The sequence below is a fragment of the Pristiophorus japonicus genome, chromosome 11 (assembly GCF_044704955.1).
Source record: "Pristiophorus japonicus isolate sPriJap1 chromosome 11, sPriJap1.hap1, whole genome shotgun sequence".
NCBI lineage: Eukaryota > Metazoa > Chordata > Chondrichthyes > Pristiophoridae > Pristiophorus > Pristiophorus japonicus.
The window spans coordinates 59930357-60074535 of record NC_091987.1 but is presented as its reverse complement, the minus strand read 5'-3'; the positions used below and the strand labels follow the sequence as shown (position 1 = coordinate 60074535).

At 43.3% G+C, this 144179-nt stretch overlaps 1 protein-coding gene across 1 annotated transcript; it reads left to right on the top strand.

Moving 5' to 3' along the window:
• Positions 1–57959: 57959 nt before the first annotated feature.
• On the top strand, positions 57960–136746 carry med14 (mediator complex subunit 14). The gene is made up of 31 exons (XM_070893434.1): positions 57960–58391; positions 62128–62154; positions 64158–64263; positions 67091–67264; positions 68099–68228; positions 70962–71090; positions 73429–73536; positions 74441–74573; positions 77124–77274; positions 78122–78233; positions 79799–79924; positions 81736–81814; positions 81975–82134; positions 82584–82784; positions 93283–93417; positions 96849–96925; positions 100181–100341; positions 101538–101684; positions 101776–101867; positions 102087–102239; positions 111739–112008; positions 113489–113626; positions 115591–115699; positions 123342–123473; positions 124579–124758; positions 126542–126774; positions 127146–127325; positions 128208–128315; positions 129613–129738; positions 131273–131462; positions 136133–136746. Exons 1-31 carry the CDS (start codon positions 58219–58221, stop codon positions 136204–136206), a joined length of 4314 nt encoding a protein of 1437 aa, XP_070749535.1. The 5' UTR covers positions 57960–58218; the 3' UTR covers positions 136207–136746.
• The last annotated feature ends 7433 nt before the right edge of the window (positions 136747–144179 follow it).

The following is a 144179-nucleotide window of genomic DNA, read 5'->3' as shown; positions in this document are numbered from 1 at the left end:
AGAGGTGGGCACCGGAGGGACTGGAGTGCATCATCATGCCCGGCAACCAAATTTTAATTTGATTTTACGTTTTAAAGTTTAATTTGTTTTAATTGCCGGTGCTTTTAGTGTCCCCCTCCCCTTTTATAGGGGGCACTTGGAAAAATGTGATTTTAGCGCCCAAAAAAAAACCAAAAAAAAAAGAAGAAAAAAAAAACCAAAAAAAAAGGAAAAAAAAAAGGGGGCCTTGAAAATGTCTGCCGTGTCACCCAGGCGGGTGGCACGGTTTAATGTTTATGTTTTTTTTTCAGGTAAACTCAAAAGAGTTTCATGCACAAGGACCCCCAGGTCCCTCTGCACCTCAGCATGTTGTAATTTCTACCCATTCAAATAATATTCCCTTTTATTGTTTTTTTCCCCCAAAGTGGATGACCTCACACTTTCCGACATTGTATTCCATCTGCCAAACCTTAGCCCATTCGCTTAACCTATCTAAATCTCTTTGCAGCCTCTCTGTGTCCTCTACACAACCCGCTTTCCCACTAATCTTTGTGTCATCTGCAAATTTTGTTACACTACACTCTGTCCCCTCTTCCAGGTCATCTATGTATATTGTAAACAGTTGTGGTCCCAGCACCGATCCCTGTGGCACACCACTAACCACTGATTTCCAACCCGAATAGGACCCATTTATCCCGACTCTCTTCCTTTCTGTTCGCCAGCCAATTCCCTATCCATGCTAATACATTTCCTCTGACTCCGCGTACCTCTATCTTCTGCAGTAACCTTTTGTGTGGCACCTTATCGAATGCCTTTTGGAAATCTAAATACACTACATCCATCGGTACACCTCTATCCACCATGCTCGTTATATCCTCAAAGAATTCTAGTAAATTAGTTAATCATGATTTCTCCTTCCTGAATCCATGCTGTGTCTGCTTGATTGCACTATTCCTATCTAGATGTCCCGCTATTTCTTCCTTAATGATAGTTTCAAGCATTTTCCCCACTACAGATGTTAAACTAACCGGCCTATAGTTACCTGCCTTTTGTCTGCCCCCTTTTTTAAACAGAGGCGTTACATAAGCTGCTTTCCAATCCGCTGGTACCTCCCCAGAGTCCAGAGAATTTTGGTAGATTATAACGAATGCATCTGCTATAACTTCTGCCATCTCTTTTAACACCCTGGGATGCATTTCATCAGGACCAGGGGACTTATCTACCTTGAGTCCCATTAGCCTGTCCAGCACTACCCCCCTAGTGATAGTGATTGTCTCAAGGTCCTCCATTCCCACATTCCTATGACCAGCAATTTTTGGCATGGTTTTTGTGTCTTCCACTGTGAAACATAGAAACATAGAAAATAGGTGCAGGAGTAGGCCATTCGGCCCTTCAAGCTTGCACCGCCATTCAATGAGTTCATGGCTGCACATGCAACTTCAGTACCCCATTCCTGCTTTCTTGCCATACCCCTTGATCCCCCTAGTAGTAAGGACTACATCTAACTCCTTTTTGAATATATTTAGTGAATTGGCCTCAACAACTTTCTGTGGTAGAGAATTCCACAGGTTCACCACTCTCTGGGTGAAGAAGTTTCTTCACATCTCGGTCCTAAATGGCTTACCCCTTATCCTTAGACTGTGATCCCTGGTTCTGGACTTCCCCAACATTGTGAACATTCTTCCTGCATCTAACCTGTCTAAACCCATCAGAATTTTAAACGTTTCTAAAAGGTTCCCTCTCATTCTTCTGAACTCCAGTGAATACAAGCCCAGTTGATTTAGTCTTTCTTGATAGGTCAGTCCCGCCATCCCGGGAATCAGTCTGGTGAACCTTCGCTGCACTCCCTCAATAACAAGAATGTCCTTCCTCAGGTTAGGAGACCAAAACTGTACACAATACTCCAGGTGTGGCCTCACCAAGGTCCTGTACAACTTTAGCAACACCTCCCTGCCCCTGTACTGAAATCAGCTCGCTATGAAGGCCAACGTGCCATTTGCTTTCTTAACCACCTGCTGTACCTGCATGCCAACCTTCAATGACTGATGTACCATGACACCCAGGTCTCGTTGCACCTCCCCTTTTCCTAATCTGTCACCATTCAGATAATAGTCTGTCTCTCTGTTCCTGCCACACGAAGCTTACCACCAAAGTGGAAAACCTCACATTTATCCACATTATACTTCATCTGCCATGCATTTGCCCACTCACCTAACCTATCCAAGTCACTCTGCAGCCTCATAGCATCCTCCTCGCAGCTCACATTGCCACCCAACTTAGTGTCATCCGCAAATTTGGAGATACTACATTTAATCCCCACGTCTAAATCATTAATATACAGTGTAAACAGCTGGGGCCCCAGCACAGAACCTTGCGGTACCCCACTACTCACCGCCTGCCATTCTGAAAAGTACCCATTTACTCCTACTCTTTGCTTCCTGTCTGACAACCAGTTCTCAATCCATGTCAGCACACTACCCCCAATCCCATGTGCTTTAACTTTGCACATTAATCTCTTGTGTGGAACCTTGTCGAAAGCCTTCTGAAAGTCCAAATATACCACATCAAATGGTTCTCCCTTGTCCACTCTACTGGAAACATCCTCAAAAAATTCCAGATTTGTCAAGCATGATTTCCCTTTCACAACTCCATGCTGACTTGGACTTATCATGTCACCTCTTTCCAAATGCGCTGTTATGACATCCTTAATAATTGATTCCATCATCTTACCCACTACTGATGTCAGGCTGACCGGTCTATAATTCCCTGTTTTCTCTCTCCTTACTTTTTTTAAAAGTGGGGTTACATTGGCTACCCTCCACTCGATAAGAACTGATCCAGGGTCAATGGAATGTTGGAAAATGACTGTCAATGCATCCGCTATTTCCAAGGCCACCTCCTTAAGTACTCTGGGATGCAGTCCATCAGGCCCTGGAGATTTATCGGCCTTCAATCCCATCAATTTCCCCAACACAATTTCCCGACTAATAAGGATTTCCCTCAGTTCCTCCTCCTTACTAGACCCTCTGACCCTTCTTATATCCGGAATGTTGTTAGTGTCCTCCTTAGTGAATACCGAACCAAAGTACTTGTTCAATTGGTCCGCCATTTCTTTGTTCCCCGTTATGACTTCCCCTTATTCTGACTGCAGGGGACCTATATTTGTCTTTACTAACCTTTTTCTCTTTACATATCTATAGAAACTTTTGCAATCCGTCTTAATGTTCCCTGCAAGCTTCTTCTCGTACTCTATTTTCCCTGTCCTAATCAAACCCTTTGTCCTCCTCTGCTGATTTCTAAATTTCTCCCAGTCTCCGGGTTCGCTGCTATTTCTGGCCAATTTGTATGCCACTTCCTTGGCTTTAATACTATCCCTGATTTCCCTTGATAGCCACGGTTGACCCACCTTCGTTTTTTTATTTTTATGCCAGACAGGAATGTACAATTGTTGTAGTTCATCCATGCGGTCTCTAAATGTCTGCCATTGCCCAGCCACAGTCAACCCCTCAAGTATCATTCGCCAATCAATCCGAGCCAATTCACGCCTCATACCTTCAAAGTTACCCTTCTTTAAGTTCTGGACCATGGTCTCTGAATTAACTGTTTCATTCTCCATCCTAATACAAAATTCCACCATATTAGGGTCACTCTTCCCCAAGGGGCCTCGCACAACGAGATTGCTAATTAATCCTCTCTCATTACACAACACCCAGTCTAAGATGGCCTCTCCCCTAGTTGGTTGCTCGACATATTGGTCTAGAAAACCATCCCTTATGCACTCCAGGAAATCCTCCTCCACCGTATTGCTTCCAGTTTGGTTAGCCCAATCTATGTGCATATTAAAATCACTCATTATAACTGCTGCACCCCTATTGCATGCAGCCATAATTTCTTGTTTGATGCCCTCCCCAACATCACTACTACTGTTTGGAGGTCTGTACACAACTTCCACTAACGTTTTTTGCCCTTTGGTGTTCTGCAGCTCTACCCATATAGATTCCACATCATTCAGGCTAATGTCATTCCTAACTATTGTATTGATCTTCTCTTTAACCAGCAATGCTACCCCACCTCCTTTTTCTTTTATTCTATCCTTCCTGAATGTTGAATACCCCTGGATGTTGAGTTCCCAGCCCTGATCATCCTGGAGCCACGTCTCCGTAATCCCAATCACATCATATTTGTTAACATCTATTTCCACAGTTAATTCATCCACCTTATTGCGGATACTCCTTGCATTAAGACACAAAGCCTTCAGGCTTGTTTTTTTAACACCCTTTGTCCTTTTAGAATTTTGTTGCACAGTGGCCCTTTTTGTTCTTTGTCTTGCGTTTCTCTGCCCTCCACTTTTCCTCATCTCCTTTCTGTTTTTTGCTTTTGTCTCCTTTTTGTTTCCCTCTGTCTCCCTCCATCGGTTCCCATTCCCCTGCCATATTAGTTTAACTCCTTCCCAACAGCACTAGCAAACACTCCCCCTAGGACATTGGTTCCGGTCCTGCCCAGGTGCAGACCGTCCGGTTTGTACTGGTCCCACCTCCCCCAGAACCGGTTCCAATGCCCCAGGAATTTGAATCCCTCCCTGCTGCACCACTGCTCAAGCCATGTATTCATCTGCGCTATCCTGCGATTCCGACTCTGACTAGCACGTGGTACTGGTAGCAATTCCGAGATTACTACTTTTGAGGTCCTACTTTTTAATTTAGCTCCTAGCTCCTTAAATTCGTTTCGTAGGACCTCATCCCTTTTTTTACCTATGTCGTTGGTACCAATGTGCACCACTACAAATGGCTGTTCTCCCTCCCTTTTTAGAATGTCCTGCACCCGCTTCGAGACATCCTTGACCTTTGCACCATACTATCCTGGAGTCTCGGTTGTCGCCGCAGAAACGCCTATCTATTCCACTTACAATTGAATCCCCTATCACTATCGCTCTCCCACTCTTTTTCCTGCCCTCCTGTGCAACAGAGCCAGCCATGGTGCCATGAACTTGGCTGCTGCTGCCCTCCCCTGATGAGTCATCTCCCTCAACAGTACTCAAAGCAGTGTATCTGTTTTGCAGGGGGATAACCACAGGGGACCCTTTTACTACCTTCTTTGCACTGCTCTTCCTGCTGGTCTTCCATTCCCTATCTGGCTGTGGACCCTTCTCCTGTGGTATGACCAACTCGCTACACGTGCTACTCACGTCATTCTCAGCATCGAAGATGCTCCAGAGTGAATCCACCCTCCGCTCCAACTCCGCAACACGGACCGTCAGGAGCTGGAGGTGGATACACTTCCCGCACACGTAGTCGTCAGGGACACTGGAGTCATCCCTGAGTTCCCACATGGTGCAGGAGGAGCATAACACGCGACCGAGCTCTTCTGCCATGACTTAACCTTTAGATAGGCAACAATAATGTTAAAGTTTACTCACTGTTAAAAAGAAGAAAGAAAAACTACTCCCCAATCACCAGCCAATCACTTATCCGTTTGGCTGTGACTTCACCTTCCTGCTTCTTTTTACTTCTTTTTTGCCTTCTCCCTGTAGCTGCACAAGCACGCCTTTTATAGGCCTCACCAACCCCGGACTCGCGCTGCTCCAACTGCTGCCGCCTCACTCTCCCGCTGGGCCTTTTATAGGCCTCACCAACCCCGGACTCGCGCTGCTCCAACTGCCGCCGCCTCACTCTCCCGCTGGGCCTTTTATAGGCCTCACCAACCCCGGACTCGCGCTGCTCCAACTGCCGCCGCCTCACTCTCCCGCTGGGCCTTTTTTGGCCTCACCAACCGAAGACCGATGCAAAATAATTGTTTAAAGTCTCAGCCATTTCCACATTTCCCATTATTAAATCCCCCTACTCATCTTCTAAGGGATCAACATTTACTTTAGTCACTCTTTTCCGTTTTATATATCTGTAAAATCTTTTACTATCTGTTTTTATGTTTTGCGCAAGTTTACCTTCGTAATCTATCGTTCCTTTCTTTATTGCTTTTTTAGTCATTCTTTGCTGTTGTTTAAAATTTTCCCAATCTTCTAGTTTCCCACTAACCTTGGCCACCTTATACGCATTGGTCTTTGATTTGATACTCTCCTTTATTTCCTTGGTTATCCACGGCTGGTTATCCCTTCTCTTACCACCCTTCTTTTTCACTGGAATATATTTTTGTTGCGCACTATGAAAGAGCTCCTAAAAATTCCTCCACTGTTCCTCAATTGTGCCACCGTTTAGTCTGTGTTTCCAGTTTACTTTAGCCAACTCTGCCCTCATCCCACTGTAGTCCCCTTTGTTTAAGCATAGTACGCTCGTTTCTGACACAACTTCCTCACCCTCAATCTGGATTACAAATTCAACCATACTGTGATCACTCATTCCGAGAGGATCTTTTACTAGGAGATTGTTTATTTTTCCTGTCTCGTTACACAGGACCAGATCTAAGATAGCTTGCTCCCTTGTAGGTTCTGTAACATACTGTTCTAAGAAACAATCCCGTATGCATTCTATGAATTCCTCCTCCAGGCTACCCCGTGCGATTTGAGTTGAGCAATTGATATGTAGGTTAAAATCCCCCATGATTACTGCCATTCCTTTTTCACATGCCTCCATTATTCCCTTGATTATTGCCCGCCCCACCATGAAGTTATTATTTGGGAGCCTATAAACTACGCCCACCAGTGACTTTTTCCCCTTAATACCTCTAATCTCCACCCACAATGATTCAACATTTTGCTCATTAGAGCCAATATCGTCTCTCACAACTGCCCTTTCATCCTTTATTAACAGAGCTACCTCACCTCCTTTCCCTTCTTGTCTATCTTTCCGAATTGTCAGATACCCCTGTATGTTTAATTCCCAGTCTTGACCACCCTGCAACCACGTTTCTGTAATGACCACCAAATCATACCCATTTGTAATGATTTGTGTCGCCAACTCATTTACTTTATTTCGAATGCTGCGTGCGTTTAGGTAGCGTGTTTTAATCCTAGTTTTTAAACCATGATTTTTAGTTCATGGAGAGACTCAACTAATACTTCGTAGCCAACGAGCTGGAAGGGGACGAGAACGTGACCAAATGAAGGGCGATCCTCCTAACTGTCTGTGTGGCCACTGCCTATGGCCTCATGAAGAATCTCCTGGCCCTGGCTAAACCATCAGAGAAATCCTACGAAGAACTGTGTACGCTGGTCCGGGAGCATCTAAATCCTAAGGAAAGTGCTTTGATGGTAAGATATTGGTTCTACACGGGTCAACGATTGGAGGGCCAGGAAGTGGCGAGCTACGTCGCTGAACTAAGGCGCCTTGCAGGACATTGTGAGTTTGAGGGATTCCAAGAACAAATGCTTTTTTGTACTGGGCATCGGACATGAGACAATCCTTTGCAAACTGTTGACTGTAGAAACTCCGAATCTGAGTAAAGCCATAACGATAGCCCAGGCATTTATGTCCATCAGCGACAACGCCAAGCAGATTTCGCAGAACAAAGACGTTTCAGCCAGTACTATACATAAAGTAGCGTCAGTTTTGAGCAGAAATGTACAAGGCAGAATGTACACGCCGGCTGCTGTGGCCCGACCTCAATTGACCCAGAGTCTGCCATCATCTGTTAATGCGAGGCAGTTAACACTCTGTTGCTACTGCAGGGGGTGATCATCGGCCCCATCAATGCCGCTTTAAGCACTATGCGTGCAATGGCTGCAGAACAATGGGACACCTCCAACGAATGTGCAGGCGAGCTGCAAACCCTGCAAACCACCACATTGCAGAGGAAAATCGGTCCACAGTGGATCAAACGGAATTGGAAACTCGTACGAAAGAGGCAGAAGTGTACGGGGTACACACGTTCACGATGAAATGCCCACCAATAATGTTCCAGTGTCTATGGAGCTGGACACGGGGGCAAGCCAATCCATAATGAGTAAAACGGCCTTCGACAGGCTGTGGGGGAAGAAGGCACACAGGCCCAAGCTCAGCCCCATTCACACGAAGCTAAGGACTTAGACAAAAGGAACTAATCACATTATTTGGCAGAAGCTGGCTGGGGAAAATCTGCTGGAACTGGGACGACATCCGAGCGCTCTCGTCAGTCGACGACACCGCATGCACCCAGGTTCTAAGCAAGTTCCCATCGTTATTTGAGTTAGGCATTGGAAGTTTCTCGGGGGCGAAAGTGCAAATCCATTTGGTTACCGGTACGTGACTCATCCACCACAAGGCTCGAGTGGTACCATACATGATGCGTGAAAAAGTGGAAATCGAGCTAGACAGGCTGCAAAGTGAAGGCATCATCACGCCAGTGGAATTCAACGACTGGGCCAGTCCGCTTGTTCCGGTACTCAAGGAAGACGTTACAGTTAGAATTTGTGGTGACTATAAAGTAACAATTAACCGTTTTTCGCTGCAGGACCAGTACCCGCTACCCAAGGCAGATGACCTATTTGCGACCCTGGCTGAAGGGAAGACGTTCACCAAGCTGGACGTGATCTTGGCCTACATGATGAAGGAGCTGAAGGAGTCTTCGAAAGGACTCACCTGCATCAACCGGCATTTACAACCGGTGCCCGTTCGCGATTCGGTCGCCTGCAGTGATCTTCCAGCGAAACATGGAAAGCCGGCTAAAGTCGATTCCTTGCACAGTGATCTTCCAGGACGACATATTGGTTACAGGTCGGGACACCATGGGGAACTTGAAGAACCTGGAGGAGGTTCTTAGTCGGTTGGATAGCGTGGGGCTCAGGTTGAAACGCTCGAAGTGTGTTTTCCTGGCACAGGACGTCGAATTCTTAGGAAGGAAAATCGCAGCAGACGGCATCAGATCCACTGACACCAAGACGGAGGTCATCAAGAACGCGCCGCGACCACGGAATGTGACGGAGTTGCGGTCGTTTCTGGGACTCCTAAACTACTTCGGTAGTTTCCTACCCGGGTTAAGCACCCTGCTAGAACCCCTGCATGCGCTACTGCGCAAGGGAGACGATTGGGTATGGGGAAATTCACAAGAGGCTGCCTTTAAGAAATCCAGAAATTTACTGTGTTCCAACAAACTGCTTGTCCTGTATAACCCATGTAAATGACTAATGTTAGTTTGCGATGCGTTGTCATACGGGGTCGGGTGTGTGTTGCAACAGGCTAATGAATTGGGAATATTGCAACCAGTTGCGTATGCATCCAGGAGTTTGTCCAAGGCCGAAAGGGCCGACAGCATGGTTGACAAAGAGGCTCTGGTATGCTCTGGGTAAAAAAAATGCAGCAGTACTTGTTTGGCCTCAAGTTCGAGCTTGAAACAGACCACAAGCCGCTCATATCGCTATTCTTGGAGAGTAAAGGGATCAATACCAATGCCTCTACCCGCATCCAAAGATGGGCGCTCACGCTGTCGGCATACAACTATGTAATTCGCCACAGATTGGGCACAGAGAACTGCGCAGATGCTCTCAGTCGGTCACCATTGCCCACAACAGGGGTGGAAATGGCAAAGCCAGCGGACTTGCTAATGGTCATGGAGGCATTTGAGAAAAAGAAATCCCCCGTTCCGGCCGCCAGATCAGGACCTGGACCAGCCAGGATCCTTTACCGTCCCTGGTAAAAAGCTGTGTCCTCCATGGGAGCTGGTCCAGTGTCCCAGTGGAGATGCAGGAAGCGATTAAGCCATTCCACAGACGCAAAGATGAGCTGTCCCTGCAGGCGGACTGTCTCGTGGGGTAATCGTGTGGTATTGCCCAAGAAAGGCAGAGACACATTCATTGGGGAACTACACAGCACCCACCCAGGCATCATGATGATGAATAGCCAGATCCCACGTATGGTGGCCAGGCATTGACTCAGGTTTCGAGTATTGTGTGCACCAGTGCAACGTTTAATCTCAGTTGAGCAATGCACCCAGAGAGGCACTGCTAAGTTTATGGTCCTGGCCATGCAAACCGTGGTCGAGGATCCATGTAGACTATGCAGGCCCATTCCTAGGCAAAATGTTTTTGGTTGTTGTGGATGCTTACTCAAAGTGGATTGAATGTGCAACAATGTCTGGAAGCATGTCCACGGCCACCATTGAAAGTCTAAGAGCTATGTTTGCCATGCACGGCCTGCCCGATGTCCTAGTCAGCGACAATGGGCCGGATTTCACAAGTGCCGAATTCAAAGAGTTCATGACCCGCAACGTGATCAAACATGTCACATCTGCGCCGTTCAAGCCTGCATCCAATGGCCAGGCAGAATGGGCAGTCCAGACCATCAAGCAAAGCTTGAAACGTGTGTCAGAAGGCTCCCTGCAGACCCGGTTGTCCCGAATACTGCTCAGCTACCGCACCAGACCCGACTCGCTCACAGGGATTCCCCCAGCAGAGCTGCTCATGAAAAGGACGCTTAAAACAAGGCTCTCTCTGGTCCACCCTGATCGACATGATCACCTGGAAGACTCGTGGCATCAACAGAGTGTGTACCATGACCTCACAAATTTATCACACGTTACTGAGATCAATGATCCTGTATTTGTGCTCAATTATGGACATGGTCCCAAATGGCTCGCTGGCACGATCACAGCCAAAGAGGGAAGTAGGGTGTTTCAGGTCAAGCTGACCAATGGACAAATGCACAGGAAATACTTAGACCAAATTAAACTACGGTTCACCAACAGCTACGCACAACCTGAAGAGGACACCACCAACTTTGACCTTCCAACACACACACACACACACACACACACACACAAGTGGCAACTGACATCATAGTTGACCACGAAACAGAACTCATCATCCTCAGCAGCCCGGCAAGGCTGGCTGTCCAACAGCCCAATGAAGAACTGACCAACCCAACCACACCAACATTTGTACCGAGACGATCGACAAGGGAGCGCAAAGCCCCAGATTGTCTCACCTTGTAAATAAGTGTATTGTTGACTTCACGGGGGAGTGATGTTATGTATTTAACCCCTTGTAACCTGCATCATATCTGTCCATCAGAGGGCCTACATGTTGGGAGTCCCAAGGTCACACTTGCTCATTACACACAGTACTCAGTCTGACCATTTATGAGTATAACAGGAGAGAAACTGGAGAAAAATGTAAGGTCAGGGCTAGCTAGGGCAGGGGGTATCCTTAGAGAAAGCTTGGCCTGATGGGCTAGGGGAAGGAAGGGACGTGGCAGAGGCGGCCGAATGGATGGCCTCAATTCTAGAGACAAAGAAGTTCATGAGCTCCTCACACTTATTGACGGAGGGGAGGGTGGAGACTGGGGAGAGGGGTTTAAAAAGACGGTTAGCAGTGGAAAATAGATGCCGGGTTTTATCTATACATTCCAGAATGATTTTGGCACATGAGAGCAGGACCCAATAATGCTTTGTGTGGTCCTGGCAGATCTGGTGGTGAATGACTAAATCATTTGTCCGCCATATCTGTTCAAGGGTAATAACATTTTTATGGTACTTGGGTGGGCGGTAGAGAACGAGAATTTTAAATGGGAGGCGAGGGGGTGTAATAAGGTGAAATACTGAATGGAAGAGAAAGTGCCGGAGGAGTTGAGGGACAGAGTAAGGTTTGATTTGCTGATGAGAGCCACACCACCACCACGGCGTTCTGAGCGGGGCAAGTGGTAGAAGATATAGCCAGGTGGGGAGGCTTCATTTAAGGGCAAGGGGTCATCGCCCCTCAATCAAGTTTCCGTCAGGGCCATGTTGATGATGCCATCATCCACGATAAGCTCATGGATGGGAAGGGCCTTGTTCACAAGCGAACAGACATTCTGGAGGGAGATGCGGAGAGGGTCGGTGATGCCTGCCCCTCTGCCAGCGTCCACTGGGTCATCGCTGTGGGGATGGGGAGATGAGTTGGATGGGGAGGAGATTGGCAAGATTAGCCCCAGTGGGCGCGTTGGGCGGGAAGGTTGGCGAGAGAGTAGGATGGGACAGTTGGGATTGCTGCTCATAAGGAGACAGCGATAAGTGCCTCGATGGGCTCTTCGTAGGATGCCAAGAGAGGCACAAAAGGGAAGTTTGAGGCTTATCTCGGGCAGGAGTCAAGCCTGGGACAGCGGCAGGAGAGTAGGAAGGCTGAGGAGTAATGAAGGATTGGGGTAGGGATGTGGGAGGGCAGAGTATCGGAGAGAGGAGAAATGAAAGGCGGCATGACAACAGGAGAGAACGGTCAGGAAGGGATAAAGAGAAAAGGAAAGAGGGGGGAAAAGTGGAAACGTTTTGAATGGTTCGGGTTTGGAGCGGCAGCCAAAGTGCACATACGAATGGACAGTGGAAAAGCTCAGGTTAGGTAGACCTGTTTAACTGTAGTAGTTAATGGGACACAATAGTAGGGAGACCAGGGTCAAAGTCAGAGGTCCCATGGAAGGACAAAGCCAACATGAACAGAATGGGGCCAGCACGGAGCATTGCTGAACCACTGTCCAAAGCAGGCAAGTGAGGCTCAGAAGCTATTTAAAGTGTAGAGAGTTCGAGGATGTGCTCTAGGAAGGAGAGTCGGTAGTGGTGCAGAATGATGATGGCGACGTTGACACAAGTTTGTCGAACGACGTAAACCCACAGCCAGCGACCAGCAAAGTTGAAAACCGGTAAAACAAGTGAAACACCAGCTGGTAGCTAGAAGCCAGCAGAGCTGAAAACCAATAGAACCAGTTCAGCAGAGTCACAGCCACAGTTAAAAGGAAAAATACATTTTAGCAGCAGAGATGGAGAAGTAGCAGGTAGATTTACAGTATAATCCAGTGTAGTCCAGTGCAGAAACGTAGCGGTGTAATACAGTGTAGTTCAAAGCAGAAACATAGTCTAGCGATGTCCACCGAAGTCCAGGAGATTGGAAACCAATTTGACAAAAGAATTCAGAGCAAAGACTTGAAGCGACTAAAAGCAGAGCAAAGCTGATGAGTCAAACAGTGTGGTCCATACAGCAAAGAAGTCCTGTTCACAAATGAAGGAAATCAAGTGATACGTCCTTACTACACAGTATAAATGCACACAAGGCCCATGCTTGAGAGGTCAGTCTGTGACCTGTCCTTTATTCCTTAGCACTCAAGTGATGAAGGTGGGTGGAGCTTCCCCTTTTATACCTGAAGGTCCAGGTTAGGAGTGTCTCCCACCTAGTTGTCAGTGTTCTCACGATGTACAACTTAGGTCAGTTTATACATGGGTTACAATGCTGGTTGAATACATGACATCACCTCCCCCCCAAAGTCTTATTGGGATCACAGGTTGAGTCTCTCTGGTGGTTTACGCTCCCTTGTAGAGCGCCTGAGTTGGGGCTCCGGTTGTTGGGCGCTGGCCTGAGTGTCTGCTGTTTGCAGTGCCTCAGGCCTGTCCGGACTGCCCACAATGACTGGGCTCTCCTCCCTTTGGTTCCGGTGTTCGGTCACCTGTGGTGGAGTGAACTCTATATCGTGTTCTTCCTCTGCTTCTTCTATGGGGTTGCTGAACCTCCTTTTTGTTTGATCCACATGTTTGCGACAGATTTGTCCATTGGTAAGTTTAACTACCAGAATCCTATTTCCCTCTTTGGCAACCACAGTGCCTGCGAGCCATTTGGGCCCTGCAGCGTAGTTGAGGACAAAAACAGGATCATTTACATCAATACATCGCGCCCTCGCATTCCTGTCATGGTAGTGATATTGTGACTGGCGCCTGCTCTCGACAATTTCTTTCATGGTGGGGTGTATAAGGGATAATCGGGTTTTGAGCGTCCTTTTCATTAGTAGCTCTGCGGGTGGAACCCCTGTGAGCGAGTGTGGTCGGGATCTATAGGCCAACAGGAGACGTGATAAGCGGGTTTGTAGGGAACCCCCTTGGAATCTGAGCATCCCCTGTTTGATTATCTGCACTGCTCGTTCTGCCTGGCCGTTTGAGGCCGGCTTGAACGGTGCCGTTCTAACATGGTTAATTCCATTGCCTGCCATGAAGTCCTGGAATTCAGTGCTTGTGAAGCACGGGCCATTGTCGCTGACCAAGATGTCCGGTAGACCGTGGGCGGCGAACATTGCCCGTAGACTTTCTACCGTGGCAGAGGATGTGCTTGAATTTAAAATGTCACACGCGATCCATTTGGAGTAGGCGTCTACTACAACCAAAAACATTTTCCCCATGAAAGGACCTGCGTAGTCCACATGGATGCGTGACCAAGGCTTGGCGGGCCATGGCCAGGGGCTAAGGGGGGCTTCCCTGGGTGCATGGCCCAGCTGGGCACACGTGTTGCACCTGCGAACACAAAGTTCCAGATCTGCGTCTATCCCTGGCCACCAAACGTGTGACCTGGCAATTGCCTTCATCGTGACAATGCCCGGGTGCCCATTGTGGAGTTCTCTGATGAACACCTCTCTACCCATCTGGGGCATGACTATGCGGTTTCCCCACAGTAGGCAATCAGCCTGAATCGAGAGTTCATCCTTGCGCCTGTGAAATGGTTTAAATTTCTCAGGGCATGCCCTGTACGTGGCTGCCCAGTCCCCATTCAGGACACAGTTCTTGACTAGAGACAATAGCGGGTCTCCATTTGTCCAGACTTTAATCTGACGGGCTGTCACGGGTGAACCTTCACTTCCGAAAGCTTCAACAGCCATGACCATCTCAGCACCATGCTTGGTAGCCCCCTCAGTGGTGGCTAGTGGGAGCCTGCTGAGTGCATCGGCGCAGTTTTCGGTGCCCGGTCTGTGCCGAATTGTGTAGTCATAGGCAGCTAACGTGAGTGCCCACCTCTGTATGCGGGCTGATGCGTTTGTATTTATGGCCTTGTTGTCGGCCAAAAGGGACGTTAGGGGTTTGTGATCTGTCTCCAGCTCAAATTTCCTGCCAAACAGGTACTGGTGCATTTTCTTTACCGCATATACACATGCGAGCGCCTCCTTTTCTACCATCCCGTAGCCCCTTTCTGCCTGGGACAGACTCCTGGAGGCATAAGCTACCGGCTGTAACTGACCCTTGGCATTGGCATGCTGCAACACACACCCGACACCATAGGACGACGCATCGCACGTTAACACAAGTTTCTTACATGGGTCATATAGCATTAACAGATTGTTGGAACATAACAAATTGCGTGCTCTATTAAAAGCCCTTTCCTGGCTGTCCCCCCAGACCCATTCGCGACCTTTGCATAGGAGCACGTGTAGCGGCTCTAGCAGCGTGCTCAATTTGGGAAGAAAGTTACCAAAATAGTTCAGGAGCCCCAGGAACGAACGCAGCTCCGTCGTGTTACGGGGTCTGGGTGCTCTCTGAATCGCTTCCGTCTTGGATGCAGTAGGGCTGATCCCGTCTGCTGCTACCCTCATCCCCAGGAATTCTACCTCTGGAGCTAGGAAGACACACTTCGCCTTTTTCAGTCACAGACCTACCCGGTCCAGTCTGCGTAGCACCTCCTCCAGGTTATGGAGGTGTTCTTCAGTATCGTAACCCGTAATGAGGATGTCGTTCTGAAAAACCACCGTCCCTGGAATCGACTTGAGGAGGCTTTCCATATTTCGTTGGAAGATCGCGGCGGCCGAGCGAATCCCGAACGGACATCTGTTGTACTCAAACAACCCCTTGTGTGTCGTGACGGTGGTCAGCTTCTTCGACTCACTCGCCAGCTCTTGGGTCATGTAAGCTGAGGTCAGGTCCAATTTTGAAAAAAGTTTGCCACCGGATAGCGTCGCAAAGAGGTCCTCCGCTCTCGGTAGCGGGTACTGGTCTTGGAGTGACACCCGATTGATGGTGGCCTTGTAATCGCCACATATCCTGACCGACCCATCTGCCTTGAGCACCGGCACAATCGGGCTCGCCCAGTCACTGAATTCGACTGGCGAGATGATGCCTTCCCTCAACAGGCGGTCCAATTCGCCTTCTATCTTTTCCCGCATCACGTACGGCACCGCTCTGGCCTTGTGGTATACTGGTCTGGTGTCCGGGTTTATGTGAATCACTACCTTGGCCCCCATGAAAGTGCCAATGCCGGATTGAAATAATGAGTCAAATTTGTCCAGGACCTGTGAGCATGATACTCGCTTTACAGAGGAAATTGCATTGACATCGCCCCATTTCCAGTTCATGGCAGCAAGCCAACTCCTCCCCAGTAGTGCGGGACCGTCCCCTGGGACAATCCAGAGTGGCAACCTGTTCTCCGAATCTTTGTTGGTCACGACTACCGTGGCGCTGCCTAGCACCGGAATGATCTGCTTTGTGTAAGTCCGTAGCTGTGCGTCAATCGGCGATAATTTTGGCCTCCTGGCCTTGGATGCCCACAACTTTTTTAACTGTTTGATACCCATTAGGGACTGGCTGGCACCCGTGTCTAACTCCATTGATACTGGGATGCCATTGAGGAGGACTTTCATCATTATCGGTGGCGCCCTGGTATATGAACTGTATACGTGCTCCACATGAACTCGCTGAACTTCAGCTTCCAGCGATTTCCCCCAGTGTCCATTTCTGCAATTTCTGCAGGTATTTTGCTCATCTCTGCAAACTCCGGCTGAATGTATGCCTCCACGCCTCCAGCATGAGTTGCGGTTTGAAACAAAAGGTCCCTTGCCAGTCGATCGTCCCTGACTGCCCCTGTTATTGTCCTTGAGTGCACCATTAACAGGTGTTGATGGCCCCATTACTGGCTGCATTGTCCCTTGCAATGGCGTGAATCGCTGTTCAGCTTGCCATTGTCTCTGTCGAACTCCCCCTCTGGGTTCGACTACATGTTGGGGCATGCCTGACTGCCCTTGTCTGCCTGGAGAACTGTGTGCTGCTTTAACAATGTTGAATCTCTGTCCCAACCATTCCTTAACACAGTACCTCTCGTCTGTTCTGCTAGTGGCCATGCTCGCGTGGTTTAAAACGCAGTTTCTTGTCGCCATTGATACGTCCTTACTACACAGTATAAATGCATACAAGGCCCATGCTTAAGAGAAGGTCAGTCTGTGACCTGTCCTTTATTCCTTAGCACTCAAGTGATGAAGGTGGGTGGAGCTTCCCCTTTTATACCTGAAGGTCCAGGTTAGGAGTGTCTCCCACCTAGTGGTCAGTGTTCTCACGGTGTACAACTTAGGTCAGTTTATACATGGGTTACAATGCTGGTTGAATACATGACATCAAGTTTCTTCATAGATCGAATCGTTACAAAGCTCAGTGAGACAAAGAACAAAGGCACATCAGGGGATGGGCAGTGGGCTCTACAGGCTTTGAACTTGTAGCTTTAAACTTGCAGGTTGAACTTATAGTTTGGGATGAAACACCTTCACTATCAGGGACAGGGTAACTTAATAGGTGGAAGAAAGGAGATTTGGGGAAAAAGGACCAAGAATGACCATGGATGACTACGGATACAGTTGAGCAGATCAAAAAGGAGCTTCCACCCGAGGAGCCATCTTGAATAGGCACCTTTTAAAAGCTTTTAAACATTAAAAATACTTAATTTACTGAGAAACTGACTACTGTACACCAATGAAACTAGTAAATGGTTCTGTATAGTTTTTTTTTAGTCATTTTCAATTATTTAAAATTAGGTTCCTCATAGGTGATGGACTAGACTTATTAAAAATGCTTATGTTTCGTGATAAATCCATTTTCAGCTGTATTTATAATATTGCACCAGGTTACTCTTAAATATATCAAGTAATTTTTTTAATGTAAGAAAAAAAACCAATTACATTCTAAAACGCTACCCAATTATGCTGGTACATGAAAGAATTTACATTCAGTGATATGCAAATGATTTTGAGGGGAAACTTGAGCAAAAAGTTTGGTTCAGAAAACTTGCACAATTTTGAGTGCAGTTTGCGCCCGGATTTCCGATTGCGTCCAAAGCGAACACTTTACCCACCTGGTTCCTTCTATGGTTTCAGACCCTCCTCCTTCCAGCCAAACCTACTACTCTGACACTCCTTGTGGCCCTGTCCTGATCCTTCTTGGGCCCGATGGCCTGTCAATGCCTCTGGTCAGGCCCAGCTGTTTGCAGTGCCTCTACTGCTTTCTAATAATCACACTCCGGTAACATCTCACAGAACACATGGCATCTCCGTCTACTCCTTCCCACCCAATCCCATAATTTTAGAACCTCCTTGCTGCGCCAACTTTTTCCTCATACCCAATGGCCCACCCATGTCTCTGTCCTTGCCCAGCCCCAATTTCGCTGCAACCACCACACACCACCCCGCCCCCCCGCCACCGATATTCCACTGGGTGTTTCAATGGGCCTGATAACCTATATCTGCCTAACTCCCAGCCTGACCCTGTGCAACCCCCCTCCCCATTGTTCCACTGGCAGTTTTTACAGTCACCCTAACTCATCTTGGGTCTGATGACCGCTTGGTGGCATCTTTCAGTTCCAAAATGGTATTTGAAAAGTCAAATCCGGACCTTCATTAGGAGCTTGCTTTTGAATTGTGAATGGGCAGGATTCCCAACAAGCAGTTGATGTGGTGTATTTGGACTTTCAGAAGGCTTTCGACAAGGTCCCACACAAGAGATTAATGTGCAAAGTTAAAGCAGATGGGATTGGGGGTAGTGTGCTGACGTGGATTGAGAACTGGTTGGCAGACAGGAAGCAAAGAGTAGGAGTAAATGGGTACTTTTCAGAATGGCAGGCAGTGACTAGTGGGGTTCCGCAAGGTTCTGAGCTGGGGCCCCAACTGTTTACATTGTACATTAATGATTTAGACGAGGGGATTAAGTGTAGTATCTCCAAATTTGCGGATGACACTAAGTTGGGTGGCAGTGTGAGCTGCGAGGAGGATGCTATGAGGCTGCAGAGTGACTTGGATAGGTTAGGTGAGTGGGCAAATGCATGGCAGATGAAGTATAATGTGGATAAATGTGAAGTTATCCACTTTGGTGGTAAAAACAGAGAGACAGACTATTATCTGAATGGTGACAGATTAGGAAAAGGGGAGGTGCAACGAGAACTGGGTGTCATGGTACATCAGTCATTGAAGGTTGGCATGCAGGTACAGTAGGCGGTTAAGAAAGCAAGTGGCATGTAGCCTTCATAGCGAGGGGATTTGAGTACAGGGGCAGGGAGGTGTTGCTACAGTTGTACAGGGCCTTGGTGAGGCCACACCTGGAGTATTGTGTACAGTTTTGGTCTCCTAACTTGAGGAAGGACATTCTTGCTATTGAGGGAGTGCAGCGAAGGTTCACCAGACTGATTCCCGGGATGGCGGGACTGACATATCAAGAAAGACTGGATCAACTGGGCTTGTATTCACTGGAGTTCAGAAGAATGAGAGGGGATCTCATAGAAACGTTTACAATTCTGACAGGTTTAGACAAGTTAGATGCAGGAAAAATTTCCCAATGTTGGGGAAGTCCAGAACCAGGGGTCACAGTCTAAGGATAAGGGGTAAGCCATTTAGGACCGAGCTGAGGGGAAACCTCTTCACCCAGAGAGTGGTGAACCTGTGGAATTCTCTACCACAGAAAGTTGTTGAGGTCAATTCACTAAATATATTCAAAAAGGAGTTGGATGTAGTCCTTACTACTAGGGGGATCAAGGGGTATGGCGAGAAAGCAGGAATGGGGTACTGAAGTTGCATGTTCAGCCATGAACTCATTGAATGGTGGTGCAGGCTCGAAGGGCCAAATGGCCTACTCCTGCATCTATTTTCTATGTTTCTATGTTTCTATGACAGTGGGTAAAGCCCTGTAATTTCATATATTTCCTAGTTATAACAACTCGACTTTCCTCATTGTCATGTTTGAATTAGAAAAAGTGAGCCTCTTAAGGGCTTACACACAGGAAATCTGTATTATTGAATGGAGTGAATGTTAGCGGCCATTCAGTTGGAGATGGGGTGGGACTTAATTTACTCAAACTACAGCAAATGGAATCTCCCAAGTACAACAGGATTATTTCTCCTGCAAAATGCAGTGAGTAGAGGATAGTTACATAATACAAATTATGTGCTTAAAATCAATCCCAGTTACTTACAGGAGTGATTGACAGGGGAATTATCCAATCATCTCCATTCTGACCGGGACTTGTGGTGTCACTATATACAGCCATTATTGAAATTCAAAGTTTAAATGATAGGGCCTTCCCCAAATCTACAACTGCAAGGACAATTTAATGTTCCCACTACTCCTTCCTGTCTCACAGATTCCTTCCCACCACATGCCGTTTCTCTCTCCCTCCGATTGCTTCCCATCCCAAGTACCCATTTCTTTGCACTACACCCTTTCTTTCTCCCTCCTACCATCTCAAACACATGCTCCTCTCACCTTTCCTCTCTCTCCTGCTGCAAAAAGCCAAACATACACTAATTTGCTCTCATCCATCACCCTTTCGGTCTCCCTTCGAGTGCCTCTGCTTTGAATGACTGTGGCATCATGTTTTCTTTCCTTTAATTCTGCTTTCTACTCAAATCACCCTCACCACCCTTTTCATCTTCTTCCTGCCAACTCTGTCCTCAAGCTTTGACTTTTCACCTCTTCCTCTCCCACCTACTTCCCGGCAAGCACACTGAACACCTGTTCCTTCCTATCCCAGCCCAAGTACATGTTCCTTTCCTTTACTTGCCCTTTCCATCTTCCCTCTACCACCTCCCACCTCAAGCACCTGTGTCATTTTCTTGCTCATCCTTAAATGTCCCTCCTACTACCTCCCATCCTAACCTATATCTGTTCCTGACCATCGCCCTGCATTCACCATTTGAATATTCTGCCTCTGGCTGGATCTCCCCCCAACCCATGAGCTCAAAACCTAACCTAACCTGCAGAGCTACACCACTAGCCAGATGTCTCCCACTGTGCATTGCTTTACACCACCACCACAAAATACTAATTTCACAGCCATCCGACCATCCTTATTCCTCCCAAAAAGAGAAGCTGGAAAGTTGAAAAAGACACACAGGAAAGTAAAACACAACAAAAAGAGACAAACAATTGAAAACAGGATAACCAAGAAACAAGAGAAAGTAGAAGAGATAGAGGAGAGAAAAAGCAAAACAGCTGAGAGAATGCATCCATCAGTAATATATTAAAATACTTATGTAGGGTATGAGTTCTATTGAAACATCTTATGTAAATAATTCCAATTGGAATTCCAAAGTTACATTGTCGACACTTATCTATTATACTTAACTGATTGTTTATACCTGTAATGCTCTAATAGAATTCCATGTTAATGGCCCGGATTTTATGTTCAGCAGCGAACAAATGGTGGCTGTTGTTCATTGCGCTTACAGATCCCCCCCAGACTTTGAGCTTTTGCACGGCAACTTATGGTCATCGGGAGTCCGATACAGCATGGCGCCCTCTACAGGAGATCTAGGACCTGTGTGAACAGGTAAAGCAACAGCATGTCTCTTCAACCAATCAGATTGAAGAATCCTGATTGAGGCACAGAGTCTAAACCAGAAAGTGTAAGTTAGAACATTTTCAATGTAAAATCATGTACAGGAATCAAAATAAAGAGGGAAATAAAGATGGGATTGAGAGAGAAATAAGAGACAGAAAGAAAAAGTAAAAAACATTTTAAAAAATTGAAAATTTCCAACAATTATTAAAATCTGAAGGAATGAGACTCCACAATTGTAAAAGTAAATCTTCATAGGAACAGTAGACCATTCAGCCCTTCGACCCTGCTCCACCATTCAATGAGATCATGGCATTTTCAGTGCCAGAGAGGTTGTTTGGCAGTAATTAAAACCTATGTTTTTAAAAATTCACTTACATCTGAATAGATAAGCTCCAACTTTTTCTAGCATGCTAAGTGGGTAGATATCGCAAACTCACACCCTTCATGTGTTTAAATGCTAAATCTCTATGTGAGGTACCGATGTAGTGTAGCTTGTGGAGGAGCAGGGCAAATCGGACAGCAACTTCCTGATTTCCGTGCTTAACTGCGCATATGCGGATGCCAGAAGTTGTTCGATTTCCTCCTGAATAACTTTGAGTGCTGATAGTCTCACTGTTATTCCCACTACAAAATCTGGGCCATTATCTTAGCTAATCTGTCATGGCTCCCTGTCACACCACCAGGTAGTGCTGTAGAGTCTGATCATCACCAGCTTTATCTCCACAGCTCCATCTGCATCATCTTCAAGCCCTGCTGATTCTGGCCTCTGATGTCTGTGACTTGCCAAACATCGTACGTTCTCAAACCACATTAGTTTATCCTGCCTCAGTGGTCATGCAGCCACGCTTATGGATGCCCTTTCTGGACATTATAAAGGCAAACAACTATTTTAAAATTAACTGGTTTCACAGAATCAGTGACAATAAGGCATTACAAGGAGATACAAGATTGGGGAGGGGTGGCAGATCAGACTGAACATTAAATAGATAAATTAGGTAAATGTGGCCTCATTGATGGAAAGTGGTTAAGAGGAAGGGGGCAGCCACAACTTTATTAAATATAGCATTCTGGCCTAAAATTAAATAACTTATCAGGCTTAAACATTTTAAATAAATAATGCAGACTAAACAGAATTGGGCATTCAGGAAGACGGCAAGCTGCAAATTTATTGGATAAATATAAATTGCATTCATTCATACAACCAGTGATTGTTTCTTCATTCAGAATGCTTGGACTAACACCAGAGGGGATAATATCTTGGATTTAGTGTTCAGTAGTGAGTCACAATTGGTAAATGATAGAGATAGGGGAGCACCTTTTTATTAAGACTGCTCCATTATAAGATTTAAAATATGTGGCTGCAGCAAGTTTAGGAATAATAGTATGCCAGTGCTGCATTTTAAAAAGGCTTGGATTATAGAAATGAAATGAGACCTAGCGGTACTTAAATGAGAGAGGGAGCTAGGTGATGCTGACTGCAGCCCGCGCAAAAAAAATGGATAGTTTTGAAAAGAATCCTTAAAGATTATGAAGCCGAATTTATCCATATGAGGAGGAAAACTCTGTAAAAATCAGAGAAAGCCACTGTGGCTTCATGAAGAATTAATTTGACTCAAAGATGTATTTTGAGTATATAAAGCAGCTAACATTAACAAAAAATATTAGGCAAGCAAAAATGCATCAGAAAAGGAAGATAGTGGAAAATAACCAAAAGAATGGGAAATATATTTTTCTTGTATTAGGTGTCAGAGGCTGTTTAAAGAACAAATAGGACCCTTGCAGAGATTTGGGCAGAATTATGAATGATGACAAGTGCATGGCAAGCGTTGGATACGCGCATCTGTTTTTAACTGTCAGAAGTTGGATCAGCCCGTTGCATACCAAATTAAACTTATGCTCATATGAGTTTTATTCCACATCTGAACGGAAACGGTACATGATAAATAAAAAGACCTCAAGCCGGGAAGAGCACCAAGACTAGATTTAATTCATCCTAAGGCACTGAAGGAAGTGACAGAGGTCGTAAGTGATGCCCAAGTAAATATTTTCAGCAGCAAAAACTTTCTTTATATAGCACCTTTATTGTAGAAAAACATCCCAAAATGTTTCACAGAGACATAATCAAAAGTGAATGCTGCTTCAAATAAAAAAAGAATAGGAGGGATGATTAAAAGTCTGGTCAAAGCAGTGAGCTTTAAAGAAGGTCTTAAAGGATGAAAGTGAGGTGACAAGGTGGAGGGCTTCAGGGAGTTCCAGAGTGTACAACCGAGGCAGTTGAAGTGGAGTTAAATAAACAAGTGGCTAGATTCGGGGTGGGGTTGGGGGAGAATGATAGCACTCGAACAGATTACAGAAGTGCAAGGCCATGAAGGAATTTAAACAAAAAGGTTAAGAATTCTAAATTTGAGGTGTTGGGGGACCAAGAAGCAATGCAAGTCAGGGGCGATGGACATTTGGGACTTGGTGCAGGATATGAGCAGTAGAATTTTGGATGAGCTGAAATTTACAAAGGATGGAAGAAAAGAGGCCAGCTAGAAGATCATTGGAATAATCATCAGGAGGTGACAAAGGCGTGATGAAGGTTTCAGCGGCAGATGGGCTGAGGTAGGGACAGAGTTAGGTGATGTAATGGAGGTGAAAGCAGGCAGTCTTTGTGATGGAGCGGGAAAGGGGTTGGAGGAAAAGGGGTTAGAAACTCTGCTAAGGGTCAAATTGGACGCTGAGCTTGTGAACAGTTAAGTCCAGCCTGAGACAGTGGCTGCGAAGGAGGATGGAGTCAGTGGTAAATGTACAGCATTTGTGCTGGGGGCCATAAACAATGCTTTTAGTCTTCCCAATGTTTAACTGCTCATCCAAGACTGGATAGCCAACAAGCAGCCTGACAACACAGAGGCAATGGCGAGGGTCAAGGGGGATGGTGGAGAGGTAGAGCCGGTATAAAATAGAAACAGAAAATACTGGAAATACTCAGCAGGCCAGGCATCTGTGGAGAGAGAGCGAGACAGTTAGCGTTCCAGGTTGATGACCTTTTGTCAGAACTGGAAAAAATTAGAGATGTAAATGCAACAGGTTTTAAGCAAGTGCAGAGACAGGGAAAAGAGGGAGGGGAGGTCTGTGATAGGGTGGAAGGCAGGAGAGATTAAATGACAAAAGCTTTATAATTGCACAAATCTAAAAAATTGGTAATGGAACAAGTAAAGAAACAAAAGATGGATCTAGAAGTGGTGTAAATTGGAACAGCAGAATCATCAACAACTGCCGTCTGGAAAAAATGAGGGCAGAGTTATGATTTGATATTGTTGAATTCGATGTTGAGTTGAGAAGGCTGTAAAGTGTCTAATCAAAAGATGAGGTGCTGTTCCTCGAGCTTATGTTGAACTTCATTGGAGTGGGAGTGGAGTGGAGAATTATTGGGGTCAAGTTTCGGCCTCAGTTGCTCCTTTTTTTTGGAGCAACTAGTTTAGAATGGAGTATCTTAGAAATTGCTCGGCATTTAGTTTGCTCCAATTCTAGTGAGTTAGAACAGTTTCATTTTAGAACAGATTTTTTTTTTCAAAAGGGGGCGTGTCTGGCTACATACACCTGTTTTGCAAGTTTAGGCAACGAAAACTTACTCCAAACTAACTTAGAATGGAGTAAGTGTAGATTTTTGTACGCTCAGAAAAACCTTGCCTACACTTAGAAATCAGGCATAGGGAACGAGAGATGGGGGGGGGCGGAGGGAGGGAAGTTTACAAACATGAAACACATCACTTTGACAAATAAAGCGCCATCATCATTAATAAATGATAAATAAATCAATAAATCAACCAATAAATCAAACAAATTTTTTAATCAATAAATAAAAAATTACGTTTCTACTCACCAACTGCAGCACCTGGAGCACTCCAACAGCGTGCTGGGACGGGGCCCTCCCAGTGTCTCTCTCTCTGTCTCTGTCAGTGTCTCTCTCTCTGTCTGTCAGTGTCTCTGTATGTTTCTGACAGTGAGGGGTGGGGGGAAGGAGAGGAGGGGGGGGATAGGAGAGGAGTGGGAAAGAGGAGAGGGAGGGATGGGGGGGAGAGGAGAGGGAGGAAGGGGGAGAGGAGAGGGAAGGGGGGGAGAGGAGAGGGAGGGATGGGGGGGAGAGGAGAGGGAGGGATGGGGGGGAGAGTAGAGGGAGGGATGGGGAGAGGAGAGGGAGGGATTGGGGGGGGGGAAGAGGAGAGGGAGGGATGGTGGGGGGGGGAAGAGGAGAGGGCGGGATGGGGGGGGAGAGGAGAGGGCGGGATGGGGGGGGGGAGAGGAGAGGGAGGGATGGGGGGGGAGAGGAGAGGGAGGGATGGGGGGGGGAGAGGAGAGGGAGGGATGGGGGGGGAGAGGAGAGGGAGGGATGGGGGGGGGAGAGCAGAGGGAGGGATGGGGGGGAGAGGAGAGGGAGGGAGGGGGAGAGGAGAGGGAAGGGGGGGAGAGGAGAGGGAAGGGGGGAGAGGAGAGGGAAGGGGGGAGAGAGGAGAGGGAAGGGGAGGAGAGAGGAGAGGGAAGGGGGGGAGAGGAGAGGGAAGGGGGGGAGAGGAGAGGGAAGGGGGGGAGAGGAGAGGGAAGGGGGGAGAGGAGAGGGAAGGGGGGGAGAGGAGAGGGGAGAGAAGAGGGAATGGGGGGAGAGGAGAGGGAAGGGGTGCGAGGAGAGGGAAGGGGAGGGGAGAGGGGAGAGGAGAGGGAAGGGGAGAGGGGAGGGAGGGGAGAGAAGAGAGAAGGAGGGGAAGAGAGGGAGAAGAGGGGAGAGGGAGGGGGGAGAAGAGGAGAGAGGAATGGGGGAGAAGGAGGGGGGGAGAAGAGAGGAGAGTGTGGGGGGAGAAGAGGGAAGAGGGAGTGGGGAGAAGAGGGGAGAGGGAGGGGGGAGAAGAGGGGAGAGGGAGGGGGAAGAAGAGGGGAGAGGGAGGGGGAAGAAGGAGGGGGGAGAAGGGGGGAGAAGCGAGGAGGGAGGGTGGGGAGGAGAGGAAGGAGGGGGAGAGGAGCGGAGGGAGGGGGGAGGAGCGGAGGTAGGGGGAGAGGGAGGCTGAACGTGCCCGGCCGATGGGAGGAAGCCGGGCTGAAGACTTTGCGGACGGGCCCCGCCGAGGACATGAAGGGAGGGGGGTGGGGTGCAGACCGGACCTGAAGGGGTGGGGGGAGAACGGAGCGGAGTGGGAGCTGAACGGGGTGGGGGGGGGGGGGGGGGAAGAGCGGCAGGCAGCGGAGCTGAACGGGGTCAGGCGTGAGCCGGAACAGGAGCTGAAGAGGCGGGAGACCCGAGTCCAATCTTCGCCGCCCCAGTGAGCCCATTCGGCCAGGGCTCGGGACGGTGTGCTTCGGGCCCCTCCCACACAGCCTTGGTGGCCTGGAGCTACTGTACATGCACGCACACTCTAGCGCGCATGTGCAGAGGTCCCGGCACTGTTTTCAGCGCCGGGACTTGGCTCCACCCCCCACAGCTTGTGCTGCGCTGCGCCAAGGCCCTGGAACATTCCAGCAGCGGGGAGAATACTGAGGTAAGTTTTAGGCACGGTTTTGAGCGCAGAAATCAGGCGTGGCTTGCGGGGCTGCACCATTCTAGGCACTGCCTGAAACTTGACCCCATTGTGACAGGCGACTAGAAGCTCGACGTCATGTTTGTGGACTGAACGGAAGTGTTCCACAAAGTGGTCACCCAATCTGCGCCTGGTCTCCCCAATGTAGAGTAGATCACATTGTGAGTAGCGAATACAGTATACTAACTTGCAATAAGTACAAGTAAATCGCTGTTTCACCTGGAACGAGTGTTTGGGGCCCTGCACGGTGGGAAGGGTGGAGGTAAAAGGGCAGCTGTTTATCTCCTGCGCTTGCATGGGAAGGTCCCATGGGAAGGGGAGGGAGTGTTGAGGGTGATTGAGGAGTGAATGCTGAAAGGGGAAGATGTATTTGGTGGTAGGATCACACGAGAGGTGACGGAAATGGCGGAGGATGATCCGTTGAATGTGGAGGCTGGTGGGTGAAAAGCGAGGACAAAGGGAACCCTATTGTGGTTCTGGGAGGGAGGGGGAAGCGGTGAGAGCAGAAGTGCGGGAAATGGAACGGTTACGATCAAGGGCCCGGTCAACCACGGTGGTTCAAGAAGGCCAACCACCACCTTATAAGGGCTATTAGGGATGGGCAATAAATAACTTGCGGAGTCGTTGTTGGTGGTATTTCTCCAGCGACTTGAGGTGTCTACTGTATATGGTCCATCTTTCTGAGCCATACAGGAGGGCAAGTATTACTACAGCCCTGCAGACCATGAGCTTGGTGGCAATTTTGAGGGCCTGGTCTTCAAACGCTCTTTTAGAATCATAGAAATTAAGTGCATGAGTAGGCCATTCGGACCTTCGAGCCTGCACCACCATTCAATAAGATCATGGCTGATCATTCAACCTCAGTACCCCTTTTCTGCTTTCTCTCCATACCCCTTGATCCCTTTGGCCGTAAAGGCCATATCTAACTCTCTTTTGAATATATCTAACGAACTGGCCTCAACAACTTTCTGCGGTAGAAAATTCCGCAGGTTAACCACTCTCTGAGGGAAGAAGTTTCTCCTCATCTCGGTGCTAAATGGCTTACCCCTTATTCTTAGACTGTGACCCCTAGTTCTGGAACTCCCCAGCAATGGGAACATTCTTCCTGCCTCTAACCTGTCCAATCCCGTCAGAATTTTATATGATCCCCTCTCATTCTTCTAATCCAGTCTTTCTTCATATGTCAGTCCTGCCATCCCGGGAATCAATCTGGTGAACCTTCGTTGTACTCCCTCAATAGCAAGAACGTCCTTCCTCAGATTAGGAGACCAAAACTGAACACAATATTCCAGGTGTGGCCTCACCAAGGCTCTGTACAATTGCAGTAAGACCTCCCTGCTCCTATACTCAAATCTTCTAGCTATGAAGGCCAACATGCCATTTGCCTTCTTCACCGCCAGCTGTACCTGCAAGCCAAACTTCAATGACTGATGTACCATGGCAGCCGGCCGAAGGTTGCACTGGAGGCGGTGTTGGATCTCATCGTCAATGCTTGCTCTTGTTGATAGGAGGCTCCCGAGATAAGGGAAGTGGTCCACGTTGTCCAGGGCCGCACTGTGGATCTTGATGACTGGGGGGCAGTGCTGTGCGGCGAGGACCTTTATCTTACGGATGTTTAACATAAAGCCCATGCTTTCATATGCCTCAGTAAATACGTCGACTACATCCTGGAGTTCAGCCTCTGTATGTGCGCATACGCAGGCGTCATCCGCATACTGTAGCTCGACAACAGAGATTGGGGTGGTCTTGGACCTGGCCTGGAGACGGCGAAGGTTGAACAGGTTCCCACTGGTTCTATAGTTTAGTTCCACCCCAGTCGGGAGCTTGTCGACTGTGAGGTGGAGCATGGCAGCGAGGAAGATTGAGAAGAGGGTTGGGGCGATGACGCAGCCCTGCTTGACCCCTGTCCGGACGAGGATTGGGTCTGTGATGGATCCGTTGGTAAGGATCATGGCCTGCATGTCGTCGTGGAGCAGGCGGCGAATGGTGACGTACTTTTGGGGGCATCTGAACCGGAGGAGGGCACTCCATAAGACCCTCGCGGTTGACAGTGTCAAAGGCCTTTGGAAGGTCGAAAAAGGCCATGTATAAAGGCTGGCGCTGTTCCCTGCATTTTTCCTGCAGCTTTCGCGCTGCAAAAATCTGTCTGCTGTGCCCCGTAGGGGATGAAATCCGCACTGTGCCTCCGGGAGGAGTTCCTCGGCCACAGGGAGAAGATGGTTGAGGAGGACTCTAGCGACGACTTACCCTGTGGCTGATAGCAGGGAGATTCTTTTGTAGTTGCTGCAGTCGGACTTGTCCCCTTTTTTAAAGATGGTCATGATCACTGCATCTCTGAGATCTCCCAGTATGGTCTCCTCCCTCCAGATGAGAGAGATGAGGTCATGTATTCACGCCAACAGTGCCTCTCCGCCACACTTCAGTGCCTCAGCAGGGATTCCATCCGCACCCGTAGTCGTGACAACAGCATGAGTGGATGTAGGTTAAAGGTGACAGGAAAGGACAGAGACTTGGGAATGATCATTGATTGCTCCCTGAAGGTTCAAGCGCTGTGTCAGGAGGTTTTGCCCAAAGTGAACATAAGCCTGGCTGTATTGCTAAGACTGTTCAGTACAAAACTAGGACCACAATAATATAAAAGGCTTTGGTGAGACCTCATCAGGAGGAGTGAGCAGAGGAGAGTAAACATAGAGGACAATGAAGGGTGGCTGCACTGGGCCAAGCCCCATTTATTCACAATGGGGCAAATAGGTTTTGGGAAAAGCAGCGAGAGAGTAGGTGGACGGAGAGGAAGGAGGATGGGGAGGTGGATAAGAAGTGGAGAAGAGCATGGGAACGGGGTGGAGGAGAGGAAGCAACGGTGGATGGGGAAGGGTTGGATCGCACTGGGACACTGGCCAATTTTCCTCAATAGTAGGGGGAGCTGCACTGGTCTCAATTACATCTCCACAGGGGGAAAGGAGTGTATTTCATTTATTTTATTGTGAAGCACATTACATAAGGTATGTTTTCAGCTCAAGGTAGGGGATGGAGCCAAGTTGCTTCTGGGTGAGGGGTTGGAAGAGCCACAAGTTGTTTCTCTGCATGGCGAGAGAGGTGCAAGTTTGCTTATTTTTGGGGATGGTGAGTTACTGCTCATGGTGGGGGGGGGGGGGGCGGCGGTGGGGGGGAGAGAGACAGGAATCGCAATTAAAAATGGCCCAAATTTGTTGTGGGTTAGTGGGAAGGCGGTTTATGTTTAGTGGGGGTGGAGGGGGAAAGAGTAGTCTTAGTTTGTCCTATGCAGGGGTGGCGGAAGATGTTCGTGGGTATAATGAGTTTGTCCTCAGTGGAGGAGGGGGAGCAGACTTTTTGGTGGGGGGGTGGGGGAATGATAATTTTTGTACACAATGGGCACACAATAGAAGGCTATGTTTGTCCTCACTGGAAAGAGGGTGGCAGGGTCTCTTTGTCCTCAGTAGGGGGCAACAAAGGCTGAGTTTTCCCTTAAGCTTGGGAAAAGTGTTCAGGTTTCTGCTAAGTGCAGTGCTGAGGGAGTGAGTGCTGCGCTGTCAGAGGTGCCGTCTTTCGGATTAGACGTTAAACCGAGGCCCCGTCTGCCCTCTCAGGTGAAAGATCCCATGGCACTATTTCGAAGAAAAGCAGGGTAGTTATCCCTGGGCAATATTTATACCTCAATCAACATAACAAAAAAAAGATTATCTGGTCATTAACACATTGCTGTTTGTGGGAGTTTGCTGTGTGCGAATTGGCTGCTGCGTTTCCCACATTACAACAGTGACTACACTCCAAAGGTACTTAATTGGCTGTAAAGCGCTTTGAGATGTCCGGTGGTCATGAAAGGCGCTATATAAATGCAAGTCTTTCTTGCTTAAGTGGGTGAAGGATGGGGTTGATGGTGGCATTTATTTCCAGTGGGGTGGGCATATAGGAATTCTATTCAGATAGGCAGGATTGAACCTCCTCTTATTGGTGGGTTTTGTGCACTGATCTGTGGTCAATGGAAGAGGAAGTACTTGTTTTCTGCTCAACAGGGGTTTTTCCTGTTGCTGATTTGCTGCTGAGTGAGGGAGGGCTGGTGAGATTGCTTATGTTCAATGGCTGTAGGTGAGCTAGTCAATTAGAGGAATTCCTGCTCGTGAAAGCTGGCGGGGGGGCACTTTCTGAGGTCGGGTGTGTTGTGTCCTTAGATGCTCTAGTAATGACTGCACGAGGCAATGTGTTGGACTTGAACTGTAGTGACCTTAGTCCTTTATTTGTTAACTCCAGAGTGAGGATCACACTGGTGGCCTGCCTTTTATACTAGGCCAGGCACACCTGTACAGTTAACCTGCAAGTCTCCCACTGCTGTGCCCTCTGGTGGCACACCTTGTGATAGTACCAACAGTAGCCAACATGACAGGGTGGGATCATACTTTCTGCACAGTGGGGGAAAGATTTCCCTGATGTATGTTCTGTGAGGGGAGTTCTACAACAAATTTATGTGCAGTGGGCAAGGGTGAAATTCTGCTATGTGGGGGGCCCTTTTTGCACTATCTGATCAATGAGGTGTGGGAACCAGCTGTTTGCTACGTGGGTTCAGATTTACTTGCTCCCGTGGTTGCTTTTCCTCACTTACCATTGCCATCTGCATTTTGATGAAGGCTGTGAGCTTTGGTTCCCTTTTTTGAATGCTTCCCCGTTATCTTCGGGCTGTGTATGGTGCCGACTCGATGAAGCTCTTCGTACACTGACAGGATTTCCGATATGGAAGTTCAAAAAAAGCTCAGCACTGGTTCAGTATTGCATTATGCTGAATTCATTTAGATATTCATTCATAATTTATGTTTTCTTTACTGTAGTGCTGCTACGTTAATATTGTTTTGATAAGGCCTTTCATTTTGGAGAATTACAATCCTGGCAATTACTATAAATAACATTGAAAATAGGTGTAGGAGTAGGCCATTCAGCCCTTCGAGCCTGCACCGCCATTCAATAAGATCATGGCTGATCATTCACCTCAGTACCCCTTTCCTGCTTTCTCTCCATACTCCTTGATCCCTTTAGCCGTAAGGGCCATATCCAACTCCCTCTTGAATATAGCTAACAAACTCGCATCAACAACTCTCTGTGGAAGTTTATAGGTTCTGTTAAAATGTGATGTGTTCATCTGGCCTATTCCTATGATGGTGGAATTATGAGGTTTTTTTGGATGAACTGATTTGGAGGTACTAAGGCAGTTCAGTGGGCCTGTCATGCAACATTAGGTGGCAACCCATTGTTTTCAATTTGCCACATAACATTACATTTACAGTGCCTCCTAGTCGTGCAGTGCCTATAGAATCTTGTGTCCACTCACTGGCCCGGATTTTGCGCTGGTAATTTCAGCAAACTGTCAGCGAGCGCTGTCATTACTATTCTGAAATTGACTGTAACGTCAGGATTTAATGCATGCGCAGATAAGGGAGCAGATAACAATGGAAGTGGGATTTTAATGGAGGTCCAGGATAGAAACAGACCATGATCATCTAGGCATCCAGGTGGCAAGGAGGCTGGAGCAGAGAAAACTCCCAATGAGGGAACACCAACGCCTCTCCATCCAATGCCAGAGGCCATGCAAGGGCTGTTGAAACTTCCGCCCGCCCCAGGTCCTTGTGCAAATTGGCTGCAGGTGGGATTCAGAGTTGAGCCTCCATCAGACCTCGTGCATCTGATTTCTGTTGCAGAGTCGGCGAGAGGTGCGTGGAGAGGCGTCAGGAGTCCATTGGTGAGGCCTATAAAAGGCACAGCAGGGAGTCCGGGGCCCAGTGTCGGCGAGAGGTGTGTGGAGAAGCGTCGGGAGTCTGTTGGAGAGGCCTATAAAAGGCACAGCAGGGAGTCCGGGGCCCAGAGTCGGCGAGAGGTGCGTGGAGAGGCGTCGGGAGTCCGTTGGTGAGGCCTATAAAAGGCACAGCAGGGAGTCCGGGGCCCAGAGTCGGCGAGAGGTGTGTGGAGAAGCGTCGGGAGTCTGTTGGAGAGGCCTATAAAAGGCGTACTTGTGCAGCTACAGGGAGAAGGCAAAAAAGAAGTAGGAAGAAACAGAAAGGTGACGTCACAGCCAAGGGGGTAAGTGATTGGCTGGTGATTGGTGAGTAGTTTTTCTTTTTTCTCTTCTATAACAGTGAGTAAACTTTAGCATTGTTGTTGCCTATCTAAGGGTTAAGTCATGGCAGGACAGCTCGGTCACATGTTATGCTCCTCCTGTACCATGTGGGAACTCAGGGACGACTCCAGTGTCCCTGACGGCTACGTGTGCGGGAAGTGTATCCGCCTCCAGCTCCTGACGGACTGCGTTGCGGAGTTGGAGCTGAGGGTGGATTCACTCTGGGGCATCCACGATGCTGAGAATGATGTGAGTAGCACATGTAGCAAGTTGGTCTTATCGCAGGTGAATGGTCCACAGCCAGATAGGGAATGGAAGACCAGCAGGAAGAGCAGTGCAAGGAAGGTAGTGCAGGGGTCCCCTGTGGTCATCCCCCTGCAAAACAGATACACTGCTTTGAGTACTGTTGAGGGGGATGACTCATCAGAGGAGGGCAGCAGCAGCCAAGTTCATGGCACCGTGGCTGGCTCTGTTGCACAGGAGGGCAGGAAAAAGAGTGGGAGAGCGATAGTGATCGGGGATTCAATTGTAAGGGGAATTGATAGGCGTTTCTGCGGCTGCAACCGAGACTCCAGGATGGTATGTTGCCTCCCTGGTGCAAGGGTCAAGGATGTCTCAGAGCGGGTGCAGGACATTCTAAAAAGGGAGGGAGAACAGCCAGTTGTCGTGGTGCACATTGATACCAACGACATAGGTAAAAAAAGGGATGAGGTCCTACGAAACGAATTTAAGGAGCTAGGAGCCAAATTAAAAAGTAGGACCTCAAAAGTAGTAATCTCGGGATTGCTACCAGTGCCACGTGCTAGTCAGAGTAGGAATCGCAGGATAGCGCAGATGAATTCGTGGCTTGAGCAGTGGTGTAGCAGAGAGGAATTCAAATTCCTGGGGCATTGGAACTAGTTCTGGGGAAGGTGGGACCAGTACAAACCGAACGGTCTGCACCTGGGCAGGACCGGAACCAATGTCCGAGGGGGAGTATCTGCTAGTGCTGTTGGGGAGGAGTTAAACTAATATGGCAGGGGGATGGGAACCAATGCAGGGAGACAGAGGGAAACAAAAAGAAGACAAAAGCAAAAGACAGAAAGGAGATGAGGTAAAGTGGAGGGCAGAGAAACCCAAGGCAAAGAACAAAAAGGGCCACTGTACAGCAAAATTCTAAAAAGGACAAAGGGTGTTAAAAAAACAAGCCTGAAGGCTTTGTGTCTTAATGCAAGGAGAATCCGTAATAAGGTGGATGAATTAACTGTGCAAATAGATGTTAACAAATATGATGTGATTGGGATTACAGAGACATGTCTCCAGGATGATCAGGGCTGGGAACTCAACATCCAGGGGTATTCAACATTCAGGAAGGATAGAATAAAAGGAAAAGGAGGTGGGGTAGCATTGCTGGTTAAAGAGGAGATTAATGCAATAGTTAGGAAGGACATTAGCTTGGATGATGTGGAATCTATATGGGTAGAGCTGCAGAACACCAAAGGGCAAAAAACGTTAGTAGGAGTTGTGTACAGACCTCCAAACAGTAATAGGGATGTTGGGGAGGGCATCAAACAGGAAATTAGGGGTGCATGCAATAAGGGTGCAGCAGTTATAATGGGTGACTTTAATATGCACATAGATTGGGCTTACCAAACTGGAAGCAATACAGTGGAGGAGGATTTCCTGGAGTGCATAAGGGGTGGTTTTCGAGACCAATATGTCGAGGAACCAACTAGGGGAGAGGCCATCTTAGACTGGGTGTTGTGTAATGAGAGAGGATTAATTAGCAATCTCGTTGTGCGAGGCCCCTTGGGGAAGAGTGACCATAATATGGTGGAATTCTGCATTAGGATGGAGAATGAAACAGTTAATTCAGAGACCATGGTCCAGAACTTAAAGAAGGGTAACTTTGAAGGTATGAGGCGTGAATTGGCTAGGATAGATTGGCGAATGATACTTAAGGGGTTGACTGTGGATGGGCAATGGCAGACATTTAGAGACCGCATGGATGAACTACAACAATTGTACATCCCTGTCTGGCGTAAAAATAAAAAAGGGAAGGTGGCTCAACTGTGGCTATCAAGGGAAATCAGGGATAGTATTAAAGCCAAGGAAGTGGCATACAAATTGGCCAGAAATAGCAGCGAACCCGGAGACTGGGAGAAATTTAGAACTCAGCAGAGGAGGACAAAGGGTTTGATTAGGGCAGGGAAAATGGAGTACGAGAAGAAGCTTGCAGGGAACATTAAGACGGATTGCAAAAGTTTCTACAGATATGTAAAGAGAAAAAGGTTAGTAAAGACAAACGTAGGTCCCCTGCAGTCAGAATCAGGGGAAGTCATAACGGGGAACAAAGAAATGTCGGACCAATTGAACAAGTACTTTGGTTCGGTATTCACTAAGGAGGACACTAACAACCTTCCGGATATAAAAGGGGTCAGAGGGTCTAGTAAGGATAAGGAACTGAGGGAAATCCTTATTAGTCGGGAAATTGTGTTGGGGAAATTGATGGGATTGAAGGCCGATAAATCCCCAGGGCCTGATGGACTGCATCCCAGAGTACTTAAGGAGGTGGCCTTGGAAATAGCGGATGCATTGACAATCATTTTCCAACATTCCATTGACTCTGAATCAGTTCCTATCGAGTGAAGGGTAGCCAATGTAACCCCACTTTTTAAAAAAGGAGGGAGAGAGAAAACAGGGAATTATAGTCCGGTCAGCCTGACATCGGTAGTGGGTAAAATGATGGAATCAATTATTAAGGATGTCATAGCAGCGCATTTGGAAAGAGGTGACATGATAGGTCCAAGTCAGCATGGATTTGTGAAAGGGAAATCATGCTTGACAAATCTTCTGGAATTTTTTGAAGATGTTTCCAGTAGAGTGGACAAGGGAGAACCAGTTGATGTGGTATATTTGGACTTTCAGAAGGCTTTCGACAAGGTCCCACACAAGAGATTAATGTGCAAAGTTAAAGCACATGGGATTGGGGGTAGTGTGCTGACATGGATTGGGAACTGGTTGTCAGACAGGAAGCAAAGAGTAGAAGTAAATGGGGACTTTTCAGAATGGCAGGCGGTGAGTAGTGGGGTACTGCAAGGTTTTGTGCTGGGGCCCCAGCTGTTTACATTGTACATTAATGATTTGGACGAGGGGATTAAATGTAGTATCTCCAAATTTGCGGATGACACTAAGTTGGGTGGCAGTGTGAGCTGTGAGGAGGATGCTATGAGACTGCAGAGCGACTTGGATAGGTTAGGTGAGTGGGCAAATGCATGGCAGATGAAGTATAATGTGGATAAATGTGAGGTTATTCACTTTGGTGGTAAAAACAGAGAGACAGACTATTATCTGAATGGTGACAGATTAGGAAAAGGGGAGGTGAAGAAAGCAAATGGCATGTTGGCCTTCATAGCAAGGGGATTTGAGTACAGGGGCAGGGAGGTGTTGCTACAGTTGTACAGGGCATTGGTGAGGCCACACCTGGAGTATTGTGTACAGTTTTGGTCTCCTAACCTGAGGAAGGACATTCTTGCTATTGAGGGAGTGCAGCGAAGGTTCACCAGACTGATTCCCGGGATGGCGGGACTGACCTATCAAGAAAGACTGGATCAACTGGGCTTGTATTCACTGGAGTTCAGAAGAATGAGAGGGGACCTCATAGAAACATATAAAATTCTGACGGGGTTAGACAGGTTAGATGCAGGAAGAATGTTCCCAATGTTGGGGAAGTCCAGAACCAGGGGTCACAGTCTAAGGATAAGGGGTAAGCCATTTAGGACCGAGATGCGGAGGAACTTCTTCACCCAGAGAGTGGTGAACCTGTGGAATTCTCTACCACAGAAAGTTGTTGAGGCCAATTCACTAAATATATTCAAAAAGGAGTTAGATGAGGTCCTTACTGCTAGGGGGATCAAGGGGTATGGCGAGAAAGCAGGAATGGGGTACTGAAGTTGAATGTTCAGCCATGAACTCATTGAATGGCGGTGCAGGCTGGAAGGGCCGAATGGCCTACTCCTGCACCTATTTTCTATGTTTCTATGTTTCTATGAGACCTGGGTGTCATGGTACATCAGTCATTGAAGGTTGGCATGCAGGTACAGCAGGCGGTTAAGAAAGCAAATGGCATGTTGGCCTTCATAGCGAGGGGATTTGAGTACAGGGGCAGGGAGGTGTTGCTACAGTTGTACAGGGCCTTGGTGAGGCCACACCTGGAGTATTGTGTACAGTTTTGGTCTCCTAACCTGAGGAAGGACATTCTTGCTATTGAGGGAGCGCAGCGAAGGTTCACCAGACTGATTCCCGGGATGGCGGGACTGACCTATCAAGAAAGACTTGATCAACTGGGCTTGTATTCACTGGAGTTCAGAAGAATGAGAGGGGACCTCATAGAAACGTTTAAAATTCTGATGGGTTTAGACAGGTTAGATGGAGGAAGAATGTTCCCAATGTTGGGGAAGTCCAGAACCAGGGGTCAGAGTCTAAGGATAAGGGGTAAGCCATTTAGGACCGAGATGAGGAGAAACTTCTTCACCCAGAGAGTGGTGAACCTGTGGAATTCTCTACCACAGAAAGTTGTTGAGGCCAATTCACTAAATATATTCAAAAAGGAGTTAGATGTAGTCCTTACTACTAGGGGGATCAAGGGGTATGGCGAGAAAGCAGGAATGGGATACTGAAGTTGCATGTTCAGCCATGAACTCATTGAATGGCGGTGCAGGCTAGAAGGGCCGAATGGCCTACTCCTGCACCTATTTTCTATGTTTCTATGTTTCTATAAACGCGTAAATTCTGAAGTTGCGGTCAATCTTTCCCTGCTCCGCCCCAGGCTGTGCTGTGGAACTCCCCAGAGCTGGCAATCAGTAAAATCAGTTGAACTGAAAAAAACTTAAGCTTTTCCGCTGTAATATCACCATTAACCACCCCCAAAAAAGTTAAGCCTTGTTGGAATAGGTGTAACTCAGGTTTTAATACCATATTAACTGCTGAACAACCATTCTGGCTCTGAAAAACAAATTTAATATTTGTGGTATGTCACATTTCTCCATTCTGTTAGAATATTACTTGATTTTTAATAAAATAAAATATATATATTTTAAAGTTTGTTTATATTTCAGCTTCCACCTTAACCACAGGAAGGCCAATGGAATCTTGGCCTTTATTGCAAAGGGGATGGAGTATAAAATCAGGGAAGTCTTGCCATAGTTGTGCAGGGTATTGGTGAGGCCACACCTGAAATACTGCATGCAGTTTTGGTTTCCATATTTACGAAAGGATATACTTGCTTTGGAAGCAGTTCAGAGAAGGTCCACTGGGTTGATTCCGGAAGATGAGGGGGTTGACATGAGTAAAGGTTGAATAGGTTGGGCCTCTATTCATTCGAATTCAGAATAATGAGAGGTGATCTTATCAAAATGTATAAGATTATGAGGGGGCTTGACAAGGTGGATACAGAGAGGATTCTTCCACTGATAGGGAAGACTAGAATTAGAGGGCATAATCTTAGAATAAGGGGCCGCCCATTTAAAACTGAGATGAGGAGAAATTTCTTCTCTCAGAGGGTTGTGGATCTGTGGAATTCGCTGCCTCAGAGAGCTGTGGAAGCTGGGACATTGAACAAATTTAAGACAGAAAGAGACAGTTTCTTGAACGATAAGGGAATAAGGGGTTATGAAGAGCGGGCAGGGAAGAGGACCCGAGTCCATGATCGGATCAGCCATGATCGTATTAAATGGTGGAGCAGGCTCGTGGGGCCGTATGGCCTACGTCTGCTCCTATTTCTTATGATCTTATTAACCCCATGTGTCTGTCCCAATCTTTATTTCGCTCTGTGAAAATTTTAAAAATGAAGTGCTTTTTATTTCCTGATTTGCTGTCTGTGAGAATTCTTCAATGTGATTGGTTGTTTAGACAACTTGACATCACTGCTGGTCTATGCTCGGGATCCCCTTTTGACAGCTCAACAACAATTTAACGTTGAGAAAGCTCACGTATTCGCCAGAGATCGCGAGATCTTTGTGGGCAGCTTTCTTCGAGGTCAGCAAAAATCGCCATCGCTTTACCGCTGACTGTAAGTTCCGGCCCATTGTTTTAAGTACATAATAGATATATAAAAGCTTGGCCCTGCAAGTTGCTGGAAGTGCAAGCTGATCATTGTGTGGGAAATGAGGAATCTGGCACCGTGGTTAACGGTTTACTTTAACCAATGAAATTTAGGGATTGAGAAAGAAACAGATAAACGACAGAGAAGGAAATAAGGTGAATTAATGCCAGGTACAGAAAGAGAAGTATAGAAAGGGAAAGAAAGATTCGATTGAGAAAGAGAAAATAAAATAAAAAATTTAAAATGTAATAAAATCTCTAATGACAATTTACTACCTGTCGGAATGAGACTCTCCAGTTTAAATTGTTCCCTTTCTGGGACGGAGAGGTTGAATGGCATTGCAGGAACATAAATCTTGTAATTAAAAAGACACTTATGCTGTTAAGTTCCAGTCGCAAATTCCTGCCGCGAGTTTAATTGGCAATTAATGTGAAAATTCAGTAATTTCATAAAACGCACGGGGTGGTTAAGGATCAGTGCTGTTTTTGCGAGGCTAACAGTGGTGTGGCGCAAATCATCCAACAATTTGTGGAGATTCACAATTCATGTGGTATCTCTTCCTCACCATGTTGCTGGATGATTTACACATTAAGCAAAATCTGGGCCATTAACTTTTGAGCAGTTTATGAGATGATTTGTCTCTGTTTATGGATACCCGAGAGCACAAAAGGCACTATTAGGGCTGAAATTAAAACGCAGAACCTCACAGGTAATAATCTTTGGATTGTTACCTTAGCCATGCACAAATTGGCATAGGGACAAACAGATTAGTAAGTTAAATATGTGGCTGAGTGATGTGGGAGGTAGGAGTGTAGTAGGGAAAGAAGGAGCTGTTCCGTTGGGTCAGGCTCCACTTAAACTAGACTGGGACCAGTGTCCTGGCGAATTGAATAACTAGGGCAGTAGATAGGGCTTTAAACTAATGAAGGCAGGGGGGCTGTGGGATGATTCAGGAAAGGGTAAATTCAAAAGCAATAAGAGAAATGTCAAGGCTGTAGAGCAGAGTAGCAATTTGGGTAAAAATAAGCAAAGTGGATCAGGACGAGACAAAGGAGTTAACAAAGGTAATAAGGCATTAGAGACTAAGGTGATATCAGGAAATAGAAAAAAGGTTAACGCTAAAGGCACTCTATATCTGAATGCGCGAAGTATTTACAACAGAATAGATGAATTAATAGCACAGATAGAAATAAATGGGTGATATATATTATAATAAATGGCTGAAATATATTTAGAAATAAATGGGTTTGATCCAATAGCCATTACGGAGACATGGTTGCAGAGTGACCAAGTTGGGAACTAAATATTCCAGGATACTTGACTTTTAGAAGAGATAGCCAAAATGGAAAAGGTGGGGTTGGGGTAGTCCCAATCATAAATGATGGGATAAAGACAGTAGAGAGAAAGGATCTTAGCATGGAAAATCAAGATGTAGGGCTAGACTTTCCTTCGAGCCCCTCAACGCTCGATTGCCGCCCAGAAAAACTGCTAACGTTTTGCAACTAACGCTGGTGAGAATTTCCATAATTAAGGTAAAAATAATCGCCTGGTGAGAAAATGGATCTTGCACCAGTATTCTCGGCGGTTTCTCGGTGGTTTAGCGCGAAACTAGGTGAAAGGGGTGGTTCTTAAAATGTTTTAAAAAATTTACTCCGAGGCTGCGGTTGAGCCGAGGGAGGTGGGGGGGGGGGGGGGGGGAACGTAAAAAAACATTTTTACTAAAAAAAATAAAAAGTTAAAAAACATTCCCAAGATAGTTTTACAGTTAATTGCCGATTTACAATTAAAAAAAAGAACCTTTAACTCACCTACCGCCCTGTTTGAGCTGCTTTCACAGGGCGGTTCCCTCAGCGATCTGGACGGGCTTCCACGGAGGCCAAACTTACGCCCGGGCGATTTCTCGGCGGTGCACGTCAGTGATTTGCGTTTCAAGATGTGGGCAGTACCATTCAAAAAGTAGGGGGAAACTTTTGCCGGGCAGTTTCTCTCTCAAAAACAGGCGAAAATCTCTCCCGTAGAATCAGTTTGGAAGGATCTACGAAACAACAAGGGCCAGAAAACACTGATGGGAGTAGTTTATAGGCCCCTTAACAGTAGTTGTAGTGTTGGGCAGTGTATAAATCAGGAAATTAGAGGTGCATGTAACAGTAATCATGGTCGGGGGGGGGGGGGGGGGGGGCGGTGGCTTTAATCTTCATATAGACTGGACGAACCAAATTTGCAGTAACAGTGTGGAGGATGAGTTCATGAGATCAATATGTCAAGGAACCAACTAGAGAACAGACTATTTTAGATGTAATATTGTGCAATGAGAAATGGTTAATTAATAACCTTATAGTAAAGGAGCCTCTGGGGAAGAGTGATAATAATGATAGAATTTTATGTTGAGTTTGAGAGAATTTTATACTGAATTTGAGTGATTTAGTTAAATATGAAACTATAGTCTTAAATCTGAAGAAAACAAACTACATAGGTCTGAGGGGTGAGTTGGCTAGAAACATAGAAAATAGGTGCAGGAGTAGGCCATTCGGCCCTTCTAGCCTGCACCGCCATTCAATGAGTTCATGGCTCAACATGCAACTTCAGTATCCCATTCCTACTTTCTCGCCATACCCCTTGATCCCCCTCGTAGTAAGGACTTCATCTAACTCCTTTTTGAATATATTTAGTGAATTGGCCTCAACAACTTTCTGTGGTAGAGAATTCCACAGATTCACCACTCTCTGGGTGAAGAAGTTTCTCCTCATCTCGGTCCTAAATGGCTTACCCCTTATCCTTAGACTGTGTCCCCTGGTTCTGGACTTCCCCAACATTGGGAACACTCTTCCTGCATCTAACCTGTCTAACCCTGTCAGAATTTAAATGTTTCTATGAGGTCCCCTCTCATTCTTCTGAACTCCAGTGAATACAAGCCCAGTTGATCCAGTCTTTCTTGATAGGTCAGTCCCGCCATCCTGGGAATCAGTCTGGTGAACCTTCGCTGCACTCCCTCAATAGCAAGAATGTCCTTCCTCAGGTTAGGAGACCAAAACTGTACACAATACTCCAGGTGTGGCCTCACCAAGGCCCTGTACAACTGTAGCAACACCTCCCTGCCCCTGTACTCAAATCCCCTCGCTATGAAGGCCAACATGCCATTTGCTTTCTTAACCGCCTGCTGTACCTGCATGCCAACCTTCAATGACTGATGTACCATGACACCCAGGTCTCGTTGCACCTCCCCTTTTCCTAATCTGTCACCATTCAGATAATAGTCTGTCTCTCTGTTTTTACCACCAAAGTGGATAACCTCACATTTATCCACGTTATATTTCATCTGCCATGCATTTTCCCACTCACCTAACCTATCCAAGTCGCTCTGCAGCCTCATCGCATCCTCCTCGCAGCTCACACTGCCACCCAACTTAGTGTCATCCGCAAATTTGGAGATACTACACTTAATCCCCTCGTCTAAATCATTAATGTACAATGTAAACAGCTGGGGCCCCAGCACAGAACCTTGCGGTACCCCACTAGTCACCGCCTGCCATTCTGAAAAGTCCCCATTTACTGACAACCAGTTCTCAATCCACGTCAGCACACTACCCCCAATCCCATGTGCTTTAACTTTGCACATTAATCTCTTGTGTGGGACCTTGTCGAAAGCCTTCTGAAAGTCCAAATACACCACATCAACTGGTTCTCCCTTGTCCACTCTACTGGAAACATCCTCAAAAAATTCCAGAAGATTTGTCAAGCATGATTTCCCTTTCACAAATCCATGCTGACTTGGACCTATCATGTCACCTCTTTCCAAATGCACTGCTATGACATCCTTAATAATTGATTCCATCATTTTACCCACTACCGATGTCAGGCTGACCGGTCTCTGTAGGCACAACGTAGATTGGAAAACTAGATTAAAAGAAAAGACGGTAGATAAGCAATGACAAACATTTAAAGAATCATTTCATAATTTGCAACAAATATACATTCCCCTAAGGAATAAAAACCTCATGTGAAAAGTGGCCCAACCCTGGTTAACAAGAGAAATTAAAGATAGTATTAGATTAAAGAACGAGGCTGCCAAAAAGAGTAGTAAGCATGAAGATTAGGAAGATTTTAGAATTCACCAAGAAATTGACAAAGGAAGAATATGAAAGTAAACTAGCAAGAGACACAGAAACAGATTGTAAAAGCTTCGATAGGAATGTAATAGGGAAAAGATTAGCAAAAGTAAGCGTGGGTCCATTGGAGGCAGAGACAGGAGAAATTATAATGGGGAAAAAGAAAATGGCAGTGGGAAATACTTTGTAGCTGTCTTCACGGTAGAAGACACAAAAAACATTCCAGAAATAGTGGGGAACTAAAGGTCTAGCGAGAATAAGGAACTTAAAGAATTGAGTACAAGTAAAGAAATAGTACTGGAAAAATTCATGAGAATAAAAGTCAACAAATCGCCTGGACCTGATGGCCTATGTCCTAGGGTTTTAAAAGAGGTGCCTACAGAGACAGTGAATGCATTAGTTTTGATCTTCTAGAATTCCCCAGATTCAAGAACGGTCCCCATGGATTGGAAGGTAGCAAACGTAACCCTGCTATTCAATAAAGGAGGAAGAGAGAAAACAGGAAACTATAGGCCAGTTCAGCTAACATCAGTAGTAAGGCAAATACTGAAATCTATTATTAGGGCTATGGTAACAGGGCACTTAGAAAATCATAATATGAATGGGCAGATTAATGAAAGGGGAATCATGTTTGAAAATCTGTTGCACTTTTTTGAGGTTGTAACTAGTGTAGATAAGGGGGAACCGGCGGATGTACTGTATTTGGATTTTCAAAAAACATTCGATAAGGTGCCACACAAGAGATTATTACACAGTATTAGGGATCATAGGATTGGGAGTAATACATTAGCATGGATTGAGGACTGGTTAACGGACAGAAAACAGAGTAGGAATGAACAGGTCATTTTTGGGTTGGCAGCCTGTAACTAGTGGGGTACCGCAAGAATCAGGGCTTGGGCCTCAGCTATTTACAACCTAATTAATGACTTCGATGAGGGGAAGCAGTCTAATTTATCCAAGTTTGCTGACGATACAAAATTAGATGTTAAAAAAGCTGTGAGGAGGACGAAGAGCCTGCAAAGAGATATAGACAAGTTACGTGAGCAGGCAAGAACATGGCAGATGGAATATAATGTGGAGATGTGTGAAGTTATCCACTTTGGCAGGAAAAATAGAAAAGCAGAATATTTTTTAAGGAGGTGCTTATTTGTACTGTGAAAATGGCCGTCCTGGTCCGTCCTTTGTCAATGAGGATAAGCCACACCCTGAAGTTTCTCTGGAATGTGTAACTGGAACCGCCCACCCCAAGGTCTCACTGACTTTGCAAATTGTAACTCGATCCACTTTGACTTATAAAAGCCACAGAGGATAGCTCTCTCCAGAAGACACCAAAGGCCAGCCAAAGTCCCATACCCCAGAGCAAGTGCATCCCTCCTCCAGCTAAAGTGCCTTACTTCAGTCCAAGTGCATGCCTCCCCCAGCTGAAGTGCCTTCCCCCAGTCCAAGTGCATGCCTCCCCCAGCTGAAGTGCCTCCCCCAGCCGGTGCCTTACCCCAGTGCAAGTGCATGCTTCCCCCAGCCAAAGTCCCTCCTTACACAGTAAATAGTGACATTTGTGACTTCTGGATTTCATCCACTCCAACAATATCCCTTGTAGGGAGGGTTGGATGAACGTGATACATCTTCCCTGAGTTCCCTCTCTCCCCTCCGATTCCACCCCCCCCCCACCCGTGTCTCTCGCCCCCTCCCACCAGTCTCTCTGCCCCCCAGTCTCTCTCTCCCCCAGCCTCTCTCTCTCTCTCTCTCTCTCTCTTCCCCCCTCAGCCCCCCCGCCACTTCTCTGCCTCCCGCCGGCCCTCTTGGCCCCACCCCGCCGCCACTCTTGGCCATGTGGAATGAGAATGGGGCCGCATTTCCGGTCCGGCACTTCCAATTCGGGCGGGAGGCATCGGGGGGTGGAGCTTGACAGATGCATGCACAAAACAAACACAGTACAAATAGTTACTCTCTTTTTTTTAAATGATGAAAGACTGGGAAATGTTGGTAGCCATTGGGACCTGGGTGTCCTTGTACACAAACCACAAAGTTAACATGCAGGTACTGCAAGTGTTGTGTCTCTGCACCTTGTTACAAACTCACACGAGGCATGGATATATCAGACAAGGTCACTCTGTGACCTTCACTTTATTCCCAGGACTAAAGAGTGCTGATCCTGGGTGGGACCTCCCCTTTTCGACCTGGAAGCACAGGTGAGGAGCTCAACCCCTGTCATCAGGGTGTGCATTACAAGGGTACAGGTACAGTATGAATGAGTTACAGTTACATACTTATAGTCATTGCAAGATGGTGAAATACATGACTTCACCTCCCCCCCTTAGGTCTTTTAGTTTCAGAGATTAAGTCTATCAGGTGGTCGGCGCTCTCTCGTGGAACGCCGCAGTTGTGGCTCTGGTGGCTGAGCCACAGCACGCGTCTCTGTCACTTGAAGTGATTCCGACCTGTCTGGGCTGGCCGCAGGGAGTGTGCATGCTGAGGGCTGTCTTTGTTGCTCGTGCGCTGGCAGTGGTATGGGTGCTATCTCATCGTGCTCTTCCTCCGGTTCCTCCGTGTCTGCACTGAACCTTGTCTTTACTTGGTCCAAGTGTTTGCGGCATATCTGCCCATTGTTTAGTCTGACCACCATGATCCGGTTTCCTTCTTTGCCAATTACGGTGCCCTCAAGCCATTTGGGTCCCACAGCATGGTTAAGAGTAAATATTGGGTCATCTATATCTATACACCTCCCCCTTGAGCCTCGATCATGGAGCTCGGTTTGGGACTGGCGCTTGCCCTCAACAATGTCTGCCAGGGCTGGGTGAATAAGGGACAGCCACATCTTGAGCGTGCGTTTCATGAGGAGTTCCGCTGGCGGGACTCCCGTGAGCGAGTGCGGCCGGGACCTGTAGGCCAGCAGGAGGCGCGATAGGCGGTACTGAAGGGAGGGTCTTTGGATGCGTAGCATGCCCTGCTTTATGACTTGGATCGCCCGTTCCACCTGGCCATTGGAGGCCGGCTTGAACGGCGCTGTCCGGACATGCTTGATCCCATTGCCCGACATAAACTCCTGGAATTCACAGCTGGTAAAACACGGGCCATTAACGCTGACCAAGATGTCTAACAAGCCGTGGGTCGCGAAAACCGTACGCAGACTCTCCACAGTGATGGATGTCGTGCACGAGTTCAATATGATGCACTCGATCCACTTCGAGTATGCATCGACAACGATCAGGAACATTTTTCCCGTGAACTGGCCCGCATAGTCCACATGAATACGTGACCATGGCCTGGTGGGCCAGGGCCATGGGCTGAGTGGGGCCTCCCTGGGGGCATTGCCCAGCTGGGCACAGGTCGTGCACATGCGAACCCAGTGTTCCAGGTCTGAGTCAATCCCCGGCCACCACACGTGTGACCGGGCAATGGCCTTCATTAACACGATGCCAGGGTGCTCGCTGTGGAGTTCCCTGATGAACACTTCCCTTCCTTTCTTGGGCATGACTACCGGCTGCCCCATAACAGGCAGTCGGCTTGGACGGAGAGTTCATCCATCCGTCTCTGAAACGGCCTGTGTGCGGGTGCCCAATCCCCAGTCAGGACACCTTTCTTTATCATGGATAGGAGGGGGTCCCTGTTGGTCCAGAGTTTGATCTGGCGGGCTGTGATGGGGGAGCCCGCAGTGTCAAAAGCCTCAACGGCCATGACCATCTCGTTGCTCTGCTCCGACGCCCCCTCGGTGGTGGCCAGTGGGAGCCTGCTGAGTGCATCAGCGCAATTTTCGGTGCCAGGCCGTGCCGTATGGTGTAGTCATACGCAGCCAGCGTGAGGGCCCATCGCTGTATGCGAGCTGATGCATTAGCGTTGACAGCCTTGCTGTCAGACAACAGGGATGTTAACGGCTTGTGGTCCGTCTCTAGCTCGAACCGTCTACCGAAAAGGTACTGGTGCATCTTTTTCATATTGTACACACAGACGAGTGCCTCCTTCTCGACCATGCCGTATCCACGCTCTGCCTGGGAGAGCAACCTGGAGGCATAAGCCACCGGTTGGAGTCGGCCGTCATCGTTACCTTGCTGCAAAACACACCCAACCCCGTAGGATGACGCATCGCATGTTAAAACCAGTTATTTACAGGGGTCATACAAAGTCAACAATTTGTTGGAACACAGCAGGTTCCTCGCCTTATTGAAAGCCCGTTCTTGACAATCCCCCCCAAGACCATTCACAACCTTTAAGGAGGAGCATGTGTAACGGCTCCAACAATGTGCTTAAGTTCGGCAGGAAGTTCCCAAAATAGTTCAAGAGTCCCAGGAATGATCGCAACTCCGACGTATTGCCGGGCCTGAGTGCCTGGCGAATTGCCTCAGTTTTTGATTCAGTGGGCCGGATCCCGTCTGCGGCAACCCTCCTGCCCAGGAACTCGACCTCTGGGGCCAAAGCCACACACTTGGCCTTTTTCAGCCGCAGGCCTACCCGTTCCAATCAGCGTAGCACCTCCTCCAGGTTACGGAGGTGTTCCTCAGTGTCTCGGCCCGTTATAAGGATGTCGTCTTGGAACACGATCATTCCAGGGATGGACTTGAGAAAGCTTTTCATGTTTCGCTGAAAGATAGCCGCTGCCGAACGAATGCCAAACAGGCACCTATTGTGAACAAATAATCCTTTGTGTGTCGTGATGGTGGTCAGAAACTTGGGTTCTTCAGCCAGTTCCTGAGTCATGTAGGTCGAAGTGAGGTCCAGCTTCGTGAACAGCTTACCACCTGCCAGCATGGCAAAATGTCCTTCGCTCTCGGGAGCGGGTATTGGTCCTGCAGCGACACTCAGTTGATGGTGGCTTTGTAGTCGCCACAAATCCTGAGCGAGCCATCTGCTTTGAGGACGGGAACAATGGGACTTGCCCAGTCGCTGAAATCAACGGGCGAAATTATGCCCTCTTTGAGCAGCCTGTCCAGTTCACTTTCAATTTTTTCATGCATCACGTACGGCACCGCTCTGGCTTTGTGGTGCACTGGTCTGGCGTCCTGAGTGATGTGTATCACTACTTTGGTGCCCTTGAACGTTCCGACACCGGGTTGAAAGAGTGACTCGAATTTTTGCAATACCTGCGAGCATGAACTTCACTCCATGGATGAAATGGAGTGCACATCCCCCCATTTCCAATTCATCTCAGCTAGCCAACTCCTCCCCAAGAACACGGGGCTATTTCCCGGAACAATCCAGAGTGGCAGCCGGTTCTGTGATCCATTATGCATTACCACCAAGTTTGCACTGCCCAGTACTGGAATGATCTCTTTGGTGTACGTACGTAGCTGCGTCTCAATGCGTTCCGATTTGGGCCTGCTAGCTCTCTGTGGCCATAGTTTCTCAAATTGTTGGGCGCTCATGAGGGACTGGCTAGCTCCGGTATCCAGCTCCATGTGCACCGGGATACCATTCAGTAAGACTTTCATCATCATGGGTGGCGTTTTGGTGTATGAGCTGTGGATGTCAGCCACATGAACTCTCTGAACTTCAGCATCCATGGTTGTTTCCCAGGCCTCATCCTGCATTTCAGACCCCTCGTCTGGTTCCTCTGTCTCGCAGACTAGCCTCGCTACTGCCTTTTAGCACATCCTGGCCAGGTGTCCCTTGACATTACAAATCCTACAGGTGTAAAGTTGGAACCTGCAGATTTTTGCAGTGTGTCTGCTCCCACATCTCCAACATGAGCTGAGATTGCTGTTAACAAAAGGACTATTGCCAGGCATTCCTCTCGGACGGCCCTTTTGGCTGTTTCTAAGCACTCTGATGGGGGATGTTAATTGTCCCATCACAGGATGTATTGTTCCTCGTGATGGCGTGAATTGCCAATCCCCTTTCCATTGTCCCTGTTGCCAGGAGCTTGTTGCTACCTGGGTGGTGTCGAATTGCCCTTGCCTGCCTGGACGGTGTCAAATTGCCCTTGCCTGCCTGTGGGGTTCTGTGTCATTTTTATAACATTGATTCCCTGGTTCAACGCAATTTTAAAACCAGAGCTGTGTGCGTAGATTAGCTTGGTCCTCTTCCCCTTCCATAAAGATCTGAGCTATCAACGCTGCCCCTTCTGAAGTCAAATCCTTAGTCTTTATGAGCTTCCTGAAAATGCCGGCATGATTAATGCCCTCGATGAAAAAGTCCCTTAACATCTCCCCCCTGCAGGCATCGGAGAACTTAGAGACTGGCCAAACGCTGCAGTTCCGCCACGAAGTCTGAGATGTTTTGACCCTCCCGACGCCGGTGAGAGTAGAACCGGTGCCGGGCCATGTGTACGCTACTTGCCGGCTTGAGATGCTTACTGATCAGCTGGCTGAGCTCTTCGAAGGACTTGTCCGCTGGCTTTTGTGGTGCGAGCAGGTCTTTCATTAGCGCATACGTCGGTGGACCACAGCTGGACAGTAGATGCGCCCTCCGCTTGTCAGCCGCTGCCTCTTCCAGCCAGTCCTTTGTGACAAAGCTCTGCTGGAGTCTTTTCACAAAGTCGTACCAGTCCTCACCCACACAGTAGCGTTCCTCTGTGCCGCTGGTGGCCATCCTCGTGGTTCGGTGATTCCCGTTTCTCGTCGCCAGATATTGTGTCTCTGCACCTTGTTACAAACTCACATGAGGCATGGATATATCAGACACAGTCACTCTGTGACCTTCACTTTATTACCAGGACTAAAGAGTGCTGATCCTGGGTGGGATCTCCCCTTTTATACCTGGAAGCCCAGGTGAGGAGCTCACTCCCTGTGGTCAGGGTGTGCATTACAAGGGTACAGGTACAGTATGCATGAGTTACAGTTACATACTTATAGTCATTGCAAGATAGTGAAATGCATGACAGCAAGTGATTAGGAAAGCAAATGGTATGTTAGCCTTTATTATAAAGGGATTGGAGTATAAGAGTAGGGAAGTCTTACTACCTTGGGGGTGTGGTCTCACCAAGGGCCTTGAGACTACACCTGGAGTACTGTGTGCAGTTTTGGTCTGCTTACCTTAGGAATGATATACTTGCCTTAAAGGGAATGCAGTGAAGGTTCACTAAACTGATTTCTGGGATGAGGGGATCTTCCTACGAGGAGAGATTGAGTAGACTCGGCCTATATTCCTTAGAGTTTAGAAGAATGAGAGGTGTTCTCATTGAAACATATAACATTCTTAAGGGGCTTGACAGGGTAGATGCTGGAAGAATATTTCCCCTGGCTAGGGAATCTAGAACACGGGGGCACAGTCTCAGAATAAGGGGTCAGCCATTTAGGACTGAGAACAGGAGAAATTTCTTCACTCAAAGAGTTGTGAATTTTTGGAATTCTATACCCCAGAGTGCAGTGGTTGCTCAGCCGTTGAGTATATTCAAGACAGAGATCGATACATTTTTGGATACTAAGGGACTCAAGGGATATAGGGATAGTGCGGGAAGGTGAACTTGAGGTAGAAGATCAGCTCTGATCTTATTGAATGGCGGAGCAGGTTCAAATGGGCAAAATGGCCTAATCCTACTCTATTTCTTATGTTCTTATGACAGGTTGCAGTCGGCGGAATACTGCGGAAGTTTGCAGGCTAACTTTTCTAAAGGGACCAATAGCAATTTGCAAACCATTCTTCTCAGCCACCTTTTCCCACAACACTTCAATCCTGCTCCCCCAAAACCATCTGATCTCAGCAAACCTCAATATTGACAGATTCTGCATTCAATGTTTCAAAACATCTCTCCTGAATCTCAGAACCTACCCATCATACTAACTCTCCATTCCAGTGCTCAGAAACCCCATGAGCGCATTTTCAATGCTCCATGATCCCAGAACTTGGCACCGAGAACCTCCCTCTCCACTGTTCCTAGAATCTTGCAATGCCCCTCCCAGTACTCTTAGACACAGGGACCCAAATCAAAACACTGCCAGACTCTGATACTCCACCCCAGTAATGCCAAACCCCTGACCTCTTTCCAATTTCCCAAACTCAGTCCCAGCGCTATCCTTAATACTCATATGTCAGAGTCCCTGGTAATACTGTTTTGCATAATGCCCCAGTGCTTATAAAACCTCTGGCTCATTATGAGCAACACCATATAAGATCTGCTCATATTTATTAATAATGCAGCCAGAGCTGAATTCTCAAGCCCTGGTCAGCATACCCTCCTTATTCCAGTAAACCAGGGCAAAGCAAATGCAATGAATAACATGATACAGGTTGAACCTCCCTTATCTAGAACTCCCTCATCCGGAACCACTTCTCTTCCGAAACCATTCCCGGCCACTAGGTGGCGCAGGCGCAGAACTCCGACATGAACAAATTGAAGTCCTTCCTCGCTGCCGACTCCCGCAATCGCTGGCCTGACCCCGTGATACACCGGCCCCTCCCCCATGATCTCTCTGCCGCACTCCCAGCCCCAAGCCAGCCCCGATATCCCCTTGTTCAGTACCTGCACCATCCAATTTAACGTGACCACTCCTCATCCAGAAAAATCTCTTATCCGGAACAGGCCAGGTCCTGAGGGTTCCAGATAAGGAAGGTTCAACCTGCACACATTCCAACCCTGCCCCAGCTCCTGTACTCCCCGTGAGAGATTAGATCATTTCTGCCCCTAGAGACCTCAGTTTGGGTCCAGGTCTCTGTAGCAGGCGAGAAGAAAAGTGAGACACACACAGAGTACTGGGTGCACAGAAAGAAAGAAAAACATTTAGGAAAAAGGAAAGGAAAAACAGAAACTGCGCATACAGAAGACAGAAGACAGACAAGGAGGGACTTGCATAAATTAAGAGATTGAGCGAATCAGTGACAAAATGAAAAGTGTGAGAGCCATATGCTCCAATTTACTGTTAGCAATCGCTTAGAAAATGCTCTGGTCTTTTATGAAAAAGGTCAACTCCCAGTTCACTTGTCCTGAAAGAGAGAGAGTTTGAGACAATGGACAGCAACAACATATTTATATAGCGTCTTTAACGTGACAAAACATCCCAGGGCTCTACACAGGAGTGTTGTCAAAAAACACCCCAAAATTTGACACTAAGCTATATAAGGAGATATTGGGGCAGATGACCAAAAGCTTTGTCAAAGAGATAGGTTTTAAGGAACGTCTTAAAGGAGGAAAGAGAAGTGGAGAAGTAGTGAGATTTAGGAAGGAAATTCCAGAGTTTTGGACCTAGGCAGCCAAAAGGCATGACTGCCAATGGTGGAGCATTTAAAATCGGGTATGTCCGAAAGGCCAGACTAGGTAGACTGCAGAGGTCTAGGGGGATTATAGGGCTGGAGGAGATTACAGAGATAAGGAGGGGCGAGGCCATGGAGGGATTTTAAACCAAAGATGAGAATTTTAAAATCGAGGCATTGGTTAATTGGGAGTCAATGTCATCATCATCATAGGTGGTCCCTCGAACGAAGATGACTTGCTTCCACATTAAAAGGAATGAGTTTGCAGATGTTTCAATGAAGGGCCCGATATTCCAGTCCTGAACTCGAGGGGCGGAAGATGCCTGTGCATGGATTTTTTTAACGTGTGGTGATCGTTGCACATCAGTCACCACACGGGCTTGACAGAGCTAGGCCTTTATCCAGTGGCTAGGGTTAACCAGGACGACTGGGGTCCTGCTCTGCTGCGCGGACCTAGTGCACACACATATCGCAGTGTGGGCTGGCCCGTGCTACCCCTGGGCCGGTCCGTGCTACCCCTGGGCCCTCTGCTCTTCTGGGCCTCGTACCCCCTCAATGAAGGTGAGCAAGCACAGGGGAGATGGGTGAGCAGGACTTGGTGTGAGTTAGCACACAGGTGGCAGAGCTTTGGATGACCTCAAGTTTACGGAGGGTGGATCTCGGGCGGAAGGCCAGGAGTGCTTTGGAATAGTCAAGTCTAGAGGTGACAAAGACATGGATGAGGGTTTCGGCAGCAGATCAGTTGAGGTAAGGGGATGGGCGAGATTACGAAGGTGGAAATGGGCGATCTTAGTGATAGAATGGATATGAAGTAGGAAGCTGAATTCATGATCAAATATGACATCAAGGTTGCGAACAGATTTGGTCAGCCTTAGACAGTTGCTGGGGAGAGAGATTGAATCAGTGGAAAGGGAACGGAGATTGTGGCATATTACAAATTGACTAATTACAACTAGCTGGAAAACTATATAGTTGAGTAAGTTGCTGGCAGTTTCAGGCTCTTCCAACAATGTCTACAATTCTGAATAGGCAGAAAGTTGTAGTGTACCTTCCTGACAAGGCTTTCCACGGGTGCCATGAAGTTGATCACATACAGGTATTATTTGCACATAGTAACAGTAGCATTGCCAACCCTCCCATTTTGGGCGGGAGTCTCTCGAAATGGACGATTCCGTTTAAACATTATTTATATGACTATAATATAACTGGTTCAGTAATGTTACATACAATGGAGATCAATGGAAATTGTTCAACTACAGACAAATAACTCACTGGGGTGTAAAACTGGAAAAAAACATAACCCCACTACCCCCGAGACACCAGGTATCTGAATCAAATACTAGCAGTCTCTGGTGTGTTTTAGTTGATCTTTACAAGAAATTGTTGATTATTCAAATTTGAATTTGGAGACACCAGTAGTTAATCAACGGATTAAATAATTTAAAAAAAATCTAGCCACAGTCTATGATCCAACTGTGTGATCAAGCTGTTACCACCTGCTCTAATTCTCAATGGAAATCAGAAAGTGTCTATATTGGTCTCCCCCAGGCACTCTGCAGTTATGTTTCTGCACAAACCGAATTCCATTTGCTTGTCACCTTAACTAGCAATTTATTCAATTGTACATCCCTAGTTAAAGTCAATTTGCTAACATTTAATCCAAGTTTGCATGTCTACATGCAGTACTTCAGGAGATCCTCAACAATGCATTCCACAATTCTAAGGAATCGTCACAGATATCTTACTCTTGTTCTGTATCTATGGCATATTGTTGAGACCAATTTTAGTCAGTCACAACAATGAAGCTATTCCCCACAAACTGACAACAACTTGCATTTATATAGCGCCTTGAAGATAGTAAAACGTTCCAAGATATTTCACAAGAGCGTTATCAGGCAAAATCTGACACCGAGCCACATAGAGATATTAGGACAAGTGACCAAAAACTTGGTCAAAGAGGTAGGTTTTAAGAAATGTCTTAAAGGACGAGAGGGAGTTAGACAGGTTTAGGGAAGGAATTCCAGAGCTTAGGGCCTAGGCAGCTGAAGACACTGCCGCTCATGGTGGGGTGATGGAATTCAGGGAGGCACAAGAGGCCAGAATTGCAGAAGTGGAGAGATCTTGGAGGGTTGTAGGGCTGAAGGAAGTTATAGAGATAGGGGAGGAGCAAGGCACTGGAGGGATTTGAACACAAGGATGAGAATTTTAAATCTGAGGCATTACGGGATCTGTAGATCAGCGAGCACAGGAGTGATAGGTGAATCGGATATGGTGCGAGTTAGGATATGGGCAGCTAATAATGAGCTGAAGTTTATGGAGGGTGTAAAATGGGAGATCAGTCAGGAGAGCATTGGAATAGTAAGTCTGGAGATAACTAAAGCATGGTTGAGGGTTTCAGCAGCAGATGGGCTGAGGTAGGAGCAGATACGGGCAATATTACAGAGTGGCAATAGGCAGTCTTGGTGATGGAGTGAATGAATATGGGATTGAAAACTCAGCTCCGGGTCAAATAGGATAACGAGGTTGGGAACAGTCCAGTTCATTTCAGACAGTGGCCAGGGAGGGGGAAATCGAGTTGGTGGCTATGGAAAGGAGTATGTTTTGGGGACCGAAGAAAATGGCTTTGGTCTTCTCAATCATCATCATCATAGGCAGTCCTTCAGAATCGAGGAATACCTGCTTCCACTCTTAAAATGAGTCATTAGGTGGTTGAACAGTCCAATACGAGAGCCACAGTCCCTGGCACAGGTGGGACAGATAGTCGTTGAGGGCAAGGGAGGGTGGGACAGATTTGCCGCACGCTCTTTCCGCTGCCTGCGCTTGATTTCTGTATGCTCTCGCCGATAAGACGGGAGGTGCTCAGCGCCCTCTCGGATGCACTTCCTCCACTTAGGGCGGTCTTTGGCCAGGGACTCCCAGGTGTCGGTGGGGACGTTACACTTTTTCAGGGAGGCTTTGAGGGTGTCCTTGTAATGTTTCCTCTGCCCACCTTTAGCTAGTTTGCCGTGAAGGAGATCCAAGTAGAGCGTTTGCTTTGGGAGTCTCGTGTCTGTCATGCGGACAATGTGGCCTGCCCAGCGGAGCTGATCAAGTGTGGTCAGTGCTTCAATGCTGGGGATGTTGGGCTGGTCAAGGACGCTAATGTTAGTGCGTCTGTCCTCCCATGGGATTTGTAGGATCTTGCGGAGACATTGTTGGTGGTATTTCTCCAGCAACTTGAGGTGTCAACTGTACATGGTTCATGTCTCTGAGCTATACAGGGGGGCGGGTATTACGACAGCCCTGCAGACCATGAGCTTGGTGGTAGATTTAAGGGCCTGGTCTTCGAACACTCTTTTCCTCAGGCGGCCGAAGGCTGCACTGGAGGCAGTGTTGGATCTCGTCATCATGTCTGCTCTTGTTGATAAGAAGCTCCCAAGGTATGAGAAATGGTCCACGTAGTCCAGGGCCGCACCGTGGATCTTGATGACTGGGGGGCAGTGCTGTGTGGCGAGGACAGGCTGGTGGAGGACCTTTGTCTTACGGATGTTTAGCGTGAGGCCCATGCTTTCGTACACCTCAGTAAATACATCGACTACGTCCTGAAGTTCAGTCTCTGTGTGTGCACAGACGCAGGCGTCGTCCGCTTACTGTAGCTCGACGACAGAGGTTGGGGTGGTCTTGGACCTGGCCTGGAGACGGCGAAGGTTGAACAGGTTCCCACTGGTTCTGTAGTTTCGTTCCACTCCAGCAGGGAACTTGTTGACTGTGAGGTGGAGCATGGCAGCGAGGAAGATTGAGAAAAGGGTTGGGGCGATGACGTAGCCCTGTTTGACCGGTCCAGACGTGGATTGGGTCTGTAATGGATCTGTTGGATCACGGCCTGCATGTTGGCGTGGAGCAGGCGGAGGATGTTGACGAACTTTTGGGGGCATCTGAAATGGAGGAGGACACTCCATAGACCCTTGCGGTTGACAGTATCAAAGGCCTTTGGAAGGTTGAAGAAGGCCATGTATAAGGGCTAGTGCTGTTCCCTGCATTTTTTCTGCAGCTGTTGCGCTGCAAAAATCATGTCCGTTGTGCCCCGTAGGGAACAAAATCCGCTTTGTGACTCCGGGAAGAGCTCCTCGGCCACAGGGAGAAGACGGTCGAGGAATCCTCTAGCGACAACTTTCCCAGTGGCTGATATCAGGGAGATTCCTCTGTAGTTGCTGCAGTTGGACTTTCCCCTTTTTTAAAGACGGTCACGATCACTGCATCTCTGAGATCTCCCAACATGCTCTCTTCCCTCCAGATAAGAGAGATGAGGTCATGTATTCGTGCCAACAGTGCTTCTCTGCCTCAAATCTAAATCTAGTGCCTCAAATCTAAATTGTTGATATATACCACAAAAAGCAAGGGACCCAGTACTGAGCCCTGCGGAAACCCACTGGAAACATCCTTCCAGTCACAAAAACATTCATCAATCATTACCCTTTACTTCCTACCTCCAAGCCAATTTTGGATCCAACTTGACACTTTGCCCTATATCCCTTGGACTTTCATAACCTTCATAACCAGTCTACCATGTGGGACCTTACCAAAAGTCTTGCTAAAGTCCATATATACTATACGCACTACCCTCATCGACCCGCTTGGTTACCTCCTCAAATCAGAGGCAGTGAAGGGGTCGAGAGTGGAGAGGTAGAGTTGGGTGTCATCAGTGTACATGTAGAATTTGACTTGTTTTCGGATTATGTCATAGAGGGGTAGCATGTATATGAGAAATAGGAGAGGGCAAGGATAGATCCTTTGGGGACTTCAGAAGTAACGACATGGGAGTGGGAAGAGAGTCACTGCAGGAGATTCTCTGGCTACAACTGGACAGATAAAAATGGAATCAGGCAAGGACAGCCCAACCTAGCTGGACAATGGAGAAGATACATTGGAGGACGATGGTGTGGTTAACCATGTCAAAGGCCGCAGACAGTTCGAGAAAGATGAGGAGGGATAGTACACCACAGTCACAGTCACATAGGATATCAATTGTAACTTTGATAAGGGCCGATGCAGTGCCATGGCAATGGCAGAAACCTAATTGGATTTGGGAGGCAAAACACATTCAAGGAGTTTGGAGAGGAGTGGGAGGTTATTGATGGGGTGGCAGTTTGCAAGGACAGAGGGCATTCAGGCTGACTGCCTGACTTTCTTCTGCGGGTCCATTCGAGCCAGGGTATCCCTGGAGATGGAGCACGCGGTGTCCACCGGTACGCTCGTGGCCTTCCGCGAGGTGGGTGCCGGAGGGACTGGAGTGCATCACCCTCGGCAACCAAATTTTAATTTGATTTAAGTTACTGGTAAAAAGTTAATTGGTTTAATTGTCAGTTTTAGTGCCACCCGTTAATAAGAGGGCACTTGATTTATGGTTTTACACAAAATAGTTGCAAGGACAGAGGAGTCATAGGTGGTTGCTCTATCCGGAGTATTTTTATCCAGAGGTGGTTTACAGTGTAGCTGTTATTTGCACTCACCTGAAAGTGAAAGGAAAAAAAAACATGTGAAGAGGAAGCCTACCAATTAAAAAAAAATGAAAGTATAATTTTCTGTTTTCAAATTATTTACATACTTGTTGTGTTAGCAATAAAACCTTGTTATGAATGATTTTACATGTTCCTTTTTTTTAAAAAAAGTCATTTTTAGACAACATGAAGACCGACTTTTAACCCTCCTAGGGTGCTGGTCTGGGAGATGCTGAGGGAAACTCAGCAGCAGCTGTTGTGTTTACTCGGTGCTCCCCAGAGTTTCCTTCCGGGTCACCGCTCGCATTTACTTCCCGATTGCTGGCAATATGGCGGGCACTGTTCAACAGTAGCAGCGTCTGTTCAACCGGTGTAAAACAACAATCTAGGAAGCGAACCGCTGGGCGAAGGAGGGGAGGGAACAAAGAACACAATCAACGCGGCCTGCCGCTATGGAGCGAGAGCAGCCCTTCCGCTAACCGCCGGTGAACGGACCAAGTTTCGCGGCTGTGTCGGGGGAGAGGGGGCCGGTGGGATTTGTGCTGCCAGCCGAAAATGGCCCCGGTTCAGGTGGAGAGCTCGCAGCTGGTGTCTGCGGGCGGCCCGACCTCTGCCCCGGCCGCTGCAGCGGCGGCAGCCGTGGCCGCCAGCCCTGGTGTCCGCCTCAGCATGCTGATCGACTTTCTGCTGCAGAGGACCTACCATGAGATCACGGTGCTGGCCGACCTGTAAGTAGGAATCCCAACCCGAGGAAGCCCAGCGCCCTGAATGGGCTCACTCCCTTCGTCCGCTCGCGCTCATCGATCCTGCCCACTTTAACACTCGCTTTAATAATTACTTTAAATTAGAAAGCAGTTTTAACATCTATCAAATGTAACCATGCCTTTTATATTCACGTACGGCTACGGTGGATTTTTGATTTCTGGTACCCAACAGCACTGCTCGGCATCTGTTGTCGTCTCAGCTAGTTTGCTGTAGTCCGATGCTCAGACTATAGTAACCTCTAAGCTGTAAACTTTTGAAATTCAGCAGTATTAAGTAATATTGTTACAGCTGGTTAGTTAACCCATTACATGGTTCTTAAGGTAATGGGAATTTGAGAGTGAAATACTACCATCCAAAATTAGCTTCAGACCTCTAAATGCAGTTTGTTTCCATTGCTTTCCGTCTCCTTGCTGGGATATGATTCCACATGGGCTAGTTGCTTGCCAAAGTGGATATCCACGTGGGAGTTTTAACGGTGAGTTTCATCATGCTATTCGAAAGCGGGGGAATACAGCTAAACTTAGTCCCGCTCTCTCCTGGCAGCAGCAGGTACTAGAAAGCACCCAGGAGTTTTCTACTCCGAATCCAGGGATGCTGATTTGTTTGAGATTAGCTATTTCAGTAGAGGCTGTGGATGAACCTGAGATCTTCCTTGTCTACTAATAGTTGAGCAATTGGGGGAAACCCCTGAGTTATTATTTTTACAAGATATGATTTTTGCAGAAATGCCCTCATACTTTTTGCAGTGTCATTTTTGCGCTTTATCTGATGAGCCCTTACTAGGAGTTAATTTAAGCTGTATTTGTGATTTAGCAATACTACTTTTTGGATGTAGATTAGCAGTATTGTAATGATCGATTGTACAGGTATTTGCAACAGATTCTGCTCATCACACACCACTTGTTTAAATTCAATTTGGACAACCTATATACACTACATGTTTTACATTGCTAAGCGGTTTCAGGTTTGCATTAATGTAAAATGTGTCATCTAACTGGCCTACTGTAAAGCTTATGTGCTGGTTGAACAGTATTGTGATGTTTATGTCTGTATTGATGCTATTTCCACAGGGCCCTAACTCTGAAATTGCTCACTGTTGTTAGTATGCATCGTACTCTCCAATTGTTGTCATTAAAAATATCCTGGGGCAAGAGAATTTTCTGTTGTAACTTGCGTTGTCTTGTGTCCTTCATTTGTAGAGCATCAACCATTTAGACAGCAACCAAACACTTAATTAAAAAAAATTATCCACTGGATGCATGCTAATAAATCCTTAAATTGAAAAATTGAATGCATACTGCTCCTTTTAATATGCCTATAACAAAATGGCATTGCTGGATTAACATCATCCTTGAGAAAGATATTGAGACAAAGATATTACTATCTGTCCAAACTCATTGAGCTTCATGGTTATTTTTTTTAAGTTCTTATTATGTAATACAGGCAGTAATTTGGTGTAAACCTAGAACTACAATAGACTAAAGCAGTAATGTGTCCCTTGTACTCGTGGATTACGGTGCTAACAATGAAGGGTGTATAATATTGTATATGAGTGTTTTGCTAATTATGCAGGCCATTACGTTATGAACATTGTCTATCGCAAGCCTCACATAACCATGTTGCTGCCAGATTCTCCTGTTGATCCCTCTGACATTGCCAGTCCTTCCTTCTCTCGCGTTTTCCTCCACACTGCCACTGCATTTTAACTCTAGGGTCTTCACACCTCTCACTTCAGCTCATCATTGCTGCCTGTCAGTCACTAGGATATCCCAAGAGTCAACAATTATGTTGTCCTGCTTCATGTGAATTTTCAGTGTGCCCTTGTAGTGTCTTTGTTGTCTACCCTGCTTTCTTCTGTCATCCATCAGTTCTCCATAAAACACCTGCTTCAGCAACTACGTCACCCATGCTAACAGCATAGCCAGCCTATCGAGCTGGGCATTGATTATTGTATGTTTATACCTAAACTTGTTCTAATAAAAGTATCCAATAATTGTAACATAATTATGAATGGAATAATTAATTACATCAGTGTTAATAACCGAGGTTGATTTAAGGATTACGTAGCAGTGCAACATTCTGCCAAATCTAAACACACAGTTCATCAAGAACTGTTATAAAGAATTCACATTGATATATTTTCTGCTTGTATGAGAATAAATTGATCAGATAATTGACTTAAAAATTGTTTATTTTGTTATGGTGGTAATGTCAGCAGCCTTCTGTAACAGACCCTTAAAGTTCTGATGAAGTCTTTACACAGTAAAGTATCCACCATATTCTGAATTAGTAATGAAATGATTAACAATCAGCAATTTCAACCCTGCTAACTCTCTTGTGGGATTACTATTCTGCAAATCAGAAACTGATTGGAAAATAAATTGAATATTTATTAATTATATATCTTGCCAATTCAATTAAAGTATATATTAGCTGAATATATCCAAAATAAATAAGACATGCTTGCTCTAATTAATCCTGTACAATGTGTTTATAGTTACAAAACCTTGAATGACTGTCAATCATAAAATTATATTAAAAAACTTAAGTCTGTACTTGATATAAATGCTGTTTTATTTAGATACGGAGTTTTAAACATCTGGCGAGCATTTCACCCGTGAGCATTTTTAATAAGTTGACTTGCATTAAATAAAAGTAGAATGAGCAAGGTGCCTTGTTCAAACAAAACTCTTCTGAAGATAAAATGTGGCTTTGTGCAAATATTACAATTTGAAAAATCTTAAATTAATACAGGATTATCAGATATGAGTGAGTTATGAAGTACTTAAATATTTGAGATATGAGGGGTAGAGTTGAATATATTGCTTACAAATAATTACTTTTCAGTTACTTTTTTTCTCTCATTTGCAATTGACTGATATTCTATTATTTGGGACAGTCCAAAACTTAGTTAATAAGGACTAAAAGTTAATGGTATTCTGTTAAGTTGTGAACCTTTTCATGTGTTGTATTAGCTGGAATATGAAATGTGGAGGTTTTTAGTCATCTTGGGTATACCACATTAATTGGCTTGTAAGTAATTTGCTTGGTGTGAGATCTGGGATCCATATAAAATAAAGTTTAAAGCTGTTAAACTTAAATATTGCACTATGCACTTTTTGTCACTGGAGAGAGCTCTATCTTTTATATAATTTCACTGATGAGTTTCTGGTGGCATAAACATGGCATTGTTGCATCTTGGTTCTTGGAGGACAAAAGTATTCCATCACAAAATAAAATTCCATTCATGACCAGTCTAAATAGTCCCTATCTGTGACTTTGTTATAAGAAATAGATCTTTAATACAAGATGTGATTGTTTATCACTTAGTTGTAGACAATAGAAATTTAAACTGTTTTAAGTATTGGGGAAACATTTGTATGAGAGCTCTAAACATGACTCGGCCATTGTGTCCTGTCCTCTGGAACTCTTGTCCGAAATGACTTCCTAAAAAATACCCTGTATCTTCAACTTTGTCTTTGGTTACCTCTCTCAAATGTCTTGACTTTTGATTGGTGACACCTTTTTCCCATGATAGAGTTCTCCTAACATGTCCTTTTGCATAAGGAGTGCTACATAAATGTGGTTTGGAAACTTTTACAAACAGACTGTATAGCTAAAATATAGTTTTCATCCACGTGAGTAAAACATTTGCAGAGCTTTCACTTGCATCAGTAAGTAACTGAGCTTTTTTTTCAGGTTGCCTCGAAAGACTGACATGGAAAGGTAAGTGACTGTTTTCTGCTTGCTCTTTTTTTCATCATGTTTGCATTTAGTGTATTTTTTTAAAAAACTGCTTTTATATTTTTTTTAAATAGAGACAATGGACAATTTAATTTTTGCTACATTTGTTTAAATGATCTGGTTGCCAAGTCAAGTAACTAGTTATAATTCTATTCATTGAACTTGTAGTTTACTTGCAAATAACAAAAATATTGTCCTGATGTAGGACTAGCACTGTAGGGTACACGCTACTGGATAGGAGGAAGATAGCATTTAATTGTTCTGAGGTTCAGGGCTTAATACTGTTGTGGTAAGAACACTACACAAGGACTCCCCAGCGGCTCAATGAGTGAGTTTATTCAGTAAGTTGTTAAGCCATTCAGATCAAGATGGTCCCAGGTTAATTGGTGGTCTGTGCTGAGTTAGCTGATCTTAGCAGGACTGGCAGTAGAAGAACTATAATTGGCTTCAGCATTTCTGGGTTAGGGAGGAGAAAATCAGGGTTCCTGTTTGCACCTTTGCTGCAATGGTAGATATGGAAGTTGGAGAAGGACAGGAACTGGCTTGGGTGTGTTTCTCTCCCTCCAGCCCCCACCCCTGCCCCTTGGCACAAATTGCCAGCCAATATTCAATGTTGGGATTCAAACATGAATAATGATGTTGGCGAGGTATTGGAGAATACCGGCATACTGGCTATCCCATCAAGAAACCATGCCTTCGGGAGAAATGGGGAAATAATTGACAGAGAAAATAAGACGGTGAAACATCCACAGGATCCATTGAGTAAATGTAAATAAGATATTTACTTCTGCCCATTAGGTAGAGCATTTTTATGATTGCAGTTTACTTCTAGTGGCAGAAACGGTGTCCTGTAGCATTACGATACTGGAGCCAGTCATCTATTATGTATGCTAACAATCACAGTTCTACATCCCTTTTTGGCCTCTTTCCTAAATAATTAAGTTGGACCTCAAATGCAACAACATTCTGAATGCATGTCTCCATGGACCTGCTGGAGTAACTCTGTGCCTGTTCTCATGGTACTATGCTGTCGATTTGGATTCAGACCATGCCCCACATATTTAAATTCCCCACCTGGATTAATGCTATTGCTGAACTGGCCAAGAATAACTGCTGAAAATACATACACATTTGCTTTGTCATCCACCTATAAGCACTTATTGATGTCAAATGTTTTCCTCTGATTAGTGTGCTTGTCTATTTTTCCACAAAAGGCATCTGCTCAGTGATCTTTTTTCTGAGTAAGATTCTCTGAATAGAACCTAAGCATTTAAAAAAAAAAATAATTCTTGCAATGTGGAGCCTTCTGAAAAGCCCGTATTTGTTGCTCTGAAGTTGTTGAGTCAACGATATAGTATGTGACCAGAGTCTCATGTAAGCCAGACTTGATAGGGTGGTAGGATATTCATGAGCCAGTTGGGTTTTTAATCCAACAGTTTTCATGGTGACTTCCAGGTGCGAGCTCAAAACGTACTTACCAGCTTCATTGAATTCAACTTCACGATTTGCCATGGTAAGATTTGAACTTGTGACCTCTGGGTTGCTAATCCAGTACCATAACCACTAGGCTACTATACCCATATCTCATATTTGTGAATATATTTGCTCAGAAATATGGTGTACAAAATTAAGGGTATTTATTGGAATAATTGTTGATGGAATAGAATGATGAGATGCTAGTCTCATATGCTTCTGTGGGGAGGCACTGAGTGGTAGCTATATGGCTCTCCATATAGAAGAGGAATAATTACCAGCATTACGGTGATTGGCTTTTGGCAGTATTGTTTGAAACATGGTAGCAAGTTACTTAACTGTCTTTAATGATTAATGTTGAAAACTAATGTACTTTTTAAAATAAAGAAAAAGTTGGTGTGAAAATCCACAAAGGGATATGGCAAGTTAATTTTATACTTGTATGAAAAACACTTCATTTTTGAAAAATGATAAAATTTGAAAAATTACAAATTTTTTGCTTCTTTCCACAGGAAAATTGAAATTGTTCAATTTGCTAGTCGAACACGTCAACTCTTTGTTCGTCTGTTAGCACTGGTAAAATGGGCAAGTAATGCTGGAAAGGTGGAAAAATGTGCGGTAAGGGTGCCAAGACCTAATGATTTATCACTCTCTACACCTGACTAAACACCCATTTAGCATCAGAAATGTTTTCTTTATATAGTTTTTCTTGTGCCTGGAGTTACCCCGTATTTTTATTCACTGGTTGTCTGACACGTGGAAGTTCGCCATCTCCAAATACAGCTACTGAGAGATTCACACAGATAAGAGGTTTTTTTGCACAATAAGAAGAGCATACTCTCCCTTAAAAGAAAGCTTAGGCACAAATTAGCAATCAATGCCGAGGGACCCCTAAGTTTTCGTATAGGTAGTGTTAAATGTAAGCAATGCAGCTTGCCAGCACAGTGCTTTGCTAAGCTTTCTACTGAAAGACCACCCTATGCACTATGGCTTTGGCTTGCAGAGTTCTCAAGCTGAGTGGGAAGAATCCTAACCCCCAGCGACAGGTCTACTGATTAGCAAGATGGATTGCCTGGGCAATCGTCTTAAGTGCCTTGGAGTATCGTGATTCCGAAATTGAGTCTGGTAATGGGGTGACTTTGCCTTCAACCTTCAAACACCAGGTGTGCCAAATTGTAGCCCTCTTAAATCCTAAGAGAAACCAGTTGCCTTTCCTCCCTCAACCCCAAGAAGTGCCATTAGCTGTTAACTGATAAACGGACAATTGATAAACACGGTTTAAGCCCTCACTAAGCAGTTATTGGGTACCAAGAGTTCCTCAAGTGTGACATCATGAGCAACGGAGATCATAATTCATTGAGACCACAGCATTTCGGAAGGACGGACACGGGACAGCTTGTCATTTGTCACCAACCTTGCATTTATATAGCACCTTTCACAATCTCAGGACATCCCAAAGCCAATTAAGTACTTTTGAAATTTAGTCACTGTTGTAATGTAGGAAATGTGACAGCTGATTTGCGCACAGCAAGGTCCCACAAACCGCAATATGATAATGAGCAGATAATCTGTTTTAGTGATATTAATTGAGGGATAAATATTGCCCAAGACACTAGGGATAACTCCTCTGTTCATCTTCAAAGTAGTGCCATGGGATCTTTTACGTCCACCTGAGAGAGACTGGGGCTCGGTTTAACGTCTCATCTAAAAGACGGCACCTCTGACAGTGCAGCACTCCCTCAGTACTGTGCTGGAGTGTCAGCCTAGATTTTTGTAATCCAGTCTCTGGAGTGGGACTTGAATCCACAACCTTCTGACTCCGAGGCGAAAGTGCTAACAACTGAATCATGGCTGACAATACAAGTGCAAATCCAATGATAACTAAAGAAAGAGTAGGGTCTATTAGAGACCATAAAGGTAAAAACTGTGTGGAGGCGGAAGATGTGGGTGTGGCTCTGAATGAATATTTCACGTCTGTTTTCAGCATTTGGATGAATGGGGATTTTCTGCCGTATGCATAGGAGTTTAACAGTTGAGAAATGTTTGGACATATATTTTGTATGTCACAAGCTTAACTTCCATTGGAATGTTGGTCTTTTTTGAATAATATTGCTGTCCTCTTAAGTGGTCCCAAAGGACGATATCAACCTTGGGTTGACCTGCACCAGATTCCAATTTCTCTGAGTAAGCTTGGCTCAGCTGGTAACAGTCTCAGCTCTGACTCGGGTTGTAGATTCAAGCTCCAATCCAGGGCTTGAGCACGTAATGTAGGCTGCAGTGTTGAGAGGAAGCTGCATGGTCCAACGTGCCATCATTCAGTTGAAATGTTAAATCGATATTTAAGATCACTTTGCACTTTGAAGAAAAACAGAAAGTTCATCTTGTTTCTTGGCAAACATATGTCCTTCAACCAGCTTTACCAATAACAAATGTTTTGATCATTCATCTCATTACTGCGATGGAACCTTGCTGTGCTCAATTTGGCTGTGACTTTTGCCTACATAGCAATGACAACACATCAAAAGTCATTAATCTGTGTGAATTAACAGCACTTCTCTGAAAGATGTAATAAGATATACAAATATATGCCTGTCCTTTTTTCACCCTGATTTGAGAAGACAGTTTGAGCCCTATTCCCTTGTCCTCCACTAGAACTCTATAACTAGCCAGAAGATGTGTGAGAGAAGTTTTGGTGACTGGGTCTCCAATTATTTTTGCTCCTGTGGGAAATGATTGCCTCATCATGTGCAAAGTTCCAGATGCCAAGTTTCTGACAGTTTTTAATTGATGTCTTTATGCTGTGAAAATAATTTTGGCAAAATAAACACACATTCCACAAACTACTGTTAATTGGGTTTACGTATTTAGTCTATAGCAGAAAGTTTGAACAGTGTGAGACATGGATGCTTTTGATATCTAAATTTGGGGGTGGGGAGAGTGAAGGGTGAAAAAGTCACTGGGACACTATGCAATTCAAGAATTTGTGTTTTATGTAGTGCCCAATATCCCTGAAGTTGGCATTTACCAAGTGATGCTTTGGTTCGAGTCACAACATAACATGAGGTGGCAGAATGTGTCCTTCAACCCTATCTTTCGAGAACGAAAGCTCAGTGTTGGCTGCAATGATATTGGCTAATACACACAAATTCACAAGTGGATGGTATTTTGGTGACTCTTCCACCCTTCATCTCATAACTTTAGATGACCAGCAACTCACTTGGATATCAAATTAATTCAAGTTTCACACTATTTGAATTTCTTGCTATAGACTAATTAAGTATACCCAATTAATTGGGCCGCTGAGTGACTTTAGCCATCACTGGGTTCAAAAGGCACCAACCTTGAGAGCAGCTTATTTCAGTTTTCTTGATGGCCATAATGTTATTTTGCAGTTTCATTGCACAGTGCAATTGTCATTAATTCTTTTTCTGTTTTTTATATATAGATGATATCAAATTTCTTGGATCAGCAGGCATTCATCTTTGTGGACACTGCTGATCGAATGGCATCATTAGCTAGAGATGCTTTGGTTCATGCTCGCCTGCCTAGCTTTGCGATTCCATTTGCTATTGATGTTCTAACTACGGGGTCATACCCTCGCCTGCCCACTTGTATTCGGGTGAGCCACTGGCCTAAGCTCATAAGAACAGAAGTTATGCTTTATTTATTATAGTGAAGTCTTTGTGTTTTGTAACTCGTTTAATATAAAATCAGGAATCAAATAATCAGCCAACTTATTTGTTTTGTATGATTTTTCCAGTTGATAGTAACTTTTAGCAGTTAAGGTTACTCTTACCTAAGCTGTATGTATTGATTTAGTTCAGAATAATGAAGGATTTTAATAAACTGAAAAGGGAGAAACTACTTTCACTGGTCAGTGAATTGGTCACAGAGGGCATAAGTTTAAAATCATCACCAAAGGAATGAAGGGTGAGGTTAGGAGAATGTCTTTGTTGAACAGTTGTTCAGACATGAAATGCCCCACCAGAAACACCAGTGAAAGCAGAATCCGTATTAGATTTTAAAAGGGAAGTGACTAAATAGTTGAGAAAGAAACAATTAAGAGCGTATGGGAACAGGACAGGGAAATGGACTGGAGTGGAAGGCACTGCAATAAAATTCTATGATCTTGGCAGATGTACATTTAAGAAAAACCTATCTTTTTGCAGATCTAACCTATTTAGTAAAGTTAATGGGTAATGCATATGTTTGCTGAATTAATGTATGGTTATTTCACATGGATGTATGCAGAGAAATGTTTTGTACCATCCTGTGAACTTGCTTTGTTTAAAATAATGGTTTTAATTGTGTGGCCAAATTTTATTTGCATACATAACGTAGATAACTGATTTTTAGAATTTATATTGAGGTTAAGTTGTAACAGCTAGAATGTGGCTTCTAATTAAATTAAGATCTACATTTCTGACATTTTTATTGCTCAATATGCCAATAGGATAAAATCATTCCTCCAAATCCAATAACAAAAAGTGAGAAACAATCCACACTTCATCAACTCAATCAGATTCTGAGACACCGACTAGTGACAACAGACCTGCCTCCACAGCTGGCAAACCTCACTGTCGGTAAGAATTTTGTACAACTTGTTATTAATTATGAGGTATTAATGTAGAAGAGCCTCTACTGTGGGCACCCAAAGGTGTCAATCTTTTAAGTCCTTGAACATTTATAAAGTTTTGCCTTGTGTTAATGCTACTGCCATTGAAGGTTTCTGAGTAAACTACATGGAGGATGCCCTGAAAGTATCGGCACACTCCAGGGGCCCTGCTGCAAATAATTGACAAATTTCCTTGAATCCCTGACCTACCTAAAGGGAAACAACCTCTCTACCACCTATTTCAACCCCCTCTACTGCCTCTGTGATGTCAGCTTACTTGCCAAGCATTCAGTCCTGGATGAGCCACAATTTCCTCCAGTTAAACATTGGAAAGACGGAAGACATTGCCTTCAGATTCCATACCCCTTGCCCACCCCTTCCTTGACTATTGTCTCAAGTTGAAGCCAACTGTTGCAATATTGGGATCCTATTTGACCACAAGCTGAGCTTCTGAGCCCATATCCTTTCCATCATAAAAACGGCCTACTTCCACCCCTATAATATCGCCCATTTCCACCCCTGCATCAGCCAATCTGTTGCTGAAAATCTCATCCATGCCTTTGTCACCTCCACATGTGACTCCACAATGCTCTCCTGACTCCTCCAAAACTCTGCTGCCTGTATCCTAACTTGCACTTCGTCCTACTTACCCAATCACCCCTGAACTTGCTGACCTACATTGGCTCCCGGTCCTCCAATGCTCCAGTTTAAAATTCTCATCTTCGAGTGCAAATCCGTCCATGACTTGCCCCTCCCCATCCCTGTAACAACCTCCAAACCTATAACTCTCCAACTCTGACCTCTTGTGCATCTCCCACTGGTGGCTGCGTCTTCACCCCTCCAAGCTTTGAAATTCCCTCTTTACATCACTGTATATCTCTCCTTTTTAAAACTTACCTCTTTGACCAAGTTTTTAGTCACCCCTCTTAATATCTCCTCCTCCTTTGGCTCATTGTCAATTTCTGTCTTATTACGGTTCTGTGAAGTTCTGCTTGAGATGAGAACCCTAAATTTTATTCTTTCACAACAACATTTCCCCTCAATTTTGTTACTCTTCAGTTCAGTTATGCAGACGGTCTTTTAATTAATTATATGAAACTAGAACCTCAGCTTGGTCATGAAGAATAAATTGTCTTCCTTCCATGGTACTACATAAATGTTTAGCACTCTATATTAAAACATTAAGAAATATTTACTAAGGCATTACATAAATGCAAGTAGTTAATGTTCTAGCTAATCAACAAATATAAAAAAAAAAATAAATCTGATGATCTTGTAGCTGTTCCTAGTTCTGGGGTTCCAGTTTGAAAACTTGAGATAACGGGATTCCCACTATTGAGAGAGAACTGATGCAGCAACATTTCAATTTATTCCATAGGTCTCAGTTTACAGTTTTATTTTTAACAGGTCCTGATTCAACAAAAGCATGTCCTGGATATCAAAATGTTGCAACGTTGTTTGAGATGCGAATCATAAATTTTATTTTACCAAAACAACATTTCCTCTCAATTTTGTTACTCTTGTGTTCAATTATGCAGACAGTCTTTTAATTATACTAGACTAGAACCTCGGTTTGGTCATGAAGATTAAATTGTCCTCCTTCCATCGTACTACATAAATGTTTACTATTAAAACATTAAGACATATTTACTATGCTTGATAAGTTAGACGTTCAGCTGCTTGGTGACATGTTAGAATTTTTCTACTTATGGAGGTAAAACACACTTGGATTTACGAAGTACTCCACTTAATGATCACTACTTTAATGAATAAGCGGATCACTACTGTGGTAGTGGCTTAGAGTTAAGACTGACATAAAAGATTATTACAATTTGATTAAGCTGCACAGATTTTTTTCTTTCGTATACCTTGCAAGCTTGTTTGTCCATTCCTGTGACATCAATAAAAGCTACGTTATTTTGCTTGCTTGGGTAAATCAGGAGGCTGCTTTCACATTAAAAATGTAACAAAGAAACACGTGCTATTGAATTATATTGTTGGAAATGCTATATGTAGAATTTAAGTAAATGACACACAAGTACCATGCAAGCACAATTTATGCACTTAAACATCATATTGCAACACTGAAGTATTTAGTAATTGATTTTGGAAAAGCTGGATGAGTATTTTTCAATCCGAACACTGTTTTGAAACCCCTTGGCTCAAATGTGTTGGAAAAGTAAAATTATTTTTAGTTTATTCAGTATTTGTGAACATTTTTTTAAACATATTGGGCTAGAAATTGCGGTTAGAGGTGTACCTCTGGAGTATGCCTCCGACCCACAAAACATTTATGAACCTACTTCCAGGTGGCCCAGGCTATGGAGAGTTTCGGTCTCTGGCCTCCAGGCGGATGGCAGCATAAAGGTTGCAGGCAGTTTGGAAGCGTCCCTGGGATCATGTAGGCCCGGTCCTCCAATCACGTACTCAGAGTACGCTGCCACGGAGATCGCAATTTCAGACCCAATATAAAGGGTCAGAAATGAATAATGAAAGTGTTACTGACCATGAGCATAGTGAATGACTTAACAAGCATAAAATTTAAACCTTTTTATATGAGGGTATTTTTAATATGTTTGTATTACGTATAATGGTTTTGATTTGAAGAAAGCTATTTTTAAGCCGTTAAGTTCACATTGCATGAAGGTGTGAAGTAGCAAGAGTTCTTCCAACTTTTAAAATTCTTGTCTTTTCTGTAAAGCCAATGGACGTGTGAAGTTTCGTGTTGAAGGTGAATTTGAAGCTACACTTACGGTGATGGGTGATGATCCTGAAATCCCCTGGCGGCTGCTCAAACTGGAAATACTAGTAGAAGATAAGGAAACGGGAGGTAATTTGTGGTCCAGCATGAGTCAAAAATATTCACTATAACTAATCTATCAATAGTAGCTTTACACTAAAACAATCGTCTGCGATATCTCAGCTACCTGTCCATTAATCCTTTCACAGGAGTTTTTTATGTTCTTGTTAAAGGATGCCGCCTCTCGATTCCAATGAAATTAGATTTTTAGTTGTTACCTAGCCAACATACCACTGCTTATGAAGCAATAAGTTTTTCACATAAACCAATATAATTTATAAACTAATCACTGCAAATCATTCTTTGTTGGATGCACACATCTGCTGGAAAGCATACTCGGCTGCACTTCAGCAGCTCACCTTTTGTGCTTTGGATTTTGTCAAACAAAAGTTAGTCCTCATTTATTTTTTCTAGTTCGTGCTGCCTTCAGTAATAAATCCAAAATTACTCTGGTAAACTATTGTTCTGCTTCTCTTCCAGTACCAGTAATTATTTTTCAAAATTTTCCAATTATTGCCTAACACAATTACTTATCTTTGTTAGGGATTCTCTAACAATTGCAGGATTTTCAAATTGACATCATTTTAGTTAAACACTAAGTTCACATTGATTGGATATTTGTTAACTATAATTGTTGTATGTTCACGTGATAGTGGGTGGGCTTACTGCAAAAAGTGAGTGGGCAATTGAATTTTATTCCTGAGGTTAAATGCTTTATTGCTACTGTTAGACATCACATCTCATAGATTAGCAGAGAACTGACAACTTTCTGGGATATTTTTGAATATTAGCGGCGTTACGACTTAACATAAGAAATAGAAGCAGGAGTAGGCCATACGGTCCCTCGAGCCTGCTTCGCCATTCAATACGATCGTGGCTGATCCGATCATGGACTCGGGTCTTCTTCCCTGCCTGTTCCCCATAACTCCTTATTCCCTTATCGGTTAAGAAACTGTCTATTTCTGTTTTAAATTTATTCAGTGACCCAGCTTCCACAGCTCTCAGAGGCAGCGAATTTCACAGATTTATAACCCTCTGAGAGAAGAAATTCTTCCTCATCTCAGTTTTAAATGAATGGCCCCTTATTCTAAGATTATGCTCCCGAGTTCTAGTCTCCCCTATCAGTGGGAACATCCTCTCTGCATCCACCTTGTCAAACCCCCTCAAACGTTTCGATAAGATCACACCTCATTCCTCTGAATTCCAATCTGCTCAACCTTTCCTCATAAGTCAACCCCCTCATCACCGGAATCAACCTAGTGAACCTTCTCTGTACTGCCTCCAAAGCAAGTATATCCTTTCGTAAATATGGAAACCAAACTGTACGCAGTATTCCAGGTGTGGCCTCACCAATACCCTGTACAACTGTAGCAAGACTTCCCTGCTTTTATACTCCATCCCCTTTGCAATAAAGGCCATGATTCCATTGTCCTTCCTGATCACTTGCTGTACCTGCATACTAACCTTTTGTGTTTCATGCACAAGTACCCCCAGGTCCTGCTGTTCTGCAGCACTTTGCAACTATTCCCCATTTAAATAGTAACTTGCTCTTTGATTTTTTTTCTACCAAAGTGCATGACCTCACACTTTCCAACATTATACTCCATCTGCTAAATTTTTGCCCACTCACTTAGCCTGTCTATGTCCTTTTGCAAATATTTTGTGCCCTCCTCACACATTACTTTTCCTCCCATCTTTGTATCATCAGCAAACTTGGCTATGTTACACTCGGTCCCTTCTTCCAAGTCGTTAATATAGATTGTAAATAGTTGACGTCCCAGCACTGATTCCTGCAGCACCCCACTAATTACTGATTGCCAACCCGAGAATGAACCATTTATCCCGACTCTCTGTTTTCTGTTCGTTAGCCAATCCTCTATCCATGCTAATAAATTACCCCCAACCCCGTGAACTTTTATCTTGTGCAGTAACATTTTATGTGGCACCTTGTCAAATGCCTTCTGGAAGTCCAAATACACCACATCCACTGGTTCCCCTTTATCCATCCTGTTCGTTACATCCTCAAAGAATTCCAGCAAATTTGTCAAACATGACTTCCCATTCATAAATCCATGCTGACTCTGCCTGACTGAATTATGCTTTTCCAAATGTCCTGCTACTGCTTCTTTAATAATGGACTCCAACATTTTCCCAACCACAGATGTTAGGCTAACTGGTTTTACTGCTTTTTGTCTGAACCAAACCACAGTGATCTGAAGCACGCCTCCTAATTTCTTGCATGTTTCTGAGCTCAAATCATTTAATAGCTTTAGTTTTTATTTTAGATTGAGCTTTACTGTTGATGCAGATGTCTGCCTAGTAGTTTTTTAATGTTTCTAAAACTGCATTGGTCTTGGTGTTATTTCAGATGGTCGTGCTCTAGTTCATAGTATGCAGATTAACTTCATCCACCGGCTGGTACAGTCCAGACTCTTCGCTGATGAGAAACCTTTGCAAGACATGTACAACTGTTTACGTATCCAAATTCTTAAGGAATAGTATGTTACAAATTTTTTGAAGAAAAATGAGTTGCTAGTCACTGAATATTGTTACTATTGATATAATATGGATTGTCCAAAGTTGATAATTAAATCTTTTAAACTTGCATGAAGCGGCTGCTCATATTACACCATATGTAGTGAGACAAATCTGGTGAATAATAGTGGCCACAATTGTAAAAAATGGCAACTATCTTGTGTACCAAGTGTAACACACAGACAAGGTTATACCAAGGCAGTTTAAAAAAAAACATATATGTTTGCATGACTGTGTCCTTTCCTTTCCATTTGCATTGACAACTATGTCAGCACTTCAGAGTTCCTTGTATTTTGTTTTCTCTTCTGCATTGAGTTTTTCAGTGCTATTGTTCAATTGAGCACAAAAACAGATTAACTTCTAACTTCTAACTTATTTTGCAATAGTAAGTGACCTTTTCAGGTCCACTATAGTTATAGTTGAATTGTGTCCTCTTTAGTGGGTTTTTTTTGGTTCAAAATTTGCACGTTTCATATTGTCAACAGCACATCTTTTAAGTGGTAAAATTAATCTTAGAATTCATTTGATTTCACAGACAATAAATAGAAATGCTGTATTTATAAAACTTGAATTTAAGGTATCAGTATCTGCAGCTGCCGTTTTATGGTCTTCCTTGTTTATCCTCCCTGCCCCCACCCTACCCCTTTCCCTCACTTTGTAAAAACCTGTGCCCCTCGAGTCAATCATCATTATGAGCAAATATATGTGATTAATATTTGTACAAGATATAAAATGACGCTTTTTTCTTCATATTATTAAATACGGGACAGTGTTGGGATTTTGCTTCAAAAAATTGTTTTCAGTGTTGGCTTTTTCTTTTAGCATTCCTTAACCTTTTATCTCAGACTCATTCTGTTTGTCACTGCAATTGGAAGTTTTACACTCTCAGGCACAGATGCTAATACGTGAACGTTGGGGCGATCTTGTTCAGGTTGAGCGGTATCAACCTGGAAAGTGCCTGACTTTGGTTGTTTGGAAGTGAGTAAATCATAATTATGTTACAGATGTTGCAAAATAAGGCTTCCAGGAGATGATAGAATGAATTACTCAGATGTACACCGGGAAACATTGCGATGATTAAGCTTGAAAAATAATTTTAGTCACAGAATTAGATTATAATAGTTCATAAAATCTTTTAACTACTTACTATTGATACTTTTGTTTCTGACTTATAGTTAAAATAATGCATTTTTGCTTGTCATTTCTTTTGATTAAATTAGAAATTTAACCATACTAAAAATGTTGTTCTTCATGTATTCTTTGGACAAATTGGGTTGTAGTGGTTACAGACATGAATTGAGTGAAGAGTGCATTCCCTCAAACTGAGATGGGCTAATAAGTTGACCAATGCATTAGTTGCCTTTACATTTATTTAATGAAACCTTGCCTTTAGTTGATCGGCTTTCATGCACTGCTTTGATTTCAGGTATAGCTGATAACATTAGCACTTGTACCTCTCGATATTGATTAATCATTCTATAGGCTTGTTGCAGGAATATTAGTTTCTCTCGTAGAAGTTTAAGAATGATCATCAGCATCAACATATTTCATGTATCTGTGACTATTCCATATTATCAGTATTAACTATCAGCTCGGCTCAGTGTTAGACTCTTACCTTTAAGTCAAAGGTTATCCGATCAAGCTCCACTTCAGGGACTTGACCGTATAATCTAGGCCAGAGGTTCCCAATTTGATCCTCACCGTTTCTTATAAAGGGCATGCACGGAGATTCACGCTCCATGCATGCCCTTTATAAGAAACAGTGGGGATGAAATTTGTCTTCGACAGTAGCGCAAAACAAGCAATACTACAACAACAACTTTTATTTATATAGCGCCTTTAACATCGTAAAACATCCCAAGGCGCTCCACAGGAGTGTTTTAAGACAAAACAAATAAATTTGATGCCGAGCCACATAAGAGGAATTTATGGCAGATGATTAAAAGCTTGGTCAAAGAGGTAGGTTTTAAGGAGCATCTTAAAGGAGGAAAGCGAGATAGCGAGGTAGAGAGGCGGAGAGGTTTAAGGAGGGAATCCCAGAGCTTGGGACCTAGGCAACTGAAGGCACAGCCACCAATGGTTGAGCGATTATAATGAGGGATGCTCAAGAGGGCAGAATTTGAGGAGCACAAACATTTCTGGGTGGGGGGTTGTGAGGCTGATGGAGATTAGAGATAGGGAGACGCTAGGCCATGGAGGGATTTGTAAACCAGGATGAGAATTTTGAAATTGAGGCATTGCTTAACTGGGAACCAATGTAGGTCGGCAAGCACAGGTGATGAGCGGGACTTGGTGCGAGTTAGGACACGGGCTGCCGAGTTTTGGACGACCTCAAGTTTACGTAGGGTAGAATGTGGGAGCCCAGCAAGGAGTGTGTTGGAGCAGTCAAGTCTAGAGGTAACAAAGGCATGGATGAGGGTTTCAGCAGCAGAAGAGCTGAGGCAGGGGCAGAGACGGGCAATATTAGAGAGATGGAAATAGGCAGTTTTAGTTATAAGAACATAAGAAATAGGAGCAGGAGAAGGCCATACGGCCCCTCAAGCCTGCTCCGCCATTTAATCCGATCATGGCTGATCCAATCATGGACTCGGGTCTACTTCCCTGCCCGCTCTCCATAACCTGTTATTCCCTTATTGTTTAAGAAACTGTCTCTTTCTGTCTTTAAATTTATTCAATGTCCCAGCTTCCACAGCTCTCTGAGGCAGTGAATTCCACAAATCCACAACCCTCCACCAATTGGCCACCAATCCAACCTCACTCCACCTTCCTGTTTTACTACGGTAGCCTATCGAGCAAAAGTCTAAATTTTAAAGAAACTGGGACAATTTAAGGTTACATTCAAAGAAAAAGTATACACTGATGCAGCCTCCAATAGGGCCACCTCAGCACTCATGGGTGTTTGAATTCCTGCTAATTTCTAAGACATTGGATTAATCGGAGCTGTTTCTGGGGCATCATAACCAATTACTGTAAATATTTCCTTTGAATACAAACTTAAATTTGCTCAGTTTCTTTAAAATTTAAAAAAATGCAAGCTTTTGATGCACCTCCTCTGGCTATATGAGGTTGCATCGGTGGCTAGCCTCTCACGCCCTCACCCGGTTTGGGAACCACTGATCTAAGCTGACCCTTCAGTGCATTACTAAGGAAAGATTACACTGTTGGAGGTACCTTCTTTCCAATGAGATGTTCAACTGAGGCCCTGGCCCTACCTCAACGAACACTACCCAATAATATTCACTTAACTCATTGCTGTTTTGGGGAGCTTGGTGTGCATGTTTGCTTTCATAACAGTGGCTGTACTTAAAAATAACTCATTGGCTTTGGGATATCCTGTGGTTGTGAAAGATACAAAAAAAAAGCAATTATTTTGCTTTATCAGGATTTCATTTTGATGGCAGTTTTCTATAGAAGCTAGATATCTATCATCTAATTTTTGGATCTGAATGTAATAGCCACTAACTTCCTACATAGGGTGATTCATAAAGAAAGTAACAGTTTTATATTATTCACTTGTTTTGTTTATAGCCAACAGGTCTTGGGAAGAAAGACTGGCAGTGCTTCTGTTCACAAGGTCATGATAAAGATCGATGAGAGTGACTGCTCAAAACCCTTACAAATATCTCATGATCCACCATTACCAGCTGGTGATTCTAAATTAATAGAACGTGCTATGAAGGTAAAATAATGTTAATTTATGAATTCCTGTGATTTATCTACTGTCGGTTACAGTTAGAACCAAAATAATATAATTTCACTTGTTAGCCTGGGTCTTCTAGTGCTCTAGTGTATATATTGTAAATGTGCCTTTAATTTCCTTTGGTATCATACAATATGTATATAAGTGAGTATTTTATACTTTGCATTAGTTTATGGTGCAAAGTATAAAATAAATTTATTCACTGTGATAACAATGATGCCCTTGAAGCAAAACTGTATTTAATCACAGGATTAGTGTCATTTAAACGTAGTATATTGTAATATTGCTTTATTATTAATGCAGCAGTGTGTAAGAATTCTACAGGCTTATTTCTTCTCGCATTTTACTACACACTCCTGTTTTAATGAATCGGGGGCAGGGAGGTTGTGCGGAGGTGATTTGAATATTCTTGGCATCCAGGGCCCCAAGAATTTTCAATCTGGCTCTGGAGTTAATGATAGTGTCCTTTACCATGCAATTGCAGCTTGTGGATGTGATTACTTCCTGATATGGAACCAGTTGGCCCTCTTGCTGCTCCTGCAAATGTCTTAGTGGCCAGTTGAAGTGTTGTTGGTAGGGGCTTTGGAGAGGCATCTTGACATGGAAATGCTACTTTGTCCAAAATGACCTTAATGGGCTGGGAAGCAATGCAAAACATAATTTTTTTTTTTTAAGTTAACACATGAGGAAAAATAAATTCCATTTTCAGTTACTGGATCATTTGCAGTTGTATTGACATTAAATAGATTTCGACAAGTGACTTATTACACAGAGAGTAGTATTGTGTTGATGTTACTATTGTCAATTAATGCTCCCTGTTCCACAGGTTGACCACCTTTCTGTAGAGAAGCTTTTGATTGACAGTGTCCACGCACGTTCCCATCAGAAGCTGCAGGAGCTGAAAGCCATTCTCAAGAGCTACAACCCCAACGATAACTGTATGTTGAGCAATGTGATTTTTGAAAATAAACAGTTTAATTTAAAAAAGGAGGCAGACAAAAAGCAGGAAACTATAGACCAGTTAATCTAACATCTATGGTTGGGAAAATGTTGGAGTCCATTATTAAAGAAGCAGTAGCAGGACATTTGGAAAAGCAAAATTCGGTCAGGCAGAGTCAGCATGGATTTATGAAGGGGAAGTCATGTTTAACAAATTTGCTGGAGTTCTTTGAGGAGGTAACGAACAGGGTGGATAAAGGGGAAATCAGTGAATGTGGTGTATTTGGACTTCCAGAAGGCATTTGACAAGGTGGCACATAAAAGATAAAAGTTCACGGGGTTGGGGGTAATATATTAGCATGGATAGAGGATTGGCTAACTAACAGAAAACAGAGAGTAGGGATAAATGGTTCATTCTCAGGTTAACAACCAGTAACAAGTGGAGTGCTGCAGTAATCGGTGCTGGGACCCCAACTATTTACAATCTATATTAACTACTTGGAAGAAGGGACTGGTGTAACATAGCCAAGTTTGCTGACGATACAAAGATGGGAGGAAAAGCAATGAGTGAGGAGGACACAAAAAATCTGCAAAAGGACATAGACAGGCTAAGTGAGTGGGCAAAAATTTTGCAGATGGAGTATAATGTTGGAAAGTGTGAGGTCATATACTTTGGCAGAAAAAAATCAAAGAGCAAGTTATTACTTAAATGGAGAAAGATTGCAAAGTGCTGCAGTACAGTGGGACCTGGTGGTACTTGTGCATGAAACATAAAAGGATGGTATGAAGGGACAGCAAGTGATCAGGAAGGCCAATGGTATCTTGGCCTTTATTGCAAAGGGGATGGAATATAAAAGCAGGGAAGTCTTACTACAGCTTTATAAGGTATTGGTGAGGCCACACCTGGAATACTGCATGCAGCTTTGGTTTCCATATTTACGAAAGGATATACTTGCTTTGGAGGAAGTTCAAAGAAGGTTCACAAGGTTGATCCCAGAGATGAGGGGGTTGACTTATGAGGAAAGGTTCAGCAGGTTGGGCCTCTGCTCATTGGAATTCAGAAGAATGAGAGGTGATCTTATTGAAACGTATAAGATTATGAGGGGGCTTGACAAGGTGGATGCAGAGAGGATGTTTCCACTGATAGGGGAGACTATAACTAGGGGGCATAATCTTAAAATAAGGGGCCGCCCATTTAAAACTGAGATGAGGAGGAATTTATTTTCTGAGGGTTGTAAATCTGTAGAATTCGCTTCCTCAACGAGCTGTGGAAGCTGGGTCATTGAATGAATTTAAGACAGAGATAGACAGTTTCTTAACCAATAAGGGAATAAGGGGTTATAGGGAAGTGGATCTGAATCCATGATCGGATCAGCCATCATCGTATTAAATGGCGGAGCAGGCTCGAGGGGCCGTGTGGCCTACTCCTGCTCCTATTTCTTATGTTCTTATATTAACTTCTGTAGTCTCTATTTATACCTGTGAATAAATGAACAGAGAAAGAACTAAAAAAAAAACTTCCAAATCGTGATTTTTAAAAAAAATGTTTTTTTTCCCCTTGTAGCCTTTATAGAGACAGCCCTTCCTACGCTGGTTATTCCTATCTTAGAGCCTTGTGGTCGATCTGAGTGTCTTCACATTTTTGTGGATCTGCATTCTGGAATGTTCCAACCTATGTTATATGGAATTGGTAAGTACACAGATCTGTGAAATACTGTCGACCTGAACACACAATAAAATTTAGTTAAAAAAATCTGAGGTATTCTTGTTAGGGGGTGGGGTTTAAGCAGCAGCAGTCTGACAAATGTTATATGTAAGCATTTAATTTTTTTTTAACATAACCAATAAAAATTGCATGTAGAGTGACATTTTGGGGGGAAACCTGAAGAAGTTAGACCAAGTAAACCTATCTTTCATTTAAAAAAAAAAAATAAGTTTCATGTAAGGCAATTGTACAGCTATAACAAGAAAATGCACTTTTAGATGGATCATAGGAAACCGATGCAATAGCAGGGAGGTTTATTCTTTTAACGTCTAATTGAAGCATTTCTTAAAATAAAATGGACATTTAAAGTCTACTATTAAATTTGGGATTGTATTAAGTATAATATTTTCCAAATAAGAGAACTCAGTTTTAGCATCCACCGCTTATTTGTAGATACCTGTAAAAGTAAATTATTTTGCTGACACGTAGGGCTGAACTTTCGGTTGTCTATAGTCTCAGTTAGCGCCCAGAGAGCATGGTAATGTGAGCATTAAAGCTTAGCAACCGGGCTCGTGGCTTTTAGCGCCCTGACGGAAAATTCGTTAGAGGTTTAGCGGAGGCGCAAACCGCTCGTGCCTGGCTGCTGTGATCACACTGATCATGCCGTCAGTCTTGGTGCAACGCCCATGGAGCTAAATTAGATGTGGCCGCCTCATTTAGTGCCCGCCAATAACGATGTCTGGAAAAACAGTTGGTACAGGCTCGCAGAGTCGTTTACTGGTGGCTACTTAAAGGGATGATGAAGTGCTTCCCTCGGAGGTCACAGTCAGTGCACGTGCGTGAGCCTATGAGTTTGTTGTGGCAGACAGACATAACAGTACAGCTTGTAAAAAAAGTGATTTCGAAAACTTTAATGGTGCATTACTATGCAGCGCCTTTATGACACGTTTTTCCCGGGATCTGAATTGGAGATCGGCGCATGCAGATGGGTCGGTTAAATTTAGCGCTGGTATTTTCGTTAGAGCCACCCCACCCCTCTCCCAGGTCAAGTATGTAATGGCTGATTTAGCACCACCTTCAGTGCTTCGCCCAATTCCGACAACTTTTTTGGTAAACTTTTTCAAGGTGCTAAAATTACTGCTCTGCCTGGGTTACCACCCCAACTGAAGCACGACCGAATTTCTCCCCCAAAGCGTTTAACTTGTAAGAATCAGCAGCACTACATTTTGGACTTTGGTGTATAACTTAAAGGAAGATAAGTAGTCAGTTATCTCAATATAAGCTGTTCCTTCCTGTCTCTCAATATATACAACATGGGGGGTGCGGGGTGAAGCATCTGGTAGATGAGCTTCATGTCACTGTTGATTGGCCTGGATGTTGTTCAAGATATATTGAGTGCACAGCAGTGGCCAACCTGTGCTAACATTTCTTAGCTGAAGTCAATTGCCACGAACTGTCAAGAGTGATGTCATCCTATTTTCTGTCCAGTGTTGTAAGCTGTAAAGTAAGAAGCAGATGTCATATCTTTATTGCAGGATTTTTGATGATCTGTGTACCAGTGTGATCTAGAGATTTTGCTGTGAAGATGTTGTAGGTACCCGTGATTTCACACCAATAACTGAAATTAAATCCGCAAACGTGATAAACTCCGCAGCAAGATGACGTGTATATTACATTTTATAGATCTAAATTTTCTTAATTTTGTATGTCCGTTTTCCCTCGTGTTGTCCAATGATGTGTAATTCTTTGCTTGTTTGTTGGTCTTTTAATGTTGTATTTTCATTTCTCTTAATTAGAACAGGCTACATTAGATGATATTGAAAAGTCCATCAATGATGAGATGAAGCGAATTATTCCTTGGCTTCAGCAGCTAAAGTAAGTATGAAGTGACAGTTTGTTCCAAGGTAATAAAGGGAGGAAATAAGAATCTAATTACAAAAGAAATAGAAAAGCTACTCCTTCACATTTGTCCTGTGAAATATGGGCACTATTTGTTCCAATGTAGCCTTAATTTAAAAAAATATTTTCCCTCCAGGTTTTGGCTTGGACAACAACGATGCAAACAGTCTATGAAACACCTTCCCACAGTCTGCAGTGAGACGTTAAATCTTTCAAACTTCTCCTCTCATCCAGTTGGAAACCTCTCAAAACACAAACTATTCATCAAGCTTACACGCCTTCCCCAGTATTATATTGTAAGTTTATTTCATTGATAAAGAATTCTTTGGTTGCAGCTAAACATTATTTAAGAAATATATTTATAGACCTGGAATGCTTAGCAGTAAGAGATTTGTTTGCGGTCATCAGTTAGGTTATTATTTATAAAATAATTGGTTTATTGCAAGTCTATTGCCTTCACTCCTCCCTTCCAAATCATCCTAGGTTATTCACCATTCCCAGGCCAAGAGGGCAAGAAACTGGCATACTTCCAGGCCTCTACTATTGCTATTCTTAACTGCCTGCTTTGAAGTGTACAAGAACAATTGATGGATTTGTCCCTTTCCCAACCACTTGCCTGTTTTGAGTTCAGCAAATATGCCTTTATCTAATTTAAATCAAATGAAATGCTGCTAAAAGTAATGGAATAGTTGTGCATTCTTATTGGACATCACGTAGTGTTAACATCTTTTGTTTGTTCTTTCAGGTTGTGGAAATGTTAGAGAGGCCAGGCTTTCCCATAGAACTACAGTATAAATACCATTTCCTCTCTGTAAGTCAGGGGCTGACTGATCCAGATGATTGTCCTCCCACTGCACTACTTTTGCAACAGTTCAAACCAAACATCGAGGAACTAGTACTGGATGCAAAAACTGGGAAGCAGGCCAAGGCTGGAGACAAGCACAAGGTTTGGATCTTGTATTAAAATGAAGTCTTTAACCATAAAAGTTACAAAATGGATATTAAATGGAATTAATTTTCCTAACTTTTTTTTTACAATTTATAGCGTGCAATTGTGAATTCCTGTTTGTAATTAAATGAGAAAAATATTTTCTTTTATTTAAAATTTTTGTGCTTATGAAAGGATAATGCATATGGTGAATAGAATGTTAAATATGGAATGACTCAAGTGTGTGATTTAAGTTGCAAATACTTTGCAGTCACGTTTTGAAAGCTGCACTATAGAATATTATGTGATGTACAGTGCAGACTTTTAAAAATATTTATTCATTCACTGGATGTGGGTGTCGCTGGCAAGGCCAGTATTTATTGCCCATTCCTAATAGCCCTTGAGGAGATAGGTGGTGAGCTACTGCAGTTGTTGTGGTGAACATACTCTTGCAGTGCTGACTTTGTTGTAGCAGTTTGGTATAACTGAGTGACTTGCTCGGCCATTTCAGAGGGCAGTTAAGAGTCAACCACGTTACTGTGGGTCTGGAGTCACATATAGGCCAGACCAGGTAAGGACGGCAAGTTTTCTTCCCTGAAGGACATTAGTGAACTAGACGGGTTTTTATGACAATCCGGTAGTTTCATGGCCACCATTACTGGTACTAGCTTTTTCATTCCGGATTTATTTAATTAACTGAATTTAAATTCCCCAGCTGCCGTGGTGGGATTTGAACTCCCGTCTCCGGATTATTAGTCCAGGCTTCTGGATTACAAGTCCAGTAACATAACCACTATGCTTAAGTGTTTCCCTAAGTTTGTATCCGATTTCAACTCTTGAAAAGTATGAAAGAAATAAGTTTTAAAGCATAAGGCCAACTTTAAGCAACTTTTGGTATGTTACAATGTGTCTGCTAGAAACAGAATAGCATCTGTAATATTTTTACCACAGCAAATTTAGAGGCAGTTGTCTGTTGGGAATATTTGGTTGTATTTTGTTTCGAGTGCTGAAGGTGATTCTTTTATGATTCGGGTGGACTGCAAATAGGACTTGTAAACTTTATATATTCTGCTTAGTTTTTTGGATCCAAGTTAATAGGAATTGGAGCTCAAGAGTGAAGTGATGGAAAAGAAAAAATTTGTAAATCATAGTGCTGTATCAGTTTCTCAATGTTCCAACGCACTTTTCATGCAATTAATTATTGTCAAGCAGTCACTGTTGCTATGTTGGTAAATATGGCAGCCAATTTGTGCACAGCAAGTTACAATAAACAGCAATAAGATCAATAACCAGTTAACTTTTTTGATATTAGTTAAAGGAAGAACTTTGGACAGGACAGTAGGAGAACTCCATACTTTTCAGAAAAAAGCCACTTGGTCAATAGTATCCATTTGAGCAGGATTAAAGTCTCGTTGAAATCGCGACCTCCGATAAACGACTCCGACACCTTCAGCTCCGGCGGAAGTTTCTTTTAATTTACTTGCTAGCAAGGGAAAGGTCACACTCAGTCAATGGCTAAGTGAACACCTCCGAAATGGTACAATTTCACGAGATATTTATACAGTAAAACCCAAGTTATGGCCTCTCCCTGTGTATTGGCTCTGTCTCGCAGTCAGTGAATACAGATAAAGAGTTAATTACGACATCCTTGTCCTGACATGGTTTCCAGATATTTCCTTTTGTCAGGGTTATTAGTTGGCCAGTCGACCATCACTCGATGAGAGTGTGGTAATGAACTATTACCTGCCTTGCATTGTGTCAGGATGGTCCAGTTTCCTGGTAAGTTATCTTTTTGCATCAAATGGATGAGGTCTCCACAAGAGATAATGGCTGGTGGTTTGAGTACTTTGAAAAGGGTGGGGTGGAGTGGAACTGGTGTTGTATAGACAATAGGAGAGCACCATGGTTGGGGGGGGGGGGGGTACTTGTCTCAGCAGGACTTGCCTCCTAGCTGTCTGGTGGCTATCAGCCATTTCAAGCCAGGTTTAGTTGTTTATGCAAACCGACTGCTTTATGCAGAAATTTCTGGAAGGACCAGGACTCCATTTTGTTATATATTGCAAAGGGCACAAAAATACCGTGTGGTATCAGCTTAGATAAAAATACATTTCCACAGCTGGTGCCTCTGACAATGCAACACTCCCTCAGTATCAATGTAGCTTATATGCTGACATTTTGGAATGGGGCTTGAACCCAGAAATGTCCCAGATGTGAAAGTGCTATCAATTGAGCCGAGCTCGAGGAAAATCATAACTACAAAACACTCTGACAGAAGGAATAATATAAAGCTGAGAATTTCTGATGAGGGCTGAAGAGGTGCATCTGCGGCAATACTGCTACTAAAAAGAAAGGGCAGGTAAGCGGAACAGCCCCGAGGACCTATACAACTCAGCAAAAAAACCCGATTTTTGTGGTTCAAGATGACTATAATTGACTTGCCTTATGGTGAAAGAGAGGAGGGGTGTGTGACTAACTGAGTAACTCTTTCTCCGGCTGGTACAGGCACGATGGCTGAATGGCCTCCTTCTGTGCTGCTGGATTCTATGGGCCCAAGTTTCGGGCCGTGCCTGGATGCCCGTTTTTCGCGCCACAATGTGCGCCTAAAAAAAACCTCACCTATTCTCCGGCTCCCCGCAGGCCCTCTGGAGCTGGGCGTGGCGCAGCGCAAGCTGTGGGGGGGCGGAGCCAGGTCCCTGCACTGAAAACAGTGCCGGGACCTCTGCACATGCGCGCTACAGTGGCCGCACATGTGCAGTAGCTCCAGGCGCCCGAAACTGTGTGGGAGGGGCCCGAAGCACGCAGCCCCCAGCCTTGGCCGAATGGCCTCAGTGGGGCTGCGTGGATAAGGCTCACCTCCCACCCGACCCGACCCAACTTGACTCCCGCTTCCCGGACCCGACCCGACCTCTGCCCCCCACCCCCGTGACTCCACCCCCGCCCGACCTCCGCGACTAACTTTTCTCCCCCTGATCTCCGCGACACCCCACCCCGACGCCACCTACCTGTAAATCCGGCCCGGCCGTTCAGCCTCCTTCCCTCCTCTTTTTCTTTTTCCTCTTCCTCTTCCTCTTCCTCTTCCTCTTCCTCTTCCTCTTCCTCTCTCCTCGCTGTCAGAAACACAGAGAGATAGAGACAGACACACTGGGGGGGCTGCAGTCGGTAAGTAGAAAATGTTTTATTTATTGATTTAAAATTAAAAAAAAATTTTTTTTTGATTGATTTATTGGTTGATTTATTGATGTATTTATCATTTATTATTGATGATGGCTCTTTATTTGTAAAACTGAAGTGTTTAATGTTTGTAAACTTCCCTTTTTAACGCCCCCCCCCCCCCACCATTCCCTACGCCTGATTTTCTAAGTGTAGACAAGGTTTTTCTGAGCATACAAAAATCTACACTTACTCCATTCTAAGTTAGTTTGGAGTATGTTTTCACTGCCTAAACTTTCAAAACTGGCGTAAGTGGCCGGACACGCCCCCTTTTGAAAAAAAAATCTGTTCCAAACTGAAACTGTTCTAAATGACTAGAACTGGAGCAAACTAAATGCCGAGAATTGCATATTCTAAGATACTCCATTCTAAACCAGTTGCTCCAAAAAAACAGGAGCAACTCAGGCCGAAACTTGGCCCCAACGAGTCTAAGATGTCTGTGATCTTCTTCTCTGAGAAATGCACTGCTACAGTGCTACCCTGTGGTGATTGTTGAGTACTGCAGTTAAAATTGACATCCGTGAGCTTGAGTTCAGTTAATTGACAGTCATCTGTGAACTCGTGGAAGCAAGTCATCCTCGTTCGAGGGTCCGCCTATGATGATGATGAGTGTTAGATGTCATCTTCTGCTCATTGTGCTACCTACAGTTACAATACCATTAGAGTGTTGGAATACTCAGCTTTTTATGTATAATAGGTACATCTTTTAACTTTGGGGCCTGCCTAAACTTGTTTTCGTGCTTCTGAAGGAGCAGATTTTCGCCTGCCCAAGATCAGTACCCCTTTGGCTAGCCCTTGCGTACCACCTCAGTAGAAATCTCTTTCTCTTTCTCCTCCCTCTTAACCAGAGGGAAATACTGCCACCTGTAAAGGCGCATACGAAACTGAGTGGTTTCAGGAGAGGAAATTGTAAATCTCGATGGTGCTACATTTTAGTGCTCAGAACTGCGATATCCAATCCCTTTTTGATGGCTGGTAAAGTGGACGTGCTGCTGAATGAGATTGATATTCCAGGGTACTCGATCCGGAAGACATCAGTGGACTGTGTGCATCTTGGGTGATGGCAGCCAAGCTCAAGTCTATACAGTACTTGCAAGACCTGAAAACAGCAAGTCATTACTCTTTGAGGAATGTGGCTTGATAAGATTAACAAATAGTACTGTTTATCAGGTCAAAGGCATTAACACTGCACTATGGAATGTTTGTTGCCTGTCAACTTGTTACCTTGCCATGGGTAAGCAGTAAATGTGTATCACACAGCCTCCGACCCTTTCATTATCTCAAGTATACCCATATTTCATGGTCTACATCCAAATTCAGTTGGTTGATGCTTCCTTTCTACAATGAAGGTGACATGTGCTATCTCATAAACAAAGCTTGTGTCATTTGCTTTTTGCATCTATGGTGTCCAACTGACTTGTGTGGCTAATGTCACCTGACTTGGAAAGATAAGATGGTGTAAATGTTTAATGCAGTAGTGACCTTCACTCCCACAGGGAGAGCTATTCCTGTATTGGAAATTGTTTGCAGGTTTGAAGTAATCGGACAACCTTGTGAACATGGGCATTCGGACTCCCCCAAAAGAGTATGAAATCCTTCGGGATTCTCACGAAAAAGGAGGGCGCCGATAATACAATGGAACCATTCACGGGACCTCTTGGGGAAATATGGCCATACCACACCTGCTAGAGAAGTGAATGTACCAAAGACAGGGTTCTTCTCAAGCCTAGGAAGGGGAGTAAATGAGGGCTTTGGGGTAAATAGTGTCTGAAGTGTAAGCGCACCTACCTTTCTTGTCCCCTCATGAAGTGAGGATCGTCCTCCAGATTATATATTGTCATTGAAACCCTAAAAGGAATTCCCATTCTGTGCACTTTGCTTGCTGCAGGAGAAGAAGTGGTAAATAAAATTATTGAATTCAAAAACTCGCACATAACAGGAACTAAACCACCAATAAAAATGCTGATAAGACTATAATAACCTAAAAATTATCAAACTTTCCAAACAAAACTGCTAACTCCAACACGTCTTGAAGTCAGCAGTTAATCTGTTATGTGTCTGTTTTATATGGGCGATTTTATAAAGTGAAAATAATTTTTGATAGTGATGAGGCCTATGCTTTCTCTGCCATTACTCGTAACTGTTCACACGCTGATTTCTGAAAGGGTCAATCGAAGAGGTGGCAGACTAACGCGGAGACAGAGGAGGTGAGCGTACAGCCGAAGAAGGTACAAAGAAACGCAATCTTACCTCAACTTGTCTGAAAACGTATGTCTTAGGAGGCTTTGCTTCCGGAAGGAGGTCATCGATGAGATTTGCTATCTCATCAAGGGGGACTTGCAGCCTTCCAGTACCATCAGAACCACACTGCCTGTTGAGGTGAAGGTTATTGCGGCACTATCCTTCTACACGTCGGGATCCTTTCAGGCTTCAGCTGGCGACATCTGTGGTATCTCTCAGCACGCCACACATTGCTGCATTCGGCAGGTGACTGAAGCCCTTTACGCTCGCAGGATGGACTTTATAAACTTCCCTATGACCAGGGAGGCACAGACCGGGAGGGCTTTGGGTTTCTTGAGAATAGCAAACTTCCCCAAGGTGCAGGGAGCAATAGATGCCACGCACATTGCCCTGAAAGCCCCTTTACAGAACGTGGAGCTATTTCGTAACAGAAAGGGATTCCACTCCTTGAATGTGCAGCTTGTTGTCGACCACAACCAAATAATCAATGCAGCAAATGCCACATTTCCTGGCAGCATCCATGATGCACACATCCTACGTGAGAGTGCTATCCCTGACCTGTTTGTCACTCAGCCAGAAGGTCACAGTTGGATGCTGGGGGATAAAGATATGTCCCCACTGCGTAATCCCATCACTGAAGCAGAGAAAGGTTACAACGAAAGCCACACAGCGACACGCAACATCGTCGAAAAGACAATTGGAGCTCTAAAGCAGCGCTTCAGATGCCTGGATCACTCTGGTGCAAGCCTACAATACCACCCTGATCAGGTCGCTGAGCTTATTGTGGTGTGTTGCATGCTGCATAATCTAGCTACAAGGAGAGGACAACTAATGCCAGATGGGGCTTGCAGGTCCACCTCCAGAAGGAGGGGAGATGGCAGAGCCAGCCGGCGAGGAGCAAGAGGAGGCTGGTGAGGACCTCTGGGAGGGCAATCAGCCTGGTGATCTAGCCATGGCCCCCCCTCCCCCCCTCGGAAGACCAGCACTCTGTGGGAGTTATGCGGCTGCTAAGCTGTTGCGTTAGCAACTCATTTATGAATGCTTTGCATGAACTTATATTGTTAAACAAAAGTTGCATTTGCGTTGTTACGTTTTTGCCTTGTCTGGACTGCCCTGTCCATTGTTGTACAACATTTGCATTAATGCTTAACTTAAATAAACTTATGTTATTATAAGAGAATGCAGAACAATTGTTAAAATGTTCAATTTTTAAAATGTTTAACTTAACTATAAGAAAATGCACAACAATTGTTAAATTCAGTAAAAAAAATTATTTCAAACAACAAATTTTTAATTTTTTTATCACCCAATTTCCGCCCCACCCCCCAACAATGAACGCACATTAGCAGCAACAAATTAACTCTAAATAATTTAACATCAACATGTACTAGAAAAAATTTAACATGAATATAGCAAAAACAAACCCCTCCCAACCTGTGGCCACATTTCCCTCCAGGTCCTTTACCACCCCGTGATTTAACACCACCCGCCCGTTTTGGTCCACGCAAACCGAGATGACGCTGGCGTGCAGCGGGCGACAGCAAGACTTCCTGCCACGGTGGAGGTGTTGGAATGGAAGACGAAGCTGGCTGTTCGTCTTCCGAGTCAAGAGGAAGTGTATCCTCCGTACTCGATTGAGTGCTCGGGGTTGTACTCTGACCCAACACGACACCTTGGGGTGCAGCGCCGTGTTCAGCCAGCAGCGCATGCCGAAGGGCATTGGTTGCGGTGGTCTGCTCACGCATCTCTTCTAGTGTCTGCCTTGCTAACTCCACTTGCATAGCAGACACCTGGGAGAAGTCAGGCGCAAACTGAGTAAACCCCTGGAGAAGCTCGCGACCTATTGCGACCTTCTCCGAGCACAGGCAGCTCAAGCCCTCCAACTGACCATCCGAGGAAGGCGATGGCTGACCTCGCTGACCCGGCCTTTGTGCACGCCGATCCCACGATGCGATGCGCCTTGGCGTTGCCGGCTGCACACCGCTTGGTCCTGGTGCCTCTTCTATCCCAAATGAGATGACTGCAGGTTCATCCCCCCCCCCTCCCCTCCACAACTGTCTGCTGCTGGTGCTCCTCCTCCTCTTCCTCCTCGAGCTCAGTGGTGGTGATAGTGTTGTCGAGCTCGTCCTCCTGCTCTTCAGCAGGCGCTGGTTGCATCTCGACCAGCCTCTCAGGATGACCTTATTACAGAGCTTATCAGAACATAACGGTGTACATTAACGAGAGACATTACATTTCACTACCCCAGAAAGCTGTAGCGACTGCATCCCCTGCTTATGCTCAAAGGCTGCATGCATGACATGACATGACGACATTCGTATATTGCATTATAATTACAGGACATTACATTACTCACGAGACGCATAGCTAGGCTCCGCCACACCATGGGTGATGGCTGAACGAGTTTCGTGGCCCACGAGCATGGTTGCACGCAATTCGAGGTCCATCAGCTGTTGCAGCTGAGCAGAACCCTCCCCCCCACTCGGTGCGCCTCTGCTCAGCCCGATTGATTGATATCTTCTGCAAACGAGAAGAGAGTATAGCATAAGCTAATTGACGAGATAGTATCGGAGTCACAACAGCTTAAAATGTTACATGCTACAGCTTGACACCTATACATTTCTCTATACTGCAGCAGCCAGAGTAAAGCTCCCTCCACACTCCCAGGGCAACTGCAGCATAGGGTTACATACAGAGTAAAGCTCCCTCCGCACTGTCCTGTTCGGATCTTGACGTGGAATTAATGTAAAACATTTATGAATAAACAAAATAAATTCAATACAGGAGATTCATTATTATAATTAAAATTTGCATCAGTACAATATAAAATGCAACTTACTCTTGCTGCAGCTACCAAGCTGTTCCAGCGTTTCTGGCACTGGTCCGACCCCCTCGCCTCGGAGGGCACCACGTCTGTGATCTCGGCCCCAATTTTTTTATAACCTTGGTGGGGGTTTCCTGTGCGCACCCCGAGTCAGTTCGCCCCACCAGGAATGAACCTTGTTGACTTGGGCCTCATTGGCCTCATCACTATAAAGGGCTTCACCCTCTTCTTGGTACATCAGTCATTGAAAGTAGGCATGCAGGTACAGCAGGCAGTAAAGAAAGCAAATGGCATGTTGGCCTTCATAGCGAGAGGATTTTGAGTATAGGAGCTGGGAGATCTTGCTGCAGTTGTACAGGGCCTTGGTGAGGCCACACCTTGAATATTGTGTACAGTTTTGGTCTCCTAATCTGAGGAAGGACATTCTTGCTATTGAGAGAGTGCAGCGAAGGTTCACCAGACTGATTCCCGGGATGGCAGGACTGACATATGAAGAAAGACTGGATCGACTAGGCTTATATTCATTGGAATTTAGAAGAATGAGAGGGGATCTCATAGAAACATATAAAATTCTGACAGGATTGTACAGGTTAGATGCAGGAAGAATGTTCCTGATGTTGGGGGAGTCCAGAACCAGGGGTCACAGTCTAAGGATAAGGGGTAAGCCATTTAGGACCGAGATGAGGAGAAACTTCTTCACTCAGAGAATTGTGAACCTGTGGAATTCTCTACCACAGAAAGTTGTTGAGTCCAGTTCGTTGGATATATTCAAAAGGGAGTTAGATGTGGCCCTTACGGCTAAAGGGATCAGGGGGTATGGAGAGAAGGCAGAAGTGGGGTACTGAAGTTGCATAATCAGCCATGATCATATTGAATGGTGGTGCAGGCTCGAAGGGCCGAATGGCCTGCTCTTGCACCTATTTTCTATGTTTTCCTCTCCCCCCTCAGCTTCTTGATGGGTTTCCGATATTTTATAACTTTTTTAATCGTTTTTTTTGTTGATCTCTCCTCTCTTTCACTTTATCTTTCGTCTCTGCTTTCTTCCTCTCTCGCTCTCGCTCTCTTGCGCTCTCTCTCTCTGCCCCTCCCTGTGCCCATGTGTGGATGACCCCTGACCTCCAGAAACACAGGAAAGCCAGTCAAGAAAAGAAAAAAATCGTATGCGCAGTAGACCATTGCAAGGGAAGCTTTGGCCTTCCACATCGCTGGCTGTTCGATGGCCGAACGTCACATCGCCGACCTTTCGCATCGCCCATTTCACATTGCTGACCTATCGCCGAGTGGAAAATCAGTATCCAAAAATGGGCTATGTCACAGCGATCAGTAAGGCTGAGACATCGAACATCGCTGGTCCATTGCCCATTTTTTGGGTGATAGACAGCAAAGTGGAAAGTCTAGCCCATGAACTTGGAAGCTTGGCTAGCAGTTGAATAGGACAGCAAGATTGCGAACAACCTGGTTCAGCCTGAGTCAATGGCTGGGGAGGGGGCCGAATCACTGACATTCTTTTTTCTCTCCATCGCTTTTTCCCTGGTTCTCGTCATCTGTGACATCTCCCAGTTCTGGTGAAAGGTCATTGACCTGAAAAGTTAACCCTACCTTCCTCTCCCCACTGCTGCTGCCTGACTGGCTGAGTGTTGCCAGCGTTTTTTATTTTAATATAATATTTCCTGCATCTGCAGTGTTTTGCATTTGGTTATCTTTTCCCTCCAGGATGACTCTTGAATAATAGATAGCAAGGTTGAGGGAGTGGCTATGAATATGGGTAGGAGATTTAATATGTAAGAAGAAATTTCGGCAGGATGGAAAACGCAATGGATTCCGAGGACAAGGCAAGCTAAGATAAAGATTGAAATCACTGGGGATGAGTCACTCAATGCAGAGGCTGAGGGAGGATATCTTGGTGAAAAACTTGAAGTGGGGCTTGGGAGGTCAGTGGATGAGTATTTTAAATGAGTGGGGTGGAACAAGGTGAGGTGCTCAAAGGAGGAGACAGTACCTCCACCTCAGCAAACACTAATGCATTCCACAAAGCAAAGCTCAGTCGGGGGGGAGAGACCAGGGTGTGTCTTGGTGGAATGACCCTCCAAGCCTTCACAGTCGATTCTATGATGCGTGCTCAAGACCTGTGATGCTCCATGCTGCAAGCCAGTGCTTTGCAAAATTTGCCGGTAGAAAGTTTGACCTGCTAAGGTTTTTTTTAAAACCCTCTGATCATTGACAAATGTGTTTATATTGTAGCTGTCTGCTGATCAAGGACCTACAGAATCTAAGAAACCCAGGAGAACAGGGGAAATGTGTGCCTTTAATAAAGTCCTAGCACACCTAGTAGCTATGTGTGACACAAACATGCCATTTATTGGACTTCGTTGTGAGGTAAGGAGTTTTGGAATTTTTTTTAATGTCACAAATCTCTCTCGAATAGCACATTATATTCAGTCTTTATTGAAAACATGTACGTTATGATATACCTTGCCAGTCCCTGTTTCTCAGTGAGTCAGATTTCCATTATATTGACTCAAGCTAAAACAGACTGTTCGCAACCTTGGTGTCATATTTGACCCTGAAATGAGCTCTCGACCACATATCCGTAGCATAACTAAGACCGCTTATTTCTATGTCCGTAACATCGCCCATTTCTGCCCTTGCCTCAGCTCATCCGCTGCTATAGCCCTCATCCATGGCTTTGTTACCTCTAGACTTGACTATTCCAATGCACTCCTGGTTGGCTTCCCACATTCTACCCTGTGTAAACTAGAGGTCATTCAAAACTTGGCTGCCCATGTCCTAACTCTCTCCCAGTCCCGCTCACCCATCACCTCGGTGCTCGCTGACCTACATTGGCTCCCCGGTTAAGCAATATCTCGATTTCAAAATTCTCATCCTTTGTTTTCAAATCCCTTTATGTCTTCGCCCCTCCCTATCTCTGCAACCTCCTCCAGCCCTGCAACCATCCCTGATTATAATCACTCAACCATTGGTGGCTGTGCCTTCTGTTGCCCAGGCCCTAATCTCTGGAATTCTCTCCCTAAACCTCTCCACCTCTACCTCTCTTTCCTCCTTCAAGGCTCTCCTTGAAACCTACCTCTTTAACCAAGCTTTGACCTGCCCTAATTTCTCTTTATGTGACTCGGTGTCAAATTTTTTGTCTCATAATACTCCTGTGAAGTGCCTTGGGACATTTCACTACATTAATGGTGCTATATAAATACAAATTGTTGTTATACTGCAGAAAAAGTGTGGTAAATGGCCACCAAGGAATAGAAGTGTGCAACGTCAGTGGTTTTGCAAGGTATCTCACTATTGCTTGTCACATTTTGTTTCAACATTTTTCCACCGAAAGGAGTTGGAGAGGAAAAAAAGTGCTAATTTTAAGGGGGTTTTTAATAGCAATGTGAATTCCCATCTGGACAATATAATGTCTTTCATGACGTCTGGATGTCCCAAAGCACTTCACTGCCAGTCAAGTACTTTTTGAAGATTCGCTACAATTGCAGTGTAGGGAAATGCAAATTAAGGTCCCACAAACAACAATGAGATAAATGTTAGATGACACCAAGAAAGACAGTTGAGTGTTTTTTTGGCAGCAGGATGCTGCACAGGCAGGCTTTTGGGTGCAACTGAATGTGATCAGGTATCTGTGGCAGACTCAAATTTGTAACACTGTTAGTTGAAATTAAAAAGTTGTTATAAAGTGGTATACAGTGATGGGGAGTTCATGATCTCCGCTGTCAAAGTGGATACCAGATGCATCTCCTATGCAGCCTCGAGAGATTTGACAGCAGATTGACCTGGTCTGTGGACCAGGACTTACCAGCTTTTTTTCTTTTGTCTAAGACAGAACGCCACTCTTTCATAGCTTTACTTTTGGCAGTTTTATGTGATACTTATCCAAATCTGATGCCAATTGACTTGATCTTGAGCCATTTTAGATCATGTTCAGTGCTCTGAGGATTGCTGAGACATCTTACATGAGCTATTCTATGTTTCTATATATTAAGATTGTTCTGATGCTGCATCAGTAACTCTTACTGCCTGGAATATCCTTTTAATGCTTTTTAAAGCTAAGCTTTTATTTGCCTTTATGGATATTCATATTTTATTTTAATAGACCCCAGTAAGCCGACAGTGACAAAGATGTAATTATTTACAAGTGGATGGTTTTAAAACCAGTATCAGAATTCTGTAGAGTGATAAAGGCATGATATCAGTAATGTAATGGACTCAAATGGCAGAAGTCAATAAGAATTTAATTTTGGCTCACTTGATAAGGATAGCAAATAGCTAAGCTATACAGACCAAAATATTCTAGATTCAGTTCTACGTCTGTGATGAGCTGGGGGTAGCAGAAGAGTTGCTACAATTTGTCTGTGTTTTTTATCCAAGGAGGATCCTCCTGCTGATTGCAAAGCAGTAACTTGCTGGAAAATGCACCTGTGTGTATATCAGGTGAAGTATGGATTGGGCTCATCTGTGACATACTTAAAGTCAAGTAACCTGTTAATACTTGCTGTCTAGGCTCAAACATCAAGAATAGCTACTTGCATGAAGTACTGGAGGATGCCTATGGAACTATACCCAAGCAGCAGTAAATAGCTTCAGCAGATGAGAAAAGGAGAAAATTTAGAAGTGAAATCTGCTAAACCTATTGGCAGAGGTTTACATTTGTATTCCATATTGGTATTTACTGGAATCATGCGTAGAAATTACAACATGGAAACAGACCTTTTGGTCCAACCCGTCCATGTCAGTATTTACCCTCCATACGAGCAAATAATTCTAATCTCATTTATCCACCCTGTTCCCAAATCCCATCAACCGTTTTCTTTCATTCATCTATCAAATCTAGTCTTGAAAATGTTGACATAATTTCTTCTTCAATCACTAATCCTCACCACTCTCTCCTGAGCTCAGTTCTTAATCTCTTACAATTAATCTTGTATCTATGGCCCCTTGTTCTTGACAATCAACTACTGGAGAAAGCCTGCTTCTATCAACCATGTCCCATCCTTTCATAATTTAAAATGCTTATTATATCACCCCATAATCTGCATTCTAATGGAAAAAGGGCAATTTTTTCAAGTATTCCCCCATATTTGTATTTCCTCATACCAGGCAGCATCCGAATGAATCTGCTTTATGCTCCCCAAAGCCTCAATATACTTCCTACAGTGTGGAGCTCAATACTGCACGCAGTACTTTAATAGAAAGAAAGACTTGGATTTATGTAGCGCCTTTCACAACCACAGGACACCTCAAAGCGCTTTACAGCCAATGAAGTTTTATTTTGAAGTGTAGTCACTGCTGTAACGTAATAAACGCGGCAGCGAATTTGTGCACAATCAAGCTCCCATAAACAGCAATGTGATTTGTTGATTAAGGGTTAAATATTGGCCAGGTCACCAAGGATAACTCCCCTGCTCTTCGAAATAGTGCCATGGGATCTTTTACGTCCACCTAACACGGAAAACGGGGCCTCGGTTTAACGCCTCATCTGAAAGACGGCATCTCTGACAGTACAGCACTCTCTCAGCACTACACTGGAATGTCGGCCTAGATTAATGTGCTCAAGTTCCTGGAGTGGGACTTGAACCCACAACCTTCTGACTCAGTGTGCTACCTACAGAGTTGCAGCTGGCACTGCAGCTTGAGGTCTTATTGTGCTCAAGTTAATTTGTACATCTATTACTGTGTAATGAAATGTTCCTAAGTTTATTTATTTAGAGGGCCTAGAAAAATGACTCCGTTTTTGGTGCAGTTGTTTAAAAACAAATTCAGTTGCTAAGTGTGGCGGTATTGTTTTCAAGCTTTCTGCTATGGAGATTCCTCACCAAGGAGTTCAAGTGGAAGGAGACGGCTGCAGTCATGCTATACGCATACTAAGGTAATTTTAAAAACATTTTTCTTCCTTCAACTTTGTGAAATAAGACACTCACGTACATTATATTACTTTCACATGGGAGATGTTACTTTGTTGATTATTCAACAGAATAGGGGGCATTGCACACCCTCTTCTCTCCTCATCTTCCCGCAAAACAAATAACCCATCAAGAACTGATGAAGCAAGTTGGATTTCAATTGTTACTGAAATTTTCATGCTTGATGGTAAACTTCAAAAATTAGGTGAACATTTGTTCACTCTGGATCACAAAATGCATTAACTTCAAGCAGTGGCTTCAATTGTGAAGTTTGGTTGTATTTGATGGATTTGAATTTCAGCTTTGTAGATACATGACCACAGATTTCTCAGTTGCCTAACTCTGCATCAAGCTTCTAAGTTCTGGGCATTATTACTCATCAAACTTCAACTCAAATACTTCAGTCTCATGGTAAATGTGTGACTTCATCAGTTCTCAAAGGATTTTTTGCAACCAGAACCAAAGGAAGAGATGGGATTAAATATTTCAATGTGCAGCAATATATCTTATGAAGTGCAGAGGTAGGTCAGGCCATTTTATTCTTCTAGTCAATCAATCTTTACTGGCACATTTTGCTGTGTGACATGTAGTATCTTAAACACACATATTGTGGACATATCAAAATTAACATTTCGACATACTCCTAAGAAAATAAGTGTCTAAGTGTGGTAAAGGAGCAGAAGGATCTGGGGGTCCAGATACAAATCACTAAAAGTAGCAACGCAGGTTTATAAGGCCAGAAAAAGGCAAACAAAGTGCTGGGGTTCATTTCTAGAGGGATAAAATTGAAACGCAGAGAAGTTATGTTAAATGTATGGAACCTTGGTTGGACCACAATTGGAATACTATGAACAATTCTGGTCTCCATATTACAAAAAAGATATAGCGGCACTGGAGATTTACTAGGACGATACCAAAACTGAGAGGTTATACTATCAAGAAAGATTGAACAGGCTGGGATTCTTTTCTCGAGAAAAGAGAAGGCTGAAGGGTGACCTGTTAGAAGTCTTTAAGATTATGAAAGGGTTTGATAGGGTAGAAACATAGAAACATAGAAAATAGGTGCAGGAGCAGGCCATTCAGCCCTTCTAGCCTGCACCGCCATTCAATGAGTTCATGGCTGAACATGAAACTTCAGTACCCCCTTCCTGCTTTCTCGCCATAACCCTTGATCCCCCGAGTAGTAAGGACTTCATCTAACTCCCTTTTGAATATATTTAGTGAATTGGCCTCAACTACTTTCTGTGGTAGAGAATTCCACAGGTTCACCACTCTCTGGGTGAAGAAGTTTCTCCTCATCTCGGTCCTAAATGGCTTACTCCTTATCCTCAGACTGTGACCCCTGGTTCTGGACTTCCCCAACATTGGGAACATTCTTTCTGCATCTAACCTGTCTAAACCCGTCAGAATTTTAAACGTTTCTATGAGGTCCCCTCTCATTCTTCTGAACTCCAGTGAATACAAGCCCAATTGATCCAATCTTTCTTGATAGGTCAGTCCCGCCATCCCGGGAATCAGTCTGGTGAACCTTCGCTGCACTCCCTCAATAGCAAGAATGTCCTTCCTCAAGTTAGGAGACCAAAACTGTACACAATACTCCAGGTGTGGCCTCACCAAGGCCCTGTACAACTGTAGCAACACCTCCCTGCCCCTGTATTCAAATCCCCTCGCTATGAAGGCCAACATGCCATTTGCTTTCTTAACCGCCTGCTGTACCTGCATGCCAACCTTCAATGACTGATGTACCATGACACCCAGGTCTCGTTGCACCTTCCCTTTTCCTAATCTGTCACCATTCAGATAATAGTCTGTCTCTCTGTTTTTACCACCAAAGTGGATAACCTCACATTTATCCACATTATACTTCATCTGCCATGCATTTGCCCACTCACCTAACCTATCCAAGTCACTCTGCAGCCTAATAGCATCCTCCTCGCAGCTCACACTGCCACCCAACTTAGTATCATCCGCAAATTTGGAGATACTGCATTTAATCCCCTCGTCTAAATCATTAATGTACAATGTAAACAGCTGGGGCCCCAGCACAGAACCTTGCGGCACTCCACTAGTCACTGCCTGCCATTCTGAAAAGTACCCGTTTACTCCTACTCTTTGCTTCCTGTCTGACAACCAGTTCTCAATCCACGTCAGCACACTACCCCCAATCCCATGTGCTTTAACTTTGCACATTAATCTCTTGTGTGGGACCTTGTCGAAAGCCTTCTGAAAGTCCAAATATACCACATCAACTGGTTCTCCTTTGTCCACTTTACTGGAAACATCCTCAAAAAATTCCAGAAGATTTGTCAAGCATGATTTCCCTTTCACAAATCCATGCTGACTTGGACCTATCATGTCACCATTTTCCAGATGCACTGCTATGACATCCTTAATAATTGATTCCATCATTTTACCCACTACTGAGGTCAGGCTGACCGGTCTATAATTCCCTGTTTTCTCTCTCCCTCCTTTTTTAAAAAGTGGGGTTACATTGGCTACCCTCCACTCCATAGGAACTGATCCAGAGTCAATGGAATGTTGGAAAATGACTGTCAATGCAGAGAAGATGTTTCCAACTTGTGGGGGGGATCAGAACTTAGGGCCATAAATATAAGATAGTCACTAATAAATCCAATAGAGAATTCAGGAGAAACTTCATTACCCAGAGAGTGGTTAGAGTGTGGAACTCACTACCACAAGGATTAGCTGAGGTGACTAGCATAGATACATTTAAGGGGAAGCTAGATAAACACATGAGGCAGAAAGGATTAGAAGGATATATTGATGGGGTTCGATGAAGGGTGGGTGGAGGCTTAGTGGAGCATAAACACTGGCATGGACCTGTTGGGCCAAATGTGCTGTTAAAAGATGTAACTATGCAAGATCAACCCTTGCAAAGACCTATAATTGAATCACCACATCCCATTCTCTACTCTTGATGATAAAGCAAAATTAACAATGTTGACATGCTGTCTTTTCTTTTTAACATAACATAATAGTTTGGAATTAGTCAAGTTGTGGATAAATTGATGTTGGAATTTGAACTTGGGGATCTGAAAACGGGAGTCCAGTCTTTTGCTTATGATGTAATTTAAAAAGAAATTAATGGCAGTGTTTAGTTAAGCCAAAAATCTTCCCTTCACATTGTTTTTTTTTGTCTCCACCTCCAGACGATTAAAGATCTTCACCTTTTAACAAAGTGCTTTTTTGTATTTCCACAGGATTCCTCTATGTACAAGTGTCAGTGAGGAAACACAGAAGGCCTTAGACCGATCTTTGTTGGATTGTACTTTCCGATTGCAGGGAAGGAATAATCGGACCTGGGTGGCAGAACTGGTATTTGCCAATTGCCCTCTTAATAGTACTTCTGCCAAAGAGCAAGGTTAGATACTTTTAAACATCCATGTTGGAATATCAATGCCACTTCCCAAACTTCAATTTTTGGATTGTTTTTCTCAGAATGTTCAGAAGTTGTGTACAGGATAAGATACAAAGTGATGAGCATCTCATTGAGAGGTTCAGATGACCTCACATTCCATGTCATGGAAACCAGAGTGGTTTGCTTATCATAAACACAAAAAGCATCACAGCTTTGCAAAGAACTGTTTTTACTCTCAATAATGTACAAGACTTGTGTGGTATTTATGTTGAAGTCATATTAGTGGAGAATTTACTGCTTTATTTGTCACTGATGTTTTTCCTCCATTTTTTGGGGAGTACAAAATTTAAAATACTGATCTGGAAAGCTTTGGTTGCCACTTAAACAAATTCGACCAAATCAAAATGAATCTACCTCGAATGTCCTGAACATCTCACGAAAGCATATAAAATGTCTTACTTCTAAGCACTGTGGTGAATGTGTCCAGACATATATATAGTTTTGTTCAAGGGTGGTGCACAATATTTATTAAAAAAATCAAAAATGTTAATTTTTCAAAGAAATAAATTGGGTTAGAATGTAAACTACTCCATTATACTTAGGTTGACAATCAGACAGTTTTTTAAAGCCAAATTAAGGAAGTAGAACAAAGTTTTAGTTGAGGAAATAACTTTGAGTACATTCAAGCAAATCTGCAGCATCGGTGCAAAGTCGGTGTTTTATTTTGCACCACACTGCCATTATACTGTACAAGCAGCCTGAATCCAGAGTCATGCCCTGACCTGACACCAGAGTGACAAGGAGTGAAGCTCTCTGCACTTCAAAAATGAGGGCCTTGATACCTGATTTACACTTCACAAATTTAGCATTAGTGCAAAGCGGAAACCACGTTGCAAACTTGTAAATGCACCATTAATGACAAATTTCATCTTTACATGTTTGGGATGGAATTAGATTTTGTACAGCAAAAGATAGTAGATATGAACATCTATTTTAGCAATCAAATATTAAAATGTTGTAACGGATGTCTCGCAGTAATCATTGTGCCAGTCTGAGAAGCTGCAGCTGCTAATATGTTCAATCAAAATATGCTGTCTTATGTAATAAAATGTTTGTCATAGTTGACATGAATATTTGGTAGTTCTTGGTAAAATGAATTTCAATAGCTTTTGTCTGTAATTATTTCATTTTGTCTCCAGGTTCAACACGTCATGTCTATCTGACTTATGAAAGCTTATTATCAGAGCCTGTTGGCGGTCGGAAGGTGGTCGAGGCATTCCTAAACGACTGGAATAGCATAGCTAAGCTCTATGACTGTGTTCTAGATTTTGCACGTTCCTTGCCAGGTACTAATCATGATTTCAGATTCTTTTTTTTCTTGTGAAATAACAGCAATAGTAAAATGAAAAATAATCTTCCTAACATTTCACCTTCTAGATATACCATCCCACCTTAATCATTTCTCGGAGATACGTGTCTATAATTACCGTAAACTTGTCATATGCTATGGAGCCACTAAAGGCAGCTCGGTAAGCACAGTACAGTTCATTTCATTTGTTGTCTGCTTTTGTATTAATCTTGTAAATAAGCAGCATAATGTATCTTTGCACCTTTTATAGCAACATGTAATGTGAATATATACAGTTTACACTCTATGAAACAAAATATATATATTTAAATAACAAGATGCATATATAGCATAATGGTTAATTTCTTAATTTAAAAAAAAGTTTATTTTCATATTTCAGATAACCATTCAGTGGAATCCCACTCACCAGCGATTCCACATATCATTAGGAACGGTAGGTCCAAATTCTGGCTGCAGTAACTGCCACAACATCATACTCCATCAGCTTCAAGAAATGTTCAACAAATCACCAAATGTTGTTCAGTTACTACAGGTACTTGCATAATTAAAATTTTTTAATGAAATCTTGCAAAAATATTATGCGTACGATTTTATGAAGCGAAGAATTTTATTGTAGAATATATGAAACCATATACATTCAACAATGATTATCCCAAATGGAGAGAGTTAATTAGACTACTATAGTATTGGACTGTCTTTGAGCCTTGCAAGTCCTAAAACTTTAATAATTATTGGGGTATGTTTTATGCTAAAGTTAGTGTACAGTCAGGGCACAATAGATTTGAGTTCTAAAGTAATAGCTCACAGATTTTGGTATGACTTTTCCTGAATGGTGCGTTAATAATTCTAGTGGGGAAGAGCCTGAAAATTTTCAAGGAGGCAGAGTTACTTGTCCACTTTTACATACCTCTCAGTTGCCACTTATAGACCCATTGGCAGAAACCTGAGAATAGTTTGCCTGCTTGTCCCTCTGCTGATAGAATAATGTCCAATCCAGTCGCCCTTCTTCAAGTCGTCGCCCTCCCGAGGATCGGCAAGAAATTGTAGAGTGACGTGATCGAGATCCAGGAGAGGTGCGAGTTCAGGGCCTAGAAGAAGCGAGGGCCCAGGGGCAGCATGGGCCAGCCCACACTGCGATTGTGTGTGCACTCGGTCCGTGCAGCAGAGTGGTCTCCAGTTGTCTTGGTTAATCCTTGCCACTGGAACAAGACCTACCTCTCAAGCCCGTGTGGTGGCTGGTGTGCAACGGCCACCACACATTAAAAAAATCCATGCACAGACATCTTCCACCATACAATATATAGTTCAGGACCTGGAATGTCAAGTCCTTCGTAGAAGCACCTGTGAACTCATTCCATTTTGGTGTGGAAGCAAGTCATCCTCGATATGAGGGACCGTCTAAGAGAGAGAAGAAGAGTGTGCAGCTAGAGGAAAACACATTTAAAAGAGAGAGAGAAACATTTAACATTTTTGTCCAACTTTGTAACTGTGCTGCACTTTCATCTAGAGGATTATAATTGGATTGCCAGTTTCAACTAAGTATTCCATGGACTTCCCTCCAAAGAATGACCTTTTTCAAGGTGTTCAGTCACTATCTTTAATTATGAACTCTAGTAATTTCCGACAACAGATGTTCCCTCCCATCTTTCTTAAATAGCGGAGTGACGTGTGTAATTTTCCAATCTAAAGGAATGGTTCCTGAATCGAGAGAACTCTGGAAGATTATAGTTAGGGCATCTGTAATATTCTCATCACCTTCATTTAAGCAGGTGAAAACATTGCAGATGGAAACCATTGGGTCCTTAGAATTTATCACTCTTTAGTGCTGTTATTTTCTTCATTACTGTTATTTTGGGAATGGTAGCATAGTGGTAACGTCGCTGCACTAGTAATCCAGAGGCCTGGACTAATGATCCAGAGATACAAGTTCAAATCCCACCACGGCAGCCACAGAATTTAAATGCAGTTAATTAAATAAATCTGGAATTTTAAACAAGCTAGTATCAGTAATGGTGACCATGAAACTACCGGATTGTTGTAAAAACATCAGGTTCACTAATGTCCTTTTTAGGGAAGGAAACCTGCCGACTTTACCTGGTCTGGCATATATGTGACTCCAGACCCACAGCAATATGGTTGATTCTTAACTGCCCTCTGAAATGGCCTAGCAAGTCACTCAGTTGTATACAACTGCTACGGAAAACAATAATAATAAAACTGGATGGACCACCCGGCATCGACCTTGGCATGGGCTATGGACATGAGAATGGCACACCCAGCCCAATCGACTCTGTAAAGTACTTCTCGCCAACATCTGGGGACATGCCAAAAATGGGAGAGCTGTCCCACTGAGTAGTCAAGTAACAGCCTGACATCGTCATACTCACAGAAGTATACCATCCCTGGGCTTGTCCTGTTCCTGGGGTGCGTGGGCCTCTGCTGGGCTGCACATCTAGGCGTCAGACAGGAAGTTTTCATTCCTCCGGGACCACCAGGTACTTTCGTTAAGAAAATCCCGTTGTGGGAAGCCTCCGACCACAATTTTTGGACCATTCTGTTTTGTCACCTTTTGATGTTCTTTGTATCTCTTTCAGTCGCCAGGATCTGCTATTTATTTGCATTTTTGTATGCTTTTTCTTCTCGTTTTATGTTATGCCATACCTCTTTTTTTTTCATTCATGGCTGATTTTTTTTTGGCAAGTAGAGCTCTTGACCTTTTAAGTGTTTTCAGAACTGTAGCATTTTAGATAGTTGTAACCATGGACATTCACCAAACTATGCAGTAACTTGATTTGTTTTATTTAACCAAACTTTATCTGAATCTATTTGTAAACTGTGTTTAACTAATTAGGAAATAGATTGCTTTATTTTATTTTTCTTTAAGATTTTTGTGATTCTGCAAGCATAGTCAAAATTGATTTTATGCTAGTGCTGCATTATAGGGCAATACACAAATAGCTTCCTTTGACACTATCCGCAAGACAGCTGTGTAGAGTAATTTCTGGGGTTTCACGAAGTATTACAGTACTGTCTTAAATTGAAGACTCAACCAAAAAGGACTTTGATGATGAGTTGTTCCAACTTGGCTTCCACCTCTTGTTTTCTATACCACTTTGGCATAATTCACGTGCGTGCAAATTGAACGATCAAAGGATAGTATTTACCTTCGTTTAATCTCCAAATCCACTTCCCTTTCTGCCCATTTTCCTGGTCTAGTTCACTTGGAGCTTTTCAGTTTTGAGTGTTGTGCATTCTTGTATCAATCCTCCTCCTCTGTTAAGAACATAAGAAATAGGAACAGGAGTAGGCCATACGTCCCCTTGGGCCTGTTCCGCCATTTAATACGATCATGGCTGATCCGATCATGGAATCGGGTCCACTTCCCTGCCTGCTCTCCATAACCCCTTATCCCCTTATTGTTTGAGAAACACTCTATTTCTGTTAAATTTATTCAATGTCCCAGCTTTCTGAGGCAGCGAATTCCACAGATCCACAACCCTCATAGAAACATAGAAAATAGGTGCACGAGTAGGCTATTTGGCCCTTGGAGCCTGCACCGCCATTCAATGAGTTCATGGCTGAACATGCAACTTCAGTACCCCATTCCTGCTTTCTCACCATACCCCTTAATCCCCCTAGTAGTAAGGACTACATCTAACTCCTTTTTGAATATATTTAGTGAATTGGCCTCAACAACTTCCTGTGGTAGAGAATTCCACAGGTTCACCACTCTTTGGGTGAAGAAGTTTCTCCTCATCTCGGTCCTAAATGGCTTACCCCTTATCCTTAGACTGTGACCCCTGATTCTGGACTTCCCCAACATTGGGAACATTCTTCCTGCATCTAACCTGTCTAAACCCATCAGAATTTTAAACGTTTCTATGAGATCCCCTCTCATTCTTCTGAACTCCAGTGAATACAAGCCCAGTTGATCCAGTCTTTCTTGATATGTCAGTCCCGCCATCCCGGGAATCAGACTGGTGAACCTTCGCTGCACTCCCTCAATAGCAAGAATGTTCTTCCTCAAGTTAGGAGACCAAAACTGTACACAATACTCCAGGCGTGGCCTCACCAAGGCCCTGTACAACTGTAGCAACACCTCCCTGCCCCTGTACTCAAATTCCCTCGCTATGAAAGCCAACATGCTATTTGCTTTCTTGACCGCCTGCTATACCTGCATGCCAACCTTCAATGACTGATGTACCATGACACCCAGGTCTCGTTGCACCGCCCCTTTTCCTAATCTGTCACCATTCAGATAATAGTCTGTCTCTCTGTTCCTGCCACACGAAGCTGTCGGGGTTACTGACAAGCGGTCGATCGACTATTTGAGGGCAATGTCGCTTCCAGGGCGGCGACCAGGCGGTGCCGCTCTAATTACATCATTACCGCCGTTCCCACAGAAGCGGGACGGATACCTTCTCCGCCTCAAAAAATCACGAGGGCAATATGCCGATCGTCGGAGAGTCTGCCCCGACTGGGCGGAGACTATTTCTACCCCGATACCGCCGGTAACTGCGCTTTTTTTTTAAAAAAAAAAAGGGACAATTTCAGCCCCTATGGGTTCTGTCCGACAGTTTGCTCTATAAACCTATACTACTTTGAGTTACTAGTCTGAATTATGTTGTCAGCAAGGATTCTGAACTGAACTTGAAGGGGGCATCATCCTGGAAAGAGAGTCTAGTCTGCACAACAAATGAAACACACACAGCTTGCTCCCACTTAATTTTACATATTCCAGAGGCAAAATAAAGTAGAACACCAACTGATTAAGAACGTAAGTTGGTTTCACTGGACTTGATTTCAGCTTCACGATTATATGTTTCAGAATGCTCAATCTTGCTGTATCAGTCTTGAACTATCCAAATCTTTTATTAGATTTCAGTTTCAGTTGGGATGCAATGTAGAGCGTTTCTTTTTAAAATAATGCTGCATACTTTCTCCTTCCATCACAATTTTCTTGCCAGTAACATCTTCTGTTAGTGAAGATAAGTCATTACTTCAAGCATTGGCCACTGTCCTCTGAGCTGTCACCCAACACCTATCTTGCACAGTACATTCCAAAAACCAATGCACCTGTTTCCATGCCTTCATCATGATGCAGCTCACAATGCCATATAAAAGTTAACGTGCATATGAACAGGAAAAATTCATTGTATACTGCCCCTTAAAGAGTTCGGAACCAATCTTCCCTACCCTGGTTGTATAAACTTTGTATAAACTAGTTGTATAGAAATTTCTCCTCATCTCAGTTCTAAATGGGTGGCCCCTTATTTTAAGATTATGCCCCCTAGTTCTAGTTTCCTCTATATAAAATCACCTCTCATTCTTCTGAACTCCAATGAGCAGAGGCCCAACCTGCTCAACCTTTCCTTATAAGTCAACCCCTCATCTCTGGAATCAACCTAGTGAACCTTCTCTGAACTGCCTCCAAAGCAAGTATATCCTTTCGTAAATATGGAAACCAAAACAGTATTCCAAGTGTGGCCTCACCAATACCCTGTATAATTGTCGCAAGACTTCCCTGCTTTTATACTCCATCCCCTTTGCAATAAAGGCCAAGATTCCATTGGCCTTCCTGATCACTTGCTGTACCTTTTGTGTTTCATGCACAAATACCCCCAGGTCCCGCTGTACTGCAGCACTTTGCGATCTTTCTCCATTTAAATAATAACTTTGCTCTTTGATTTTTTTCCTGCCAAAGTGACCTCACACTTTCCAACATTATACTCCATCTGCCAAATTTTTGCCCACTCACTTAGCTTGTCTATGTCCTTTTGCAGATTTTTTGTGTTCTCCTCTCATATTGCTTTTCCTCCAATCTTTGTTTCGTCAGCAAACTTGGCTACGTTACACTCAGTCCCTTCCTCCAAGTCGTTAATCTAGATTGTAAATAGTTGGGGTCCCAGCACTGATCCCTGCGGCACCCCACTGGTTACTGATTGCCAACCCGAGAATGAAGCATTTTATCCCTACTCTGATTTCTGTTCGTTAGCCAATTCTCTATCCATGCTAATATATTACCCCTAACCCTGTGAACTTTTATCTTGTGCAGTAACCTTTTATGTGGCACCTTGTCAAATGCATTCTGGAAGTCCAAAAACACCACATCCACTGGTTCCCCTTTATCCATCTGTTCGTTACAACCTCAAAGAAAACAATAGCTAGAATTCTTTCAAGTTAACATAACATAAGAACATCACATAAAAACATAACATAAGAACATAACATAAGAACAGGAGTAGGCCATCTAGCCCCTCGAGCCTGCTCCGCCATTCAATAAGATCATGGCTGATCTGGCCATGGACTCAGCTCCACTTACCCGCCCTCTCCCCGTAACCCTTAATTCCCTTATTGGTTAAAAATCTATCTATCTGTGACTTGAATACATTCAATGAGCTAGCCTCAACTGCTTCCTTGGGCAGAGAATTCCACAGATTCACAACCCTCTGGGAGAAGAAATTCCTTCTCAACTGGGTTTTAAATTGGCTCCCCCGTATTTTGAGGCTGTGCTCCCTAGTTCTAGCCTCCCCTACCAGTGGAAACAACCTCTCTCCCTCTATCTTGTCTATCCCTTTCATGATTTTAAATGTTTCTATAAGATCACCCCTCATCCTTCTGAACTCCAACGTGTAAAGACCCAGTCTACTCAATCTATCATCATAAGGTAACCCCCTCATCTCCGGAATCAGCCGAGTGAATCGTCTCAGTACCCCCTCCAAAGCCAGTATATCCTTCCTTAAGTAAGGTGACCAAAACTGCACGCAGTACTCCAGGTGCGGCCTTACCAATACCTTATACAGTTGCAGCAGGACCTCCCTGCTTTTGTACTCCATCCCTCTCGCAATGAAGGCCAACATTCCATTCGCCTTCCTGATTACCTGCTGCACCTGCAAACTAACTTTATGGGAGTCATGCACAAGGACCCCCAGGTCCCTCTGCATCTCAGCATGTTGTAATTTCTCCCCATTCAAATAATATTCCCTTTTACTGTTTTTTTTTTTTTTCCCCAAGGTGGATGACCTCACACTTTCCGACATTGTATTCCATCTGCCAAACCTTCGCCCATTCGCTTAACCTATCTAAATCTCTTTGCAGCCTCTCTGTGTCCTCTACACAACCCGCTTTCCCACTAATCTTAGTGCCATCTGCAAATTTTGTTACACTACACTCTGCCCCCTCTTCCAGGTCATCTATGTATATTGTAAACAGTTGTGGTCCCAGCACCGATCCCTGTGGCACACCACTAACCACCGATTTCCAACCCGAAAAGGACCCATTTATCCCGACTCTCTGCTTTCTGTTAGCCAGCCAATTCTCTATCCATGCTAATTCATTTCCTCTGACTCGGCGTACCTCTATCTTCTGCAGTAACCTTTTGTGTGGCACCTTATCGAATGCCTTTTGGAAATCTAAATACACCACATCCATCGGTACACCTCTATCCACCATGCTCGTTATATCCTCAAAGAATTCCAGTAAATTAGTTAAACATGATTTCCCCTTCATGAATCCATGTTGCGTCTGCTTGATTGCACTATTCCTATCCAGATGTCCCGCTATTTCTTCCTTAATGATAGTTTCAAGCATTTTCCCCACTACAGATGTTAAACTAACCGGCCTATAGTTACCTGCCTTTTGTCTGCCCCCTTTTTTAAACAGAGGCGTTACATGAGCTGCTTTCCAATCCGCTGGTACCTCCCCAGAATCCAGAGAATTTTGGTAGATTATAACGAATGCATCTGCTATAACTTCCACCATCTCTTTTAATACCCTGGGATGCATTTCATCAGGACCAGGGGACTTGTCTACCTTGAGTCCCATTAGCCTGTCCAGCACTACCCCCCTAGTGATCATGTTTGTCTCAAGGTCCTCCCTTCCCACATTCCCGTGACCAGCAATTTTTGGCCGTTTTTTGTGTCTTCCACTGTGAAGACCGAAGCAAAATAATTGTTTAAGGTCTCAGCCATTTCCACATTTCCCATTATTAAATCCCCCTTCTCATCTTCTAAGGGACCAACATTTACTTTAGTCACTCTTTTCCGTTTTATATATCTGTAAAAGCTTTTACTATCTGTTTTTATGTTTTGCGCAAGTTTACCTTCGAAATCTATCTTTCCTTTAATGCTTTTTTAGTCATTCTTTGCTGTTATTTAAAATGTTCCCAATCCTCTAGTTTCCCACTAACCTTGGCCACCTTATACGCATTGGTCTTTGATTTGATACTCTCCTTTATTTCCTTGGTTATCCACGGCTGGTTATCCCTTCTCTTACCGCCCTTCTTTTTCACTGGAATATATTTTTGTTGCGCACTATGAAAGAGCTCCTTAAAAGTCCTCCACTGTTCCTCAATTGTGCCACCGTTTAGTCTGTGTTTCCAGTCTACTTTAGCCAACTCTGCCCTCATCCCACTGCAGTCCCCTTTGTTTAAGCATATTTCTGTATAATCGTGTGCATTTTGAACACTGAGAGTATACACTGGAGACCAATATACCGTAGAAATATTTTACTTACGATAGTCCTGGAAATATCATTTTCAGATGTTAAAACAGCTGCGTTTAATATGCTCATTTCTGACACAACTTCCTCGCCCTCAATCTGGATTACAAATTCAACCATACTGTGATCACTCATTCCGAGAGGATCTTTTACTAGGAGATCGTTTATTTTTCCTGTCTCATTACACAGGACCAGATCTAAGATAGCTTGCTCCCTTGTAGGTTCTGTTGCATACTGTTCTAAGAAACAATCCCGTATGCATTCTATGAATTCCTCCTCCAGTCTACCCCGTGCGATTTGAGTTGACCAATCGATATGTAGGTTAAAATCCCCCATGACTACTGCCGTTCCTTTTTCACATGCCTCCATTATTCTCTTGATTATTGCCCGCCCCACCGTGAAGTTATTATTTGGGGGCCTATAAACTACGCCCACCAGTGACTTTTTCCCCTTACTATCTCTAATTTCCACCCACAATGATTCAACATTTTGTTCATTAGAGCCAATATCTAAGGTAAACTTCCAGAATGAGACCGTTTATACAACCAGGGTAGGGAAGATTGGTTCCGAACTCTTTAAGGGGCAGCATATAATGAATTTTTCCTGTTCATGTGCATGTTATCTTGAGCTACAGTGAGTGAGATGATGAGATGCTCTAATCTGGCTTCCAGTTCCATTATACGCCTGATGATTAATCTAATACTTGTTTTGTTTACTTGATTCCTGAAAGAATTAGGTGGTATACTTGAAGTTTGCTTTACATAATGGTTTATTTAGTCATGCATTAAAAACAAAATCATATAACAAGTAATTCAATATGGGGAAAAGGAGCCATAGAATAAACAGCACAACTTTATACTATGTTCAGTAATAATTGAACCAGAATAATCAGGTCATGATTTTGTTGAATATGTTGCAAGTTTATTTGTGGCATATACGTTCTACATCATGTGGCTACATTTTCACAACGTAACAGTTGAGGTGAAAGATTCGAGCATTATTTACAAATCTATATTTTATGTTTGTACATGTGGTAGTACAAAATGTATATAATACATTCTTCTGCCTATTTCACTCTCCTCTTCCTTTTCTGAGGTTTTAGCTTCCTGCTGGGGTATGGTACTGTCATGCCAGTTGTCTTCGAGTATCTTCCCCAAGTGGCCTTTCTTCTTTGTGTGACCCTGGACTGTAATGCTAACAGTTAATGCTGCCATGTCACAACTGAGCTCAATCCTGCCCGCACCCATTGTGTACAAGAATTTGCATGATGGCGATCAATAGTGGAAACCCTGTCTGATTATTTTTTTTCCTTCACCTTCCTTAGCTAAGATAGCTGGGCCAATTGTGGTGTCACCACCACGGGGTTCAGCTAGCTTGGCTCAGGGACCTTCCCAGTCTATACGGCTCAATGACTTGCTGAGCCATAGGTAAAATATACAATATAGGTGTGTTATGTTTGTGCATGCAAGTAAACTGTTAAAATTCTGTTTTTATTCCACATATTAAAAGCAATCTTGTATATTTTTCCATAGATATTGTATGACACACAAGCACCACTCAATGCCATTAATAAACTCCCAACAGTGCCAATGTTGGGCCTTACACATCGAACGAATACAGCCTATCAGTGTTTTTCAATACTACCCCAGTCACCCACACACATCAGACTTGCTTTCCGTAACATGTACTGCATTGACATATACTGTCGAAGCCGAGGTGTTGTGGCTATTCGTGATGGTGCTTACAGTCTTTTTGACAACAGTAAGATCGTAGAGGGATTCCATCCGGCTCCAGGCTTAAAGGTCAGTAATTGATTAGATTGTTAAATAGAACTAAATGGTAGTAATCTTTAGAATCATTTCATTGGGTTATACAATGCCTTTTTAAAATTTCCATTAATGTCATTTTGTGATGCTGTGTTCCTGTCTCTATTGTGCACAGAATTTGAGGTAGAAATTCCCAGAAATATGAATAAATGATTGGATTATTTTAATGTACACTGTAATTTATGTAAACTGATAAATCCAATATTTTTTTTGTCATAATACAGCTTTTAATGCATTCTGACTTGTTTGATTGCATCCAAGTGGTTAGCATTGGCCGATTGCAGTGCTATTGGGGCTGAAAAATATTTTATTTAAAGTGGAAAGTAATTCTAGGATAAGTGCTTTTTATCTAAAGTACCTGTCCATTGTATGCTCAAAAATAGCATACTTGGAGAAACCTTTATTGACTTTTTAATTGAGATTGGACCCAAAGGAACTACTACTGCAGAGTAATCAGCTAATAGTGATTTTCCATGATTCTGCAATTTTGGATCAACTTGGACTGCCATATCAAAGTTGTGACCCTCACTGTTTCTAATAGAGTTGCATACCTGTTCCCCATCAGTGATGTTGTAGACCAACATGGCAGGAAGAAGGCATGACCTTGAGTGCCACTCAATGAGTAATAAATGCGATGTTTGTTTGTTTGAAAAAAATCAAGTCAAACAACATTTTAATGGTATGTTTTGCAGTGTAAAATGGGAGAGTTCTTTCAAATTGAAAAACACTCTCTCCATACATACTTTCCTCATTAATCATCCAGTTACTGTGGGTGAGTGACACTAGGTAACATTATTCCTCTTGACCCTCAGTTACAGAATGGCATTGACAGAGGCCTTGAAGCAGATCTTCTTCAGGCTATCTTTGTCAGGGAGGGGTGGGATTGGAAAAGAAAAACCAGTTTCACTGACACACAAAGGTCAGTTATGATGCCACAAGCTGCTCTTATGTTGGAAAAGTTAAAGCAAGACCTTAACTTGGGGTGGAATAATGAAAATATCCTAAGGAATTCATGATAAAAATCCAATTTCTGTGTACTGCATCCAACCTTTTATAGTAAGATTATCAAATTAATTAGAATTGTTTTTATTACATGCTCTTTATGAAAAGTACACTCTTAAATTGGGGTGAAGTTGACAACAAAAATTAATTTTTGAGTTTATGGTGGGCAGGGTAGCAAGCAAAACTATTGTGCCATGTGTATGGTCTGGGAACTGTGGATATTTTATTCACCAATTTTGATGTAATCCAGACACCCATTTATTCAAAACATTTGTATCTTAAACATGGCATCAATACAATATCATGTCCGCAATGAGAGATGATAGATCACTCATGAAGTTGACTTAACTCAGTTATGACTGTGTTGCTTGTGCATTAGCTTGAAAATATGTATTAGAACTCAGTGTAATACCACGCAAAGGAATTAATTGGTTGCATTTTGATTACTTTCCAGACTTTCTTGAACATGTTTGTAGACAGCACCCAGGACGCACGTAGACGATCAGTGAATGAAGATGATAACCCACCATCTCCTATTGGTGGAGACATGATAGAATCATTAATGTCTCAGTTTCAGTCACAGCCACAACAGGTATTGGTGCCTTTTGAATCATTGAACTATTTACATGTCAGATTGTACTCATGGTTTTAAAGACCCTTTTGAAGTAGGTTTATGTGCAGGAAGTCAAAACAGACACATCTTTTACAAGAGTGTTGACCATCAGTATTGACTATATAGGTGACAAATGGCTCCAGTCAGAGCTGATATTTTAGATGTGTTTGTATTTCTTTATAATTTCGTTCTGATTTGCTTGCTATTTTATCCCCGAAGTCTCCGAGAGAGAGAGAGAGAGAGAGCTAATGGTATTCTGCAACCAACATACAAGAGATGCGAGGAATCAAGGGTACAAATTCATATCCTACTGCTCCAATGGACTCATCTGAAAAATTAGTTTCAAAATTGAATTACCATTTCCACTGCCCCTATAAACCTTCATGTATTTTTCATGGCCAAGGAACAAGAACAGTTCCATAAGCAAATTGGTGACCAGCTTTATTGCTTCAGGTGGCATCAATACAATATCATGTCAGCAGTAAGAGTTGATAAATCACTTAAAGTTGATATAACTCAAGTCATTTTTTTTGCTTATGTATTAGCTTAAAGCTATTTATTGTAACTCAAGTTTTGCTTAGTTTCCAGGCTTTCATGTGATATAGGAATGAGGGTGGCTTGGGATAATGCCCGTCGCATGGGTTCAATACTGACCCAGAGATCATGAACTCATATTGACATCTACTATCTACCTCTCAATATTCTTCCCTCTCTTGGAGCTACTGAATTTTCCTGGAACACAGGTTCACAGATTCTAGCAGTCCTTTTGTACCTGGCCTGAGTGACTGGTTGGCAATCAAGAATGGGTAGCCTAACTGATTTTTACTTTCTCTCCCCCTCCCTGGCCTAATAGTGCAGCTAATTGTAGTACCAAAATTGCTTTCCCACAGTGATAAACTATCCAAGTACAAACCAGGAATTCAACCTGAGATCTTCTAGTCTCAGTGCTGCATCAGATATGTCCTTGGGGAAAAATGTGTCATCTATTTAAGATTTTTCCAAGTTCAGCATGGGGAGGTTACCTACACCCAGGATTCCCCCGGTGCTGCTCTTGAGATAGGCACTTGGAGATGTGTTGGAATCTTTTAAAGGCTTCTGGATAGAGTTGTTGAAGGCAAGTCACACTTGAAGGTAAACCAAGTGTCCGCTTGACCCAATGTTCTTGCCTCTGAATCAAAATGTTGTAGGTTCACGCCCCACTTTGGAACTTGAGCGTAATCTTGGCTGACACTTCAGTGCATTACTGAGCGAGTGCTGCATTGTTGGAAGTCTTGTCTTTTAGATAAGCTATTAAACTGAGGCCCCGTCTGCCTATTCAGGTGGATGTAAAAGATTCCACGGCACTATTCAAAAAAAGAACAGTTCTTCCAGTGTCCCGGTAAGCATATTTATCTCAACCACTAAAACAGATTACCTGGTCATTTCTCTCATTTTCTGCGTGCAAATTGACTGCTCCCATTTGCCGACAGAACAACATTGACTACACTTCAAAAATAATTCCTTTACTGTGAAGTGCTTTCAGATGTTCTGAGCATGTGGAAGGCGCAATGCAAATACTTTCTTTCATTCGCACGTGAGCATGAGAAAACCAAGTAGATGTACTAAAGGAGATCCCCTTATCTACTTCCTGATAATGCCATCAGTTTGTTTCTGGACCAATCACAAGTGGGCTTTAAAAGTGTTGAAACTTTCATCGCAATATTTGGAAGAGGATGGGGAAGGAAAGGTATTCCTTGATTGACCTTATCAAAGCACATGCTCTTAAGTTGTTTACCGTTATTGTTCAACGCATCAGCTACAGCTAAGAGTGCTGTTAGGCAGTCAGTACTGCAGAGAAAACATAATGTATGAAGTTCATGTGGGTTTGAAGTTGTTTTTATCTTGGTCAGAAATGATAATTTCCTATTTATTCTTGAAACCATATGCAACTCTGTTTCTCTCAGCCTTTTGCCAAATCTGGTGCAACAGTAACGTACCCGCTGACATCACCTCCTACATCCTACCACAATACAGTGACCCCATCGCCACAAATGATGCCTACGCAATCACCTGGTAAGTGATGAGTATTTTTATAAATGTTTTAATCCTAAAAACCAATGAATACAGTGTACTTAAACTGTGAAACATTTAGTTTTGTACCAACTTGAGTCACCACCTTCGGGAGAGCTGGGGCAAAAAATTTAATGCCCTTGATTTTGTGGTCAGTGGCGAACAAACGACACTCACCATGCATTAAGCTTACAGCTGCCCACAAACTTTTCATGGGCTTTTTAGCGGCATCTTATGATCATCGGCAGTCTGATACAGTGTGGCATCCTCTACTGGGGATCTGAGACGAGTGTGAACAGGGCAGGCGTCAGATTGAAGAATCCTTGCTGAGGCACTCGGAGCCTAAACTAGGAAGTGTAAGTTAGAATATTTAATTCAGTACCAAATCATATATAGAAAACAAAATAAGGAGAGGGAAGGAATAATGGGATTAAGAGAGAAAGAAAATCTCCAATAATCATTAAAATCTGAAGGAATGAGACTCCACGCTTGTAAAAGTAAATTTTCAGTGTCAAAGAGGTTGTTTGGTGGCAATTAAGACTCATCACGGTGTCAAAAATTCATTTGCACTTGAATGGACAAGCCCTAACCTTTTCAGACATATCTAGTGGGTAGGTACAGCAACTTTATGCTCTTCATGTGTTTTAATGTTGAGTCTCTCAGCAAGATACTGTTGCAATGAAATTTGTGGAGGAGCAGGGCAAACGGACAGCTACTTCCTGATTTCCGCATATAACTGCTCATGTGCGGATGCGGGAATTTGCTGTCCTATTTAAATGGTGACTGCTGATAGCCTCACCGTTAATCCTACCGCAAAATCCAGGCCAATAATTATAGATCTAGCACTTTTTTGGAAAAATTATAGCTTCTTAGTGTTGGCGTGTCTCAGTGAAAAGCTAGTGTGTCGAAATTGGAAAGTTGTTTCAAGCCCCAATCTAGGACTTGACACACAGTCTAGATTGACATTTTAATGTAGCACTTAGGGTGCTGCATTGTCAGAAAAGCTGTTCTTTTGCATGAGATACCGAACTGAAGTCTCATCTGCCTGTCCAGGTGGATATTAAAGATTCCATTGCACTATTTTTGACCGTCATTTATCTCCCAGCCAACAACGGCAAAAATAAATGAACTAGTCATTCAGCGATTGCTCTTTTATGGGACCTATTTATCTCAAAAATGGCTAATGCGTGTGGCTACGTAGCAATAATGACTACACCAAATAATTAATTGTAAAAACACTTTGGGAAATCTCAAGAGACGTGTTTCCCTAGGTAAGTTCGTCCATCCTCGTACACCAGGCATATCCAAAGCTCTAAAAGATCACTGTGCACAGAGAAACATTATGCCAGCTGATCTTCGTCTGCAATTTCATGTGTATTTGGGTGGTTTACAACTTGTAATTTTGTGGAGATGAACAACAATAATAACTTGCATGCATATCGTACCTTTAACATAGGAAAGTGTCTCAATGTAATCGGACAAAAATTGCTGCCCAGCCAGTGAAGGAGATTTTAGGAAGGGCAACTAAAAGCGAGGTCGATACATTGGTTTTTAAGAAGGGTCTTGAAATAGAGGGAGGTAACGAGGTTTGAAGAGGGAATTCCAGGGCACAGGGTTTAGCTGAAGACATGGCTGCCAATGATGAGGCGTAGGGAGAAAGGATGCAAGAAATCAATCTGAAAACTCGAGTGCTCCTGGGGGTTGGATGGTGAGGGATTGTAAAGCTGGGGGAAGTTACAGAGCTAGGGAGGGGCAAGACCATGGGGTGCTTTAAACATGAGAATTTTAAGCTGGAGACATTGGGTGATTGGAAGCCAATGTAGGTCAAGGGTGACTGGTGAGCTGGACTAGATGTGGCATAGCATATGGGCAGCAGCGGTTTGATGAGCTGAAGTCTATGGAGGGTTAGGAGAGCATTGGGAAGGAAAGGACATACATTTACATAGCGCCTTTCACAAGCTCAAGATGGTTTAAAGTGCTTCACAGCTAATGAAGTACTTTTGAAGTGTAGTCACTGTTGTAATGTAGGGAAATGCAGCAGCTAATTGCACACAGATGATTTGTTTTTAGTGATGAGGGATAAATTTTGGCCAGGACATCTCTTCCTCAAATAGTTCCATAGTCCAATCTGACAGTGACAATGGCATGGATGAGGATATCAGCAGCATATAAACTGAGTAAGGGGTGGAGGTGGGCAGTGTTAGAGGTGAAAGTAGGTGCTCTGTGATGGAAAGTATATGGGTTTGGAAACTCGGCTTGGGGTCAAATAGGATGCCACAGTTGCAAACATTCTGGTTCAACCTGTGACATGACAGGGAAAGGCTATGGAGTTGGAGTTGGTGGTGAAGGTATGGAGCTGGCAGGGGCCCGAAGACTATGGGTTCGATATTTCTGACAAGATTGCAGTTCATCCAGGACTGGATATCTGATAAAACCAATCTAACAACATAGCTACAGTGGAGGTTGAGAGAGGTGCTGGAGAGCGAGCTGGGTGTCATTGGCGTACATGTAAAAGCTAACCACATTTTTGGAATGTTGCCAAGAGGTGGCACGAAGGTGAGACAGCCAAGAATAGATCTTTGGAGTACTGCAGAAGTAATGATGCAGGGGCTGGAAGAGAAGCCATTGCTGGAGATGCTCTGGCTACATATGGATTTTGTAAGAGTAGATCCAAGCAAAGGCAGACCCATGAGTTGGACAGTGGAGGAGAAGCATTGGAGGAGGATGGTTTGAGCAACTGTGTCAAAGTATTTTGAAAGTATCACATGCAATACAGTATTATGAAAAGAAAGATGCATTTATGTAGCACCTTTTTCCCTTAGCAAGTCTCTCAAACATAGAAACACAGAAAATAGGTGCAGGAGTAGGCCATTCAGCCCTTTGAGCCTGCACCACCATTCAATATGATCATAGCTGATCATGCAACTTCAGTACCCCATTCCTGTTTTCTCTCCATATCCATTGATCCCTTTAGCTGTAAGGGCCACATCTAGCTCCCTTTTGAATATATTTAACGAACTGGCCTCGACAACTTTCTGTGGTAGAGAATTCCACAGGTTCACAATTCTGAGTGAAGACATTTCTCCTCATCTTGGTCCTAAATGGCTTACCCCTTATCCTTAGATTGTGGCCCCGGTTCTGGACTTCCCCAACATTGGGAACATTCTTCCTGCATTTAACCTGTCCAATCTCGTCAGAATTTTATATGTTTCTATGAGATCCCTTCTCATTCTTCTAAATTCCAGTGAATATAACCCTAGTCAATCCAGTCTTTCTTCATATGTCAGTCCTGCCATCCCGGGAATCAGTCTGGTGAACCTTCGCTGCACTCCCTCAATAGCAAGAATGTCCTTCCTCAGATTAGGAGACCAAAACTGTATGCAATATTCAAGATGTGGCCTCACCAAGGCCCTGTACAACTGCAGTAAGACCTCCCTGCTCCTATACTCAAATCCTCAAGCTTTGAAGGCCAACATGCCATTTGCCTTCTTCACCGCCTGCTGTACCTGCATGCCAACTTTCAATGACTGATGTACCATGACACCCAGGTCTCGTTGCACCTCCCCTTTTCCTAATCTGGCACCAATCAGATAATATTCTGCCTTCCTGTTTTTGCCACCAAAGTGGATAACCTCACATTTATCTACATTATACTGCATCTGCCATTCATTTGCCCACTCACCTAACCTGTCCAAGTCACCCTTCAGCCTCTTAGCATCCTCCTCACAGCTCACACTGCCACCCAGCTTAATGTCATCTTGGAGATATCACACTCAATTCCTTCGTCCAAATCATTGATGTATATTGTAAATAGCTGGGGTCCCAGCACTGAACCTTGCGGTATCCCACTAGTCACTGCCTGCCATTCTGAAAAGGACCCGCTTATTCCTACTCTTTGCTTCTTGTCTGTCAACCAGTTCTCTATCCACGTCAATACATTACCCCCAATACCATATGCTTTAATTTTGCACACTAATCTCTTGTGTGGGACCTTGTCAAAAGCCTTTTGAAAGTACAAATACACCACATCCACTTGTTCTCCCTTGTCAACTCTACTCGTTACATCCTCAAAAAATTCTAGATTTGTCAAGCATGATTTCCCTTTCATAAATCCATGCTGACTTGGACTGATCCTGACACTGCTTTCCAAATGCGCTGCTATTACATCTTTAATAATTGATTCCAACATTTTCCCCACTACCGATGTCAGGCTAACCAGTCTACAAATCCCTGTTTTCTCTCTCCCTCCTTTTTAAAAAAAAAAAAGTGGTGTTACATTAGCTACCCTCCAGTCCATAGGAACTGATCCAGAGTCTATAGAACGTTATAAAATGACCACCAATGCATCCACTATTTCTCGGGCCACTTCCTTAAGTACTCTGGGATGCAGACTATCAGGCCGTGGGGATTTATCTTCCTTAGTGAAGACAGAACCAAAGTATTTGTTCAATTGGTCTGCCATTTCCTTGTTCCCCATTATAAATTCACCTGATTTCTGACTGCAAGGGACCTACATTTGTCTTCATTAATCTTTTTCTCTTCACATATCTATATAAGCTTTTGCAGTCACTTTTTATTTTCCCTGCAAGTTTCCTCTCGTACTCTATTTTCCCCGTTCTAATTAAACTCTTTGTCGTCCTCCTATTGAATTCTAAATTTCTCATCTCAGAACTCTTCCCATATATTAAATTACTTTGAATTGGAGTGATTGTTTTAACACCTCTGTCAACCTGGCATTATTGTGACTACATATGAATGTATGATCAAATATATTCCACCTTTTGTTGAATTCTCTACTCATTTCTAATTTTAGTAAAGGGTTAATACAAAATTTATTCCACTCAGTTTAATAAATTGCAAGAATAAGTCTATTTCAAATTTCCAAGTTGAGTATTCAGTTATAATTTTCATGTGGAGTTATTTTATATACTTGTATTATAAGTGCATTTTGAGTTGGTCTTTGATTCGTGCAAGTGAATTGGCTCCCAGCAAAACTGAGTGGTTGCCACCTTGTAATTCCCATGAGTAAACAATGTTTCATAAGAGAAGACTGTGTTTCAGCACTCAACTTTACAGTCTTTTTAAAAAGAAATACATCTAAAATATGAATGCTAATTACATAAAATGACATGGAATTTACAGCACAGAAACAGGCCATTCGACCCAACTGGACTGTACTGGCATTTATGTTCTGCAAGAGCCTCTTTCCATCCTACTTCATCTAATCCTACCTTCATGTACATATCTAACTTTCACTGTCAGCTGTGGCTCAATGGGTAGCACACTCTCCTCTGAGTCAGAAGGTTGTGGTTTCAAGTCCTGCTCCAGGGACTTGAGCACAAAAATCTAGGCTGACACTCCAGTGCAGTGCTGAGGGTGTGCTGCACTGTCAGAGGTGCCATCTTTTGGATGAGACATTAAACCGAGGCACGTCTGCACACTCAAGTGAACGTAAAAGATCCTATGGCAGTACTTTGAAGAAGAGTAGGAGAGCTATCCCCGGTGTTCTGGCCAATATTTATCCCTCAATCAACATAACAAAAAATGATCTGGTCATTATCACATTGCTGTTTGTGGGAGCTTGCTGTGTGCAAATTGGCTGCTGCATTTCCCACGTTACAACAGTTTTTTTTTCTTTTAATCTCTCTCTCTCTCTCTCTCTCTCTCTCTCTCTCTCTCTCTCTCTCTCTCTTCCCCCTCCCCCTCCCGCAATGTCTGCACTAAGTTAGGGAGGTGGTGGGAGCCACTCTCGCATTCCAGGCTAGATACAAAAAAAAATCAACCAGACCTCCTGCTCCTGATCACCTGCTGACTCTGCAGCAAAGTGTGTATGTCTGGATGTCAAATGAAGGCAGTCAGCATTGACCATGATATTGACTCTCTGGGCTCACACAAGAAGAACGCATCTCTTGTGCAGGGTACTAGACAATGCCTGGCACCCAAGGGGTCCGAGCCCAGCCTGAGTCAGCACCTTCATGAAAGAAACAGGGAAAGCAATGCTAATATGGTATGAAATTAATTTGCTGTTTCAATTCTGTAATCATTAACCACCAATTTAAAAATAATTGTACACTAGAGCAGCTGATTTGATACTTATTTATTTTTACCTGCCACTTGTCATTGCCAACTCACAGTTAGAATCTCAGCTTAGCTCCATGATGTAGACATGGTGCAGTATTGTTCTGAGATTTCCTGCCATTGTAACAGTTACTGTTATGATTCTGAGACAATAATGGATTTGCAGTATTTAGAGGCTCTGGTGAGTTCCCCCTGTGAGATGCAGTGAAATCAGTACTAGTACCATTCTTCAAAGTGTGTGATAATACCACTTCTGTTCAAGTCACATGAATTGATCATGGGGAGCAAGCCAGCCATACCGATGATGATACCCTGTCAGCATAGAGTTTAATAAGTTTGTGTACATTGTTTGGGAGATGTCTTTTTACAATGTTACAATCCAGTAATGGACTGCGATAATAGCGATAAACTACTGCATGTTTGGAACTAATTGAAGATGTTGAATTCTGCAATTATTCAGTGTGGCTTTAGGAAAAGTTGATTTGATAAACAGTTGCTGCATAAAGTATTCTGTAGTGATTGTGTTCACAAAAAAATGACTCCGTTTCCCCACCCAAAAAAAATTCACGTTAACTATTTTCAAGGAAAATTAGGGGTTGAATTATTACGTTCTCAAAGTTATATGAGCTCAAATCCTAAACCTTATCTATTTTTATTTTCCTTTATTTGGGAAATGGCCCCCATTCAGCGCCTCTCACTGACATCAGCAAAGATTATCAACTTGGTGTATTGGCGGTCACAACTATGAAATCGTTATCCTAATACTTAGAGCCATTACCTCTTTCTTATACTTTTTATATCTGATTTTTTACAAAAAATCTGTCATTTTTCCTACTAAAATTAATTGTGGTTGGCATTTGAAGTTGAAAGCAAATTAAATGCATTTTGTGGACTGTATTCTGTTCTAATTCTGTTACTATAGCTTTGCATTTTGATTTATGGTAATCTATTGATTGCCTTCCTCAAATACCTATTCATTAAATATTTGCAAAATTATAGGTACAGGTTGAGCCTCTGGAATTCAGAATGTTCCGGAATCCGAACATTGGGCTGATCCGTGGTGGGGTCATCCGGAAAATGTTCCGGAATCTGGACCTGCTCGGCTGCCGGCCCCCTCCTCCCTCCCCCTTACCTTGACCCAGGTGTTTCCAGATTCAGGACTTCAGAAAAACGTTCTGAAATCCAGAAATATCCGAACCTCGGCTCGGGCGTTTCCGGATTCGGGATGTCAGAAAGATGTTGCGAAATCTGGAAATACCCAAAATTCGGAATGGCCTCCCTTGGTCTCGAGGTTTCCGGATTTTGGACGCTCTACCTGTAGTAAAACACATTGTAATGTGACTTTTTTTAAACAAGAGTTTCTCACCTTTAGTTTAATGTGCTGCATTTTATCTTCTTCTTTTTTTTTTTAATTGCACATATTACATTTTCAGCACTCTTAAATAACTGGGAATGGTGTAATCATGTTGTTTATTTAGTGCATAAATGTTCCCTTAGTCCCCTAAAGATAAACAAAATGGTAAGTTGTCAGCAGTGCATGTAATTCAACTAATTCTACTTTGTACAGGGAATTTACACCCAGCAAATTCCCCAAGTGGTGCCATACGAGCGCCCTCACCAGCATCATTTGTACCCTCTCCATCTCCATCTTCCCTTGGAATTTCAATGGGACAGACACCAAACTTTACTAGTCCACACGGTGAGTTCTTTTCTTCTACTTATTTGACTAAAATTAATTACTGCATGTTGTACCCATTTGAGGATTGTTGTCTCAATGCATCTTTCTTCAGCTAGGTAGATGGGTGATGGATACTTGAGTAGCAGGGACACTTGAATCCTTTGACAGGTAGCCTAGTGCTGTAGCTCAATCTATAGCTTACAAAAAAATCTTGTGTTTTCCTGTTGAGACTTATGATCATGCTTTTGTGTCAACCTTTCCCTTTTTAAATTGGTATAGCAAAATTTGCCATTCAATTTTGCTGTGTCAAATTTTTGCTGTTGCGATTTGTTGAGCCAATCGAATCAGTAAAAATGTGTCCACTTTTTTTTCTTCGGTCCTATTGTCCAAAATAAGTTAAACAAAATAAAATTTAAAACAATTAAAATTTCATTTCTCATAATGACATTACATTAATCCATTGAATTGTTTTAATACTCCTGCATTGAAGTTTATACTTGAAAGACTCAGTTTCTCCCAAAAGCTTGGGCTTGGTATTTTTGCCCAGAGCAATGACTCTGTCAGCAGAACACCAGTCTTGCAGTCTGAGAATATGCACTGTGCACAATGTTCTGGGATTTGTCAAGATAGCCAAATGATATAATATAACCAAAGTTATGACCATTAGAATTGCTAAATAACCTAAAGGTATGACCGTGCTATAATGTATATTGGCAAAACTACAATGTTTTAAAGAAAGGGAATAAAACTCCTGGAGCTAAAATAAAGTTCAAAAATTGGTAAGTCATTTTCAAGACTGCACAAGAAAATTAGAGGACTTTAAGATAAGCAGTCACACCACTAAGTATTGTAAGAAGTTTCAGTTCAAATATATTTTGCAGAATGAATGCATTTTATTAGTGTTTTCATTCCAAGAAATTAATTTCCACAAGACTGATCTTTAGTTTGTGATATTTGATATAATAATTTCTCTATGAACATTTTTCAAGAGAGTTGGACAGTGGTTAGGCATACATGTCCCATGACTGCATCAATACTATTTCCTGAGTTCGCAGAGGTCATGAATCTGGCTTGGTGAAGTTGGATGAGTGTGAGTTATAATGTGCCGATTCACTTTTTTGTTCAGGCACAATTGACCCAAGCTCACCTTATACAATGATGTCACCCAGTCAACGTCCTGGAAACTGGCCTGGATCTCCACAGTTGCCCGGGCCACCTTTAGCACGCATTCCCGGAATGTCTCCTGCAAATCCATCCTTGCACTCGCCAATCCCAGATGTATCTCACTCCCCGCGAGCTGGAACAAGTAAGTTTCAACAACTATTGCCGTACTTTCAAAGGGTATTCAATTTTAGCTAAAAAAAGGGATTCTTTTGACCTAACTTAACGAATTGAATGGATAGAAATGCAGGTTTAATTTTCATTTTGTGCATTTTCCCCCACCCCCTCTTACTATTCTCCAGGAGAATAGTATGTGTACCAAATATTCATGTATGAAGCACTGAAGAGGAAGGAGTAGTATCTGCACACACACTACTGTCTTTTTTTCAGTAGATGAAAAAACAACCAGGACATGTTTGTTTTCTGTTTGCATTTGCTTATTGTTGAGACCTTGTATCATTCTCCATCCCATTAAAATCCCATATACATTTGTTATTAAAACACTAATGAAACCCGTGGAAAAAAACAAGTTCATTGTCTCACGGTGATGCATATTAGTATCCTAACATCATAATGATGAAGGATTGTAAGTCTGTCGTGGTTATTAAAAAGTTGTCAGTACTTGGATTGTTGAATAAAATGCCTTCTGAGATGAGGCAGATGATGACAGTTTCCTTCATGCATAGGAAAAGCTGACATGGCAACTTTACTTACTCAAGTTATATCTGTCAGCTGATGGTGGAATACCATTGGTAGATCTGCAGCCTCAATCCTCCTCTAATCTTTCCCTTCAAATTGGAAGAGGATAAACAATTGGCAAGAAACTTCTGTGGTACAAAGGTAGAGATCATAAAAGAGAGGATCCGAATATGTACCCGCATAAAAAATCTGAACCGTAGTGAGTTTTAATCTAAGGTTGGAGCCCTTATAGTGCAGTGTTTGGTGTGTAGACAGAGCAGTAGGCTGAGGCTTGATCGACGGACTGAGGATGATAACTGCCCTCAGCTCCCCTACTGACCTACCTAAAGCTGCAGAAGCCTAAAAGTGGGTTGTTTGCCTGGTCTTGGCAACAGGATAGTGGAAACAAAATATTTGAAGCCAAATGAGATATAGGGTACTTTTATAAGTTACTAGACGTGACGGAAATAAATAGAATCTGTACAATTATCAAGCTTAATACCATGGTTGTTAGATTAGCAACCAACAATACGACAAAAAAATGCATTAATATGTGAATACTTCAGCTTCTTTGGATATTTATTTCACAAGATCATGTGAATACAAAATATACTTAAAATTCAAATATGTTACAATGTCTTGCTGTAGTGACAACCCTTTAAATAAAAGGAAATGAAACTTAAAACTAAATTCAGCAACATAGTACAACATTTTGAAGATAATTGCTGACTTTTTTTAAAGATTCATCAACCATAGCACTAAGTATTGTAAAATAAGTAAAGGAAAATACTTTACAGTACAAACAATTCTTAGTGTTTTTGATCAAATAAATTAATTTTCACAAGACTGATCTTATGATTATGATATTTGATATCGGCTTAATTTCTTTCAGTATACATTGAATACATCTCTCCAAGAGAGGGTTGAACAGTCTTTAGGCATAGACTCCATGACTGAATCAAACCTATTCTATGATCGTATAGCAGAATACATTAGTGCGGCAGGGTGAGAGTGAGAGCAAGAGAGTCTCATAATATCACCACATTTCTTCTATCTCTTCCATCTCTTCTTTCGCCCTAAAATGCTGCCTTTTAGTGTGAGCTGAGCATGAAATGCCGCCTATCACTTTTAGAAGGATGGGTGGTCAGCAGCCCTACAATTCAAACTTATGACTTTGTGGTTGATGGAAAATCATTTAGTGTAAATAGTTAGCGATATATATATAATATGTTGCCATTTGTTTATTTTAGGTTCCCAAATGCCGACCAACATGCCCCCTCCTCGTACACTACCTCAGCGTTCATGGGCTGCATCAATACCTACCATCTTGACTCATAATGCCTTGCACATTCTACTTTGTCCATCACCAACACCAGGTCTTGTCCCAGGACTAGCTGGTAGTTATCTGTGCTCCCCACTAGAGCGATTCTTAGGATCTGTTATGATGAGGCGACACCTACAGAGGATCATACAACAGGAACCGGTAGGAGAAATGATCTTCCTCAGTACAAACAGCAAATGCTGCAAATATACACCTGACCCATCAGCTTTTGAAAAAGGAAAAAATAATTCATGTTTTGGGTATTTTTATTTCAAATTTCCACCCAGTTGAATTTTTTTCTTTTCATCACTTCTAAATTTCCTTATGGCGTTTGTAAAGTTAGGGAAATTGTAACAGTGTATTAGCTTTGTAGAATTTTTAAAAGCTGATTTTTCTGTATTTATAGAACTAGTACAGAATATAATTGTAGCAGTTATAATATTCAGAACATGCAGTTTCCAGAAAATGTAGTTATGATTTCTTAATCGGATTATTTAAAACAGACTTTTCATTATGTTGTCTCTGATTTTTAGTTGCAGCTTATAAACTCCAATGAACCTGGCGTGATCATGTTTAAGACCGAAGCATTGAAGTGTCGAGTAGCATTGAACCCACAGACATATCAAACTTTGCAGTTCAAAGTAACCCCTGAAACACCAGACCCATGGACACAAGAAGAACTACAAGTTTTGGAAAAGTTCTTTGAAACTAGAGTAAGTATGATTCAGTGGTACAAATAATATTGTAAAATGATCTATTAAACAAGAAGCCTCCAGATGACAAGTTGCTATATGCATCTCCAAATATTAACATAATGCAGGACCTAGTTATCCTGGAGTTTAGCATCTAATAGCTTTTTAAAGCTACTAGTCGATCTCCCTTTGTGCTGCTCAGAGTGTGGGGTCTACAGAGTGGATGCTGGGTGCCGATCAGTGACTGATGCACTCTCGGACAGTATTGCAGTTGCAGAAGGTGCAACAAATAGAGAAGTGGTGCCAGTTTCTCATTCTGTTGTGTAGAATTTGCCTATTGGTTAGTTATTTCTTGGTAAATGAAGAAAGTATTTGGAAAAGCATTGTGGTGAACATCATAATTAACTCACTTGTGTAATAATGTCTAACTGATGTGAAACTATTAGTCTTAAGCAAGATAGCTGTCTCTGTTTTTCTTAAACTGATGGTGTACAGATCGAGTTGCTTTGTCACTGAAATCCATCTACTTTGGCCACTCAGAATAGTGTATGCAGCTGTCCTAGATAAGTTCACTGTCAAAGCCGGTTATGTTGAGATTCATGCCTTCTCTTTAGAAAGTTGGATGGGGTTAAAAGAAGGATTCTTAGATGAAGTTTTTTACTTTGCCCATCAAAATCACTCATACTATCTACCATTCCTTGAAAAAATAGATTAAACAATTAGTAACTTGTTTTTGTATACCTACAAAAAATACATTTTTCGTACATAGTGAACTGAACAGTGAAAACAAATCACAGTAAATGTAGAACCTCCTATTTCTATCATTTAACAAGGTTACATATATTAAAGCTCTTAAAGCTATACAGCAATATAATTAATTGTTTACTCTTTTTGTTTGGTAAGGTTGCTGGTCCTCCGTTTAAAGCCAATACACTAAATGCCTTTGCTAAGCTACTGGGAGCTCCCACACACATCCTCAGGGATTGTGTGGGCATCATGAAACTAGAACTGGTAAGTGACATTGTATGAAGATCTGTCATGGGTTGAGGTTCGGATGTGAACACAATAGACTGTGCATTAACCCTTTGAACACTTGCATTTTCTTGGGAAAAATTATTTTATTTTTTTCTGACTAATTTTATAAATGCAATACTGATTATTTTGAAAGGATTTTGCAAACTGAAAATGAAGATAGGCTGAATATGTGCTTGTAATCTTTCTCGCCCTGCTCTAAATTCCCTCTAACTACTTGTCCTCCAAATTCATATATCATGTTAAAAGCACTATGGTTGGCCTTTTCAAGACAAAATACACAAACCATTTACTCAATGGCACAGGAGTTTTATTAAGTGGTACATGAGAGTGATTTCTTCTCTGAGGGTCATGAATCTTTGGAATTCCCTGCCCCCGAGAGCTGTGGAGGCTGGGTCTTTGAAGGTGAAAATAGACAGATTTTTGAATGATAAGGGAGTCGAGGGTTATGAGGAGCGGGCAGGGAAATGGAGTTGCGGGCAGGATCAGATCAACCATGATCTTATTGAATAGCGGAGCAGGCTCGGGACCAAATGGCTTACACCTGCTCCTATTTCTTATGTTGCTTAGTGGTTAGTTTTTTTTTCCATGAAATACTTGGCCTGCACACATTGAATAGTTCAAAATGTGAAGAAGCTCATTATTAGCTATGAATAATAGTCTCCTTGAATAATTTTGAACATTTTGGTAGGGTTTATGATTCCAGAAATTAAAGTTAGCTGAATAATAATCTGTTTAAAAATTGCTAGCATGGTTGTTAAATTAATAATACAGAACTCAAGGAGACGAGATGATGGAATGTGATCCCTCACTCTGCTTTTGATTCCACAAAAAGTAGCACTGTTGACTTAAGCTTTATGCTATTCATGAAAGTACATTTCTAGATGTAGTATACTGGTAATAATAGCATTGCCCATCATCTAATGTGGCTTAGTGTTGTGCCTCATTGCCGTACTTTTTATCATTGTTTTCTCTCGTCCAATTTTACTACAAAGGCAACATGACTGCAATGTTAGTAAAAAAAAAAATCTAGTACATTGCAAAATGATCTTGAGAATATTAATTAAATAATGCTTTTTACAGCTTTACTGGAAATACTAGTCGCAGAAGAAAATATTGAATACAGTATGTTGCTATGTGGCAAAAATATTATCTAGAATAGGAGTTTTTACTTGCTTCAAGTAGAAAAGCATATCAGAGAACATCTAAATACCCCAAACCATTTTCATCTTCATTTAACATTTCAATAAATCATGCTCTATTTTGCTGTGAACAGTTTCCAGATCAAGCCACCCAGCTAAGGTGGAATGTGCAGTTCTGTTTGACGATTCCTCCTAGTGCTCCTCCAATAGCTCCTCCAGGAACACCTGCAGTAGTGCTGAAATCCAAGATGCTGTTCTTTGTAAGTAGAACACCCATGTTTATTTAGCATTTCTTGCAGTCTAAGATCATGAGATTGTAACTCATAAATGTAAGAAACTATTGAGAATGGTGACACAATAATATGGATATTAAATTTAGTAGTGGTGTGTCCCTCGTATTCAAGGATGATGGTACCAACAATGAAGGGAACATAAGTTCATGATAGATGTGTGCGTGATGACTAAGCAGGCCAACATGTGTCTGACATTATCTACCACAAGGCTCAAATATTCACGTTCCTGGAGGAATTCTCTTGTTCATTCCTCTTCAGTTGCTGATCCGTCTCATGCGCCTTGCCTCCAAACTGGCATTGTGTTGTTGCTCAAAGCTTTTCAGCATGCCATTACTGTCTGTTGGGGGCCAGGGTTTCCTATGGGTCAGCAATCATTTTGCATTGCTTCAGTTGAATCTTCATTGTGTCCATGTAACGCCTTTGTTGTCCACCATGCTTTCTTCTACTATCCACCAGTTCTGCAAAAAGCACTTGGTTCGGCAACCATACACCATCCATCCTAACTCTTCCAGCCCAACAGAGCTGATCATTGATTATCATCAGCATATTCCAGTACTTCATTGTTAGTGATGTTGTCCTGCCACCTAATATGAAGTAAGGTACAAAGGTGTCTTTGGTGAAACCTTTCTAGCTGTTGAATGTGCCTTCTATAAAATGTCAATGTTTCACATCCAAGCAGGAGATTTGTATGGGTAACTGCCTTATAAACCTTCAGTTTAGTGGCAGCCTTGATACTACATGCTGATTACAAATACATCTGCACAGGCATAGAATTTACAGCACAGAAACAGGCCATTTGGCCCAATTGGTCCCTGCCACGTTTATGTTCCACACAAGACTGCCAAAGGCAATGTTTGCTCTCAATATGCAAGCCATCACTTCCTTATCAATCCTTACCTCATTAGATCGTACACTTCCAAGATGGGTGTACTCCTGAACCACATGCAATTCAGCTTTACCAGTAGTAGTCGATGGTCTAACATATAGCTGTTCAAGAGCTTGTTGATGCATTACTTGAGTCTTCGGGCTAAGAACAACCATGTAACTGCCAGCAAAGTGCAAATTTATTCAGCAGCAGCAGAAAGTCCTCTTTGGAATGCGCCACATGTACACAATCATCAGCATACAGAAGTTCTTGTATAATTTGTTTTGAGACCTTTGTCGATACCCGCAGTCTTGATAAATCAGACAGTTATCCCGTTGTGCATATTCTTCCAAATCTAAACTGAAGAACCCTAGCTGTATCATCCAGCATAGCCAGATAAGAGTGAATAAAATGAGGCCCAGTACACATCTGTGCTTCACACCATTCAATACAGGGAACACTTCAGAAGATTTTTATTTATGAACACGGTTTGTTATATTGTTGAACCAAATGGAAGAAAAATTATAATTGAATTGGTTGTTGAAGTCTGTATTTGTGACAACAAAGTTAAAACGTTTTTCCTCTGTCCCCTTTCTTTCCTCTCTGCCCATCACCCAACCCTCAATCTGCCAAAAGCTGCAACTCACTCAACGACTAACAGTTCCACAGGAACCGATCAGCATAATTGTGCCCATTGTCTATGATATGGCAACAGGAGCAACACAGCAAGCTGATATTCCAAGACCACAGAACACATCAGGAGCAGCAGCCTCAATGGTCAGCAATATTTTGAGGAGGTTTTCAGAGGTGCACCAGCCACAACAGGGTAAGCCAAAAAATGGCAAAATTCATGGGATGTCTGTCTATCGTAATCTAATAATTATTTATTACAATGTGCAGAAAACATAAAAAGGCCATGATAAGTTTAATGAGGTGCTCAGTTTTTGTGTGCATTGAATGAATGGACAATGACTGTAGGAACAGTGCAGAAATTTTTGGTTTAGAAATTTAGGGTCAAAATTCCCCTGCTGTGCGCCTCCAGTTAGCGCATTTTATATATCTCCAATATCTAAGTAGCTTCTCTTTGAGATTCTAATCTTTCACCTGGATGTGAGTCCATTCTAGACTGATGAGATAAAAGTCATCCTCTGCTAGTTGTTTTGTTCTTATGTGAAATAACTTTGTTCAATTTCAGGTGGGTATTACCCCACAGCACATATTGAGCCCAAGTTTCCACATGATTTGCGCCTGATTTTCAGGAGCAACTGGTGGAGAACGGACTATCTTAGAAATCGCAATTCACCACATTTTTTTTTCTGCAGTTCTAGTGAGGTAGAACAGTTCTACTTTGGAACAGAATGTTTTCTTCAAAAGGGGGCGTGTCCGGCCACTGACGCCTGATTTGAAAGTTTCCACAGTGAAAACGTACTCCAAACTAACTTAGAATGGAGCAAATGAAGATTTTTGTAGAACTGAAAAAACCTGTCTACACATTAAAAAATCAGGTGCAGGTTACAAATTAGGCGTCCAGAACGAGATGGGGGGGGGAAGGGAAGTCATTAAATTCTACAATCAATCCTTATTTATACTTCTACAAATATTATACAAATAAATCCAATCTGAATAAACATTTATAAGCAAAGAAAAGATTAAATAAACCATCTTCCTACCTGTGCTTCAGCCATCGTTCGTGCCCGTGGGGGGTGGGGAAGGAAACCTCCGTTTGTTGCCGCGGAGGGGAGGGAGGGGAAGGAGACAGCGGTTTGTTGCCGCCGCGGAGGGGAGGGAGGGGGAGGAAACCGCCGTTTGTTGCCGCGGAGGGGAGGGAGGGGAAGGAGACAGCGGTTTGTTGCCGTGGAGGGGAGGGAGGCGGAGGAAACCGCCGTTTGTTGCCGTGGAGGGGAGGGAGGGGAAGGAGACAGCGGTTTGTTGCCGCCGCGGAGGGGAGGAAGGGGAAGAAGACAGCGGTTTGTTGCCAGGGAGGGGGAGGAGACAGTGGTTTGTTGCCGTGGAGGGAGGGGAAGGAGACAGCCGTTTGTTGTCCTGGAGGGGAGGGAGGGGAAGGAGACAGCGGTTTGTTGCCGCCGGGGAGGGAGGGGAAGGAGACAGCGGTTTGTTGCCGCCGGGGAGGGAGGGGAAGGAGACAGCGGTTTGTTGCCGCCGGGGAGGGAGGGGAAGGAGACAGCGGTTTGTTGCCAGGGAGGGGGAGGAGACAGCGGTTTGTTGCCGTGGAGGGGAGGGAGGGGGAGGAAACCGCCGTTTGTTGCCGTGGAGGGGAGGGAGGGGGAGGAAACCGCCGTTTGTTGCCGTGGAGGGTGGGGAGGGGAAGGAGACAGTGAGAAGGGTAGCCTCAGTGCTGATGTGCTGATGGCAATGTGCTTTTATTAAAAAATGTTCAAAAATTAAACAGCTACAAAGAACTACAAAAATGGCCGAGTGCCAATGTTTCCTTCACACTGCGTGAACGCTCTAACGCGCACGCGCAGCATTGCCGGCAGGAAAAAAACTAATTTAAATAGTACCCGCCCCCTCCCACTTACAAAATCGGCGCGAGTGTAGGCTCCGCCCCCCTGGGCGCTGCGCCAAACAGACAAGGAGCTGCAAAGCGCTCGAGAATAGCGCGTTTTTTTTCTGGCGCCGTTTTAGGGCGAAAAACGGGCGCCCAGCTCAGAGGGGCGCCCGTTTTTTATCCTGTGGAAACTTGGGCCCATTGTCCCTAATTTAGCACTCATTGTCAATCAAATGGCAGTCTCACTAGTTGAGGCCACAGAATAACTGGTGTGAGAAATGGGGAAAAATGTAACACTGATGTAGTACAGAGTGCCTTTGTGAAGATTAGATGCTACACCTGACCTGGGATTGTTTGCAGACACTGGTTCACTGATTTGGAAAATGTCCCATCCAGTAGCTCTAATGTATCTTTCAAAATGCAGTATATACTAACTATAATACATAGTTTTAAATTTGATCCACAATTAAATTCACTAAATTCAATTTCCTAAATCACCACCTGGCAGATTTCGTAATTGAATATGTTTGATACTGTATTGTGTAGATTAGATGCTTTAATGAACTGTTTGTTTTAAGTTTTTCTTGAACGGAAATGCTTATTCTAGTTTCATAGGTGATTTCTTCATTTATATTGAAGTTTAGCTTAATTATAAAATATGCAATCCAATATAAACTAAATGGTACAAGTTTAAAGGGAGTGCAGGAACAGAATGACCTGGGGGTTCACAGTCACAAATCCTTTGAAGGGGGCAGGACAAATTGATAAAGGCTGTATTTTTTTTAAAGCATACGGGATCCTGGGCTTTATAAGTAGTGTATAGAAGCAAATAAGTTATGCTAAGCCTATATAAATCACCGATTAGGCCTCAGCTGGATTAATGTGTCCAATTCTGCGCAACACACTATGGGAAAGATGTGAAGGCCTCAAAGGGATTTACTAGCATGGTCCCAGGGATGTGGGACTTTGATTATGTAGAGAGATTAGGTTAAGGGGAGATTTAATAAAAGTGTTGAAAATTATGACTGGTTTTGACAGAGTAAATAAGGACAAAACTACTACACTGGCAGGAGGGTTGAGAACCGGAGGACACAGATTTAAGATAATTGGCTAAAGAACCAGGGGACCAATGAGAATTTTTTTTACTCAGCTACACAGAAAACAGAGTCTGGATAAATGGTTCATTGTCAGGTTGGCAATCAGTAACTAGTGGGGTGCCGCAGGGATCAGTACTGGAACGCCAACTATTTGCAATCTATACTAATGACTTGGAGGAAGGGACCGAGTGTAACGTAACCAAGTTTGCTGACGATACAAAGATGGGAGGAAAAGCAATGTATGAGGAGGACATACAAAATTTGCAAAAGGCTATAGACAGGCTAGGTGAGTTGGCAAAAGTTTGGCAGATGGAGTATAATGTTGGAAAGCGTGAGGTTATGCACTTTGGCAGAAAAAAATCAAGGAGTAAGTTATTATTTAAATGGAGAAAAATTGCAATTATTGCAGTGGATGGAGTATAAAAGCAAGGAAGTCTTGCTACAGTTATACAGGGTATTGGTGAGGCCACACCTGGAATACTGTGTACAGTTTTGATTTCCATATTTAAGAAAGGATACACTTGCTTTGGAGGCAGTTCAGAGAAGGTTCACTCAGTTGATTCCAGAGATGAGGGGGTTGACATGAGGAAAGGTTGAGTAGGTTGGGCCTTCACTTATTGGAATTCAGAAGAATGAGATGTGATCTTATTGAAACGTATAAGATTATGGGGGGCTTGACAAGGTGGATGCAGAGAGGATGTTTCCACTGATTGGGGAGACTAGAACTAAGGGGCATAATCTTAGAATAATTTAAAACTGAGATAAGGAGGAATTTTTTTCTGAGGGTTGTAAATCTGTGGCATTTGCTGCCTCAGAGAGCTGTAGAAGCTGGGTCATTGAATAAATTTAAGACAGAGATAGACAGTTTCTTAACCAATAAGGGAATAAGGCGTTATGGGGAGCGGGCAGGGAAGTGGACCTGAGGCCATGATCGTATTAAATGGTGGAGCAGGCTCGAGGGACGATATGGCCTACTCCTGCTCCTATTTTTTATGTTCTTATGTTGCTATCATCTGGAATGCACTACCTGAAAGGATGGTGGAAGCAGATTCAATAGTAATTTACAAAAGAGAATGGGATATATACTTGAACCAGAACAATTTGCAGGGCTATGGAGAAAGAGCACGGGAGTGGGATTAACTGGATAGCTGTCACAAAGAGTCGGCACAGGCATGATGGATTGAATGGTCTCCTTCTGTGCTGTAAGATTCTGAGATTCTCATGTCTATAATGGGGAATTTTGTGACTGTAGATCACCCATAATGTGCCCATAATCTGTTGGTACTATATTTAAACTGTCAATATGTTGTACATTTTGCTTATCCATATGTTGTAGGTAAGTGACTGCTTTGATGTATAGTTTCTGTAAGCCAAAAATAAAGAATTTTGAGTTAATGCCAAAAACAATTGGCTGTATACAGTCCTATGTCAATAGTTTTTCATTTATCTCCATATCTCTAGCCCTTCTAATTTATCCAATGATAAAAAGAGTGCATGTCGCTCATTAATTAGCTCACTATGTAATCTGCTTGAGCTAGAAGGGATCACCCCCATCCCCAAACACATACAACTCAGCCAAAGGCTGGTGAAATTAGAAAGCGAAATACAAATGAGGGAGAGGGGGATTCAGATTGGAGTCCACTGCTCTGTTAGTTCATTTTTCTGGGCCACATACCTTTTTTGTTTTCAGTTTTTCTTCCAGTTTGTATAATAAATAAAACCTTGTTGTCCTTGCTCATAATGCAGTAACTAGCCAGCATGTTGAAGAACACATTTCATCCAACAAAACAGTTCCGTTGTCAAAAAACACTTGGCAACTTTTCTGATGTACTTGTTCACTTGCCTCACCCTTTTGTACACTTTCTAATATTAACAATGTTACTTTTTCAGGTGACTGCACTATCTATGCAGCAGTGAGGGAACTGATGGCAAACCTAACACTGACCCCTGGGGGTCGACAGTAATGCACTACAATCTGCCTTGGGGGTTTTCTAAGTGGAGAAAAAAGGATTGAGTACAACATAATTAGGTGGACAGAGTGTGATGCAAAACAGAATTAAGGATTCTCAGAATCATGCTCCAACATGACTTAAGAGCATGATATAATTTATTCTTCAGGGATGCACTTCTTCCATCAAAAGATACATTCATTACTTTGTTTACCTGCTGTTATATAGTGTATTTTATAAACTGCATTTCAAGGAAATTATAAATCCAGAAAGATTCCTGTTTGGTTGAGTTAGATTTAACCATAGTTATAATATTAATGAGGAGAAGATCATTAGGTTATGGCAATGCCAAGAATTTTTTTTAGAGAACACAACTGTGTCAATTTTCATATGTTCTGGCATAATAGCTTGAGTTTTATTTGTTCTCAAACTTATTTGTTACATTGATGTTTGTTGTAATGTAAAATGTGAAACTTTAAAGTAATGGAGCTGTATTTTATTATGACTGCTTTAAATCTTTACAGAAAATTTGAGTCCTTTGGTCATATTGGCTCAAACAATATTTAATAAACAAGCATATAAAATTACTATCTCATGTAACACCTTATTCTATAACTTTGATATTATGTACAGTTACATACTGTGGCAGAATTTTGGTTGTGTATTGCACTAGATTTTCCGTCTGTCTCTCCCTCCTCATTGTCTTGTCTGAAATGTTCCAAGTAATAAGGTAAGTATGTTTTCCCTTTTTAATCTTTTTATTGGTACCTTATTGTTTAACAGCATTTTTTGACAGATACAACTTCAAAACAGTTATTTTATTTTGGTGGGATGAAATTCGGATGGCTTGCACATCAACACAGTTTGTGTTTTACTTTTAAAATCATTTTGTTTGTTCAGTGATGAATTTAAAATGAATGATTGAAGTTATTTTAAATACCTGTTGCATATTGTTTCCCATATGTAACTCTGAATTCCCTTGCGTTCATTCATGTACAGATTCTGATTACCACTCTGGACCCGATCCACTATATCTGACTCCCTTTTCCAGCCCTTCTTATATTCTGCTCACTTTTCTCTTCCTTTTCTCTATCCCACATCCCTCACTTTGCCCTTTTGCCTTTCATCTTCCCCTTTTTCCCTCCCCCCCCCGCCCCACCTCCAAAGAATTCCCTACTTCACCCACCACTCGTCCTCAAACTACCTTCTCTCTCTGTGCCGTCCCAAGCTTGAATCCCTTTGAACAAACCCATCGCTACCTTCTTTGCCTCTCTCAGTGCACTCTGATGGGCCCATTGTGGCACCTATCACTGTCTTGAGCTACAACCTCAGTTGCCCAAACCTCCATTTTCAGTGTCCTTCCTTCCTCACCACACACTTGTTGGAGTTAGCATTACCAAGGAATGTAGAAATGGAAGTATGAAAAACTGGTGAAGTGGAGCAGGTCCAGCTGTCCTAGTGCCTGAAAAAAGAAGAAAAGTCGATCCACATTATGCCTGTGTTGATGGAGGTTCCATATCCCAAGCACCAATATGTCCCTCCTCACCCTCACTCCCCAGGAAATACCAGCGCACTTATCACATCGTCAGCACTTCATGCTAAAGAGAAAATGGGGGCAGTTGTCAATGTTCTCTTGTAATTTTTTTTTGATGCATGGGCCCTTTAATTGGCTGCGCGCCCCATTCAAATTTTGCGCATGCGCAGTTTTTACAATGCAAAAGCCGGTGAGCAGCCTGTGCGGGACCTCACAAACACTGCGCAGCCGTGCAGCTTCGAGAGAACATTGGCAATTGTTAAGGTCTGAAGGTATTCAAGTCAATATAAAGCCCAGAGGTGCTGTACCTTATGCTTAAGCTGAGCTTCATTGGAACTGTAAAACACCAAAGACAGAGTTGGACAGGAAATTGAATTGACAAGCAGCAGGGAGCTTGGGGTTGCACTTACAAAGAGAATGGAGGTGTTAGGCAAAATAGTCACCTATCCTACATTTGGTCTTCCCAATGTAGAGGAGACCACACAGTGAGGATGATAGAATAGACAGATGCTGCATCTCCTGTGCTTGCACAGAAAGGTGATGGGAAAAGCAGGTAGTGGAAGAATGAACAAGAGTGTTATTGAGAAACATGTCCATTTGGAAAGAGGGGTGGGAAAGGAACGGGAATATTTGTTTGGTGGAGGGATTCAGTTGGAAGTGGCAGAAGATTTGATGTCAAATGCAGAGGATGGTGGTGAGGAATGAGGGAACACAAAGAGCCAGAAAAGGGGCTGTGATGTACTTTTTTTAAAGACGTTGACTATTGTTTACATCCTGGATGGAAATTAAAATCCTTGTGAAGAATATGATTTGCGCTTGTTAAAGGAAAATATCTTTAAATGGATTGTTTCATCATCTATAGTCTTTAATGAAATGGCTATTTGGGAAGTGATTTCATTGTTTACTTTCCTCTCCACCACCCCCCCCCCCCCCCCACCCCACAAAAAAAATTGCTTCAGTTAATCTTATGTATATTATTCTCCTTGATGAATAGAGAAAGTCTATTGAAATAAAGAATTTTTCAAGGAAATCTTTTATAATTTAAGGACAATGTGTTCTATTCTAAAACTGCTAGTTTATAGATCATCTTCAGATCAAAATTTGTACATGATACTGATTTCCCTTCCCCCCCCCCCCCCCCCCCACACGCAGTGCAGCAAATAACCCTGTGTTTCATTTGCTGTAATCCACCAATATACTATAATTCCTAATTTTAATTGCTTGTTGGATCCGGCCTTGGTAACAAGTTCTAAATGTGAATAGGTGCTAATGTTAATGCAGACGTGATTCTTCAATGTCGATGCTTTTATTTGAATTTCATTTTTAAATCACTTTAAAAAGTATCCATATTTATTTGTATGGCTATTCCTTTGGGTGTACCACAATTTTAAAATAAACACTTCAGCATTTGTTTAACTTTTTCTAGCTTATTTGTGCAATTGTTAGAATTATGAGTATTATTTGAATATGATTTTTGAGGAAGAGGGAGTAATCAAAATGAATTTGAAGAGACATGATAGAGTTTTTATTGAATATGAGACATAAAACACCATAATTGATAGCATTAGAATTTAGTCACTTCATTGTTCTTTGTCATATTTTTCAAACAATCTGCAGCACAATGATGAAATAAATGAAATGTTCTGACTTTGTTTTAGAAAAAGTCATAACCTGATTTTATTAATTTGGTATATTGTAAACATTTTAAAATCCTCTTTTATTAGAGGCATCTTTGAGAGGAAGGAGAAAGAGGAAAATTAGATAATGGTCATTTGAACACTCTTTTCATTACCCCTGCTTCCTTATTTTAAAAGTATTGAATTTCCAAAGCAAAGGAGCAGGTAGATGATTGGAGCTGGAATATGCATGTGCGACTCCAAATTTTCTTTTCCTCCATCTTCCTGTAGTTGAGCAGCTTCACCATCTTTTAAATACATTTTACATCTACTGGCATTATTGAAACTAGGTTTGTTTATTTTTGAATGAGTTTTTTTTGTAAATTTTGTGTTAAATTTTAGGTCGAAGTTCTCATTACCAGAAAAGGCACAGCACAGGGCAAATACAGAGTAAAGAAATTCATCTCCGCTAGAAACGGGTCGCACCTACCATTTTCACCGCCGCGGTGGATGCGGTGGCCTATGGCGCGAAATTCAGCTTTGTCTTTTTTTCCCGAGCGGGCCGGAAGTCTCTCAACGGGGACGGAAGTGGAGCAGAGAGCAGAAGATCGGCCAAGAGGGGCGGAAGTGGAAGCCGGATGGACTCTCCGCCACTGAGTCATCAGCATAGTGCTAATGATGTCATCAAGCTGCCGCTTCACCGTGTCTCTCCCCTGCACTTAAAGGGGCGAGCCGCTGTGAGCTCTGTGATTTATTTTAGTTAGGTCCATTGGGTTAGGGAAGGTTTCGGCCGGGCTAGTGGCCTGGCACCCAAGAGGGGGTGCCAGGTTGTCTGTTGGCAGCCTGGCCGAACCTGAGGGCATAATTGTCGGGCCTACCTGGCAGTCGGCCGACAAAAAAAATAAGATGGTGGCCGCGGCATTACGCCCTCCCCTTTAACGGCGGCCGCACAGCCATTTTGCACACACCACAAACACAGTGCACCGACAGAAAAAACCGTCACGGGATTTTGCTTACGGTGCAGGAGATCGGTGGTGCGCGCTTTGATGATGCACTTAGGAGGATCCGGCAGCAGCGGGGCGAATGTGGGTCTGCTGAAAAAACCACCGAGGAGAATTTCATGAACGGCAACAATTCGACACTGCTGGAAAGCCGCTTAATTTCTGCCCCAAGCGCTCTCGGCTACCTGTACCAATGTGCCTTAATCACAGTTGGTGAAGAGCTGCTGCTACAATTTTTTTTTTCCCCCAACACTTCATTGTTACGGCTAGAATACAGTTTCCAAGAGCAAACTAAGACCCTTTTGAAACGTAATCTGTACTGTTATTTTCTGCCATCTATGGGTTAGTGTGCATAAATTAAGATACAATTTTGTACTGGAGAGAATATAGGAGGCAATATCCTTGTAAATCCATAATTGAGAGGGTGCAACTATCCAGAAAGATTAAGCAAGCTGGGGCTGTTTTCTCTAGAAAAGAGGAGACCTAAAGGTATTGAAAGTTATACAGGGATTTCATAGGATGGATGTGGAAAAACTGCTTCCACTTGCGGGTGAGTCCAGAATAAGGAGGCAACCATCAACAGATCAAAAAGAATTTAGGAGGAATTTACAGAGTAGTGACTATGTGGAACTCGCTGCCACATGGAGTGGTTCGAGCAGATAGCATTGATGCATTTAAGGGGGAAGCTTGATGCATATGTGAGGGAGAAGGGAATATGGGGGCAAGATGGGAAGAGGTCATTAGCACAGGAAAAGGCTTGTGTTGGAGTATGAACACCGGTATAGACCAGTTGGGCTGAATTGTCAGTGCTGTTAAGTTTTTTTTTAAACATAGAATTATGTAGGATGCTCACCAGATTCTTCCAACATCTCAGAAGGCTGAAAAATAACATGCTGGTAGACTTTTTGTAAAGGCTAAACTACTTGTTCAGATTTATTTACAAATAAATGAATATCTAGAAGCAAAAATTATTGACATACTAATGCAATGTAACTAAACCTACACATGTATGATCTTTCTGACTTTGTTTTAAAAACAAGTAAAGATATAAGTCCAAAATGTTTGAAATTCTATTTTATCATTTCCCAAACAAACCATTCTTAAAGTTTGTGTATTGTTGATAATTTATTCCCAAATTCTGGTCAATTTTGTGCAGTGGACCAAGATTCTACTAGGAACTGGTTTGAGACTGCCTCAATTCATTTCACAAAGACAGCTAAGAAAATAGCTGCCTTCTGCAATAAAACCCCCTCTAACTTGGCAGAGATCACAAATGACCAGAGGGAGGGGATTGTAAGTGATTCAACATTCTATCACTCCTTGGCACAACACACTGGAATACAGAGCCATCAGAACTTCTCAATGAAGTTATTCAGTTAGTGTACATTTATCTTGTCTATTTCTTATTTCTTGGTGGTGGTCAAGGGATAGATATCAGCCAGGACATGAAGAGCACTCTGCTACTCTTCATAGTGTCATAAGAACATAAGAAATAGGAACAGGAGTAAGCCATACGGCCCCTCGAGCCTGTTCCGCCATTCAATAAGATCATGGACTCAGCTCTACTTCCCCGCCCGCTCCCCATAACCCCTTATCGTTTTAAGAAACTGTCTATTTCTGTCTTAAATTTATTCAATGTCCCAGCTTCCACAGCTCTCTGAGGCAGCAAATTCCACAGATTCACAACCCTCAGAGAAGAAATTTCTCCTCATCTCTCTTTTAAATGGGCGGCCCCTTATTCTAAGATCATGCCCTCTAGTTCAAGTCTCCCCCATCAGTGGAAACATTCTCTCTGCACCCACCTTGTCAAGCCCACTCATAATCTTAGACGTTTTGAGACGATCAATCCTCATTGTTTTGAATTCCAATGAGTAGAGGCCCAACCTACTCAACCTTTCCTCCATAAGTCAACCCCCTCATCGCCGGAATCAACCTAGTGAATCTTCTCTGAACTGCCTCCAAAGCATGTATATCCTTTCGTAAATATGGAAACCAAAGCGGCATGCAGTATTCCAGGTGTGGCCTTACTAATACCTTGTATAGCTGTAGCAAGACTTCCCTGCTTTTATACTCCATACCCTTTGCAATAAAGGCCAAGATACCATTGGCCTTCCTGATCACATGCTACACCTGCATACTATCCTTTTGTGTTTCATGCACAAGTACCCCCAGATCCCGCTGTACTGTGGCACTTTGCAATCTTTCTCCATTTAAATAATAACTTGCTCTTTGATTTTTTTTCTGCCAAAGTACACGACCTCATACCTCATGGGATATTTCATGTCCACCTGAACAAACAAATGAAGCCTTGGTTTAACATCATCTGAAAGATGATGCCTCCAACAATGCAGCACTCCATCTGTACTGCATTGAAGTCTAGATAATGTACTCCAACGCCTGCAGTTGGCTTGAAGATATGCACTTCTAATTCAGATGCAAGAGCATTACCACGGAACCCAAGCTGGTAATGGAAAGAAGAAATGTAACACCATGGATAGAAAACTAGTTGGCAGAGAAAAAACAATAAATGTAATTGTGTTGGAAATGGTGTATGCCAGGTGTCAGTGCTGGGTCCACTTTTGTTTTCAGTAGCTTATAGATGATTTAGACTTGGATACAGAGAACACAACCTCAACAATTGCTGATGACTGAAAGTAGAGGGGTTGTAAACAGCAAGGAGGATTGTTAGCGATTCAGCAAGCCATAGATGGGTTAGTGGAGTGGGCAAACAAGTGCCAGATGCAATTTAATTTGGATAAGTCTAAGTTAATACATTTAGACAGAAAAATAATGAATAGAAGTATATGCTCAATGCAACAATACTGAAGTATATGGATGAACAGAAAGACAGAAGTGTCTCTGAGTCCCTAAAACTGCAAATGCAGTTGGATAAAGCCATAACCTGACCAAAATTTACAGCACAGAAGTTTAATAAATTGGACATTAAGTACTGATAGTAATTATGAATTTATACAAAACATTTGTATGCTACATTATAAGGTTCACCAGAATGATGTCAAGGATGGGGAAATAGAATCAGAAAATTATAACACAGGAGGCCATCCAGCCTGTCGTGTCGGTCGAAAAAGAACTATCCAACCTAATCTCACCTTTCAGCACTAGGTCACGGTTCTTTAAGTGCACATCCAAGTACTTTTTAAATGTACTTTTTAAATACAATTGAGAGACTTTGAATACTATTTCCATTGGGGTAGAGAAAGCTAAAAGGAGATTTAATATAATTGTTTTTAAAAATTAAAAGTATTGAAGAATCAGGAAATAAATTTACTGTGGTTGAGTAAATAAGAATTCACTAAGAGAATAAGGAGCGATGGTAAGACAAATTTCTTTCCCAAGGTTGTTTCAGTATAGAATGTTTTGCTACATGGATTGGTTAAGACAGACCATCGCATCTTTTAAAGAAAAAAATGGACAAATATTTGGAAGAGGAAACACGTGACTAGGGTGAGAATACTTCTCTAGTGTAGATGTGGCGGCCTCCTGTGCTGTAAATGTTGATGATTCTAGTTCACAAACGCACCAATACCGGCCAAGGTTATGGTTCCTGGCCCAGTCTGACATAAACAGAAAGACCATCTGTCCGGGTGTACAGGCATATCGGAGCTCCCTTCTTGCCCTTGATTTCCCGTCCTTAACCACAAAGCTTTCATTCACCAATACAGATGGCAGCAGCCCTTGGATAGCTTTTCTCTGCTCGGACACGCTATCCACCTCCAACTTGCCTGCCATCTTGTGTCCTGGCTTTTAAAAAGTTACACATTCCGTAAACAGTTAAGTAATAAATGCATACAAATAGCAGAAAGAACGAGGGTAAAA

Excerpts from the sequence above, each read along its gene's own strand:
- med14 (XM_070893434.1), top strand. The coding sequence starts at position 58,219 with ATGGCCCCGGTTCAGGTGGAGAGCTCGCAGCTGGTGTCTGCGGGCGGC. Across the intron at positions 128,316-129,612 it reads GCATCATGAAACTAGAACTG|TTTCCAGATCAAGCCACCCA; the intron begins GTAAGTGACATT and ends TGCTGTGAACAG. Across the intron at positions 131,463-136,132 it reads GGTGCACCAGCCACAACAGG|GTGACTGCACTATCTATGCA; the intron begins GTAAGCCAAAAA and ends TTACTTTTTCAG.